This window comes from Scyliorhinus canicula, unplaced genomic scaffold, assembly GCF_902713615.1.
Source record: "Scyliorhinus canicula unplaced genomic scaffold, sScyCan1.1, whole genome shotgun sequence".
NCBI lineage: Eukaryota > Metazoa > Chordata > Chondrichthyes > Carcharhiniformes > Scyliorhinidae > Scyliorhinus > Scyliorhinus canicula.
Genome location: NW_024055728.1, coordinates 4,869,246 through 5,007,046, shown reverse-complemented (window position 1 = coordinate 5,007,046; position 137,801 = coordinate 4,869,246). Strand labels below are relative to the sequence as shown.

At 44.1% G+C, this 137,801-nt stretch overlaps 1 protein-coding gene and 1 long non-coding RNA gene across 2 annotated transcripts; both read left to right on the top strand.

The window, feature by feature from the left end:
* Window positions 1-67,697: 67,697 nt before the first annotated feature.
* On the top strand, window positions 67,698-102,071 carry LOC119960738 (immunoglobulin superfamily member 1-like). The gene is made up of 6 exons (XM_038788352.1): window positions 67,698-67,878; window positions 69,893-70,186; window positions 72,583-72,876; window positions 83,925-84,218; window positions 84,674-84,961; window positions 101,767-102,071. The coding sequence occupies exons 1-6, from the start codon at window positions 67,773-67,775 to the stop codon at window positions 102,069-102,071; spliced, it is 1,581 nt and encodes a 526-aa protein (XP_038644280.1). The 5' UTR covers window positions 67,698-67,772.
* A 1,070-nt stretch (window positions 102,072-103,141) lies between these two features.
* Window positions 103,142-122,036, top strand: LOC119960723. Its single transcript, XR_005459507.1, has 5 exons — window positions 103,142-103,227; window positions 105,627-105,654; window positions 108,679-108,722; window positions 113,541-113,581; window positions 120,288-122,036. It is a non-coding gene; the product is annotated as an uncharacterized LOC119960723 (long non-coding RNA).
* The last annotated feature ends 15,765 nt before the right edge of the window (window positions 122,037-137,801 follow it).

Below are 137,801 nucleotides of genomic sequence, written 5' to 3'. Positions count from 1 at the left end.
CATCTGCTCAGTTATTCAATAAGATCATGGCTGACCCTCAATTCCACATTCCCGTTTTGAGAACTCGGCAGTTTCGCTAACCTTTTAGTGAAACAATTTTTCCTCATACCAGGCATGTGACAGGCGTGTGGCCTAAATTATCACGTACTCAGATACTGTGTACCCTAATTTTGTACTCCTCAACAAGAGCAGTCCAGCACAACAGTTAGCACGGCTCACTCACACTGCCAGAACGAATGCTCGATTCAAGCATTGGTTGACTAACTGTGTGGAGTTTGCATGTCCCCCCGCTCCATCTGCGTGCTTCTAAAGATGTGCACTTTAGGTGGTATTGAACGTTTCCCCCGTGCCTGCGTGCTCTCAGGTTCCGAAGATGTTTTTTAGGATGAGCTACAACGATGGGGCGGGGTTTGAGCCTGTCAGAGTGCTCTTTCAAATGGTCGTTGCAGAGTCTATGGGGCGAATGGCCTTCTCTGCTAACTTGCTGAACTTGTGTCAAATAATTATTCTCCTTGCATCTTACTCACAACTCATATCTACGCCTTATTTTGTGCCGTCAAAAACCTTAGAAATGGTACACTTTGTCTCACCACACAGGTCATTTATATACATCGTGAACAGCTGGGGCCCAAACAAAGACACATGCGGTACCACACTTGTCATTGCCTGCTAATCGGAAAAGGCACATTTATTCCCACCCTGTTTCCTGTCTGTCAACCAAGTCTCTGTCCATTCAAAAACATTACCCGGGTACAGCACAGTGGCGCAGTGGTTCGCATTGCTGCCTCACAGTGCCATTGTCCCAGGTTCGACTCTGGGTCACTGTCCGTGTGGAGTTTGCACATTCTCCCTGTTTTTGCATGGATTTCGCCCACACATCACAATGATGTGCACAGTAAATGGATTGGCGCCGCTAAATTACCCATTAAGTGGTAAAATGAATTAGGTACTCTAAATTTAAAAAAAAACAGTCAAAGACATTATTCCATAATCCAGCTGTTTTAATTTTGCCACTAAAAACTTATGAGGGACTTTACCCAATGTAATCTGAATGCCCGTATATATTACATCCACTGGCTCTGCCTTATCTTCGCTAGTGGTTCCATCCTCAAACATATCCAGTGGTTAGGCATGAATTGCGTTTCATACACCGATGGTAGTTTTGTCCAATCACGTTCATCCTGTCCAAGTGCTCTCATATCACTTATTTTATAATAGACTCGAGCATTACGTCTTCTGATATCAGACTAACTGGTCTGTGATTATATTTTTCTTTCTTCTTCCTCCCTTTTAATTGCTGAGATTACATTTGCCATACTCTAATCTGTATTCAAAGTCTGTAAACATTTGGAAAATGGCCATCAATACATCCAATATTTCCAGGTCCATTTCCTGTAATATACTAGGATGTAGACTATTAGACCCTGGTGATGGGTTCATTTTACCCACTACGAATCCCAAACACCCGTGTCTTACTAACTCTGATTTTCTTCAGATCAGCTCCTTTACTGGACCATTATCTCGCTACCATGACACAAGCAAAGGGTGTAATTCTTTTGCCATTTCATCGTTCATAATTAGAATTTCCACTGCTTCTGTCTGCACCGACACTGGTCTTTAAGCATTTTCTCATCACATATTCACAGAACCCGATTCAGTCAATTTCTGTGTTACCTGCAAATTTACTGTTATCCTCATTTCCTCTCTTGGTCATGTTTCCCCTCATTTATTGAATTCTTTATTCGTCCTCTTTTATTTAAATGTTCCCAAACCTGAGGCTCGTTATTTTACTCCCCTGACGATAATATATATATATGCTTTGGATTTAATATTACCCCTACTTTCTTCAGTGAGCCAATGTTGAGTCACGTGTCTGCTTTTGCTTTTCTTTGCGCAAGACAGGAATTAATAATTGTTGCCATACAGGCAGACGTGCTTTCAACTTGAACCATTGTGTATCTACCATCAACCATTTTAGTAAGATTTCCCAATCTATCTTTGTCAATAATATCCTCGTATGTGCCATCATTGAGATTCAGGATCCGAGTTCCTGATTCCACGACTTCACTCTCCATCTTAATGAATACATGGAACACATTCGAGTTATACTCCGCCAAGGGAACCCACAGCACTAGATTGTTAATTAATCGTTTCCCATTGCACAGAGCCCAGTCTAGAATAGTCAGTTAGCGGGTCGATTCACCGACATGAATAGTCAGTTAGCGGGTTGATTCACCAACATTTTGGTCTATAAAATCACCTGGTAAACACTTCAGTAATTCCCCCTCCCCTGTTCCAATGCTGATTAGATTTCCCCAATCGCTGTAAATTAAAGTGACCAATGATTACAATTTTAGATGTGTTGAATTATTCACTGATTTCTTATATAATAGCTTCGCTTTCACCCCAAATGCTGTTTAGGGGCCGGAAGGCAACACTCGAAAGAATTCTGTGCACCTTGCTATTTCTAACCTCCACCGTGCAACTTCCAAATCAGGATTCCTGGAGTATATATATTGTTACTCACTATTGGACTGGTTTTCTCCTTCACAAACAATTCCCCCTCCAACTCATTTTTCTTATTGTCTGTACTTCCTAATTTTTGAATACTCCTGGATGTTCAGTTTGGAAGTTTTAAACTTGAAATTGAGTATTCCACTGTCCATTGTAAAGCTGCTTTGCATGAGTGAATCTAAAAAAAGTATTTGTTTCTCGAGCTGACATGAATTAATGGTGTTTATTCGAACTTAATTTTGTAACCACTTTTTTTTCTTGATTTCACTTGTGGTGAAGATTGGTTTGAACCAGCAATAAATATTTGTTTTCCATGTATTATGACTTCCAACACCGCGCTCTACTGAATGACCACAGCCTGCTGCAGACTAATGGCGGCTAAACACATTAATACAAAATGTTGTTTCAAATCAGTGACATCTCCTCCTGTCCTACTATCAAAAAAGAAACATCCATCATTAAACCTTACTTTTCCAGGTCATCACATCAATCATAATCTCTGCAGTTCTACATCATAGTCTCAGATTTAGTTAACATAATTTGATGTTGATATAAGTGAATCTTTCCATCGTGTAAAACCGCCATAGCTATAAGAAATACATTATCTCAAATTCATTGGAGTGAAAAACAATACTCCCAACTTCAAAAGCGCTATTGATCATTCACTTTGCCTATGATTATGTCAGAATTCCGGTTAACTAAAGCCCTACGAATGTAATAAACAGTAATCAGTCAAATCAGATACTGGAGCTAATAATAAAAACATAGAAGGTCCAATGAATGTTCAAACTATTCGGCAGCGCACCTCTCTTGGCGCTCATCACATGCAAAGCATACTCCCAGAGGCAACAATGCGGATCATCTGCTCAGCAGCAATTCATCAAACCTTCCCGTTAGAGGAAATTCTAAAAACAATAAGGACGAAGTGTTCTTATTTAAATGGAGGGGAATCAAGCAAGGCTGAAAGATCACATCCCCGCAAGTCGACATTTCCCAAGGGAGCAATCTCATATACCTAGCTGATCGGCGATGAGGTTAATTATACACACGGAACTGATCAAACAAGGGGTCATCACAAACAGGCTGGGGGAAATACAGTTAGCTCATCATCCGGCACGTTGGCAGCATGGTTATCACAGCTCCCATGAGTACATTACTGGCCCGGGGACCAGTCTTCAATTCAGGTCTCCGGTGACTGTGTGGTTTGCAGTTTCTCTCCGGGTTCTCGTCTTTTCCACAGTTGAGAAAGGTGCAGGTTAGGTGCATTGGGCATGCTAAATTGACCCCGAACGTTACCAAAAGGTTAGATTGGATTACAGAGTTACGAGGTGGGCTCAAGTAGGGTGCTCTCTCCTCGGGTGCTATTTCCAAGCCTGCCGGTGCAGACTCGGTGGGACGAACGGCACTGCAGGAATTCTATAATACAAAGGAATAATGATAGACCAAAATTGGAGACTGTGAAGGCACCACAAACAGAGCGCTACAGTCATTTGATGAATCAGTCATGAGTTCACCAGCTACGGCTGGTTGTTACCCACTAATATCCAAGCCAGGCGATAGAGAACAAACATAGCACGCTCATTGTTCGTGTGAGAAATCGCACACAGAAATATTAAAAAAATATATAAATTTAGAGTATCCAATTATTTTTCCCAATTAAGGGGCAATTTAATGTGGCCAATCCACCTATCCTGCACATTATTTGGGTTGTGGGGGTGAAACCCACGCAGACACTGGGAGAATGTGCAAACTCCTCACGGACAGTGACCTAGAGCCGGGATTCGAACACGGATCCTCAGCGCCGTAGGCTGCAATGCTAACCACTGTGCCACCGTGCTGCCCCCAAACAGAAATATGATGCCTTATTCTAATTAACAGATCCAGATCATCAGCTGTTATCGAGTTGGGATGAGACGGGGCTAGATTTAACGCACTAAAACGATGGGCTATGGGACGTTTATGGTTCAGTGTATAAGACAAAAACAACTCATTGAGTGTGTAGTAATCATTCAATCCGAGGTCATCCACATCAATAGCAGTGAACAATAAATTGTAATGTTTGTCCTTGAAAATACACGCCATATCACAGATATCACAGGATACTCACAAATCCTTACCTTGGGCGGCCTATTGGTGTCTGCAGACGCAAAGCAAAGTGTCTGGTTGTCAATATTTATAATGGATTAAAACAGATTCCGGCCTCACATATCATACAGAAGTAGCATTACACAGTTTCATAAATACAGCAGTTAATTTCGAGGCTAACATTGGGACCTCACTGATGGAGCAGTGCACTGTCCAACAGTCAGTCCGGAGCAAGTGCTGCACTCAGATACTCAGAAGTGACAGGGCGCTCGCCTGTCACAGGCTCAGTACTGAGGGGAGATTGCACTGCCTACGGGTTAGCATAGAGGAAGTTCTGCTCTTGAAGAGAATCATTGGTGATTGAGATCTAATTGTCGGCAGAGGAATGACTTTGAGTGGCGTTAACTATTCCGATCTACACTGTTGGACGATCCATACTGTGAGAGCACACCATCATGTAACTGTCAGCATCTTGGAAATACTTATCTGTCGGGTTGATAGTAAAGGGCAACCAATACAATGTTGGAGGGACAGGTGTGCGTCAGTGCCACGCTTTCATTGGAGGATTGGGCAGTTGGGCAATCACAGTCAGAGGGTAAGTACTCTGTATCTGCTCTGCACAGGGTCAGTACAAAAACAGAGTGGGGTCAGCGCGAGATCAACACTGCGGGAGGGTCAATGCTGTAGGAGTGCAGCACTGCGGGAGAGTCAATGCGGTCGGCGTGCGGGACTGCGGGAGGTTCAATGATGTGAGAGTGCGGCAATGCGGGAGGGTAAATGCTGTGGGACTGCGGCACTGCGGGAGGGTTAATGCTCTGGGTGCGGCACTGCGGCAGGGTCAATGCTGTGGGAGTGCGGCACTGCGGGAGGGTCAATGCTCTGGGTGCGGCACTGCGGCAGGGTCAATGCTGTGGGACTGCAGCACTGTGGGGCGATCAATGCTGTGGGACTGCGGCACTGCGAGAGGGTCGGTGCTGTGGGAGTGCAGCACTGTGGGGCGATCAATGCTGTGGGAATGCGGCACTGAGGGCGGGTCGGGCCTGTGGGGTGCGGCACCACGGGAGGGTCAATGCTGTAGATCTGTGGCACTGCGGGAGGGTCAATGCTGTGGGAGTGCGGCACTGCGGGAGGGTCAATGCTGTGGGACTGCGGCACTGCGGGGGGTTCAATGATGTTGGAGTGCGGCACTGCGGGAGGGTCAATGATGTTGGAGTGAGGCACTGATGTTCACATCTGAGGCATTGTGACATCGACGAAGGGTGGGGACTGAATTAGACCAGAGTTGTCAGTATTGTTTGTGACCTGTAACTGGAGTGTCAGTGCTGACGGAATAATAAACTGTTGGCCTGGTCGTCTGGATATTGCAATGTATTCTGAGAGCTACAGGGAGACAATGCTGCAGTCCCACACACACCGTTCTGGAGGGGGCTCTGCAATTTCAGATGTTCAGTTGGGAGGGTGAGCTGCGCTGACTGAAATGTCGGTGAACGCGCGCCGGCTGAGTACATGAGACCTTCGAAATCCATGCTTGAATCCAAAGGTTCTGCCGAGGGACGTGTGCAGTACTTTCTCCGCGCTTCCACGACCTGGGCTTTAGCTTCTCTGTAGCTGGGTGTTGCTTCCTGCCAGTGAAACGGTACTTAAACTCCCTCCAACCCTCTGCTAAGGGCCATTTACCAGAGTCATGTTAATACCAGGAAGACAGTCGCCACTACATTTCATCGCTTCTTAGTCCTGGCAATCACTTATCAGTTTGAGGCGAGGATACACGGCCCCTGTTGTCATTGCGTTTACAATGGCACCATTTATCTATCGCTCTCATCTGTCGTTCCCACTCCAGTGCCACCCCCGGCCCAGTGCCCCCCCCCCCCCTCTCTCTCATTCTTGCTGAGGAAAGTAGTATGCCCGTATGAAACGCAAATAGTAAGTCAGACGACGTATTCAAACTTCATTACAATGGATCTTGAGTACATTTTCCCCTCCTACTTAATTAACCTTTGTGACACCAAACTGGGAACTTGCTGTGAAAATGTTGGTGTCCGTATTTAAGTCAGGACGCTCTGGCAACACAGGCAACCCAACAATTATCCACTGAATCATAGAATTTACAGTGCCGAAGGAGGCCATTCGGCCCATCGAGTCTGCACCGGTGCCTGGAAAGAGCACCCCACCTAAGGTTAACACCTCCACCCTATCCCCATAACCCAGTAACCCCACCCAACACTAAGGGCAATTTTGGACAGTAAGTGCAATTTATCATGTCCAATCCACCCTAACCGGCACATCTTTGGACTGTGGGAGGAAACCGGAGCACCCGGAGGAAACTCACGCACACACGGGGAGGATGTGCAGACTCCGCACAGGCAGTGGAGGCATTGGACTGAGAATGTCTGCTATACAGACAGTCTGAGACAGTCAGTTCCATGTCTCTGCCTTTTTGAAGAATGGCACAATGATCTCATTGGAACATTCAATATTATTCTGGGGATGATCGGAGCAGACCGTGACAGAATTGTGCTTACGGTTGCTGAATATTGAAATACCAGAACATCCTCATAATAAGCGGAGGATCAATTTGGACTGAGAGGGAGAACGTTCCAACCCTCAAACTTTCACTGAGGTCTCTGCTCGCTCAGTACCGGAGTCAAAGTTTGTAGGGGTTGGGGGGCAGAAACGCTATACGCTTTTCAAACGTTTACCTGTTTAAGAGGGTGTGATGTGATATTTCAGGGAGTGGGTGAAGGATTGGAATTGTACATTCTAAGTACTGCGACACAGCATGGCGGCAGCTCAGGAGAAGGTGCAATTCGATCATATTCTGCAAGAAGGACGGAGAAGACAATCAGTTGCTCCCAGCAGATCCCATGCCGGATATTACATTCCTCCCCTCAGACTCCGAAGCTGCCTTCATCAAGCGATGAGACTGAGAAAGAGGGGCGAAGCCTGTTCGTCTCCTGTACGTCCTGATGGAGCTGATGCACCAGAAATGTTGGTGTCCACCACGGTGATGGACGCGTTCTGCGGCAGAACAGCCAGAGAAGGCTGAACACGGAGTCGGCATCCGAGACCATTGAGGTCTGAGTCTCCATGTCGGAGTCGGACGACACAACGTCGGCCATTTCGGCCTGGAGAGAGACTGGAGGTATCAGAGCAGCTGGTTCGGCAATAGAGCCGCAGGTTCCAGGGAGTTGCCCACCGAGGCAAGTCACAATGAAGTAACCGCCCTGAGAGAATGAGACCCACGTGTCTCTCCATCAGTTTCTCATGGACCCGGAATTGGCAGGAGACTGGTCCCGTTGACAGACGCCAACCTCAAGCGTCAGCGACCACCATTGCTGAAGTTCGGAAAGAACACTGCGTCATCAGGTATGACGTTTCGAAGGGGCGGACTTCGATCTGGACAACGGCATTGATAATGTTGGTTATGGCGCAAATTCTCACCGATGCAATCCAGTCAGGTAAGAAGCCAACAAGCCATTAACATCTCAGTGACGGGTACTTCAGTTACTGCGTGTGGCGTGGTCCTGTACGAGAGTAAACAATGTGTCCATTCAGCCAGACGTCTGTTTCTTCCGTCCCCGTTTAACCACCTAGACTGCCCTCCCTGCCAAATGATTGGATGACAGATGGTAAGGGCATGGACATGACACATCCTGTTGCTCTTCACAAAAGTGGCCATCTCTTCACTTGTAAAGGGGATCCCGTAATTGGACACAAATGATCTTTGCAGAAGTTGTTGGAGTGACTGCCTGGTTTGAACGAATAGTTTTCAATGACATGTGATCGTCGACAATATAGCAGTAACGGCCATGGACATATAGATTAAACACTTAACATCGGATACGACCACCAGACCTTTTTATATCTGGCCATATTTTATTCCGGCCTGGAGGATGGTGCTGGGGAAACTCAAAGGATTGAAAGGGGATAAATGATCAACGGAACGAAAGACTTGTCATATGAGCAAGGATGGAGGAATCTGGGTCTGTACTTGCTGGAATTTAGAAGGATGAGGGGCGATCTCATTCAAATGTATCGAATAGAGGGGCGCCTAGATAGAGTGAATGGGGAGAACATTTTCCATTGGAAGGGCACAGCCTTAGAGGAACTGGTTTTTACACTTCATTTGAGGTTTTTTTCCTCGGTTTCAGTATCAAACGCGCCAAATGCTGTCATTCTGCTGCTAATTAGTCAGTTCACACCCAGTTACTCCGTCAATATTAATTTCCAGTCTAATATACATATATCCAGCCCATTAGGAACAGCGGACTGAAATAAACGAATTGATGCAAAATTCTGCAGAGGCTGGAAATCTGAAATGAAAGGATTCAAACGGGCTCGAGACATTTACTTTACTCTGCTTTTCTCTCTCCCTATCCAGATGCGAGAGAGACGTCGTGTCTTGACAAAGAGTCACCCCGGCTAGCAACGGGCAAATGCGGATTTGCTGAATTTTTCCAACATTTCCGATTTTCATTGCTGGTTGATACATTATCGATGGAGACAATCCAAATAAAGTGCAACCATTAGACATCTGCCGAAATTCCCAACACCAACATAAATATGTAAATTAAAGGCAACAGTCGGCCACTCGGCCCATCGAGTCTGCTTCAACACTCAATGAGGTCAAGAATGATCGGATTTTATCGCGATCACACGTACCTCCCACCGATCACTTTTCACCCGTTTTTTTTATTCAGGACTGTACCCAGCTCTGACAGATTTCCATCGCCTGCAGAAAATATTAACACACTTTCCTTGTAAGAACAATGGTCTCACCGACTTCGGCCCTACAACGGAATGAAGGTAATTCTTCTAATTTCTGTCAGAAATGAGCTACAGATTCTCTGAGAAGTGGGCAGCACGGTAGCACGGTGGTTAGCATAAATGCTTCACAGCTCCAGGGTCCCAGGTTCGATTGCCGGCTGGGTCACTGTCTGTGCGGAGTCTGCATGTCCTCCCCGTGTGTGCGTGGGTTTCCTCCGGGTGCTCCGGTTTCCTCCCACAGTCCAAAGATGTGCGGGTGGATTGGCCATGCTAAATTGCCCGTAGTGTTCTAAAAAGTAAGGTTAAGGGGGGGGGATTGTTGGGTTACGGGTATAGGGTGGATACGTGGGTTTGAGTAGGGTGATCATTGCTCGGCACAACATCGAGGGCCGAAGGGCCTGTTCTGTGCTGTAATGTTCTATGTTCTCAAAGTGCATCTTCACACTCACACGGTCAATGTCGCGCAGGGCCTTAAAGCATTTGATCAAGTCGTCTGTTACTTTTCTGAGCTACAATGTGTACAAACATAACATTTCCACCTTTCCAAATAAGGCAATTCAACTACTCCCTGTATTATTCCTTCTAGATCTGCTTCTTACATATTTACATATGTCCTTCAATTCACAGTGGGGCATAGTCTTTCTTGCCCCGGGGTGACTCTTTGTCAAGACACAACGTCTCTGTCACTAACCCTCCTTCAGACTTATCCATTCGATGTGTTTTTTGTATTTTCTGCCTCCAGATATTCGGAATGAAGCCCATATCAAACTGTATTTTCAGATGTACAGTCAGGACAATCTTCTTTGTTTCCAAATATAGTTGATTTTCGAAACATTTTAAACAAGGCAAAAGTGCCTTGTCTGCCTATGATTGGTTGGGCAGTTCACCCTTCATACGCAACATTCAGAAAACTGGAGACTGAGTTTCGTCTGTCGCTTCGTTTCCATGTACTCCCCTGCCAGCTGGATCTGTTTTTCAAATCTTTGTGCACCCGTCCTCACTGCCCCGTGACCAAGTGTCAGTAAATTCGGTTATTTCCAGAGATGATCGAAAGCGAATTTATTATCTTGTGGATAAGGAAAGGTTAAGCAGGTATTGATTTGTTTAAACATTTTTGGGTGAATAAGGAAAAGTTAAGCGGGCATTGATTTGTGTAAACATTTTCGGGTGAGTCGCCGAAGAAGTTGTTAGAGGAAATTGGGAGAGTGGTTTAACTTCGAAGAAGATAACAACTGGAAAATAAATATTTAAGATAACAGTTAAAAAACAAAACCGGAGTATGGTAGGTTAGCTGAGGAGATTCTCTATTTACAGCAGTTTGAATTATGGAGCATGATTAAGGAAACGATGTTGTCCGGAAAAAAAATCGCCATCACGCACATTAATGTTTGTTTTCCCAATGCGTTGACTTTGGAGAAAACACAGCAAGATAATCGCTGCCGTGATTCGGATTCGAACTGAGGTTACTGCGGCCACAAAGCAGAATACTAACCACTCTATTATCACGGCGATGCAACGCCCAGTACTAACCACGATACGATCAAGGCGCTATACTTCACCTTTCGTGCACCGGGTAACTACGAATTTTCTTGTCAAACAACGAAATAGTTGGAATGAATCATAACCTCACACTTTATCACTGCCGAATTACAGCTTCGCCAGAGAGACGTTTTGGACACCTTAAACAAGGTTCCATAATAATATTACTGGAACATGTGTATAATTTAGTAGAGTGCAACATTTGGAAAATTGAGCCAGTTGATCGTGGAGAATATGGAAAATAAGCGACGCACGAAACTCAATCTACAGTTTTGTGAATGTTCAGAAACACTTTGAGAAAGGGAATCAGTGAAGAATCAGAGTGAACTACCCGACTGACCATAGACAGAGAAGCCATGTTTCCCTTGTCTAAAATGTTTCAAGATATTAACTGATATTTGGAAACTGAGAAGATTGTCCTTACTGCACATCAGAAAATGTAGGTTAATATCGGTTTCATTCCGAATATCTGGAATCAGGAAATACAATTATTGGCTCGGACATGGAAGGCCGGAGGCGCGTTATTAACTGGGATATGGATGCTCGTGCAGTCTTCGTCCTTTGACACAGAGGGATGAAGGCGTGAACTCCCTCTCCACAGATGCTGTCAGACCTCCTGAGACTGCGCAGAGTTTCCTATGTTTGTTCCAGATTCCAGAATCCGCAATCATTCCCTATTGTTTTTTTAAAATTTTGATTACCCAATTATTTTTTCCAATTAAGGGGCAATTTAGCGTGGCCCACCTACTCTGCACATTTTTGGGTTGTGGGGGCGAAACCCACGCAGACACGGGGAGAATGTGCAAACTCCACACGGACAGTGACCCAGAGCCGGGATCAAACCTGGGACCTCAGCGCCGTGAGGCGGTTGTGCTAACCACTAGGCCACCGTGCTGCCCTATAATTCCCTATTGTGACGTGGACAAGATGAGACTGTTTCCATCACACTGGATTTAAGAAAATTCCTGCGGATGCTGAAATATGAAAAAAAAGGGATAATGCTGGAAAATCTCAGCAGGTCTGGCAGCATCTTTAGGGAGATAAAAGAGCTAACGTTTCGGGTCCGATGACTCTTTGCCAAAGGAAACAGTCAGAGAGAGTGGGAAATATTTATACTGTGGTGAGAATGAAAGATGAGTCATATCCACAGAAACCCACGGAAACCGGGTGCTAATAGCCACATAAACCAAGCAAAAATAGTACTATGGTAGTCCCAGTGAGACCAAAAGGTGTGAGAGGCCAAACAGCGGAGAAACTATCATCAGAGGGTAAACTGTGACAGATGTAGATGTGGGGGGAGGGGAAGGAGGAAGCAAAGGGGAGAAGAGGTAAGAAAAGGTGGATAAGATGTATTAATGATGTGGAGATGCCGGCGTTGGACTGGGGTGAGCACAGTAAGAAGTCTTACAACACCAGGTTTTGCTGAGCAAAAACTTATAGCTAAGTTCCGCACGCATGAATGCGACTCAACCGGGATCTGGGATTCATGTCGCATTACATTCGGCCCCCACCAACAAGCCTGGACTTGCAGAGGCCTACCGACTGAACTGGCTTGGGACAATTCACACCTCTTTAACCTGGAGTTACCTCTCTCTCTGCATCTTTGATGATTTGATTGCCTGCAGGTGCTCGCATTCCGGGGCATCTCTGACTGTGTCTATATAAACATTTCTGGAACAAGCCTTTCCATTCACCTGAAGAAGGAGCCGTGCTCCGAAAGCTCGTGTTTGAAACAAACCTGTTGAACTTTAACCTGGTGTTGTAAGACTTCTTAAGATGTATTAAGAGAGACAAGAAAGAAAGAACTGGTTAGAAATAGTTGGAATGAAATGGGATGAAAACAAATGGGTCTCGGTGGGATAGAGCTAATCATCAGAAGTTGTTGAATTCGAAGTTCAGACCGGAAGGCTGTTGCGTGTCTAACTGGACGATGGGATGCTGTTCGTCCAGTTTGCGTTGATCTTCACTGGAGTTACTCGTTGCGTAACACTTCCAATACAATATGGGATCCCCATGATTTCACTGTCAAGACCAGGGAAGGAAAGGCCATGCAACTCCCCTGAGGAGAGTTCAGAACTTGCACAGTCACCTTTAATGATAAAAATATCGGTTTTTGTTTAGCGTGAAGTAAATTAAAGCTTCACAGTTACCCCAGAGTTATTAAAAATTGCTGCCCGTGTCCTTCATTTCGGGCTCACGGTTAAGTGACCACTTTATGAAAAAACATGAAGAAATAGATTGAAACATTTGGGCGGCACGGTGGAACAGTGGTTAGCACTGCTGCCTCACGACTCCAGGCACCCGTGTACAATTCAGGCCTTGGATGACTGTTTAGAACGCAGAACATAGAACATTACAGCGCAGTACATGCCCTTCGGCCCTCTATGTTGCTCCGACATGTGAAACCACTCTGAAGCCCATCTACACTATTCTCTTATCATCTATATGTTTATCCAATGAGTATTTGAATGCCCTTAGAGTTGGCGAGTCCACTACTGTTGCAGGCAGGGCATTCCACGCCCTTACTAATCTCTGAGTAGTCAGGGGCAGAGAGTAGTAAGGGCTTGTAATGCCCTGCCTGCAACAGTAGTGAACTCGCCGACACGAAGGGCATTTGGAGTTTGCACTTTCTCCCCGTTTCTTAGTGGATTTCCTCCTGGTGCTCTGTTTTCCTCCCACAGTCGAAAAATATGCAGGTTCGGTGGATTGGTCATGCAAATTGCCTCTTAGTTTGAATAAGGTTGGGTGGATTAAATGGGTTACGGGGATAGGGTGGACGGATGATCTTATGGAGCCGCTCTTCCCAGGGGCGGCTGCGGGCTCGATAGGCCTAATTACCTTCTTCTGTACTGTAGAGATTCTATTCTATGACAAATCATCACAAAATAGGTCTGTCCATGTCAATATTTTAAAAATAAATTTAGAGTGCCCAATTATTTTTAATCAAATTAAGGGGCAATTTACCGTAGTCAATCCACCTACTCTGCACATCTTTGGGTCGTGGGGGTGAAACGCACGCAGACATGGGGATAATGTTCAAACTCCACAGGATCAGTCACCCAGAGCCGTGAATATGCCCAGGTCCTCACAGTTGTAGGCAGCTGTGCTTTTCACAGTGCCACCGTGCTGCCCTAGGGTGTGCCCATGACAATTTGTTTTAATTTTATTTATATTTAAAAGAAATTTAGAGTACCCAATTCATTTTTTTTCCAATGAAGGGGCAATTTAGCGTGACGAATACACGTCACCTGCAGATCTTTGTGTAGTGGGGGAGAAACTCCACACAGACTGTGACCTAGAGCCCTAATCGAACCTGGGACCTCGGCGCCGTGGACAGCAGTGCTAACCATTGCGCCACCGTGCTGCGCCTGGCCACGTCAATTAATGTGTGTGAGTCATCTGCATAATATCTTGCCATCGTAAACTTATTAAAGAATATATTGTGAAAATAGATGTAAATGAGTATGATATAACGGGCATCGCGGAGACATGGTTGCAGTGTGACCAGGGATGGGAACTGATATAACAGGCATCGCGGAGACATGGCTGCAGTGTGACCAGGGAAGGGAAATGAATATCCAGAGGTAATCACTATTTAGGAACGACAGACAAAAGGGGAAAGGCGGTGACGTGGCATTGCTGGTTAAAGAGTAAAGTGCCATAAAAGTGATGAAGGATATTATCTCTCACAATGTGGAATCTGTATGGGTAGAGCTTAGAAACAGCAAAGGGCAAGAACATTGATGGGCATCAAAGATAGAGCAACAAACTGGAATGGTAATGTTCGTAATGGCATTAAAGAGGAATTTAGAGATGCACGCAGTAAAGGTACATCTTTAAGAATATGTCATTTTAATCTGCATATTGATTGGAAAAATCTAATTTGCCATAATGCCGTATAGGAGGAATTCCTGGAGTGTATACGGGATGCTTTTCTGGACCAACACGTTGTGGAACCAGGTAGGGAACTGGCCATCCCAGCTTGCGTATTGTTCAGTGAGAAAGGAACCACTTCCAATCTAGTTGCGCGAGACAACTTGGGAATGAGCAACTAAAATATTGTTCATCAGGCGGCAGCACGGTGGCGTAGTGGTAGCACTACATTCTCACGGTCCCGAGGTTCCAGGTTCGATCCTGGCTCTGGGTCAGTGTCCGTGTGGAGCTTGCACATTCTCCCCGTATTTGTGTAGGTTTCGCCACCACAACACTAAGATGTGCAGGCTAGGTGGATTGAAAACTGTAAATTGCCCGTTACTTGTAAAGCATGCATTGGGTACTCTAAATTAAAAAAAAAAGAATTGTTCATCAAGATGGAGAGCCAAGTAATTGATTCTGAGTCTCGGGACCTGAAACTTAATCAAGGAACTTAGGACGGTGTGCGGTATAAAAAAGGCTTAGATGGATTGGGAAACATTACTTAAATCATCACTATGGACACACAATCGTAAACATTGATGGAGCTCATGGGCGAAGTATAACAATTGTTTATTCCTAAGTGGCACAAAGTTGCAAAGTAAACGTGACCAATTCATGGGTTATAAGTAGAATTAGAGACTGTATTCGATCCCAGGAAGAAACATGAATATTTTCCAAGGAAAGCAAAATACTTGAGGATTTTGATCATTTTAGGCTGAAGCAAAGAGGGCCAGGGGACTGATTTACAAAGGAACATAGAGTACGAGTGAAAGCTCGCAGAGAATTGGAAACCTAATCGTAATTCATTTAAGCTACTTGAATAAGAAAAGAAGAAGCGGTGAAGACTCATATAGGCCCGTTATAGTCAGAAACAGGGGGATGTATCGTTTGGGACAAAGAAATGGCTGAGCTACTAAGCACATACATTTGTTCTGCCTTCACAATTAAGAACACACCTCAAATAACAGATATGTTTGGAAACGCAGTGAGAAAGAATAACTGAAGGACAAAACTCACTGTACAGAAATGGTGTTAGGGAGTTAATGGGATTGAATAAAAATGCAGCCTCAGGGCCTCATAATCTACATCCCAGAGTGCTTAAAGAAGTGGCTCTGGAAATAATAGCCGAATTGTTGCTCATGGTGCAGTATTCTATAGATTCTGGAACAGGTGCTGTAGATTGGAAATATTGATGTAACTCGCCGATTAATAATGTAGATAATGAGCAAACATGGAATTATCGACGAGCAAGGCTGCCGTCAGTAGTAGGGAGAATTCGAGAGAGCATTATCAAAGGTATTAGAGCAGAGCCCTTAGACAATAATGGCGGTATCGGACAGAGTCAGCATCGATTTGAGACGGGGAAATCAAGCCTAACAAGGCTATTGGAATTGTCCGGGATGTAACTAATAGAAATAATGAGAGGGATCCAGCCGGACTTTCGGAACACTTTTGACGAAGACCTGCATAAGGGAGTGTGTAAAATGCAGGTGCATGTGGTTAGGGGTCGTGTATCGAGATGGATAGATAACTGGTCTGCAGGCAGGAAACAAAGGGCTATTTTTAAATTGGCAGACAGTGACTAGTGACTAGTGGGGAACCACGGGATATCAGAACTAGGACCCCAACGATTGTATTATATACATTCATGGTTTTGATGAAGGAGAAAAATGTCATAGCTCGATATTTGCAGATTATACCAAGTTGTGTGGGAGGGTGAGCTCTGACCTGGATGCAGACATCCTTCAGTCTGATTTGGAGAATTTGAGGTACGGGCAGATTTAGTAGAATTTGGAGGAATGCAAGATCATCCACTTCGGTAGCAAAAACGAGAAGGCAGACTATTACCTGATTGGCCATCAATTAGGAGAGGCAAATTTGCAACATGACCTGGGCGTCTTGATGAGCATGCAGCTACCTCAGGCGGTAAAGAAAGTATGTTGTTCTTCACAGCGAAATGATTCAAGTAAAGGAGCAGTGATGTATTGTTGCAATTGTATAGAGTCTTGTTGATGCTATATCTGGAATTGTAGTGCAGTTTTGGTCACCTTATCTGACGAATGATGTGTTAGCCCTGGAGGGAGTGCAGCAAAGGGTTACCACACTGATTCCTGACGTATGAGGAGAGATTGAATTGGCTAGGGTTGTATTCGTTGGAATTCAGAAGAATGGGGGATCTCATAGAAACCTATATAATTCTAACAGGAATGGACAGGGTAGATGCGGGAAGGATGTTCCCGATGATTCGTGTGTCCAGAACCAGCAGTCACAGTCTGAAGATACGGGTGCAAACATTTAGGACAGAGTTGAGGAGAAATGTTTCACCCACAGATTGGTGGGCCTGTGGAATTCGTTGCCACAGCAAGCAGTTGAGTGTGAGATTATATGTTTTCATGCCGCAATTAGTACAGAACCTAGGTCAAAGAGGGTCGGAGGATGTGGGGCGAATGTGAGATTCGGATTTCCTGGTGGATGAAATGAATTGTGGTGCAGGCTCTAAGGGCGCAATGGCCTCATCCTGTTCATATTTTCTATTCCTATGTTTCTATGTGAAGGCAGGATTACAGAGTGTCTCAGTGTGTCATTTTAAATTGAAATATACTATTTTCCATTCACTTTCTGCGTTTCCTCCACATATAGTTTCCAATTCAATCCCGATTCGTTTGAATCTTGCTGCGTTGATTTTGTTAGCAATCGTGATTATTCTGTGAACAGAATGGAACCTGGACAAGAAAAATAAATATTCGACAGCTATGCTTGAAAAAATGCTGGCCAGATTGATCAGTTCATGATGAAATTGCCAAAGGAAAACACTTTCATTCTTGTCTTCGTCAGTGAATGCGGTCAAATCGAAAAAGGACAGTCCAGAGGCTGAAACAATCAGACCATAATTCCTCAATTATTGTCAATATAAGCGAGGCGGCAATGAGCTGTTTCAAAATATGAAGATATTTTTTCAAGAAACGTCGTAAAATTAATTCAGCGGCCTCCTCGCCAGTTTCCTTCAATTATCTGTTTTATTGATATTGAGAAACACAGTAATTTAACGGAAATTTGAACATTTACACGTCTGTGCCATATCAACTTTGTGAACATTTTCTTAATTTCCTCAAATATCTATCTGCAATATCATCTGAACTGCATTTCCTCAATGTGCAGCAGCCAGATTTGTATTTATTCAAAGCACACGGCGTAAATATGGATAAACATCTCGTCTTCACAGGGATTATCAGTATGCTAATATTAACAGAATAGATCAACTTCTCCCAAATACAGTGTTGTTTCAAATTCGGGCAGCAACATATGTGGATGGATTTAAACCTTGAATCGACATTATCCTGACTGAAGAAGTGAAGGGGCTGTTGTATCAATGTTAACCATGCGGAACAACACATATACTCCGGCACCCATAAGCAATATACTGAATTTAAACATCATTGTCTACAGGAATAGTGCCAGATGACAGGAGCATTACAAAAGTTGTCCCCTTGTTCAAGAAGGGGAGTAGTGACAACACCGATAACTATAGACCAGTGAGCCTTACTTCTGTTGTGGAAAAACTCTTGGAAAGTTTTATAAGAGATAGGATTTTTAACAATACAGAAAGGAATAAGTTGATTAGGGATAGTCAACACGGTTTTGTAAAGGGTAGTTCGTGCCTCACAAACCTCATTGAGTTCATTTTTATAAATGAGCTGGAGGAGGGCCTAGCAGGATGGGTAAGTAAATGTACAGCCGACACTAAAGAGGGTGGAGTTCTGGACAGTGTGGAAGGATGTTGCATGTTACAGAGGGACAGATAAGCTGAAGGGCTGGGCTGAGATTGGCAAATGGAGTTGAATGCAGAAAAGTGAGAGATGATTAATTTTGGAAGGAGTAACAGGAATATGGAGTACTGTGATAATGGTAAGATTCTTGGTAGTGTGGGTGAGAGATCACGGTGTCCATTTACATAGATCCCTGAAAGTTGCCACAGAGGTTGATAGATTTGTTAGGAAGGCTTTTTTGGTAGAGGGTTTGAGTTTCGGAGCCATGAGGTCATGTTGCAGCTGTAAAGAACTCTGGTGCGGCCGCTTTTGGACTATTGCGTGCAGTTCTGGTCGCCGCATTATAGGAAGGATGTGGAAGCATTGGAAAGAGTGCACATGGAGATTGGCCAGGATGTTGCCTGGTCTGGGGAGAAGATTTATGAGGAAAGGCTGAGCGACATCGGCAGAGACAAGAAGGTTAAGAGGTGACTTAATAGAGGCATAAACGATGATCAGAGTATTAGATAGGATGGACAATGAGAGTCTTTTTCCTCGAATGGTGATGGATAGCACGAGGGGACATAGCTTTTAATTGAAGGGAGATATATATAGGACAGATGTCAGCGTTGGTTTTTACTCAGAGAGCAGTAGGGCCGTGGAATGCCCTGTCTGCAACAGTAGCGGACTCGCCAACATTAAGGACATTTAAACGGTAATTGGATAAAAATATGGATCATACTGGAGTCGTGTATATAGGCTTTAGATTGGTTTCACAGGTCGGCGCAACATCAAGTGGCGAAAGGCCTGTCCTGAGCTGTAATGTTCTATGTTCTATGTTCTATGAATTCCACATACACACAGGCACCGATAAGCATTATGCTGAAATTATACTGACTGAGGAAGTGAAGGGGTTGGTGTATCGATGTTCACCATGAGGAATTATGAGAGTCCGTTTTTATCCAATGTGTGCAGGAGTGTTTCCTGACACAGTATATGGATCGGCCAACAAGAGGCGAGCCACATTGGATTTGGTACTGGGTAATGAACCAGGAGAGCTGTTATATTTAGAGGTTGGTAAGCACCTTGGTGATAGTGCTCAGAATTCGGTTACCTTTACTTTAGCGATGGAAAGGGATAGGTGTATACCGACGTGCAACAGTTATATCTGGGGGAAAGGTAATTATGATGCGATGAGGAAAGACGTAGGATGCATCGGATGGGGAAGGAAACTGCGGAGGATGGGCACAATTGAAATGTGGAGCTTGTTCTAGGAACAGCTACTGCGTGTCCTTGATAAGTATGTACCTGTCATGCAGGAAGGAAGTGGTCGAGCGAAGGAACAGTGGTTTACTAAAGTAATTGAATGACTTGTCAAGAGGGGGAAGGGGGCTTATGTAAAGATGAGCCATGATGGTTCAGTTAGGGCGCTCGAGATTACAAGATCGCTCGGAATGACATAAAGAGAGAGCTAAGAAGGGCCAGGAGGGGATATGAGATGTATCTGGCAAGTAGGATCAAGGATAACCCTAAAGCTTTCTAGAGGTATATCGAGAATTAAAGAATGACTAGGGTGAGTTCACGGCCAGTCATGAAGAATAGTGGGGAGTTGTGCGTGGAGTCCGAGGAGATAGGAGAGGTGCTAAATGAATATTTTTCGTCATTATTCACACAGAAAAAAGTCAATGTTTTCGAAGAGAATACTCCGATACAGGCTACTAGACTAGACGGGCTTGAGGTTGATAAGGAGAAAGTGTTAGTAACTCTGGAAAGTGTGAAAATACATATGTCCCCTCGTCCGAATGGGACTTGTCCTAGGATTCTCTGGGAAGCGAGCGAGGAGAATGCTGAGCCTTTGGCTTCGATCTTTATGTCGTCATTGTCTATAGGAATAGCGCCAGAAGACAGGAGGATAACACATGTTGTCCCATTGTTGAAGAAGGGGAGTAGTGACAACCCCGGTAACTATAGACCAGTGAGCCTTACTTCTGTTGTGGGAAAACTCTTGGAAAGTTTTATAAGAGATAGGATTTACAATAATTTAGAAATGAATAATTTGATTAGGGATAGTAAACACGGTTTTGCGAAGGATAGTTCGTGCCTCACAAACCTCATTGAGTTCATTTTTATCAATGACCTGGAGGAGGGCATAGCAGGATGGGTGAGTAAATGTACAGACGACACTAAAGTGGGTGGAGTTGTGGACAGTGCAGAAGGATGTTCCATGTTACAGAGGGACATAGGTAAGCTAAAGGGCTGGGTTGCGAGTGGCAAATGGAGTTGAATGCAGAAAAGTGAGAGATGATTCATTTTGGAAGGAGTAACCGGAATACGGAGTACTGTGAGAATGGTAAGATTCTTGATAGTGTGGATGAGCAGAGAGAGCACGGTGTCCATTTACATAGATCCCTGAAAGTTGCCACCCAGCTTGATATGTTTGTTAAGAAGGCATACTGTGTGTTAGCTTTTTTTGGTAGGGGGATTGAGTTTCGGAGCCATGAGGTCATGTTGCGGCTGTACAAAACTCTGATGCGGCCGCTTTCGGACTATAGCGTGCAGTTCTGGTCGCCGCATTATCGGAAGTATGTGGAAGCATTGGAAAGGGTACAGAGGAGATTTACCAGGATGTTGCCTGGTATGGAGGGAAGATCTTACGAGGAGAGGCTGAGCGACTTAAGGGTATTTTCCTCAGAGAGAAAAATGTTGAGGTGACTTAATTGAGGCATAAAAGATGATTAGAGTATTAGATAGGGTGGACAATGAGAGTATTTTTCCTCGGATGGTGATGGCTAGCACGAGGGGACAGAGCTTTAATTTGAGGGGAGATAGATATAGGACAGATGCCAGAGGTAGTTTCTTTACTCATAGAGTCGTAAGGGCGTTGAATGCCCTGTCTGCAACAGTAGTTGACTCGGCAACATTAAGGACATTTAAAAGGTAATTGGATAAAAATATGGATGATACTGGAATAGTGTAGATAGACTTTAGATTGGTTTCACAGGTCGGCGTAACATCAAGGGGCGAAGGGCCTGTACTGAGCTGTAATGTTCTGTGTTCTATGAATTACACATACACACATGCACCGATAAGCATTATACTGAAACTATACTGACTGAGGAATGAAGGGTCTTGAGAATCAATGTTGAGCATGAGGAATTACACATAGACACCGGCACTGATCAGCATTTTGTCAATTGGCGGTAATTCTTGCTGTGGTCTATAATCTATAATTGGCTAATTATTTGATGTTGCTCCAGGAAAGTTACGATATTCGCAGGGTTACAATTACAAAATGTACACTTGTGGCGCCCTTTCGAAGCGAGAACGGAGAAATGTGTCAAAATCTGTAATTCAATTGGAGTCATCAATGAAAAATTTGTCAAAGCGAATTATCACACAGGATTCTTGCTGAAAAGCATGGGCGATTATGATTACTTTTCAAAATATTACGTGTCGCGATGATTGGTTCCAATCAATTGATGCCAACATCCCTTACAGCGATGGGATGTTATCAGAGGATATAATTTACTTGAGATGTTTTATTCACGATTATTTATCTTTTCATTTCACAGGTGACGATGCTGATGCAGTTTATTGTGTAATTAATTACAATGAAGAGACCATAATGTGAAAACACTATATTTGAGATGTTGCACAAGTCTGCTACTTTGAAGCATGGTTAAGTTTGTTATTGTACAAAACTGCAACAAATTATTTAATTCAGTTGAGCTAATTATCTGTACGATGTATCTGACTGTTATATCTCCGCATGTCTGTGTATCTTTCTATGAGCTATGACCGAGGACATATGTGTGGTTATTTGTATATATCTGTGCTACTTTCTGTGCATACGAATGATTTTAAATATAAGACGATTATAATTGAATTACATGTATGAGGTAAACAAGTAAGTTGTAAAGGAAAATTCTGAAATTACGTTATAAAGATACCAATAAACAAGACACAGCAAAAATAAGTTAAACGCTTTTTGTTGTTTTTATGTCCTGAAATACATTTACGAACTTCAGCAGAGCGTTGAATGATTGTGCCTAGGGGACATTTCCCATTCTAACACTTTTGATAAACTCAGAACTCTCTTCAAGGGAACAGCATTTATGACTCCTGAGTAAATTACAGCAAAAAGTCTTACAACACCAGGTTAAAGTCCAACATATTTGTTTCAAACCCTAGCTTTCGGAGCACTGCTCCTTCCTCAGGTGAAAGTTCATTTGAGGAAGGAGCAGTGCTCCGAAAGCTAGTGTCTGAAACAAACATCTTGTACTTTAACCTGGTGTTGTAAGACATCTTACTGTGCTCACCCGAGTCCAAGGCCGGCATCGCCACATCCTGAGAAAGTTAACAATGGAATATCAAAGCGAAATAATTCTGTGTTATCAAGATTGTATTTGACATATCAAAATGTGATTTGGTAAAATACCCATGATTCCATTTCATAGTTTTTTCAGTTAGAAACCAGGATTTGATGTGTTATTCTGAATAAAAACATAAGAATACAATTGAAAGAACCCACCCATAAAGATATATAATAATATTACAGATTTATATATTGATATCATAGATTTCAAGCAAATAAGAAAAGCTACATTCAATTACACATACTCAATAATTATCATCTTCAATTATAAACATTGGAATAAAAATTACACTTTCAATGATTCGGTCAAAAAAGCATTAGTTGTTTAACATAACTAATAAAGTAAGACGTCTTACAACACCAGGTTAAAGTCCAACATGTTTGTTTCAATCACAAGCTTTCGGAGCACTGCTCCTTCCTCTGACCTGAGGAAGGAGCAGTGCTCAGAAATCTAGTGTTTGAATCAGGAAAGAACACATCGCCACAGCAATAGCGCCTGTTAAATCGAAAATATTCACTGAACTGATCCACTTATCCCGAATACAAATGGTTGATCAAATGCTCTTGCCAATAGAATTCAACCATGAAATCCGCACTTTCTGATTCAGAAAGCGACTACGTGAATGTTGCCTCCGAGAAATTACACAAAAATGCACGGCACAGACAAGCATTTTCACAGGTGGCGATGCTGATGCAGTTTTATTGCGTAATAAAGGACAATGAAGATACCACATGATATAAACACTTATATTGAAGACGTTACCCAAGCCTGCCATTGCACAAATCTGCGGCAAAACATCCAAGTCAGTTGAGCCAACTATCATTACGCTGTCTCGACCTCTTCTTCTCCACATCTGTAGCTTAGTGCATGTGAAAGGGCGTGTTTATGTGTGTAGCTGTGTGAATCATTGTGTGCACATGTGTGAGTTTGAATGCAAGATAATTTTCACTGAATAACCTATTCATTGAGCATTGATTGTCAAAATTGGCAAGTCATGCTGCAGCTATATCGTACCTTAGTTAGGCCTCACTTGGAATATCGTGTTCATTTCTGGTCGGCACACTACCAGAAGGATGTAGAATCTTTGGAGAGGGTACGGGAAATATTTACCAGGATGTTTCCTGGAATGCAGGGCATTAGCTATGAGGTATTTGGATAAAAAGTTTTTTCTCATTGGAACAACGAAGATTTAGGGGCGACCTGAAGAAGTCTACACATTTATGAAATGCATGGATAGAGTGGAAACCTAAGGAGGATGGTTCAATTATGAGGGGACATAGATTTAAAGTGTGAGGGGAAATGTTTCGAGGGTATGTGAGAGGGAATTTTGTTTCACACAGAGGGTAGTTGTTGCCTGGAAATTGCTGTTTGAGGACGCGGCGGAAGAAGGTACGGTTGTGACGATTAAAGTGTGTCTTTATAAATACATGAATAAGATGTGAATAGTGCGAAACAGACCCTGGAAGTGTAGAAGCTTTTATGTTGGACTGCAAGCAGACTTGGAGGGCCGATGGGCATGTCCTGTGTTGTACATTTCTTCTTTCTTTGTTCGGTACAGAAAGTAAACACCATAATTGATCAGCAAATGTTCAAATGAAAGAATAAATAATCTAATAAAACACAAACAACATAGAATAGTCAGGTAAATATGTTTTGACGTTTTTGCGCACATGTCCTGAAACACAAATTGGAGCCTGAAAACTGATGTCAATGTCAGACTATCTCCAACATAACAGCAGTTTCTGACACCTCAGAAAGTGCGCAACGAGTCATCAGAGACATAATTGCATGTTTTCAAATTTTAACTTGACACATCAAAAACTGATCAGGCAGAATACTCATGATTCCATTCTGCGCATGTACTGTCGGAACTTTGGACATTAATTCCTGTTTTCAATGAAAGCATACGACTACTTTTAATGAACGGGCGGCACGCAACACAGTGGTTAGCACTGTTCAGTCACAGCTCCAGCGTCCCAGTTTCCTTTCCCGCTTGGATCACATTATGTGCGGAGTCTGCAAGTTCTCCCCGTGCCTGCGTAGTTTCTTCCGAGTGCTCCTGTTTCCTCCCGAAAGACGAGCTTGTTCGGTAAATTGGACATTCGGTATTCTCCCTCAGTGTACCCGTATAACGCTGGAGTGTGGCGACTCGGGGTTTTTCACAGTAACTTCATTGCAGTGTTAATGTAAGCTCACTTTTGAATTTAATAAATGTTATTATAAAATATTATTAAATGGTAAGTTATATTGTATTGCAGATTCATATAGTAATGTCATAGATATGAAAGAAAATACAAGAAAAACCTCCGCACACAATCCCATATCGTATAGTAATCATGGTCACTCATAAAAAATGAACTTAAAATACAAATGAGTCAATAACAAAATCATTAGCCGTTTAAAAGAAAATAAAATTTAAAAAGGATTCAAAATGCCTTCAAAACAGCCCACTGTTGCTGCAGGGTTACAGATGGGTTGGTCAGATGGAGCAGCGGCATGTGTAATTTAATACAAAAAAGTGAGAGGTGATGCACCTTGGAAGGAGTTAAAGGGAAGGGAGAACTTAATGCATCATAGGACACGAGGAAGCTCAGAGGAACAGAGGGATCTTGTGCTTATTGTCCAGAGGCGGCAGGGAATAATAATATATTCGTAAAAAGGCATTCTGGACACGAGACTTTAACAACTGTGGCACAGATGTAAGAGCAGGGAGGTAATGTTGGAACTGCACAAGTCTCTCATTAGGCCACAGCCGCAATACTGTGTGCTGTTCTAGTCGCTTCTCCATACACTGTGCAGAGCATTTTCACCAGGATGTTGCCTTGGATGGAGAATTTCAGCTATGAAGAGAGGGTACATTGGATCGTGTTCTTTAATTCAGAACACACAAGGCTGAGGAGGAACATGATTTCACTGCATAAGTTGAAGAGTTGCACAGACAGGGTAGACAGACACGCAGTTATCCTTAGTTACAGGGTTAATATCGAGGAACATTATTGTAAAGTGAGCGAAAATTGGCTTAGACCTGACCGGAGGAGAATATCTTCACCCAGAGGGTGTTAGGAGTCGGGAATGCACTGACTGGGAGGGAAGGAGAGGCGTGAAAAGTAAACATTTAAAAAGTGCATGAAAGTAACTGGAAGAGCACTTGTAATGTCATAACGTTTACGACTGTGTGCCAAGTGCGGAAGTGTAATTCAACATCTGCAACAGGAGAATACATTGTTCTCCTAATATAGCCTTCAAACCACTAGAATCAATCATGTTTTATCGTGTGATTAGCCTGCTGTCACTATTGATATATTTCGAGATCGATTTTTGTAAATTTAATCTATTCGCTGTGTCAAAATCCTGTATCTCTCTCTCTAACAGCACAGTGTTTGTCCCTACACCATATGGACGGCAGATGATGAAGAGCACAGCTCAGTACCGCAATCCCAAGGGCAATTCAAGATAAGCCATGAATCCTGGCCTTTTCACCACCTTGAAATATTTCCGTGTCTGGAGAAGCTGAATAAATCCTCTCACAAGCGAGCACATGTTTCTCAGCAGAAAGGAGAGGCTTGGAGGCACCGCTCTGATATTCAACCACACATAGCAGAACAACCCCTGACTGCAAACATCCGCTCACATAGTTGTGGGTTAATGATGCTGCCGATGGATTTATCGCGGGAATGGTACTATTAATTCACCAACCAATTATCAAGAACTTGGAAATTGAACAAGTTTTTAAAATAATTATTGCTCTGCATGGACTTCGTGACCCGTGATTCCTGATCCTCTGAGGAGAACTGGGACACTGCAAATAAACCTCATGGGCACTGATATCGCATTCATGTCCTATACTGTATGAGGGAGTGATGGGGTAAGACGGGGATAGCTCCAATTTAATAGAAACTGAAATCAGGCTCAGTCTCTCAGTCACAATAAACATTCCAACGTGTATTGACAGCAAGAAAGAAACGCGGGATTGTGCCGAGTCTTTTTCATTGATTTATCTTGTCCTTAGGTACAATGAACAAAACGAAAGTGCATCAGAGGAACTCGCCCTCCGGCCCTCCAAGCCTGTGCCGAAAATGCTTCCTGTCTAAACTAAAATCTTCTGCACTTCCGGAGTCCGTACCTATCTATTCCCATCCTATTCATGTATTTGTCAAGATGCCCCTTAAAAGTCACGGTCGTCCCTGAATCCACCAACTCCTCCGACAGCGAGTTCCAGGCATCCACTACCCTCCGTATATAAAAATTGCCTCGCCCATCTCCTCGAAACCTTACCCCTCCAGCTTAATCCTATGCCCCCTAATAATTGACCCTCTACCCTGGGGAAAACGCCTCTGACTATCCACTCTCTCCATGCCCCTTATAATTCCGTAGACCTCTATCAGGTCGCCATGAACCCCCTTCGTTCCAGTGAGAACAAGCCAAGTTTATTCAACCTCTCCTCCATACCCGACGACATCCAGGTAAATCTCTTCTGCACCCTCTCTAAAGCGTTCACAACCTTCTGGTGGTGCGGTGACCAGAATTGAACACAATACTCAAAGAATGGCTTAATTAAGGTTCTACGCAAATGCAATATGACTTGCCAATTGTTATACTCAATTTCCCAGTCAATGAAGCCAAGCATGCCGTCATCCTTCTTGACTACATCCACTGTCCTATTTCATCAATCATCTTTGTGACCCCCTCGAAAAACTCTATCGGCCTGATGTTCCCTCGCTGATCCTTGCTACCCTTCTTAAAAAAAGGAACAACATTGGCTATTGTCCAGTCCTGCGGGACATCACCTGAAGACAACGAGAATCCAAATATTTCTGTCAAGGCCGCAGAAATTTCCTCTCTGGCCTCCTTCACTATTCTGGGGGAGATCCCACCAGGCCCTGTGGACTTATTCACCTTAATATTTTGCAAGAACCCATCTCTTTAAATCTCAATGTGACGCAGGCTTCTCCAGGCTCAACATCCAGTATTTCCTACTCTTTGGTGAATACTGATGCAAAGTATTCATTTAGTATCTCGCCCATTTCCTGAGGCTCTGCACATAGATTCACTCCCCTGTCCTTCAGTGGGTCAACCCTTTCCCTGGCTACCCTCTTGTTTTTTCTGTACGTGTAAAAAGCCTTCGGATTGTCCTTAACCCTTTTTGTCAATGACTTTTCTTTGCCCCTTTTAGCTCTCCTGACTCCACGCTTAGGTTCCTTCCTGCTTTCCTTCTATTCCACAAAGTCTTCTTCTGTTCCCAGCATTGTAGCCCTGACAAATGCCCCAATTCTCTTTTTGACGAGTCCTACAATATCTCTCGTTATCCAAGGTTCCTGAAATATGCCATATTTATCCTTCTTCCTCACAGGAGCATGCCGGTCCTGAATTCCTTTCAACTGACATTGCAAAGCCTCCCACATGTCAGATGTTGATTTACCCTCCAACATCCGCCCCCAATCTCGGTTCTTCTGTTCCCGCCTAATATTGTTTTAATGAGCCTTCCCCAAATTTAGCACATTCATCCGAGGACCACTCTTACCCTTCTCTACCAGCACTTTAAAACTTACTGAACTGTGGTCACTTTTCCCGAAATGTCCCCTACTTAAACTTCTGCCACGTGCCGGGCTCATTCCCCAATACCATGTCCAGTACAGACCCTTCGCTAGTTGTACTATCTACATAATGTTTTAAGAAGCCCTCCTGGATGCTCCTTGCAAACTGTGCCCCGTCAATGCCCCTAGCCCTAAGTGAGTGCCAGTCAATATTGGGGAAGTTGAAGTCTCCCATCACAACAACCCTGTTCCTTTTACTCCTTTCCAAAATCTATCCACCTATCTGCTCCTCTATCTTCAGCTGGCTGTTGGGAGGCCTATAGTAAACTACGAACATTGTGACTGCACCCTTCTTATTTCTGATCTCTATCCATATAGCCTCGCTGCCCTCTGAGGTGAGATTTAATAATGGGAGATGAGGAAATGGCGGAGGAACTTGTTGCTCGTTTTACTGGAGTGTATTAACACACCTCCGTTTAAAAGCCGTGTGCTTAACACTGCTATGGCTCTGTGTATGTAATTATGCTCAGGAATCGCCAGGTGCCGTATTTAGACACCTCACAAGTATATCAAGGTCAGGTTCAAAGTAATAAATCTGTACACCGATTAGTAAGTCCAAACGATTGATATTTATTGTGACAAATATAATAAATACACATGCATACGCTAAAGAGACTCAATTACTTCTAATACTAAACAACTAAAATACTTATCTAGACAGGAACAGGCAAGGTCAGGGAGCAAGGCCTTCGTCCCGTTCTTGGTCTGCAACTCTCAGGTACTTAAAGTTGTCAGGATCTAACAAAGTCTGGATCACGTAGCGATCGTTGTATTGGCACTTACAGTTCGATGGCTAATGCTCAACGGCCGGTTCTGAAACTGGAGTCAGGATACGATGTAACAAGTCTGGGCCGGAGTCTGGAAGCAACAGACCGAACCATGTGCGTGGTCTATTCTTATTGTCCCTAGAAGTCCGTGCCCCTTCGGGGTGGGTCTTTTGCCTGCCATGTATCGATTGGGCCTTTCCCAATCGATATCTTCCAAACCCCCCAATCTGAGGGTCGTTTCTCGATGGGTGGGCTGTCCCTATATTTCTTTGTGTTGGATACAGTGGCGCCGTTCTGTCTGGGCGTCTACTCAAAAGTATCCATTCATACTTAAATGTTTCTATTGTGTGGGGTCTGGATCTGGATCACCTCATTACTATGTAGATCTTGTTGCCATTTACACCTTTGGCTTAGACTCTGCACCTGGCCACAAACTGGTTTCTGTACGTGCAGAATGCTAATTAGTCTTCTGCAAACTGCTTGTCCTTGCTAAGACTGTTTTTCCCTGCAGCCTTAGCAGTTCTCCATTTTGTAGCCCAGTGTCCATCTTAGGTGGCTACAAACTGAACAGATTTTTTGGGTCGGTCTTCACAGTGGAAGACTCAAATAACATGCCAGTGACTGACGGAAATGAGTCTATGACAGGTGAAGACCTTGAGATGATTATTGTCACTAAGGAGGTAGTGATGTGTAATCTAATGGGGCTAAAGGTAGACAAATTTCCTGGCCCTGATGGAATGTACCCCAGACTGCTAAAAGAGATGGCTAGGGAAATTGCAACTGCACTCGTGATAATTTACCAGATATCACTAGTCTCAGGGGTGGTCCCGCCGGATCGGAAATGAGCAAACGTGACACCACTGTTTAAAAAAGGATGTCGACAGAATGCCGGAAATTATAGGCCAGTTAGCTTATCTTCGGTACTAGGGAAGATGCAGCAATATATCATCAAGGAAGAAATAGCGAGGCATCTGGATGGAAATTATCCCATTGGGCAGCCGCAGCGTGGCTTCATAAAGGGCAGGTCATGCCTAACTAATGTATTGTAATTTTTACAGGACATTCCCAGTGCAGTAGATAACGGGGAGCCAATGGACGTGGTATACCCGGATTTCCACAAAGGTTTTGACAAGTTGCCACACAAAAGATTGCAGCATAAGATAAAGATGCATGGAATTAAGGGTAAAGGAGTAGCATGAATAGAGGATTGGTTAACTAATAGAAAACAAAGGTAGGGGATTAATGGGTGTTTCTATGGTTGGCACTCAGTAGCGAGTGGTGTCCCTCAGGGATCTGTGTTGGGCAAACAATTGTTCAGAATTTACATAGATAATTTGGATCTGAGGAGCAAGTCCAATGTGTCCAAGACACGCGACAACGCAGAATTGCTGAGGAAAGAACTTTTAGCTAAGTTCCGCATCATGAGTGCGGCATCAACCAGGATCATGAATTCATGTCTCATTACATTCACCCCCCACCATCTGGCCTGGACTTGCAAAATTCTACCAACTGTTCTGGCTTGAGACAATTCACACCTCTTTAACCTGGGATCATCCCCTATTTCTGGATCTGTAATGATTTGATAACCCGCAACTGCTTGCATTCCAAGCATTGTCTGGCATCTCTGCCTATGTCTTTTTAAATGTTTCTGGACCATACCTCTCCATTCACCTGAAGAAGGCGAAGTACTCCGAAAGCTCGGGTTCGAAACATACCTGATGGACTTTAACATGGTGTTGTAAGACTTCTTACGACAATAAGATCAGTGGTAACGCAAAAAGAGCAGTGTGTACCGGAAGTCTGCAGAGGGATTTCGATAGGTTAAGTTAATGGGCTAGGGTGTGGCAGATGGAATACAATGTTGAAAAATGTGAGGATATCTATTTTGGAAGGAATAACAGCAAAGGGGATTATTATATAAATAATAAAATATGAAAACATGCAGTTGTGCACAGAGACCTATGTGTGGTATTGCATGAGTCGCAAAAAGTTGGTTCACAGGTGCAACGGGTGATTAAGAAGGCAAATGTTATTTTGTCCTCCATTGCTAGAGAGATGGAGTTTAAGACTTGGGAGGTTATGCTGCAATTGTACAAAATTTTAGTGAGGCCACACCTGGAGCATTGTGTTCAGTATTGGTCTCGTGACCCGAGGCAGGATGTACTGGCGCTGGAGGGTGTGCAGAAGATGTGCAGAAGGGTTAGGTGGATTGGCCATGCAAAATTGCCCATAGTGTCCTAAAAAGTAAGGTTAAGGGGGGCAGTTGTTGGGTTACGGGTATAGGGTGGATACGTGGGTTTGAGTGGGTTGATCATTGCTCGGCACAACATCGAGGGCCGAAGGGCCTGTTCTGTTCTGTACTGTTCTATGTTCTAGAAGAGATACACTAGGTTAATCCCAGAGCTGAAGGGGTTGCTTTCCGAGGAGAGGATGAGTAGACTGGGACTGTACCGGTTGGTATTTTTTAAAATATTAATTTAGAGTACCCAATTATTTTATATATATATTTTTTTCCAATTAAGGGGCAATTTAGCGTGGCCAATCCATCTAACCTGCACATCTTTTGGGTTGTGGGGGCGAAACCCGTGCATTCTCCACACAGAGTGATCCAGGGCCGGGATTCGAACCCCGGTCCGTAGGCCGTAGGCCGCAATGCTAATCACTGTGCCACCGTGCTGCCCAGCTCGTTGGTATTTTGATGGATGCAGGAGGGGGGGGGGGGATCTTATAGAAACATGTATACTTATGAAGGGAATTAATAGGACGGATGCAGGCAGGTTGTTTCCACTGGCAGGTGAAAGCAGAACTATGGGGCATAGCCTCAAAATAAGAAGTAGATTTAGGACTGAGATTAGGAGGAACGTCTTCATCTATAGGGTTGTGAATCTATGGAATTCCTTCCGCGGTGATGGAGCAGACTCGATGAGCAGAATGGCCGAATGATAAAGCTCTGTCTCATGGACACAAATATTGGCCGAGTTTTGGTTAGTGTGCAAAATATCCATACCTTCCAAAATTATAGTTGGATTGGTGGAGTGGGTGATCAAGTGTCAGATGTAATTTAACACAGAGAACAGTGAGGTCAGTATTTATTGAGGACGAACAGTTATCTTGAGCACGCAATACATAGCAATGTACTGAGAGGGTTAATGATTTGAGAGATCTTGGTGTACATGTACACATATTGCTAAATGTATCAGTTCAATTGTACAAGTTTGGAAAACAAATACATGTAACGTTCTCCTTCATTGGTGGAAGTCTGAATTATAAAGTAAAGATCTAATGGTGAAATCAATCAAAAACTGGTAAGGCTACAACTGGAGTATTGTGTGCAGTTCTGGTCGCCACATTACTGGAAGGGCACAATTAATCTGGAGAGCGTGCAGAGGAGGTTTGTAAGAACGTAGCCAGTGCTGGACAGGTGTAGCTGCGATGAGAGATTGGATAGGTTGGCGTTATTTTCCTTCATGCAAAGAACGCTGAGGGGTGACTTAATTGAGTGTACAAAATTATGAATGGAAGAGATAGTGTGGACAGAATAAAGAGGGTTCATTGGTCGAGAATCGAGAGCCTGTGGACATTGTCAGAAAATAACTGGCAGGTGGTGTAGAGGAGGCATAAGGAGAAACATTCTCACGCAGAGAATAGTAGGCGTCTCGAATTCTCTGCCCGGGTTTTGAGTCAGAGTCCCTAAACCCTTTTGAAAAGTACGTTATCTGCAGCTGAAGTGTTTGGAAGCGACAGGGTTACGAATCGCTGGAAGAAGGCGGGATTCGAATTGGCACCTGGTGCTCCCCGGGTAGGCATAGACAAGATTCGCTGAATTGCCTCTGACAATGCTGTAGCATTTACATGATACTAACAGACAACACCTGGTCGTATTTTTCACACCTGGTGGAGAAATTTCAATTTCTCACTGCTTTACAAATGGAAAATTGTTTGAAAATTGCGGTCTACTTCAGTATCCCAACAAAGATTGACTTGAAGGGAGGTCCTTCACAGAATCAGAATGTCTGACTATGACGAAGGTCAATCACCATCCAAACAAAAATGTGTAAAGTTGTTACTTATGTTTCATTTATTCACGTTGGCCAATCAACACAGGACCATTGTGTAATTTACTCATGTTAACATCTTCGAACATGAAATTATCTTATCAACGCTTCAATACATGTTGTGCAAAATTTAGCGCTGTTGCTTTATCTCTGACGTTAACTGTCATTTCTTCTAGTACATGTAACCTCTCTAATTTAACACTTCCTGGTTTGAATTTCTGAGAATTGGAGGTGGGACTCAGACGACGTCCTTCCTTCTCACATGTCCTCAAGACACTCAGAATGAACATGGAGAGTGGTGTACTCGTACTGCTCTTTGGTGAGTAGTGCAGCAATCTCTTATTGATCCGAGTGGGTTTTTTGTGTTCTGCTTACAGTGTGCGTGCTTGAACTCTGGTAGCCTATAGGGTTAAAACAATACTTGTGGTGGAGATCATAGTTTGGAGTATCGGACCAGGAACTTAACTGTGTTTAATTATGTGTGAGCAGCAATGAAGGAGCAAAGCTGACCTTAGTGTTGGGGAACGTTGAGCGATTTGGCTGACTGCATCAAGCCAAAAGAGTCTGCTGCTTCGACTGATCTCCTGGTCCTGTTACAATGCCTTGATCAGTGGATGTACGCAGAGGATATTATTAGCTGTTTTAGACGGTGGTTAAATAGTATGTTTCACCGCCAAGCAACTGCTGAGCTCAAACACTATAGAGGTCCTTACCAATCAATTTTGAGGCAGAGAAACACTTGCACTAGAATCGTGCTCAAGGCTTGTAAAAGAGTTCAGTTAATGAGAGGGGGATTAATTGATAAAGCAAACATTAACGTTCTGTATGTGACTGATTGTATCTACTTGTTGAATTAATATCACAGCACGGTAGCACAGTGGTTAGCACTGTTGCTTCACAGCTCCTGAGTCCTCGATTCGCTTCCTGACTTGGGTCACTGTCTGTGTGGAGTCTGCTCGTTCTCCCCGTGTCTGTGTGGTTCCCTCCGGGTGCTCTACTTTTCTCCCACAGTCCAAAGATGTGCTGGTTAAGTGTATTGGCCATGATAAATTGCCCTTAGTGACCAAAAAGTTTAGCTGCGGTTGGTACGCTACTGGGATAGGTGAACGGATGGGCTTAATTCGTGTGTTCTTTCCAAGAGCCGGTACAGAGTCGATGGGCCAACTGGCCTCATTCTGCACTGTAAATTCTATGAAATTAAACTGGCCTGCATGCAGGGTTTTCAGAGGCCTTGAGTTGAATTAAAGCCTCTTCCATCAGTCGCTGGACAAACTGCAATTTTATCAGAGGTGCAACACTTGAATGGTGATTGGAGAATGTAGTAATTTTCTTCTGTCTTGCCATGGTCAAGAACAGAGTCTCTCAAGGAGATAGAATCCATTGATTCACAATTGCCTTGATATTTCACAGTAAAGGCGTAGATATTCTGTCAGCTGACAAATGCGTTTGGAACCATTTATAGAACGATGAAGGAAATAGTCAGGGTCAAAGTCGTAAAAACCTTCAAGAACATTCAATAGCTTATTTAGAATTAAACGTTGCCATTAGGAGGATTATAATCGCAGCAGGGCATGTCTAGTTGACCGAGATCTTAGCTTACATGAAGGTAGAATATGGAATTCGGCTATAATTTCACAACAATTTAAGCAGAAACAGAAATTAGATTCAGATTGAGTTGACTTCTCAGAATTTGAATTTTATCCACTTCCCTGTCCCGATTGCTGGAGCTGAGCATATAACTGATATGATCTCAAATGTGAACGCACACTAATGCCCTTCAATCCATGTTTCAGCTAACTCTTGTGCTCAACATGTATCTCTCAAACTCCTCACACCCTGCACTTACTTTTATCCTCCAATGTCCTTGAACTATTTGTGGAATTGTTCTTCCATCTTTGCCTGTTAGGGGTCATTAGTGGAATATTAAGACCTTCGTGCTATTGAATGATTAGCTTTCATATTTTCCTGAGAAAATAGCAAATAATCGCGGTCCTTATCCTGTAACAGTTACGGTGTTCAAAGCATTATTCGTTTTGAGCTCAGATTGGAATCAAGAAAGGCAGATTATTATGTAATAATTTAATTGAATTTTGATTCTCCGACACTGCGTCTCCGAATTCCCCAATTTGTGTTGATTGAATTACTGGCGCAATCAATCAGCTCAGAGCTTCGGCAGCTTTGAAGGAATCATACACAAAAAGCATTTACAGAGCCACTTAATTTCTGCGGCATTCTGGGGAAGAAACATGCGCGGTAGGACGGTGTAGTTGCCAGTGTTTCCACTGACCACAGGTCAACCAGCCCACTCAGTGTCTGCAGAAACAGAGACATATTGAGCAGAAGGGTGTTGCATTTGTGAATACAAATCCTGGCAAGATATTCACAAAGCTTGTGAGAATGTTTTTATTCACAGTACTGCGACATTTTCTACTACATAGATTATAGCTGGTCCTTTATCTTTGAGTCAATTTCCTTTCTCACAGTTGCTAAGTTCCTCTTTCTTTGTAGTGAATCTATTTTGAGCTGAGACCACCGTCCTGCACTCTGATGCTCAGTGCTCTTTCTCCCATTTGTAACAATGGCAATTGTCAGCATGTTTGTTGTGCTCTCTGGGTCTTTTCCACCCCCTTCTAATTTCTGGCGCTGTGTGAGAATGTTCCGCGTATGTGTTGCTGTCTACATACGAATTGTCCGCACCGATACTTCAGTCAGTGATCAGCTCTTTAAACTTGTCTTGAAACCTTTTCCCCATTCTCCATTCTGCAAAAGAGCAAAAAACAGAGCTTTGTGTCTGCAGAGGGGGCGGAGTCAAATGTCCTTCATTAAAACAGCTATCACCCCTCCTCAGAATTTGACTCCCCATCTACATCTTTCACAATATACATGATCACTTTTCACAGATACATCCATTCCATAATTTTAACCGCCAGTTGTACTGCAGTCTGTTTGGTAGTTTGTGAAGAAATCCCCTATCCCTACAGTGTACATTCCTGCTCTCATCTCTTTTTCGGTCAGTCCCATTATTATTTCTCCCTGAACTGTTGGAGCATGGGGCCTCATTAACTAATATTTAATATTTGGGTTCATTTGGGGCAGCACGGAAGCATGGTGGTTAGCATAAATGCTTCACAGCTCCAGGGTCCCAGATTCGGTTCCCGGCTGGGTCACTATCTGTGCGGAGTCTGCACGTCCTCCCCGTGTGTGCGTGGGTTTCCTCCGGGTGCTCCGGCTTCGTCCCACAGTTCAAAGATGTGCGAGTTAGGTGGATTGGCGATGCTAAATTGCCCGTAGTGTCCTAAAAAGTAATGTTTGTTGGGGGGGGGTGTTGTTGGGTTATGGGTATAGGGTGGATACGTGGGTTTGAGTAGGGTGACCATTGCTCGGCACAACATCGAGAGCCGAAGGGCCTGTTCTGTGCTGTACTGTTCTATGTTCTATATGTCAAAGTCCCAGTGTGGAGATGTAGTCCATTGGAATACAGAAACATGCCATTCAACGTCTGGTTACTGCTCCGTCACTCAACAGGATCATAGCGGATCCTCCAGAATCACAGCATGTTCGTTCACTATCTAGTTATCGGTTGGTGTATTTTATCACTCGAAATTTATCGAAATATGTCTTCAACATGCCATAGATGTAGCCAAGAGTTCTCTATCGGAGCGAATGCTAAAGGGTCAGCAGAGTTTCAGTGACGAATGTCCTCCTCATCTATGTCTAATATGGACTCCTTGTAATTTAGATACAGTCTCCCCAGGCTGCTGGGAAACATGCATTCTCCATCCAACAGTCGAGTGTTAGAGAATAATGCTTGTTTGAATTGGATCATATGCCATTATTCGCGACACTACTCTAGAGAACACAAACACATTTTTATCAATGTCTCCTAAGGGGACACCTACGCAATCCCTGGGAAGGGTGTCGAAAAGCGACTCCCTTACTTATGTCGCAGGTATATTTGTTCTTAGGCCAGGAGGGCACAATTATAGGGAAAGCTGCGAATTTTACTTCACCATGGTTCTCTCTAAATGCAATAAAACATTTATAATCCTGTTCTGAAAACCTCGTGCAATTAATGACAATGTATATTTTACCATCCGAGTTGTTTGCTGAAATTCCATGCCAGCTTTTCGTGAGGTATGGTCAATGACATCCATGTTCCTGAGAATGAAATAACTGAGCATTTGGAAAGTGGGGACAGTATCGGTCCAAATCGGCATGAATCATGCTTGACAAATCTTCCGGTATTATTGAGTTTGTAACCAGTAGAGTGGACAATAGTGAATCAGTGGATGTTGTTTATCTGGACTTTCAAAAGGCTTGGGACAAGATCCCACACAAGACATTGCTGAACAATATTGTAGCCCATGATATTGTGTGTAATAGTTTGAAGTGGATAGAGAGCAGGTTGGCAAACAGGAAGCAGAGAGTGGGAATAGACTGGTCATTTTGGAGCGGCAGGCAGTGTCTAATATGATTCAGGGTACAGTAATTCAAATTATTCATCCGTGTTTTGAAAGAAGCAATTGCTTGCAGTATTTGCAAATTTACAAACGGCACTAAGATAGCTGGCAGTGTGTGCTATGAGGAGGATGCAAAGAGGCGGCAGGGTGATATGGACAACCTGGCAAAATGGGTACATACTTGTCAATTGCAACACGATGTGGATAAATGTGAGGTATCCACTTTGGTGGCAAAACAGGAAGGATGATTAACATCTTAACAGTGGCAGTTTAGGAAAAGCGGAAGTGCAACGAGACAGTCGCTGAATGTTGCCATGCAGGTACAGCAGGCGGTGACGCAAACGAATGGCAGTCTGTCCTTCATAACGGGAAGATTTGAGGTTAAAAGTAAGGATGTCTTGCTGCAGTTATACAGGGCTTTGGTGAGGCCACGCCTTGCGTACTGCGTGAAGGTTTGGTCTCCAAGTTTGAGGAGAAATATTCTTGCTATTGAGGGTGTCGAGCAAATGTTGAGCAGACTAATTCCCGGGATGGCAGGACTGACATATGAAGAACAACTGGATAAACTAGGCTTGTATTCAGTTGGAGTTTCGATGAATTGGAGGTGATCTCAGAGACGCTTATAAAACTCTGATGGGAGTGGACAGGCTGGATGTGGGAAGAATGTTCCCGATTTTGTGGACATCCAGAAGTAGGGATCAAAGCCAAAGGAACAGGGGTAAGACAATCAGGACTGAGATGAGGAAGAACATTTTTTCTCAGAGAGTCGTGAACTTGTGGAATTCTCTACCACAGAAAGCTGTTGGGGCCAGTTCGTTTAATATATTCAAGAGGGATCTGGACTTGGCCCTTGCGGCTAAAGGGATCTAGGGGTTCTGAGAGCAATAGGGAGTGGGATACTGGATTTGCATGATCAGCCATGATCATATTGGATGGGAGTGCAGGCTCGATGGGCCGAATGGCCTAATCACGTACCTATTTTCTTCGTTTCCATGTTAATATCATGTCTTCCCAATCTCTGCCTATTTCGTAAATACTCTGACTTTCTGCTTTTCCATCCAAGGATGACAATGTAACATATTTCCACATTGCGATCCATCCGCCGGGTTCATCTCCACTCACCTGTACTCTCTGACTTCCATGGTGCCTCCTTCCACCGTCCTTCACTCAACTGACTTCTCCACCGGGCTGCGTATTGACAGCATATTTAACCTATTAACAGCAGAGTGGCCGGATTAGCACAGGGCAAAGGAGCTGGCCTTTAAAGCAGACCAAGGCGGTCCAGCAGCGCGGGTTAAATACCCGCACCACCCTCCCCGAACATACGCCGCAATGTGGAGACTAGTAACTCCACAGTAACTCCATTTGAAGCTTACTTGTGACAATAATCGATTTTCATTTCATTTCTCATTTCAAATTTGCCTTTACCCCGTCACCAACTTTCTTGATAGAAATTGTGAACAGCTGGAGCCCAGTCACTGACCCTTGTCGTTCCCCTATTTAAATCTTGCAGGGGAGCATGAAATGATCTTCTTTATAGTTATAATCCTTCCGTAATGAAAACACTTTTGAGTTCATGCACGGAAATCATTGCTATTCACATCCTACTTTTGCCCATTTATGTTGTGTATCAGACATCCCTGATTACCGTCTATAAATTCAAACGCATCACGCCCACTTCTCGCACAGGAATGTCCTTCGTGGGATTAGATTTTCAGTGATACCCATTACCCACTTCTTGACCCTAATCTCTCTCTCAGTGCTTGAAGTAGTCGAAGTTGAAACATGTTACTCTGTTCAGGTGCAGACAAATATTGCACCTTGTCTGATAACATGCTTCGACCTAACCCATTTAGTATGTGTGATGCCCGCAAATACATCCATCCATGTTTAGAGTAGAAGGTTTTACATAGTATTTACAGTGCAGAAGGCCATTTGGCCCATCGAGTCTGAAGCGGCTCCTGGATTGAGCACCCTACCCTACCTCCACCCTATCCCCATAACCCAGTAACCCCACCCAGCACTAAGGGCAATTTTGGACACTAAGGGCAATTTATCATGGTCAATCCACCTAACCTGCATATCTTTGGACTGTGGGAGGAAACCGGAGCACCCGGAGTTAACCCACGCACACACGGGGAGGATGTGAGACTCCGCACAGACAGTGAACCAAGCCGTAATCGAACCTGGGATCCAGGAGCTGTGAAGCGATTGTGCTATCCACAATGCTACCGTGCTGCCCAGGTAGTGGTAATGCAAGGAAGTGGTGCAATTTTAAAAGTATTGATTTATTTGTCTGGAGTTCAGTTTATCTTTAATAAATAAAAACCCGTGAACCTGCCTGCTGCTGCTCTAATAGGTGTGATACACTTTGGAAGAATAATATTATTCAGAACTTAAGTAGTGCCAACAATATATCCAAGATAGGTTCTAATTCGCTTTACCTTAAACAAACTTCCCACTCGGATGAGACAGTCTTGTACCAACCGTTAAATTACATTTGATCATATGTGAAGGGTTGTTAAACTGCAGACAGGATTGTCCCTTCGTGCATTCTCTATCAATTCACGACTCAATACAATTGAAATTATTTGCATTTATAGTAGAGAAAGAGGTCATTCGGACGAAGAGCTCAGGTGCTGTAATTGGCACTCCACACCATCCTCCTCTTATACTGGTTCATACAACCTTATCCGCACTTCCTCTAACTCATTTGGAGCAGCCAAATGTTTAGAAATAAAATTCCCCTGAATGGCATGAATGTTCCCACCATCAGCTAATCTGAAAAGTATCAATTTATGTATCCCGTGCACTCCCTATGCGGGAAAACATCTCCTCAATTGCACATTTCATACATTGATATAAAGGACGACCTCCCGGTTTTATAGCTGGATGCTGACCCGATCACAAGAGTATAAAGACAATGTTAAATAAGTTCAGCACGTCCAGCAGCATCTGTGGTGAGGAGCAGTTAACAATTCAGTTCTAAATGACGATTCCACTGACACTGAGACGAGTTTGAGCGTAGGGAAACCATCAATTGGAAATTAGACTCTGGGTTTCATGTGTCGTGGCCTGGACAGAGCAGAGAGTCTTGTTATCCATGCATGTCCTTTGTGATGGCCAATCAGCTCAGTGTCCCAATGCTGTATAAATGAAGCACTGGCGAAGTGTGGCGTAAACGCTGCTGAATCAGTATTCAATGCAGCGAAGTGAGCATGCGTGGAATGGGCGGGGAATTAGTAAAGATAGAAACAGAGCTACGGCAGCACGGTAGCATTGTGGATAGCACAATCGGTTCACAGCTCCAGGGTCCCAGGTTCGATTCCTGCTTGTGTCACTGTCTGTGTGGAGTCCGCACATTCTCCCCGTGTGTGCGTAGGTTTCCTCCGGGTATTCCGGGTTCCTCCCACAGTACAAAGATGTGCAAGTTAGGTGGATTGGCCATGATAAATTGCCCTTAGTGTCCAAAATTGCCCTTAGTGTTGGGTGGGGTTACTGGGTTATGGGGATAGGGCGGAGGTGTTGACCTTCGGTAGAATGCTCTTTCCAAGAGCCGGTGCAGACTCGATGGGCCGAATGGCCTCCTTTTGCACTGAAAATTCTATGTAAAAAAAAAGGCCATTAGTTTAGTATTACAACCGATCAAGTTCATTCCAACTTTCATTATGTATATGGCTGTGCGGTCGAACGTTGACCAATTACATGATTCAGTCATGAAGGAGGGTCTTCAAGAGACATGGGAAGTTCAGTAAAACGGCACCACCAGTGGTGGAATGTTCTGGAATGTCTAATTTGGTTTTTCTGTTAGTTATGAGTTATGGTCCTTCCTGGAAACAGCTAAGTTCCTCTTTTCTCAACTGAAGTCTCTGCGAGGTGAAAAATTATCTTTCCACTCTGACACTTAAGTGCTATTTCTGTTATCTTTATTACTGACCACATTCAAAACGGTGGCTTAGTTTTTCAGTCCTTGCTGTAGGAGTTAGTTCCTGGAAGACTCTGTGTCTGTTCGGAGCTGCTGACTTTTTTAGTTCTACAATCAAAGGCTCCTCTTGAGAAAACCAGGCGGCATTTAACATCTGACAACCTGTATTAACTCCACTTCGTCATTCAGTCTACTGGATTTAAGCACATCATTGATTCAGAGATCTGTAGAGTGGGAGGAGACTATTGGGGGGACAATGCTCTTTGTGCTCAGAATGTCCTTCTAATTTCACATATACATACAGAGAAACGTAGAAGTTGGGGGCAGGAGGAGGCATTTTGGCCCTTCGAGCCTATTCCACCATTCATCACGATTATGGCTCATCGTCCAACTCAATACACTAATCCTGCTTTGTCCCCATAACCTTTGATCCCATTCTCCCCAACTGGTATATCTAGCCTCCTCTTGCATATGTTCAGTATTTTAGCATCAATTACTTCCAGTGTTAATGAATTCCGAAGGCTCACCGCTCCTTGTGTGAACAAATGTCTCTTTATATCTGTCCGAAATGGTGCAGCCTGAATCCTGAGACTGTGAGCTTTGGTTCTGGACACACACGTCATTGGTAGCATCTTCCTTTCATCTACCCTGTCCAGTCCTGTGAGAATTTGATAAGTCTCTATGAGATCCACGCTCATTATTCTGAACACCAGCGAGAACAATTCCAACCTAGTCAACCTCTCCTCATATGACAGTGCAAACATCCCTGAAATAGAACATAGAACAGTACAGCACAGAACAGGTCCTTCGGCCCTCAATGTTGTGCCGAGCCATGATCACCCTACTCAAGCCCACGTATCCACCCTATACCCGTAACCCAACAACCCCCCTAACCTTACTTTTTTTAGGACACTACGGTCAATTTCCCATGGCCAATCCACCTAACCCGCACATCTTTGGACTGTGGGAGGAAACCCGAGCACCCGGAGAAAACCCACGCACACAGGGGGAGAACGTGCAGACTCCACACAGACAGTGACCCAGCAGGGAATCGAACCTGGGACCCTGGAGCTGTGAAGCATTTATGCTAACCACCATGCTACCCTGCTGCCAAATCGATCTGGTAAAACTTCGCTGCACTCCCTCGAGATCAAGGCCATCTTTCCTCAAAGAAGGAGACCAAAACAGCACACAATACTCCAGGTGTGGCCTCACCAAGGCTTTGTATAATTGCTTATGGTTAGCATAAATGTATAATGGTTAGCATAAATGCTTCACAGCTCCAGGGTCCCAGGTTCGATTCCCGGCTGGGTCACTGTCTGTGTGGAGTCTGCACGTTCTCCCCCTGTGTGCGTGGGTTTTCTCCGGGTGCTCGGGTTTCCTCCCTTCTTCTATAATCGAAATCTCTCGCAATGAAGGCCAACATACCATGAGACTCATTTACCACCTGCTGCACTTGCATGCTTACCTTTAGCGAATGGTGCACAAGGACACCCAGGTCCCTCTGCACACCCCCTCTTCCCATTTACAACCATTCAGGGAGGATTCTGCCTTTCCGTTTTTGCTTCCAAAGTGAATAACCTCACACTTCTCCAAATTATACTGCATCTTCAATTGATTTGCCTGCTCGCCCAATCTGTCCAAATCTTGCTGTAGGATCCCTGATTCTGCGTCACAGTTCACCCTCCCACTCAAATTGGTATCTTCTGCAAACTTTGAGATGTTACATTTTGTTACCTCATCCAAATCATTAATATATATTGTGAATAGCTGGGGTCCCAGCACCCATCCCAGTGGCACCCCATTAGTTACTGCCTGCCAATTTGAAAAGGACCCATTTATCACTACAGTTTGTTTCCTCTCTGCCAACCAGTTTTCTGTCCACCTCAATACATTTCCCCCAATCCCATGAGCTTTAAATTTGCACAAAACCTTATGCAGAACTTTATAAAACGCCTTCTGAAGCTCCAAAGATATCACATCGTCTGACTCCCCCTTGTCGACTGTACTGGTTACGTGTTTCAAGAATTCCAACAGTTTTGTCAAGCATGATGTTTCCTTCATAAATCCATGCTGACTCTGACTGATCCTACCACTGCTTTCTAAATGTTCTGCTTTCAATTCCTTGATAATGAATTCAAGCAGTTCCCCCACTACCGATGTTAGCCTTACTGGTCTATAATTTCCTGCTTTCTCTCTACCTCCGTTTTTCAATTTTGGAGTGACGCGGTTAACCTCCAATCTGCAGGGACAGTTCCAGAGTCTATAGAATCCCGGAAGATGACCACTAATACATCCACTATTTCTCGAGCCACCTCCTTATGCTCTCTGCGATGCAGATTCGCAGGCCCTGGGGAATTATCCACCTTCAATCCCACCAATTTCCTAGTACCATTTTTCTACTAATATTGACCCCCCTGAGTTCTTCCCTCCCACTAAACCTTTCATTCTCCAACTTTTCAGGTATCTGATTTGTGTCCTCATTTGTGAAGATACAACCAACAAGTGTAATCAGTTGTTCAGACATTTCTTTGTCCCTTTTTATGCACCCCCTGTTTTTGTCTGTCGGCATAGACTGTGGCAATGGAGACTGTATATCACAGTCTCAGTTGCCACAGTCCATACCTCCGCCTTTTCCACATTGTATCCGGGGCAATGACATTCATATGATTTGTATTTTCCTGGACACGATTGAATCCGTAAACACCTGTAACGTTTACACTTACACACTCCACGCAGCAACACAACTTCGTCTTTATGAAGATAACACTCAGTCAGCAAATCGAGCTTATGTGTTACTCAAAACTGATTTAATTCGAGGCCTTACCTGAAGATAAAGTGATGTTATTGATCCTTGCAATGGAATATTAGTAGCTTACACAAATGGAGTACACAGGATAACAAATATATTTATATTCAGGGGTGTGTGTAACCAAACGTTATCTTGCCCTGCTGCGCTCTGAGGAGAATAGTCTTCAATTATCCTTTCACTGCAAATAAACTAAGTGTTATCCTCCCTGATACAATTGGATCATAGATCATAGAATTTACAGTGCAGAAGGAGGCCATTCGGCGCATCGAGTCTGCACCGTCTCTTGGAAAGAGCACCCCACCCAAGTTCAACACCTCCACCCTATCCCAATAATCCCACCCAACACTAAGGGAATGTTTGGACACTAAGGGCAATTTATCATGGCCAATCCACCTAACCTGCACATCTTTGGACTGTGGGAGGAAACCAGAGCACCCGGAGGAAACCCACGCACACACGGGGAGGATGTGCAGACTCCGCACAGACAGTGACCCAAGCCGGAATCGAACCTGGGACCCTGGAGCTGTGAAGCAATTGTGCTATCCACAATGCTACCGTGCTGCCCTAAGGATCAATCGCCTTTCAGCCCTATCAAGTTGTTGCTTATCCTCCCTAAAGTGGCGTGTCAAAATTGGAAATGGTGACATGTTCAGGCCTGACCGGTGACTTATTTCAGAATCATTTATTTCATAAAAACATAGAGGGAAGGAGTACTGCCTGAGGCATATCGTGTCGATTTGGAAATGCAATGAAATGATATCCAATCTGTTCTGATAATCAATAACTCCCACTTTTCTGGCTTATCCCCATAACCATCGGTTGCCTCATTGATTTTAAGTCTGTCTATATCAGCCTCGTATTTGTCAACGGCCAACATCAAGCCATCTGAAATAAGGAATTCCACAGATTAACTGCCCCGATAGAGAATAAATCCCTCCTCACGTATCTCTGAAATGAGCGATCCTGGATCTGGGATTTCTCCCTCTTGTCGTAGACCCTCCCACAAGGAGAAACAACCGCTCTCCATTTAGCCAGCGCTTTCTTGGCAATTCTGTCTTTCTCAGTAACGTTCTCATCTGATCTTTGTATGCTTGGAGATCCTGTCATCTTTGCTATTTCACAGACCTTCCGCATTACCAGTAGATTGAGTATTTTGTGTATGTGGACTCACTTCTCGATGTCAGATATTGGGTAATCAAACAGAAGTGCAATGCTTACTGTCTCCCTCCTTCCTGGAATATCGGTATAATATAAGTAAGATTTCAAGCGGCTGCATTCATTCAGGTTCGCGGGAATTTGAGAATATTACACCGAATGCATTTGTTATCGCTGCTGTTCACTTTCACTGAGACCGGCGATTCAACGCCTTGGTTTGCCGGAACCTTGTCAGTATTCCCTTCTCCAAATGTGTCCCGTATCTGTTGTACACTGACTTTCTTGGTTTTAGCTCCCTTCCACTTTGTTGACCACCAATCCCTGGGTGGTTGCTCACTTATTTACTTTAAACACGATGTTTGTCTCCGTATTATTCCCTCTGGCCCTCTCTCTGTCTGTCTGCGTCTCTCTGTTTTTCCATGTGAGGGCCTCTGTATCTGTCACCGTTAGCCTGTGCGCATTTCTCCCTGACGGTAACTCTCTCTTTCTTTCGCATTCCCCTCTATCTCTCTCCATTTCATTCTACCTCTGTGTCTTACATTTTTGTCTGTATGGTTCCTGTCTGTCGGCCTCTATGCCTGCTAATATGTCTCTCTTTCGGACTGTCAGTCTGTCGGTACATCTCGCCGTCACCCATTCATTCTTTATCTCTCTCTCTCTCTCATCTCTCTCTCTCTCTCCTCTCTCTCTCTCTCCTCTCTCTCTCTCCTCTCTCTCGCTCTCTCTCTCTCTCTCTCTCTCTCTATCTCTATCTCTCTCTCTCTCTCTCTCTCTCTCTCTCTCTCTCTCTCTATCTCTATCTCTCTTTCTCGCTCTCTCTCACTCACTCTCTCTTACTTTACTTCACTATGTGGCTGTCTCTGTCTGACCGCCTTTATGCCTGTGTCTCCCACTGCCTGTCTGTCTCTCTCTTTCTATTTCCCTGTCCGTGAATCATTCTCTCTCTATCTCTCTCTCTTTTCCTATCTCACTCTCTCTTTCTGTCTCTGTGTGGCTGCATCTGTCTGTCTGCCTATATGTCGGTTTGTGTGTCTCTCGTTCTGTCTATCACTATCTATCTCTCCCTCATTCATACTCTTTCTTTCTCTCCCACTCTCTCTCTTTCTCTCGCTCTCTCTCTCTTTCTCTCTCTTTGTTTCTTTGTGCGTCTGTATCTGCCTGTCTGCCTCTCTGTCTGTCTGACTGCCTCTGTCTATCTCACTATCACTCATTTATATTCTCTCTCTCTCTGCCCCCTCTCTCTCTTTCTTTCTTTCTTTCTTCGTCTGTTGCTGTATCTGTCTGTCTGCCTCTATGTCTGTTTGTGCGTCTCTCACTGTCTGTCTGTTTCTCTCTGTCTATTTCTCTCTTCCTCATTCATGCTCTCTATATTTTTCTCTCTCTTTCTTGTCCGTATCACTGTATCTCACTGTCTCTGTCCTCAGTCTCTGTCCGTCTCTCCGCTCCCGCTGTCTCTCCCCTCTCTCTCGCTCTCTCTCTCTTTCTTTGTCTGTGTGGCTGTATCTGCCTGTCTACCTCTATGTCTGTATGTGTGTATTTCTCTGTCTGTCTCTATCTCTCTGACCCTCATTCTTCCTCCCTCCCTCTCTCTCCCTCTCTCTCTCACTCTCTTTCCTTCTCTCCCTCTCTCCCTCCCTCGCTCTATCTCTATATGTCTGTCTGTCTCTCTCTCTCTTTCTCTCACTGACACATTCTCTCTCTCTCTCTTTCTGTCTCTATGTGGCTGTAACTGGCTCTACGGCTCTATGTCTGCCTCTGTGCCTCTCGCTGCCTGTCTCTCTGTCTATCTTTCTGTCCCTCATTCGTTCTCGCTCTGTCCTTTGTTTCTTTGTCTGTGTGGCTGTATCTGTCTGCCTGCCTGTCTGTTTTGTTATGGGCCAGGGTTTAGAGAACCCTAAACTGTATCATGGAGTTCACCTGACCCACAACTGTTAATAGATTGTGGTATGGGGAGCACACGACCCACTCCACAGTAGTGGTACAGGGGAAATGGAAAAGTATTTAAAGCAAAACAATGTTTATTCTATGAACTCAAGATAACGTTTTTAAAACATAGAAGAAACACCTTAGCAACCATTAATTCAAACTCGACCCAAATGCTAAAACACTAAATAATCCATTAATCTTTCCTTTTCACATGCATAAGACTTAAAAACAGCTTTTTTCAGTAAGACATCAGGCTAAACTTCACTACTGACAAGTTACCACGTTGAAAACTGCAAATGGACATCCTGCTGTGATTGCAGCTTCTCCAAAACTAAAATGTAATGAAACCCACCCTGCAGCAAAAAAGCCTAAAGCTAAAGTAAAAAGCAGACAAACAGCCGACCTCCAACCACTATCTGACAACACTGCAGTAATAAACACCCAATTCTTAAAGATACACCCACGACAGTTACAGTATAAAACACCCATTTCTCTAAGGGACTCTCACATGACAGTCTCTGTCTTTCTGTCTCTGTCAATCTCTCCGTCCGTCAATCGTTATCTCTCTTTCTCCCTTTTTCTCTCTCTTTCTCTTTCTTTCTTTGTCTATGTAGCTTTATCTGTCTGTCTCCCTATCTGTCTGCTTGTGTGTGTGTCTCTATCTGTCGGTCTCTCTCTGTCTCTCTCTCTTTCTGTCTCTCCCTGGTCTCTCTCCCTCTTTGTTTGGGGCAGCAGGGTAGCATGGTGGTTAGCATAAATGCTTCACAGCTCCAGGGTCCCAGGTTCGATTCCCGGCTGGGTCACTGTCTGTGTGGAGTCTGCACGTCCTCCCCCTGTGTGCGTGGGTTTCCTCCGGGTGCTCCGGTTTCCTCCCACAGTCCAAAGATGTGCGGATTAGGTGGATTGGCCATGCTAAATTGCCCGTAGTGTCCTAATAAAAGTAAGGTTGTTGGGTTACGGGTATAGGGTGGATACGTGGGTTTGAGTAGGGTGATCATGGCTCGGCACAACATTGAGGGCCGAAGGGCCTGTTCTGTGCTGTACTGTTCTATGTTCTATGTTTGTCTATGTGACTGTATCTGTCTGTCTGCCTCTATCCCAGTCTCTCTGTCTATCTCAGTCCGTCATTCAGTATTTCTCTCTCTCTCCGTCTCCCCCCTGTCTCTCTTTGTCTGTGCAGTTGTATCTGTTTGCCTGCCTCTATGTCTGTTTGCGTGTCTCTGTCTGTCTACCTCTCTTTGTCTATTTCTCTGTTCCTCATCAGTATCTCTCTATCACCCTATTTCTATCTATCTCGCTCTCTATCTCTGTCTCTTTCTTTCTTCTTTCTTTCTCATTCTTTGTCGGTGTGGCTGCATCTGTCTGTCTGTCTCTATGTCTGTTTGTGTATCTCTGCCTTTCTGTATGTCGCTCGGTCCCTCATTCATTCGTCATATCTCTCTCCCACTCTCGCTCTCTCTCTCTCGCTCTCACTCTATCTGTCACGCTTTAACTTTGTCTGTCTCTGTCTGTCTCTCTGTCCCTCATTCAATTACTCTCTCTCTATCTCGCTCGCTCTCTCTCTCACACACTCTCAATCCGTCTCTTTTACCCTCTCGCTCACTCTCTCTCATTCTCTCTTTCTCTCTCCCTCCCTGCCTTCAAGTAACCATTCGTCACTCCAGCTGAACGATTCCTTTTTTATTTAGTTACTGAATGAAAATCAGTTTTTACAGTGTTTAAGGTTATTTTTGCAGGTTGAATCCTCGCCCTTTGGTATAATGTAGTGTGTTTGGTTGTGAACATATGAGATTTGCGTGGAACATTTTGTAACCAAATTGTCTTTAAAGTAGCTTAAAGTAACTGTGTAGAAAAGTGAGTGCAAGCGGATTCAATCTGACAGTTTGCCACTCTTGGTGATGCTCTGTCGAGTAATAAAATACTTGATTTATTCAAAGTATTTCATCAAGATTGTCAGAATGTATCTTCTATCGGCTTATATAGAACATCTCACCCTGACCCATTGTTTTCCAGTAAAGTGTTAATATGATGTTTATTTGTGTCTGGAGAAGAAGTATTTCTTATCTGAGACCACAGATTTCCGCTTTAAAACACTTTCTAACTGTAAAGTTTAGCCAGATACATTTTCAAATGTTTAAGCTTTGTTAATCATCATCGAGGGGGCCATAATGTTAATGCACCAAGTTTGAAATTTTGACAGTTCGAAAACTATTGTTGTAAAATGAATTGAAACACTAAACAGCTCTAATAATATAAACAGCACTTCCCCATTATTCTGAGAATCTGGTAACAGTATTGAGATAGAGATCTGTACATCGGGTGGAAACTAATTCCTTTCGTATACACTGTGCAGCGGCTGCTGTTTGTGGTCACCATTTATCAGGCAACCTTCACAAGTTTAATTTAAAAAACGATATGGGGATGTAGCCAGCCGTTTAACGATGGTGGACACAGATACAGGCAGACATAAACTGACACACAGACAGAGACACAGACTGGGACAGACAGAGAGCGGCAGACGGAGGCCCAGATTAATACAGACAAACAGACACAGACAGTAAAACAGAATGTGACAAATGCATGGAGAAACACGGACAAACAGAATGAGACAGAGACATAGATTAGTTCAGATGTACAGGCACATAGATCTAAACAGAACGAGACAAATGCATACAGACAACCGGACAAACCGGGACAGACACACAGATAGTGACAGATACACAGAAAGGCAGGGACAAACAGTGGTAAGCAGACAGAGACAGGCACACAGATGCTGACTGACACACAGAAAGGCAGAGACAAACAGAGCTAAGCACACAGGGACAGACATATAGAAAGAGACTGTCTCATACACAGAGAATGACAGACAAGTGACGCAGGCAAAGACACGGCGAACACAGAGAAACATTCACCAAGAAAGCCATAGAGACAAAGATAGACACAGACGGACAAATGGAGGTGGTCAAACACAATGGCAGAAGCTAAAACACAGACTCAAACATACACATCCATGAGCATTCAAAAGATACACAGACCATAGACTGTCACTAAGACTGAATTACAAAACACATCAGCGCACACATAGACTGAGACACAGAAAGACGTATAACAAAGAAAAAAGAACCAATAAAGTGTAGCACAGGAACGGGCCCTTCTCCCTCCAAGTCTATGCCGACCATGCTGCCCGTCTAAACTGAAATCATCTACACTTCCAGCGTCCGTATTCCTCTAATTCCATCCTATTCATGTATTTGTCAATATGCCACTTACACGTCATTATCGCACCTGTTTCCACCACCTCCTCCGACAGTGAGTTCCAGGCACCCATAACCCTTTTCTAAAAAACTTGTCTCGTACAACTCGTCTAAACCTTACCCCTCGAACCTTAAACCTATACCCCCTAGTCATTGACCCATCCACCCTTGGAAAATGTCTCTGACCCTCCACTCTGTTTGTGCCCCTCATTATTTTGTAGACATCTATCAGGTCTCCCCTCAACCTCCTTCGCTCCAGTGAGAACACCCTAGTTTATTCAAACCGCTCCTCAAAGCTAATGCCCTCCATACCAGGACAAATCCTGGTAAATCGTCTCTGCACCATCTCCAAAGCCTCAACATCCTTCTGTAGTGTGGCGATCAGAATTGAACGCAATACTCTAAGTACTGCATAACCAAGGTTCCACACAACTGCAACATGATCACCAATCTTTATACTCAATTCCTCGGCTAATGATGGCATGCATGCCGCATGCCTTCTTGACTACCTGTTTCATCTGTGTTTCCCCTTTCAGTGACCTCTGGACCTGTACATCAAGATCTCTCTGACTGGCAAAACTCAAGGGTTCTACCATTCACTTTATACTCCCTACCCGTGTTAGAACTTCCAAAATGCATTACCTCACATCTTTGGTGACTAAACTGCAGATGCCTTCTCTCCACCCAAGTAGGCAAACGATCTAAATCCTACTGTATCCTCTGACTGTCCTTATCGCTATCCGCAATTCCACAAATATTTGTGTCATCCGCAACTTACTGATCAGACCAGTTACATTTCCTCCAAATCTTTAGTATATACTATGAACAGCAATGGTTCCAGCACTGATACCTGCGGAACACCACTGATCACAGCCCTCCAATCAGAAAGCAACCCTTCCATTGCTACTCCCTACCTTCAATGACCCAGCTAGTTTTGTATCCAACCCTCTTGGTGTTTCTGAACTCATAGAGCTATATGCACAGAACGAGAGCGAGACAACAACCTCATCTTCACAAAACCTTGCTGCCGATCGCTAATACGACCCCTTGCTTCCAAATGGGAGTGGATCCTGTCTCGAAGAATTCTCTCCAGTAATTTCCCTACCACTCACGTAAGGTTGACCGGCCTGTAATTCCCTGGATTATCAGTGCTACCCTTTTAAACAAAGGAACAACATTGGCTAATCTCCATTCCTCCACGATATAGCCTGAAGACAGTGAGGAGACAAAGATTTCCCAAAGCTTAGCATTGTCCTCTCTTGCCTCGTTCGGTATTCTTGGGTAGTTACAATCAGACAACGGGAACGTATCCACATTAATATTATTCAAGACGCCCAACACCTCGTCTTTTTTGACCTCAATATGACCCAGGCTATCTACTCATCCTCTCCAGACTGAATAACCGCTAATTCCTTCTCTTATAATGCAAAGTATTAATTTTACACCGCTCCTATTCCTCTGTCTCCACAAATGGCTTCCCTCCCCTGCCCTTCAATGGGCCAACCCATTCCCTGGCTACCCTCTGGTGTTTCTGAACTCATAGAGCTATATGCACAGAACGAGAGAGAGACAACAACAATCACACAGGCCAGCAGAGACTGACTGATACGCAGAAAGAGATAAACGCACAAAAACGCACAGACAGGTCTGAAGCTGGAACCATTTCTCCAGAGAAAATTGTGCTCGAAGGTTGGACCAGGTAGCTGAACATTGGAAGTGTTCCACGATTAATTATTATTTCGAAATCTCACATTGGGAGACGCACAGACACAAACACACAAAGACAGTCTCATACACAGAGACTGCGACAAAGGCAAAGACAGAGAGACGTTACAGAGAATGACCAAGCCCAACATTATTAGCGACATGGAGAGAGTATACAGAAGGGAACTTTCCCCACGGTTAGTGGGACACATATAAGAACATAAGAACTAGGAGCAGAGGTCGGCCATCTGGCCCCTCGATCCTGCTCCGCCATTCAATGAGATCATAGCTGATCTTTTGTGGACTCAGCTCCACTTTCCGGCCCGAACACCTACACCCATATTCCCTTTATTCTTCAAAAATCGAGCTATCTTTATCTTAAAAACATTTAATAAAGGTGCTTCTACTGCTTCACTGGGCAAGGAATTCCATAGATTCACAACGCTGTGGGTGAAGAAGTTCCACATAAACACAGTCCTAAATCTTCTTCCCCTTATTTTGAGGTTATGCCCCCGAGTACTGCTTTTAGCTGCCAATGGAAACAACCTGCCCGCATCTATCCTATCTATTCGCTTCATACTTTTCCATTTTTCCATAAGATCACCCCCCCCCCCCCCCCATCCTTCCAAATTTCAACGAGCACAGTCCAAGACTACTGAACCTCTCCTCTTAATCCAACATCTTCAATTCTGGGATTAACCTAGTGAATCTCCTCTGCGCACCCTCCAGTGCCAGTAAGCCCTTTCTCAAGTAAGGAGACCAAAACTAAACAGAATATTCTACGTGTCACCTCACGAACACTTTGTGCAATTGCAGCGTAACCTCCCTCATCTTAAACTCCATCACTCTAGCAATGAAGGACAAAAATCCATTTGCCTTCTTAATCACCTGTTGCACCTGTGAACCACCTTTGTGCGACTCATGCACTAGTACGCCCATGTCTCTCTGCACGGCAGCATGTTTTAATATTTTATAATTTAAATAATAATCCCGTATTCTGTTATCCTACCAAAAATGGATAACCTCACATTTGTCAACATGTATTCCATCTGCCAGACCTTAGCCCGTTCACTTAACTTATCCAAATCCCTCTGCTGCCTTCCAGTTTCCTATGCACTTTTTGATTTACCGCTCATCTTCGTGTCGCCTGAAAACTTGTACACATTACCCTTGGTCCCTAACCCCAAATCATCCATGTAAATTGTGAAAAATTGTGGGTCCAATACTTCTTCCAGAGTGACACTAGTGGCTACTTATTGCCAACCAGAGAAACAGCAATTAAACCCCACGCTTTGCTTTCTATTAATTAACCAATCCTCAATCCATGCTACGACTTTATCCTGAATGCCATGCATCTTTATCTCATGCAGCATACTTTTGTGTGGCACCTTGTCAAAGGCTTTCTGGAAATCCAGATATACCACATTCATTTGTTCCCCTTTATCTACTGCATTGGTTATGTCCTCAAATAATTCCACTAAATTAGTGAGGCACAACCTGCCTTTTATGAACCCATGCTGCGTCTGCCCAATGGGACAATTTCTATCCGGATGCCTCGGTTTTTCTTCCTTAATGATAGATTCCAGAATCTTCCCTTCTACCGAAGTCATGCTGACTGGCCTATAATTACCCGCTTTCTTTTTACCTTCTTTTTTAAACAGCGGTGTGACGCTTGCTAATTTCCAATCCGCCGGCACCACCCCAGATTCTAGTGAATTTTGGTAAATTATCACTAGTGCATTTGCAATTTCCCTAGACATCTCTTTTTGCACACTGGGATGCATTCCACCAGTTCCTGGAGACTTGTCTACCTTTACCCCCATGAGCTCATACATCACTACCTGCTTAGTGATAACAATCCTCTCAAGGTCATCACCTGTCATAGCTTAATTTCTGTCAGTCGCTGCCATGTTATTTGTGACTTCCACTATGTAGACCGACCTAAAAATCCTGTTCAGTTGCTCAGCCATGTCCTCATCTCCCATTATTAAAACTCCCTTCACATCGTCTGAAGGACCAATATTTACATTACAATTGTTTTTTGTTTTTATCTATTTGTGGAAACTTTACTATCTGTTTTTATATTCTGAGCAAGTTTATTCTCATAATCTATGTTAGTCTTCTTTACCGACGGTTGGTAGCTTTCTGTTGCCCCCTAAATATTTCCCAGACCTCTGTTCTCCCAATTAATGGTTGCCACTTTGTTTGCTCTTCCTTCAATTTAACACTCTCCCTTATTTCTTTAGATATCCACTGTCGATTTTCTCTCTTTCTACAGTCCTCCGTTTTTCTTGGTATAAACCTTTGCTGAGCACTGTGGGAAAGTCGCTTGGGAGCTTCTCCACTGTTGCTCAACTGCTCGACCATAAGGTCTTTGCTCCCAGTCTACTTTCGCTAGATCTTCTCCCTTCCCACCTAATCTCCTTTGTTTAAGCCAAAAAACCCGAGTAGATTATTTTACCTTCTCACTCTCCATCTGTATTAGAAATTCCCACATATTGTGATCGCTCCTTCCGAGAGGATCCCAACTATGAGATCATGAATCATCCAGACTCATTACACAGGACAAGATATAGGACCACCTGTTCCCTCGTAGGCTTAATTATATACTGATCTAGGAAACTATTGCGGATACATTCTATAAACCTCCTCCTCAAGGCTGCCTTGACCGACCTGGTTAAACCAATCGACCTGTAGGTTAAAATCCCCCATGATAACTGCTGTACCATTTCTACATGCATCCGTTATTTCTTTGTGTATTGCCTGCCCCACCATAATGTTACTATTTGGTGGTCAATAGATTACTCCTATCAGTGACTTTGTCGCATTACTATTTCTGATTTCCACCAGATGGATTCAACCTTATCCTCCATACAAGCGATGTCATGCCTTACTGTTTCCCGGATGTTATCCTTAAATAACAGAGTTACACCAACTCCCTTACCATCCTTCTTTCCTTCCGACTAGTTGATACCCTCGGATATTTAACTCCCAGTCGTTACCATTCTTTAAACATGTTTCAGTGATGGCCACTAAATCCTAATCATTCGCGATGATTTGCGCCATCAACTCATTTACTTTATTCCGAACACTACGAGCATTCTGGTAAAGTACACTTATGTTGTTTTTTTTCACATGTTTTAAATCTTATCACCTCGATCAGTAACCTCGCCTAAGTTATATTTCCGCTTAACCTTTCTCCTAATTTTCCTTCTCGTTGCACACATATCTTCATGTAACAACCTGCCACGTCACTTGCCATTAATGTTTTAAATTCCCGTTTTATTCATTAGTGTTACTGGGCCTATTCACTGAGCTCCCCTCAGTCACTGTACATTGTATTGTCGCCCTTCATGATTTTTGACTGTGGCTTCTCTGCCTTAAACTTTCCCCCATTACTTCCTTTTGCTACTGTCACTGTTGTACGACCTTCCAACTTCCTGCATAGGTTCACAACCCCCTGCCACATTAGTTTAAACCCTCCCCAAGAGCTCCAGAATACATCCCCAAGGAGATCGGTTCCAGTCCTGCCTAGGGGCAAACCGTCCGGTTTGTAGAGGACCAACCTCCCGCAATACCGTTTTCAATGCATCAGGAATTTCAATCCCTCTCTCTTGCACCCTCTCTCTCTCTCGAGCCACGCACTCATCCTATATATCCTGAAATTCCTACTCTGACTAGCTCGTAGCACTGGTAGCAATCCTGAGATTACTATTTTGAGGTCCTACTTTTTAGTTCAACTAACTCCGTAAATTCAGCTTGTTGGACCTTGTCCCGTTTTTACCCTAAATCTTTGGTCCCTATGTGCACCACGGCAGCTGGCTATTCACCCTCCTCCCCCAGAATGTTCTGCAGCCGCTCCGAGACATCCTTGACCCTTGAACCAGGGAGGCAACATACCATCCTGGAGTCTCGATTTCGTCCGCAGAACAGCCTGTCTATTCTCCTTACGATTGAGACCCTATCAGTGTAGCCCTACCATTCTTCTTCCTGCCCTGCTGCCCAGCAGAGCCAGCCACGGTGCCATGAACTTTGATCCAGGAGACAATGTCATTTCGAGGCGATTTGAGGCAATACCATATTAACACAGAGGAAGGTGGGAATCTGGAAGGATGCAAGAGGCGGGAAACCTCATGCCATTGAAGAAGTATTTAGGTGAGGACTTGATACTTCGTAACATACACGTCGAGGGACCAATTGCTGAAACTGGAATAAGAATAGTTATGTGCCAGGCGGCTGCCACAAAACCTCTGGGCCGAATGGGCTCTCTGTATCCTGTAAAACTCTATGACAACTCTGTCCCCTCAGCGACTTGCCTTCTTATATATAAATACATGAAAAAACATTTAAATTAGAAATAAACCCCTTAACTGTGATGTAAAATTAGTATTTGACGGTGGATCGATTGCAAATTGTCGGGGAAAGTTCCAATCTGAGAGCACCGTTTCCTCGGGAAACATTATCCCGATCTTTACGACCGAAGGCCATGGCAGCAGAGTATATTTTGTTCCGCAATCACTCCATTGCAGTGTTGGAGCCCCTGGGCTTGTTTTCCACCGAGCAGTTAACATCAAGATGAGCTTCAACTTAAGTTTTCAAAATCATAATCGACATCAATTGATTGCATAAGGATGAATCATCTTTATTTGCATAATAGTGCGTCGCCAGTGGACACTCAATATATCCTGATTGGCACAGGAAGCAAACGGGCATAAGGGGGCCTTTTTCTCCACAGCGAGCTGCTTGACTGGAATCAACGTCTTGAAATGTCAACAGAGGCAAAAGCAAAACTGAAAATAAATCGGATGTTTCCCTGCCGGCAAAAAAGGATACCTGGATATCAGGAGATTCTGGAAGTGTGTTTAGTAATAAAGGCTCCTCAAACGGCACTTTGGCGCCGCATTGGAACAGGCTTTGATTCTAGAATTCTAGGAATGGTTTTGATGCTCCTTCTATTCATTCTTATTTCTCAATTTCAGTGGTTTTCCTGATTGAAAAGAGCGTTTCACAAAGTAAGTGGCGACATATCTCTCTAATTTCATAAACTTGCCTTGAACTATTAATTTTGGTCCGGTTTAATCAATCCTTTTTTATGGTAATTGATCTGAATGTTGTCACCCATCGAGCGATAACACTGACAATGGCAATGCAGGACCAGATTGTCAATGAGACCGGAAATGCCGTATTTTCTGTGGACACGTTGACCCATTCACACACATCCGGAGAGAATGACGAAGGAGGCATGTAGTGTTCAACTTGGCAATAGCTGAAGTTATGTAAAATATGAGTATTCATTTTATTTTTGCAGTTAAAATTCCAAATATATGTACAGCACATCCAAAGCTTTCGTTGTAAGCCTTCAAACTGCTCTAGTCTCCAATTGAGGCCTGTCATCAGATTACAGAATAAACTGCAAAAACGATCACCCTCATGTCTGAAACTAACAACTAACTCAGATGCTCTAGCAGATTTAAAACACTCACCTAGTGAGTAATTGCTTGTTAGAATCGCCCATGAAATGGGCTTCTTCTACTTCGGATATTTTTCTCATTTGCCACCTGAGCAGAAATGAAATGTCTCGTGCATGAAAAAGGTCAGAATTAGATAGATAGAGAAATACAGCACAGAACAAGCCCTTCGGCCCTCGATGTTCTGCCGAACTTTTGCCCAAGGTTAATCATAGAATTTGGGTCACTACGGGTAATTTATCATGGCCAATCCATCCAAACTGCACATCTTTGGACTGTGGGAGGAAACTGGAGTACTGGGTGGAAACCCACGAACACTCGGGGAGGATGTGCAGACTCCAATTGTCCTCGAATAGCACTCCCATCCAATGGCCTCACCAAAATTATTTGATTTATACAGTGCAGTAATGCAGTAACACGTCCTAAACGCTACAAGGGAGCAAATATGCAGTGAACAGCGAGCATGGAGATATCATTGGAGATGAGCAAAAGCTGACTAGAAGGGAGGTCTTCAAGGGGGAGTGACCCAAGCGGAGAGATTAGAGGGCGAAAACCAGAGCTCAGGTCCCAAAGCAGCTGCAGGAGCTCATTATATGGCAATGCAAAGTCTGAGTGAGCTCTCGGGCCACAATTAATTGGTGTGGAGATATCAGCGGGACTCAGGAGTTCGAGAACTGAACACAGATTGGGATGACACGATGGACCTTGGAGAGTTCCGGAAAATAACATTTTTCCTCTTTCAACCAGGCAGTTTTAAAATTAATTGTCTGTCGTTTCGGTGAGCAAAATGTTCATCTTCGAGAATGGAGCTCCGACATCAATGGGCCTCAGTTGGCATGGGGCACAGCATACTAATATTCTGTTACATTCATTATGAGTAGCGTGACAAATGTGTTCTCCGCCTGTTGAGAGTTGGAATACACATGAGAGAAGGCAGCAAAGACAGGTGGACAGAGACGGGTCATGGAGATTGACGTTTTTTGTCTGAGAAATGATGCATTAATGGGGGATGAACTCAACTTAGGGTCAAATATGATATCAATATGTTGATGTATCACTGAGCTCAGGCCGGATATCAATAAGAAGGATCCAGTTCTTGTCTGGGGAACGGTTTACAGGGTGCCAAGGGAGGACTGGTGTTTGGGATGAGGTTATTGACATGAACACTGAAAGCAGATTCATAGGGAGGCCATCAAAATACGCGTTTCCTCCATTTCCAATACAAATCCAAACTCGGTATACGACAATGGTCCTTAACTAAAAGCTCGCTCCAACTGCTGCCTTCCTTTTGATTTTAGATTAATATCACACCATGTAATGCATCACTTCGCAGAGTACCACCAGCAGATTCTCGTGAAATCATAGAATTTACAGTGCAGAAGTTGATTCGGCCCATCGACTCTGCACCGGCTCTTGGAAAGAGCACCCTATCCACGGTCAACATCGCCACCCTATGCCCTGACCCAGTAACCCCACCCAACACTAAGGCAATTTGGACACTAAGGGCAATTTATCATGGCCAATCCACCTAACCTGCACATCTTTGGACTCTGGGAGGAAACCAGAGCACCCGGAGGAAACCCACGCAAACACGGGGAGGACGTGCAGACTCCGCACAGACAGTGACCCAGCCGAATAGAACCTGACACCCTGGAGCTGTGAAGCAATTGTGCTATCCACAATGCTACCGTGCTGCTCCCAATTCTGAAAGGCCTATTCGTGAGGGCAGTAATTTGAACAGACAAATAACAAATAACTTCACAACACAGGAACAGTCCCTTTGGCCTACCAAGCCTGCGCCAATCCAGATTCCCGATTTTGACAGTACTTATGTCCAGCGATCTATATCCCTCCATTCTCCGACCGTTCACGTATCTAGCAAGATAGGTCTTGAACGTTGCTATCGACCTGACAACCACTCCATCCACTTGCAACGCTTTCCCGGCGCCCAACAACGTCTGCGTGACAAACAACTCCCCGTGAACTTTCTCCTTCTCACTTTGAACCTCTCGGCCTTGAAATTGAGACTTCCACCCTGTGAATAAGTTCTGACTATTCACCCTGTCTATACTTCTCTTAGATTCGTGGACTTCAATCAGGTCACCCTGCAGCCACCGTCTTTCCAACGGAAACAATCCGAGTTGATGCAACCTCTCCTCAGAGTTAACTCCCTCCAGACCTGCAATATACCAGTACATTTTGTTTGCACTCTGTCCAAACTAACCACGCTCATCTGGTACAGTGGCGAACAGAACTTCACATAAGTTCTTCAAATGTGACCTAAATAAGGTTTTATGCGACTGTAACATGATATGCCATCCATTGTACCCTTGCGGGTGAAGGCAAGATTACTGTTTGCAATTTTCATAGAAATCTGGACCTGAACGTTCATATCTCAGTGTATGTCAATGCTTTTAAGGGCTGTGCCATTTAGTCAATAATTCAGACCTTAATTTTATCTTCCAAAATGCATCCCCTCGCATTTGTCCGGATTAAACTCCACTTGCCATTTCTCTGCCAAACTCGCCTATCTATCAATATTCTCTTTTTTAAAATGAATTTAGAGTACCCAATTCATTTTATCCAATTAAGGGGTAATTTAGCGTGGCCAATTCGCCTACTCTGCACATCTTTGGGTTGTGGGGCTGAAACCCACGCAAACTCCACACGGACAGTGCAACCAAAGCCGGATCGAACCTGGGACCTCAGCGCTGTGAGGCAACAGGTCTAACGCTCTGCACACCGTGCTGCCCCTAATGTTCTGCTATGTTATCTGACAGACCCCGTCACGATCTGCAACCCATTGCATAGGGTAGCGTTTGTCATAAAACATGCTAAATAGGGCACCGAAGTTTTGTTCCACATCACTTACATATATTAAAACAAATATAGTCCAAGCCTGATCGCTGTGGAACACCACGAGTGACATAACTCTATCCTCAAACACTCCCTTGCACTGCTACTCTCTGTCGCCTGTTGCCAAGCCTTAAACAATCTAGCTAGCAGACCCGACTCCCACGCGACTTTATATTTTGTAGCAGTCTGCCATGAGGGATCTTTTCAACGCCATACTAAAGTCCATGTAGACGACATCACCACGCTATCCCTCATGAATTAATTTTGGCACCTCTTCAAAAAACTCAATGAAGTTGGTAAGATAATGCTGCCTCCGGACAAGTCCATTCGTTTCAAAATGCTAATAACCCCTTTACCTCAGTCGTTCTCCTACATCTTCCTCGCCAATGACGTCAGGCTCACCAGCTGATAGTTACATCGTTTATCATTGCTTATCGTCTTAAACAAAGGGGATTTAGCTATTCTCCGGAACCACGACTATGGTCAAAGATGATGCAAAGTTTTCTGTGAAAGCCCTCGATTTTCCTCTCTGGACTCCCACGACCCTGGAATACATTCCAACACTCAGAGGGCACAGGTCTAAACTGAATGCATTGATAGATATACAGCACTTGCTCCTTCATTTTGCTGATGTGTCCTCCAGTTTTCACACACCCTTAGAATCATATAATTTGCAGTGCACAGGAGGCCATTCGGCCTATCGAGCCCACCGTCCTTGGAAACCGCACCCTACTCAAGGCCACACCTCGATCTTGCCCCCATAACCCAGGAAGCCGTCCTACCTTTTTGGCAATAAGGGGCAATGTATCATGGCCAGTCCCTCGAAACTGCACATCTGGTGCTGGTGGGAGGAATGCAGAGCACCAGTAGGAAACCCATGCAGACAAATGGAGAACGTGCAGACTGCGCACGAACGGTTACAAAAGCGACAATGTAACATGGGACCCTGTAGCTGTGAAGCAACAGAGCTGGCCACTGTGCACACTTGCCACCCAAACATTGTACTCCTGTGCCACCCATCCCTAAATTCAACACCCGTCATGCTCCTGTCCTTGGTGAATACCGAGGCAAAGTACTCTCTGAGGAACTCAGCCACTTCATCTGACAACGGATGCCCTCTCTCCTTCGTCCTGGAGTGGGACTACTCTTTCCGCTGGTACCCTCTTGCTCCTTGTAGTATAAAATGCATTGGGATTTTCACAAACCATGCTTGTCATTTACATTTCATGGCCAATTTAACCTCACATAAGTCCCCGTTTGAGTGTTTCAGTCTTGACAGAGTCACTCGCCTCTGTAATAATGTATATACTTATTTCAACGAAGAGAGTCCATTGTTTCAAATTACACAGATTAAATAGATTTTCACACTTTTAAATCACATTGACAAATCAGTTGTACTTAACATAAATATTGACGTCAAATTAAACCTTTTCTGATCAAACATCTCACTTTGGAAAGGGTATTCCAATGATTATTATATGTATTGTTATTTTATTTACTACTTTCAGAACTTGTTACATTTCATATCTGTGTCATTGGCTGAGCTGAGCTATTGAAGTGTATTCTGCAATTTCAAATATCTCACTATTTTTTTGCAACCAAACTCCTTAAAGCCATATTGGTCAACATGAGATACCGGAGCAAACATTTCTCTCCAGCTGAGTTCAGCAGTTACTGACTTATAACATTCCCACTGTCAACGAAGTCCTCATGATCTATTTAACAGACATTTCTGTTTCTTCCTACACAGGTCCCCTGGCAAACGCAAATATATCACTTGATCAACCGACTGGAGTGTATTTAGAAACAGAGAATGTCACCATTATATGCACCTACCAGACATCTTATTCTGATAAAACCTTCTACGTATACAAAGATGGTCAACATTTTAATGGTTATAGAATTACCACACTGGACATCTCTGCAACCTTCTCGTTTGCGGCAATCGGCAATGGAGGAGATTTTGAGTGTTATTGCGACTGTGTGCATGGTCAGATAACATCCGTAGTGAGCAAATTTGTGAGGGTGACAATAGCAGGTGAGGAACTGAAAACAGTATGTATTTTAAGATAACTTCTTAAGATCATTGTTATTTTACATAGCATGTTTCATCTCGTGGAAGTAAAAGTAAGGTCAGATACTGGGGGGAGTACTTTAACTGAAGAAATTCACTGACAGAACGCATGAATGTTTGGGGCCTGGATAGTTGATCTATAATTTTTAGCCAGTGGAGACCAGAAGACCAATCAGGAGGAGGTGTAATGTATCCAGTCCACAGATGATGGGGTCTGTAACTGAGCTGCAGACAGTGATCATTGCCACATGATGGCGCAGTCACTCCCACGCTGCGTGATTAATTAGAGAGTGCTGCACTCAGGAGTTCGATCTAAATAATTTAGGTTTGAGGCCGATAATCCACGCAGCACTCCTGCTACAGCCCGTCCGTTTCCGTTACTGCGGAGGTACTGCACTCTTGAAGGTAGATGTCTATCATCCAGGAACTGAGCTCCATTAAACAGGCTGACACGAACCTCGGTGCCAGTACTGAAGAGGGCTGCACTGGACGAGGTAGACGTATATGCATTCAGACCTGAGCTTCATAATCCATCCAGACACTAGCCCCCAACCCAAACCCGTGGAGAGCTGCACTGTCGGAGGGAATACGTGCATGAGCAGAATTAAGCAGATTTGCTAGCACTCTCATGAGGCAGGAGAAAGCAGAGTTAACTCCCACTCCATGCAATCCCTTTTTAAATTCGTGTTTCCTAGATGTTGGTTTCGCTGGCTAGGCCACAATCTATTTCAAACCCCGAACATCGCTTCAGAATGTGTTGGTGAGTTGCCTTCTTGAAGCGCAGTCCCTTGTGCTGTACACACTGTTGGAGAGGAAATACCCCGATCTTCACACTGGGACACTAAAGGCACGGCGATATATTTCCAGCCACTGAGTTTATTTGCCACAGGATGCCTAGCCACTGACCTGCCCTTCTCGCCACGGTATTTGTAAAGCTAGTCCAGTTCCGTTTCTGGGTTTAGTACTCGACTCAGAGGAACATCTGCAGTCATGTCCAGACAATGATATGAGTGACCTTCAACAACGGCAACCTTCATACACTGCGCTTGGAATGACTCAAAAGAGAGGACAGTTTCAGAACTGATTCCCATTGACTCCAGTTTTGCGAAGGCTCCTTGATTCCATATTCGATCCAATGCACCTTCGATATCAATGAAAGTGTTAGCTTCGTTTGGGGTCCAGCTCTCCTTTCCTTGTTTAGCCCAAGGCTGTAATGATATGAGCAGGTGAGTAACCGTGATAGAACCGAATCCGAGTGGCAAGTTATTGATGGGGAAGTTCCGCTTGATAGCACTGTTGATGGCCAGATCGACCACTTAACAATGATCGGGAATAGCCTGATCTGGCGGCAATTGACCGGGCTGGATTTCGCATACTTTTTGTGCACAGAACATAACTGGGCAACGTCGATAATTTCAGTGTTGTAGATGTACCCTGGTTCGGTGCGCGATATGTTCTGCAGCACAAGTTTTCAGTGCAATCGAGCACCATAATTTAGGACCGAATCCAGCCTCTGACTTGTAGACAAAATACAGCAGGGTGCAAAAATCTACAATTATCCGTGAGCAATTCGTGTGGATTATCTGGAAGCAGTATTGATCCCTGAATCAGTAAAACTGAAACATGAGACTCGGCGTCCTGAAATGAAAATGAAAATCGCTTATTGTCACGAGTAGGCTTCAATGAAGTTACTGTGAAAAGCCCCTAGTCGCCACATTCCGGCGCCTGTCCGTGGAGGCTGGTACGGGAAAGGGAGAGGCTGGCAAGAAGAAGCTAGGGGAAGGATTACACCACATGGCCTGTCCATACTTTCCCACAGCTCAATCAGATAATGTTCACTCATGTACATCACCGTTCCAATTGTTAACACGGATAGCTTGGCGGTGGGCAAAGTCACCCACTCTGTTTGCGTATCTCTGCATCACAAACATATGGAACTGCGATTCTGCACAGGAAGACTTTGGGGAAATGAGGAATGAGCACTGCTCAGAAAGCTAGTGATGGAACAAACCTGATCGACTTTAACCTGGTGTTGTGAGATTTCTTACTGTTCTCACCCCAGTCCAACGTTGGCATCTCCACATCATGGCCACCATCGACACTGCAAACTGCCGGCGTAAAGTGATGAGAATCTCCAGGAAGAGCACGCATATAGACACTGACATTACGTTGAATAAAAAAACACCTGAGGAAGGAGCAGTGGTCCGAAAGCTAGTGATTGGAAAAAAACTTGTTGGACTTTAACCTGGTGTTGTAAGACATTTAACAGTGTTCTACCAATTTTTAACCGTAGATCCGCTAACAAAGCCAAATGCAGTCCTTGATCACGGACAGGTGTGCATCTAAGAGGAGAGACTTTCGCCATTACCTGCAAAGATGATCGGAAACAAAACTTCATTTGCACAAAGATTGGCAGCATGGTAGCATTGTGGATAGCACAAATGCTTCAAAGCTCCAGTGTCCCAGGTTCGATACCGGCTTGGGTCACTGTCTGTGTGGAGTCTGCACATCCTCCCGTCTGACGTGGGTTTCTTCCGGGCGCTCCGATTTCCTCCCACAGTCCAAAGATGAGCGGATTAGGTGGATTAGCCATGATAAATTGCCCTTAGTGTCCAAAATTGACCGTAGTGTTGGGTGGAGAACTGGGTTATGGGGATAGGGTGGGGTCTTGGCTTGGGTAGGGTGCTCTTTCCAAGAGTCGGTGCAGACTCAATGGGCCGAATGGCCTCCTTCTGCACTGTAAATTCTATTTAAATAAACAAAGCCTCTCCTCCAGGCAAATTGACACAAACGTCAATATTGGAACAACCCATGTTACCGGTCGAAGAAGTGAAGGGTGATATGCCTGTCAATATGACATTGTCGACGGTGGCCGGCAGCTAATATCCCCAATGAGCGAGACTGTGAAGGTGACTATATCAGGTAAATGACATACAACAAACAATACATGTTATCGTGTTAATTCCATGGGATTTAAATATGTTTCATTTCAACTCTGAATCAAGGCAACCAATTTTAATTTGCATTTGTGGTGGCTCCATGACACAGCGGTGGTCCAGTAGAAGTGGGCTGCATTTCCATATCAGTGTCCATTTTATTCCTTAATAATTAATTTTATACATGACAGAATGTGGCATTAATTCACCAACCGTGCATCCACTGTGCTCGTGAGGGCTGAGGGAGCCGGTATGGGGAGTCGGTGGCGGTGAAATTAGTGGCAGGGTGTGAGGGGTCTGCCAGTAGGGATTGATTCATTCATGAGTGGAAGATATTGAGCATCCTCCAGTGAAATCAGTGTCTTATACATTATAGGGCTTGTTATATAATAAAAGTCTCGAATTTCCGAATCTGCTATTGATTTTCTATATCGATAAATGGCCTATTCCATTCCTACATCTCCGAAGGAGTGGTATATAATGCTTCTTCAAAAACCACCCTACACAAATCACTCGTGATTAATTCTCCGTGTTGGCATGACCAATATTTCGAAATCTGTTCGGATAGTTTTCATATAGGTTTTCCGGACTGATAATCGCAGCTTTGTCTCGGTGATCAGCAGGTTGTGCTATGGACTCCAATTCCAATGATTCTGGTTCCATAAAGTCAGCTAACATTTCACACAGTTCCAGGGCTGAGCGAGTGTTCCACTTCGGATGGAGATCTGCATAATTATAAAATTATAGAATTTACAGTGCAGAAGGAGGCCATTCAGCCCATCGAGTCTGCACCAGCTCTTGGAAAGAGTACCCTACCCAAGGTCAACAACTCCACCCTGTCCCCATAACCCAGGAACCCCACACAACAGTAAGGGCAATTTTGGACACTAAGGGCAATTTATCATGGCCAATCCACCCAACCTGAACATCTTTGGACTGTGAGAGGAAATCGGAGCACCCGGAGGAAACCCAGGCACACACGGGGGAGGATGTGCAGACTCCGCACAGACAATGACCCAAGCCGGAATAGAACCTGGAACCCTGGAGCTGTGAAGCGATTGTGCTATCCAATTTGGAGATCCAAACTCCAGTCAGGCAAAGTCCCTGTGCCAGTATTGATGAAGTGCTGAAATGTCAACACTTATATATATATATATATATATATATATATATATATATATATAATATATGTATAGATATATATATATATATGCTCGTGAGTAATCGAGACAGACACCCCAGCCTGTATACTGAGGGTGTGTTACGCTGTTGGGGGCATATATATTTATATGCATAGGCTCGCACTTCAACTGCATAATACAGTGTATCGCGTCCGCCAGTGCCAGGATTGTGGGTGCACATCGCTGTTGGAGGTGGATGTGTCCCCCTGAGGACTTGAGCTTCATTATTCAGGCTGACATTACCGGCCGCACAAACACTGTAGCGATAGTGAGGGGGTAGCTCACATGTTTGGAAGGTCGGGGAAATGGCTGGTTTAATCCCAGAAATCATCTATCTCTCAAAAGGAAAAGTGTGGCCTGTGTTGCACGGAGACTAAGGGTGCTTCCAGGGAGATCAATGGAGATGTTTGGCCCTAATATATATATTTTTTTCTGATACAAGTATAACTCTTCTATCGACTGTTTATGTACTGTAGATACGCTAACAAAGCCAAATGCAGTCCTTGATCAATCGACCAGTGTGTATGTGAGAGGAGAGACTCTCACCATTACCTGCACAGTGACTGGAGATAATCGAGAAAAATACTTCAATTTTTACAAAGATGAACATTTTTTGTACCGCCGTCAATTGACATAAATGGCAATATTGGGATATTCTGTGTCATGGATACACGAAATGAAGGTCGATACGCTTGTCGTTATGTAATTGTCGTCGGTGGTAGGCAGCTAATATCCCCAATGAGCGAGACTGTGGAGGTGATGATATCAGGTAAAACACATACAAGATAAAATTCTATGTTTATTCTGTGGGGTTTACATATTGAATATTTCGGCTCCGGTTCACGGCAGTAACAACTTAACATTCAATTGGGGTGGCTCTGTATCAAGGGGTTACACGGTAGAAGCGGCAGTATTTCTTAATGAGTGTCCATTTCATTCCTAAACAATTGATTCTCTAAATGAAAGAATGTGGCATGAATTCATGGATGTTACATCGGCTGTGTCCTGGGGACTCAGAGAGCCGGTATGGGTAGTGGGTGGTAGTGTAATTGGGGACAGGGTGTGAGGATATGTTAGGAGAGAAAGGTTCATTCACTCGGGGGCGGGGGGGCGGGGGGGGGGGGCTATTTACTAGCTCCTGTGATTTCGGAGTTGATGACATAATATTGCCTGAAAGGAGCGGCCTCTGCCATTTATTTTCTGTACCAACGAATGATCAATTCCGTTCCTACAGCCCCCATGGAGAGTTAAATGTTGCTTCGTTAAACACCACTGCCATGTGAGAGTACATTTAAGAAATGGGTGTGGATATAAATGTCTGTAATGAGAGTACCTTTAAGAAATGGATGTTTATTACTGCAGTGATGCCTGGGTGGAGCTGGACTCTGGCAGATTTTAGCATTTGCTTTCGGCTTTTTGATGCAGGGTGGGTTTGGTTTCATTTTAGTTTTGGAGAAGCTGAAATCACAGCAGGGTGTGTATGAATCTCTGCAAGCATATGAATGTTCATTTGGGGTTTTCAGACTTCTTACTGCTCTCAGTAGAGAACTTAAACATGATGTGCTTCTGTTAAAATATTTTGTTTTAAGTCTTATGGAAGTTAAAATGAAAGTAAGGATCACTTAGTGTTGCATTCTTTGGGGCTTGTATTTGAATTAATCGTTGCCAAGATGTTCACTGTTTGTTTTGAAAAGGTGAGCTTAAGTTCATAGATTAAACATCGTTTTGCTTTAAAAAATAACATTCCATATCTGCTCTACCACACCTGTAGAGTGGGCCGTGTGCTCCCCATACCACAATCCATTCGATGTTGTGGGTCAAGTGAACTCCACGATATACTTTGTGGTTCTCTACTACTGGCCCATAACACCAGTCTCCAACCACCAGCCACCCAACTCGTCATTCACTCTATTTATTGGTATGACCAATAGTTCAACTTCTTTTGCCTGGTCTCCATGCAAATTCTCGGTGCATATAATTCCTGTTTTGTCTCGAATATATATATTTACGTTCAACAGGTTAATCCAGACGGACACCCACGTATATTATCAAGGTTAATCTGACTGTCACTCTCGTCGGAACCTGTAATGCGTGCTACACTATTGGAGCGAGATACATATAATCTTGGACCTGAGCTCGATAATCTAGTCTGACACATCTCCTGGTGGAGATACCGGCGTTGGACTGGTGTTAGCACAGTAAGAAGACTTACAACACCAGGTTAAAGTCCAACATGTTTCTTTCAAACACGAGCTTTCGGAGCACCGAGGAAGGAACAGTGCTCCGAAAGCTCGTGTTTGAAACAAACCTGTTGGACTTAAACCTGGTGTTGTAAGAAGTCTTACTCTACATCTCCGGGTGCCAGTATTGAGGGTGCATTTCACTATTAGAGGTTGCTATGTACACACGGGGACGTGTGCTTCATAATTCAGGCTGCCAATACCGCCTGTAAGAACCCAGTGGCTTTAGTGAGGGAGAAGCTCAGTTGGATGTCAGGCCAATTTGTTTTCCGGAGAGAAGACAACAGTGGGATTTATCTCACGGGCAGCCAGCGGTATCCATGTGACAGCATCGTGTCAGCCGTTCCCCTTGCCTGCGGTGTGTGAACGGAAGGTTCAACAATTCAACAATAAATCCAAACAATTGGCTCTCTCCATAAAATGGGGAGGATGACTAAGGATGCTTTCAGACAGATCAATGGAGATGTTTGTACTAACAATGGTGCTAATATGTATTCTTCTGATACATTTATAACTATTCTGTCCACTTTATCTTTACCATAGATCCTCTAGCAAAGCCAAGGGCAGTCCTTGATCAATCGACCGGAGTATATGTCAGAGGAGAGACTCTCAGTATTACCTGCAGTGTGACTGGAGATAATCGAGACAAATACTTCAAATTTTACAAAGATAAACAATATTTGTACTTCCCTCAAATTGACAGAAACGGCAATATTGCAAGATTCTGGGTCACTGATAGAAGAAGTGAAGGTCGATACGCCTGTCAATATGACATTTCCGTCGGTGGTCGGCGGCTAATATCACCAATGAGCGAGACTGTGGAGGTGACGATATCAGGTAAATAACATGGAAGAAAAATGTCTATGTTTATTCTGTAGGGTTTAAGTACTGAATATTTCAGCTCCGGTTCACGGCAGTAACAACTTAACTTCCATTTGTGGTGGCTCCGTATCACCGGCATGGCGCGGTAGAAGGGCCAGTATTTCCAAATGAGTGTCTATTTCATTTCTCAACAATTGATTCTCTAAATGACAGAATGTGGCATGAATTCATCGATGTTGCATCGGCCCTGGTCTTGGGGACTCAGAGAGCCGGTATGCGTAGTGGGTGGTAGTGAGATTGCGGGAACGGTGTGTGGGCTATGTCGGTAGGGAAAGGTTCATTGAATAGTGTGGGGTATTTTCTAGCTCCAGTGAAATCACAGTCCTGTGATTTCGGAGTTTATTACATAATATTTCTTCATAGGCCTGGAGTCTGCCATTGATTTTCTGCAGCATCGAATGACCTATTCCGTTGCTACAGCCCCCATTTCGCTTCGGTAAACACCACTGTCATGTGAGAGTACCTTTAAGAAATGGGTGTGGATATAAATATCTGTACTGAGAGTACCTTTAAGAAATGGATGTGTATTACTGCAGTGATGCCCGAAAGTGGGTGGAGCTGGACTCTCTGGCAGCTTTTTACATTCGCTTTCGGCTTTTTGCTGCAGGGTGGGTTTGGTTTCATTTTAGTTTTGGAGAAGCTGAAATCACAGCAGAGTGTGAATGAATCTCTGCAAGCTTATGAATGTTCATCTTGGGTTTTCAGACTTGTTACTGCTCTCATCAGTGAAATTAAACATGATGTGCTTCTGTTAAAATGTTTTGTTTTAAGTCTTGTGAAAGTTAAAAGGAGGGCAGCACGGTGGCCTAGTGCTTAGCACAACCGCCTCACGGCGCTGAGGTCCCAGGTTCGATCACGGCTCTGGGTCACTGTCCGTCTGGAGTTTGCACATTCTTACGGTGTCTGCGTGGGTTTCGCCACCACCACCCAAAAATGTGCAGAGTATGTGGATTGGCCACGCTAAATTGCCCTTAATTGGAAAAAATAATTGGGTAATCTAAATTTTTTTTTTAAAATGAAAGTTAAAGAAAAATAAGCATCACTCACTGTTGCATTCTGTGGGGCTTGTATTTGAATTAACGATGCTAAGATGTTCATTGTTCGTTTTAAAAAGTTTTACATGAGTTCATAGATTAAACATTGTTTTGCTATAAAAATAGTTTTCAATATCTTCTGTACCACACTTGTAGAGTGGGCCGTGTTCTCCCCATACCACAACCCATTCGATGTTGTGGGTCAGGTGAACTCCATGATACACTTTGGAGTTTTCGACTCCTGGCCCACAAGACCACTCTCCAAACTCCAGCCATACTAGTCGTCATTTACTCTCTTCGTTGGTATGACCAATAGTTCAACTTCTTTTGGCTTGTCTCCATGCAAATTCTCGGTACATATAATTCTTGTTTTGTCTCGGATATATATATTTACATTCACCGGGTTAATCCAGACGGACACCCATATGTATATTATCAGGGTTAGTCCAGACTGTCACTCTAGACGGAGCCTTTAATGAGTACTACACTATTGGAGCGAGGCACATATAGTCCTGGATCTGATCTGGGGCAGCACGGTAGCATGGTGGTTAGCATAAATGCTTCACAGCTCCAGGGTCCCAGGTTCGGTTCCCGGCTGGGTCACTGTCTGTGCGGAGTCTGCACGTCCTCCCCGTGTGTGCGTGGGTTTCCTCCGGGTGCACCGGTTTCCTCCCACAGTCCAAAGATGTGTGGGTTAGGTGGATTGGCCATGCTAAATTGCCCGTAGTGTCCTAAAAAAGTAAGGTTAAGGGGTTGGGGTTGTTGGGTTACGGTAATAGGGTGGATACATGGGTTTGAGTAGGGTGATCATTGCTCGGCACAACATCGAGGGCCGAAGGGCCTGTTCTGTGCTGTACTGTTCTATGTTCTATGATCTCTATAGTCTCGTCTGACAAATCACCCGATGCTAGTATTGAGGGTGCATGTCACTACTGCAGGTACTTATGTACGCACTGGGACGTGTGATTCATAATTCAGGGTGTAAAAACCCCGTATCTGGAGTGAGGGAGCAGCTCAATTGACTATGGCCTGTTAGTTATACAGAGAGACGCCAACAGTGGGTTTTACCTCACGGGCAGCCTGCGGTATCCATTTGACAGCACCTTGTCAGCCGGTCACCTTGCCTGCGGTGTGGTGAACGGCAGGTTAAATCCCAACACATGCTCTCTCTGAAAAAAAGGAGAGGGTGGCTTGTGTTCCTCAGAGACTAAGGGTACTTTCAAACAGATCAATGGAGATGTTTGTATAACAATTGCCACAATATATATCTTTCTGTTACAGTTCTAACTATGTTATCCACTTTTTTCTTTACCGTAGATCCGCTAGCAAAGCCGATGGCAGTCCTTGATCAATGGACCGGAGTATATATAAGAGGAGAAACTCTCACCATTACCTGCACAGTGACTGGAGATAATAGAGAAAAATACTTCAATGTTTACAAAGATAAACAACGTTTGTCCTCCAGTCAAATTGACAGAACCGACAATATTGGAAAATTCCAGCACATCGTTGGAAGACGTGAAGGGCAATATGCCTGTCAATATGAAATTTCCGTGCTGGGAAGGCAGCTAATATCCCCATTGAGCGACACTGTGAGGGTGACTATATCAGGTATATGACAAAAAATAGATAATATTATCGTGTTTATTTTATGGGCTTTACCTGTTGATTGTTGCTGCTCCGATCCACGGCAATCAAAAGTTGGCTTTCATTTGTGGTGTCATCGTGACACATGTTTGGCACGATGGAAGTCAGCAGTATTTACGAGTGAGTTTCCATTTCATTCGTCAACGACATTCTCTAAATGACAGAATATTGCATGATTTCACCGACAGTGCATCGACTGTGGTCGTGGAGACTCGGGGAGCCGGTATCGGGAGTGGGACGTGGTGATATTGGTGGCAGGGTCAGAGGGCTATGTTAGTAGGGAAAGGTTCATTCATTAGCGGGCGAAATTGAGATTCGAAGGTGAAATCATAGTCCTGTGGCTTTGGGGGTTTATTACAGGCTGAAAGCATCGGACACTGCTATTGATTTTCTATATCAACGAATACCCAATTCCGTACCTCCTTCCCCCTGGAGTGGTATGTACTGCACGTCAAATAACACTCTGCACCCACCTCGTCATTCATTGTCCTTGTTGGAATGACCGACATTTCAACTTTATTTGGATTATCTCCATTTAACATCTCCATATCTATAATTGTAGTTTTGTCTTGGAGATAGACAGGTGGTGATAAGGACTTCAATTACAATGATTTGGGTTCCATAACACGAGCCGAGACAACTCGCGAATCAAATAGTGAGCGAGTGTGTCACTGTCAAAATATCTGCATCCGTTCGGGTTGGAGATCGAAAGTCCAGGTCGGCACACCCTCGGTGGCAGTATATAGATTGTCCAGAAATATCCCGACCGACACCCTGACTGGCGCCAGTACTGAGGGATTCCAGCGTGATCGGAGCTAGATTCATGTAGTCTCTGGCCTGCGCTCCTTCATCCACGGTTCCAGTATTGAGGAAGAACTTCACTGTTGGAGGTGGATGTATACAAACCAGGTCCTGAGCTTCAGAATAGCGGCTGACATTTCCTCCAGCACCAACTTCATGCTTTATGTGAGGGCTAGGTCGACCAGACTATGTTTATTGAAGTCTAAAGCTGCTTCCACACAGTTCAATTGAGAAGTTTGTACCAACAATGACTGTACAATATATTATTTGGATACATTTACAATTATTGTATCCACATTATCTTCACCGTAGATCCGCTGTGAAAGCCAAGTGAGTCCTTGAACAATCGAACTGTGTACATGTAAGAGGAGAGACACTCACCTTCATCTGCACAGTGACTGGAAGTTAGCGGGGGGCGGGGAGCGGGGGGGGGGGGGGATTTTTACATTTCTCCAAACATGACCAGCATTTGTACTTCAGTCAAATAGACACAATGAACAAAAGTGGCTCATTCCAAGTCACTGGTAGAATCAGTCATGGGCGATATACATGTCACTATGGGACATCTATATGGGAAAGGCAGATATTAACCATAATGAGCAATATTGTGATGTTGACTAGAGCAGTAAGTGACTGGGAATAGAAGTAGCCACTTTTTTTATTTTATGTGGTTGGCATATTCAGAAAATCACCTTAAATGCCCTGTAACAAAAGAAAGTACCTTTCCTGATAGGAATAATTGTTCGGAATGAACATCCATTTCATGGCTCAACAATTGACTGTCTCCCTGACAAGATGTATGAAGGCTTCAGCCACTGCGCACCGACTGTGTTTGACACGACTGTACCGGGAGGGATGCCGGGAATCAGGAGGACGGTGTGAGTCGTTTGTCAGCAGGTGAATGATGATTTCACTGGGGGAGTGAGTGCGCATTCTCGGGTTAAATGTCAATATTTGGGACCTGCAATAGAACAATAACAGCATTTCCAGATCTTTGCTCCGCGCAAAAGCTGCTTTCGGAAAGCCCTTGTCACGAGAATGCTGTGGAATGCAGCGGTCCATCTTCCCTTGTCTAGCGTCCAATCCACAATGGATTTGTGGTGTCTCGTTCCCTGTGAAAACAATTGCCTCTCTACAGATTAATGGTCATTGTATCACGAATCTCCTGCTCCATCCAACGGTCACCTGTCCCGTTTCGTTTTGTTCTCTATTTATATTCCACCATAGCTCCTCTGGAACATCCAGTGATCATATTTTTACTCAGAGGGCGCTGGAAATTTGGAATTCGTTGCCGATCAGGGTGTTGGAGGTAGACAAACGCATAACATTTAAGAACTTTTTTAGATTTGTACTTGCGATCCCAGGCACGCAAGGCGAAGGGCCAAGTGCTGGAACATGGGATCAGAATGGTTATGTGGTTGTTTTTGACCAGTTTAGATGCCAAGGGACGATAGGGCCATTTCTTTGCTCGATGACACGATGACTCGATGGCGCTATGGCTGGGGTGTATGTATCCGGGTAAAAGGGCCACATTAACTGAACTGTGACTGTAGATACATGCGAGAAGATATTCAGATTTTCTGTTGTACGCAATGGTTACCCATAAATGCAATTGCCATACAGGAGAATTCTGACAGTTTCCATTAACATTAATTATACAATATTGTAAAAATGCGGTTATGAAGTTTTAATCAACAGTACTCGCCGAATTCCCTATTGAGCGAGTTTATGACGGTAACTGACTTTGTTTTAACACATCTAGTACTCGCTTACACTACTTTCACAGATTGAGCTCTTGTTCAACAGAAAGACAGTCTGACATTTACCGAATGGCCAGTCATGGTAACTGTGGTGTGCAATTTTTCCCAAGTTGCCTCTGAGAGAGTGTAAGAGTGGGAGATAATTTTATTCAGCAGAAAGTGTTTCGAACAGGAACCCTCGTCATTGCAGTCTAGCGCCCTTTCCAGGAACGGAAAGCTACAGGAAACTGACACAGGCATGGGTTTAGTCAGCATCGTGGGTCCTTATGTTTGACAAATCTTCTAAGTTTAAATGTAACGGAACCTCCTCCTCTCATACTGATCATCTCTTGGCCGAATCCCTGTGGGTCTCCTGGTGTAGGGACTGATGTAAACAAGGGGGATGTATAGTAGCGGCATGATTATAACATAGAACATAGAACAGTACAGCACAGAACAGGCCCTTCGGGCCTCAATGTTGTGCCGAGCCATGATCACCCTACTCAAACCCACGTATCCACCCTATACCCGTAACCCAACAACCCCCCCCCCCCCCTTAACCTTACTTTTATTAGGACACAACGGGAAATTTAGCATGGCCAATCCACCTAACCCGCACATCTTTGGACTGTGGGAGGAAACCGGAGCACTCGGAGGAAACCCACGCACACAGGGGGAGGACGTGCAGACTCCACACAGACAGTGACCCAGCCGGGAATCGAACCTGGGACACTGGAGCTGTGAAGCATTTATGCTAACCACCATGCTACCCTGCTAACATTGGAGGAACTGCGGTCAATTGACGGCTGAGGTCAGGCTAACTTGTGATTGGGTGTGAACTTCTGTGACGTCGCAGCGATCAGCCCACTGATGTTATCCCATCCCCGACATTCCCGAGATCCATGGTTCAGACGGCAGAATTGTCCAGTGACACGTTGCCAATGTCAGTAAAAATGAACAAGATTGTTGGCAGTACCGCCCTTTGTTAAATATAGGTGCATAGAAGATAGCAAGAGGCGGCCTTTTGGCCCTTCCAGCCTGCTCCCCCACTCATCACGATCATGGCTGATCATCCAACTCAATAGCCTTCTCCTGCTTTCTCCCCAGAGCCTTTGATCCAATTCTCCCCAAGTGCTTCATCCAGCCGCCTGTTGAATATATTTAAAGTTTTTGCATCAACTACTTCCTGAGGGAATGAATTCCACAGGTTCAACACTCTTTGTGTGAAGAAATGTCTCTTTATCTGTGTCCGACATGATTTACCCTGAATCCTCAGACTGGGAACTCTGGTTCTTGACACACACCATATTGGAAACATCCACCTTGCATTTACCTTGTCTAGTCCTGTTAGAATTATATGTGTACCTATGAGATCCCCCTCATTCCTCTGAACTCCAGCGAGAAGAATCCCAACCTAGTCAATCTCTCCACATATGACGGTCCCGCCATCCCTGAAATCTGTCCGGAAAACCTTTTCTGCATTCCCTCGAGAGCAAGAACATCCTTCCTCAGAGAAGGAGACCAAAACTGCACACAATACTGCAGATTTAGCCTCACCAAGGACAGGTACAATTGTAGCAATGACATCCCTGCCTCTTTACTCCAAACCTCTTGCAACATACCATTAATCTTCTTTCCTGCCTGCTGCACCTGCATGCTTAACTTCAGCGAATGGTGCACAAGTCCAGCCAGGTCCAGCTGCACACTCCACTTTCCCAATTTACAATAAATAAGGAAGTAATCTGCTTTCCTGTTTTTGCTTCCAAAATGAATAACCTCATACTTATCCAAATTAAACTGCATCTGCCATTGGTTGCCCACTCGCCCAACCTGTCCGGATTTTGCTGCAGGATTCCTGCATCCTCGTCACAATTCACATTCCCACCGAATTTGGTACCATTTGCAAACTTTGAGGTGTTACATTTTGTTCCCTCATTCAAATCATTAATATATATTGTGAATTGCTGGGATCCAAGGACCTATCCATGTGGTACCACAGTGGTTACTGCCTGACAATTTGAAAAGGGCTCATGAATCCCTTCTCTTTGTCTCCTCTCGGACAACCAATTTTCTATCCACTTCTATACATTTCACCCTATCCCATGCGTTTTATTTTTGCACAATAATCACTTCTGCGCGACTTTGTCAAAAGCCTTCTGAAAGTCCAAATATCGCACATCAACTCGCTATAAAATCTTTGTTAATGGATCCAAGCATTTTCCCCACTACAGGTGTTAGGCTTACTGGTCTATAATTCACTGCTTTCTCTCAACCTCTCTTTTCGAATATCGAAATTACGTCAGCCACACTCCAATCTGCAGGGACAGTTCCAGAGTCTATAGAATCCACCAATTACCACCAATGCATCCATTATTTCGGGAGCCACCTTAAGCACTCTGGGATGCAGATTCTCAGGTTCTGGGGATTCATCCGCCTTCAAGCCCATTAGTTTTCCCAGCACTATTTCTCTACCAATGTTGATGTCCCTCAATTCGTCCCTCACACTAAACCTTTCATTCTCCAACATTTCTGGGATTTGATTTGTGTTCTCATTTGTGAAGACAGAGCCAAATTATGTATTGAATTGCTCAGCCATTTATTCGGCCCTTAATATGAATTCCCCTCTTTATGTCTGTAGGGGCCTACATTTCCTTTACCAAACTCTTTCTCTTCACATATCTGTAGAAACTCTTAGTGTCAGTCATTATGTTCCCTGCAAGCTTCCTTTCGGACTGTACTTTCCCCTTCTTAATCAATCCCTTCGTCCTTCTTTGCTGAATTCTAAACTGCGCCTGATCCTCAGACCTATTGTTTGTCTTTGCCAATCTCTATGATTCTTCCTTGTATCGGATACTATTACTAATTTCCTTTGTAAGCCATGGATTGACCATCTTACCGCATGTGCTTCAGTGCCAGGCAGTAATGGACAGTTGCTATACTTCCTCCATGTGCTCATTGAATGTTTGCTTTTATCTATCCATTGTCATCCGTTTCAGTAACTCTCCTTAATATATCACGACAAACTCACCCCTCATATCTTCATAGTTCCCTTCATTAAGATTCAGTACCCTAGTCTCCGAATCAACTACTTCACTCTCCATCTTGATCAAATAATTGGTCATGTTATTGTCGTTGATCCTCAAGGGGTCTCGTAGAGCCAGATGGGCAATGACTCCCTTCTTATTACACAGTACCCAGTCTAAGATGGTCTGTTCTCTCTCTGATTCCTCCACATATTGTTCAAGAACACCATCCCGTATCCACTCCAGGGATTCCTCCTCAACGGCATTGTGACTAATTTTATTTGCCCACTCCATGTGAAGATTAAAATTACCCATGATCACCGATATTCCCTTATCACATGCATCTCTAATTTCTTGATGAATGCCATTTCCAACCTCACCAGTCCAATTTGTGGTTCTACATATGACACCCACTAATGTTTTGGGGTTCATGTTTTCCGTGATTGACCTTTCTCACCTGCTTGTCCGGCATACGGGCCGGATTCGGAACGATGCAGATTCACACATTCAAGCAAAATTGTCTCGGCAATCCCGCATCTCTGGCATCATATGTACACCCCACGCAGAGAAAGTGACAGTGCCCCGGTCCCTTGAACCATTGCAATTAATCGTTTGCAAGCTCAATCAATGCTCTTAATAAATTATGTCGCAAATGTTGTCCCACCATTATAGCGAAAAGTATATGGGCACCGACGTCCGGAGTCCTAACTGAACATAACATATCCAGCTCCCAAATTTAGAATGACGTCAATAAACAATGAATACGGAGACCTTCTCGCCAAATATTCATCCTGCAGCCAATAACACAGAGGAAAACTCATTCATTTCTGTTTGTGAATACTTGCTGCATACTAATTTGTCCATGAATTTGCCGACATGCAGGAATGAATTCACTTCTTTGACTCATTGGGCCGTAGTCAGTTTCTGAAATGTACCTCAAAACCAGTTACAACTGTTCTGTCCATTTTATTTCCCGCTGGCACAAATGTACCTGAATTTGCATAGTTTAGTTGGAATGCTCCTGCTAAGTACCTCATTTGTGTCCGAGATATTCAGGCTCTGTGGATTAACGACATTCCACAAATAGGGCGACGGATTGGGACTATGCGGAACCCTCTTTCAGATGGTGAGTGCGGGGGCTGTGTGGGCCGAATGGCCTACTTCTGCACTGTAGGGACTCTCTGGACACGAGGTTCAGCCAAGAAAGCCACGGTTTCCCAGAAAGAACCCATCTGGCTGTATGTAGCAGGAGAGACGCTTACCGTTACCAACAATGCGGTTGGAGATTATTGTTATTTTTTTTACCAAAGGTAATGATTGATGCAGGTAGGGCAGTGTATTCTTTCTGCATTAACTTCAGTAAGACCGTTGATAAGGTCCCAAAGGAGACATAACTTTACAGAAGCTAATGTCACAAAGGATCAGATGCGGTTTGGCAATATGTATATAGAACTTGCTCGGTCACAGAAGACCGCGTGTTCCAGGGGAAGGTTGCTTTTCTGAATGGAGGTTTTGTCTAGAGGTGTTCCGCAGGGATGAATACTGGTACCATTGCTGTTTGTGGTATACAGAAATGATGTCGAGAAGTATGTAACTGGTCTGATTAGTAATTTTGCGGATGACACAATGATTTGTGGAATTCGAGATTGCGATGGGTATTCAGAGGATACTGCAGGATATAGATCGGTTGGATACCTCCGTAGAGAGATGCCAGATGGAGACTGATATGGAGAAATGTGAGGTAATGCATTTTGAAACGCCTAATACGGGTGGGAATTATACAGTAAATATCAGAACTTCAGAGGTAGTGAGAGGCAGATGGACCTGGGTGTACAGGTCTACAGGTAACTAAAAGTGAAAACGCAGGTGGAGAATGTCGTCAAGAAGGTATGTGGCATGTTCTCCTTCATCCACGGCATTGTGTATACCAGAAGGGTATGGAGGGTTTTACAGTTGTTTACAATGATGTTACTTGATATTTAGGAAAATAGCTATGAGTGAAGATTGGCTGGGCTCGGATTGTTCTCACTGGAACGACTGCTGTTGAGGGGCGACCTGATAGAAGTCTGTAAATTAGTGAGGGGCATAGCCAGAGTGGATAGTCAGAAGCATTGCTTCGGAGGGTAGAAGAGTCAGTTACTAGGGGGCATAGGATTAAAGTGCGAGGGGAAAGGTTGAGAGGAGATGTCCGAGGCAAGTGTTTTGCACAGAGGGGAGTGGGTGCCTGGAACTCGCTGCCACAGGTAGAAGTAGGTAGGATAGTGACGCTCAAGGAGAGTTTTGCTGAAGACATCACTAAATGGGAACAGTGGGATCCGTAGTCCGAAGAGTAAACGGTTTTCGGTTCGATGGGCAGCATGGTTGGCACATGCTGCCCATCTAACCGAAGGGCCTGTTCATTTGCGGAAATGTCCTTTGTTTTTTGATGGCCAACATCTGTTCTCCAGGAAAGGCTATAGGTAGGACGATACTGGAAACGTCCACATCACTTGGAAAAGCAATTGAGGGCGATACCAATATCAAGATGAAATATCGGTGAGGTATGGACAGCTAATATCCCCAATGTGCGCGACTGTGAGGGTGATGAAAGCAGGGGACGGAGACAGTTAATATGTGTATAGTTTGGGCCAGGGAAAATAAAAAGATACTTTTAATTTACTTCTGTAGTATTAATCGTCAGTGATCCAAGCCAGCATTTTTTACGAATGAGCATTGATTTAATCGGTCAGGGGATGATTTCACCTAAACTGCACTGATTGCGGGTTTCTAGGCTCAGGCAGCCACTGTGGGGAAGTCGCAGCTGATCCAGGAGGAGGCTGCTCGAGGCCTATCAGCCCTGAAGTATTCCTGCAATCTGGGGAGTTATCCAGCATCTTCCGTTCACACCGCAGTCTTGTGCGATAGGTTGTTGATGACGTATTACTATTCTGAAGTGGTCAACTGCGGCCATTGATTCTCTATTTCACAAAACATCCACATTCTAGCCTACAAGCCCATGCACTGGTATATGCCGCATCATCCAGTAAAACCCCAATCCCCGGCATCTCCACTGTTACTTTCCATTTTCCAGGTGCGTTCGGCTCACGTTGGTTGGTTTATCTCTATTTAAACTCTCCTTGCATAAAATTGTTGCTTTCTCTCGGCAATCAGGACGTGGTGACTTAAATCCATTAATTTGAGCTTTACAACCCATGTCGACCCTCCCCAACTCTCCCTCCCCTCCCCTTCTCCAACGGTCTCGGTGCAAGACCTGAGCGAATGCAGCTCTGTCGGAAATAGATGAGTGTACGCTCCATAATCCAGTCTGAAGCTTCTCTCGCTGCCATTACTGAGGGACGACAACTGTGTTGTAGGTAGGTATCTGTGCTCTAAGATTTGAGCTCCATAGTCCACATCGACATTCCCCCTATGGCATAACGAATGGGCGTTTTGCATTGTCGGATGCAGATATATATAATTGGAACTTGACCAGCACAGTGCAGACATCTCCTCCCTGCTCAATTCCTGTGTTGATTCCCTCGGTGTTCTCTGAGTAAATATATAATCCCTAATCGACATCAGGCTTTGAGGTAATATATTATCAGTCATTGACTCATTCGTGTGATGGGAGCTTGTTGTGCATATCACCAAGTGGCCGATTATATTCCAATCTTACCTCATCAGCTGCTAAGTTTATTTTTTGCGGATGAGCAGAATTTGCCAAAGTTACACTCAGTGCAACGTTGTATTTCTTCATCCGGAAGCAAATCCCAAGTGCTGACGAACTGGAATCTCGAATCTGGATCAAATTACTTTCCTTTGGCACAGAACGCTGGGTATCTGGTGACAAACTTTCTAAACTGCTGCTGTCCTTCAGATGTATTCCTTACATTTACAATAGTTGCTCCCATTTGCTATTCACCAGTTCGTTTCACTGTACTTCGGTACATGTGACAATAAATCAATCATCAATCAATCGATCTGTCACATATACATATCCGCTCACAACGCCAGTGGCGTCTGATGATCTGCAGGGTGCCGTGTACATTTTCGGGGAGAAGGTCACCATCACCTGTACCTTGGCTGGAGATTATCGCTATCGGGCCTTCGACCTTTTAAAGATAATTCTCCACTGAACTCTGGGCATATCCCAACAAAGAAAAACAGTGTAACGTATGCAGTGGCCGGCGAAACCATCCACGGGGCTCACAAATGCAGTTATTTAAGTTTAATCAAAGAAACATCGCTAAAATCTATATTCAGTAATGTGGTAACTGTCACAAACGTCGGTAAGTAACAAGTGAAAATATTTGGGCGTCACGGTAGCACAAGTAGATCGCAGTGTGGCTTCACAGCGCCAGGGTCCCTGGTCCGATTCCCCGTTGGGTCACTGTCAGTGCGGAGTCTGCATGTTCCCCCCCCCCCCTGTCTACGTTGGTTTCCTCCGTGCTCGGGTTTCCTCCCACAGTTCAAAGACGTGCAGGTTAGGTGGCCATGATAAATTGCTCTGAGTATCGAAAAAGTTGAGGAGGGTTTATTGGGTCAGGGGATAGGGTGGAAATGAGGGCTTCAGTGTGTCGCTGCGGACTCGTTGGGCCGAATAGCCTCTTCCTGTACTGTATGTTCTACGATCTATTATTTAGTCGCCTTTTTCACTGAAACCTTTGCTGCCGTGATAGTGACACGATAGATTTGTGTACTATTTTGGCAGAGTAATCAAACTGAACCGGCTTTTACCTCAACGCTGAAGGTTTGGACAGAATCTCTCCCACCTTGGTCTCGGAATTTACACTCTGTGAATCTTAACCTGATAGGAGCCTTACTAAAATCACCATAGTCACAGAAACACAGTTGTCACAATATGGAATGAATTGTAAATTAGGGGGTTGGTTGAACCTCAGGCCATTATTCATTAAAGTGTAAGCAGAATAAAATTGTCTCGCTTCAGATAAAACCGAGAAATACGGAACTCTGGGCAGAGGGATACAAATACAGACTTTGTCTGGAGTTGGCCTTGTCACTAATGTACCTTGATATCAAAAGAAAATGTGATGATGACGCTTCATTGTCGATGGAAAAGGCAGGTCTATATCTGCTGGGCTCAATTTAGTTCGGTTGATACATAATCTAATCCCTTGAACTCTGCCTGTAATATTCTCCAAATCTCTCATAATGTAGTGGAATTCCTAAAGGTCAGACTTGCTCCATGCAAAAGGACTTTCTTATTTTTGTAATTCACCGTTTGTAGAAGCATTACAGCCGTAACTCCTTTGAGTTTAAATTCTACTGGGGACACCACACTAGAGAGAACAGATTACAGACGGTTATCGCGTTTTTGTTCATTGAATTAATGCTGAAATGTCGTTTTAACTGTAATCAACTTATGGCGATGAATATTGTTCTACAACGTCCGATATGCATGATAATCTAGAGTTCTAACTAATTATTCACTCCTTTTATTTTATCACAGATCCACCAGCAACTCCAGAGGTATCCCTTGATCAAAGGACTGGGGTGTATGTGCCTGGTGAGCATGTCACTATTACCTGTACAGCGACTGTCGATCACCAAAGTACCAGATTCTTCTTTTACAAAGAGATTCGCCCAATCTATTATCCGAATGTCGTCACAGTCGGGAATTCTGGAATATTCAGGGTGACCGGTAAAGAGCAAGGAGGCCGGTACAAATGCAAATATAGAACCGCTGTGAAGCAAAGGGAGATATGGTCCCAATTCAGCAATTCTGTCTCTGTTACAATAACAGGTCAGTGATAGGGATAACATATGGTTCATATACAAATCCACATTCCTCGTATTTGCGAAAGGGTTTATATTATTTTCGGAAGTAAAAAAAAACAACTGGGGTGTAAATCTATCCCGTCCACACACTGCTCGACTTTGTCCTGTTCGACTGTCCACAGGAAACATGCCCAAAGTTCTTTAACGCCGTCGTTGAGCTGTCGCCAGTTTCAACCAGCAGTCCAAGACGAATTGTAACGAAACGCAACTCCCTTCTTCCACTGATATTTTAGAATCCAAGATTAGCGCGAAAAACGGATTTTCGATACAAATTAGATCTGTGTCTCACCGGGAATTGGTAAATAATATACGATTAATTGCACCGTGTCGAAACACAAAGTTCCCTCCAAACATTTTATATTGAAACATTTTATTATTTGTGTTTGAATTTTAATTTCCTTTCCATTTCTTTCACCAAAGACAACCTCACACCTCCCAGAATTTTATTTAGTCAATCGTCCGGGGTGTATATGGAGGGAGAAACTGTCACCATGACCTGCTCAGTCACAGCAGAGAACCCTCGTCTAATCTACTTCTACAAAGATGGACTTAGACTGCCGTCAGAAGTCGTCACAAAGAACAACTCCAGAACATTCATAATGAGCAGTAAAGACCAAGAAGGGCGATATCAATGCAGTTACAAGACCAATGTGAACGGCAGATCGTTTCAATCCCAGTCCAGTGTATCGTTGACTGTGATTATTTCAGGTGAGTGCATATCTCAGTAAATGGCTCTAATTAACAAGACTATTTTTCTCATGAATGTTTCTTACATGAACAAAAGCGTATTGGTGCTGTAGTCTCTAACTATTAATCGTGAGACGACTGGCTGACCCATTACGGGCAGCACGGTACCACAATTGGATAGCACTGTGGCTTCACAGCGCCAGAGTCCCAAGTTCGATTCCCCGCTGGTCCACTGTCTGTGGGGAGACGGCATGTTCTGCCCGTGTCTGCGTCGGTTTCCTACGGGTGCTCCGGTTTGCACCACAGTCCAAAGGCGTGCAGGTTAGATGTTTTGGACATTATAAATTGCCCTTAGTGACCACAAATTTTAGGACGGGTATTGGGTTACGGAAATAGGGTGTCAGTGAGGGCTTCAGTGGGCCGGTGCAGACTCGATGGGACAAATGACCTCCTTCTGCACTGTCTGTTCTTTGTTCGATAGTACTGTCAGCTTTCCACTATAATCTATCAACTGAACACGTGCTCCATAATGCATTTCTTGATCGGTCATAGGACTTGGATGTCGCTGACTGCGGTGCCATTTATTCCCCTCCCTAATTGCTCTTGAACTGAGTGGTTGGCTGATCAATTTCAGAGGTTAATCGTCAGCCACATTGCTGTGGATATTGAGCGAAGTGTAGGCAAGATCAGTCAAGGACAGTTTTGACTTTGCTCAAGGACGTTAGTGCACGAGGCGGGTAATTAAGGCAATCAGCAATTCTTTCGTGGTCATCATTAGATTTTTCTTGTATTAAATGTCACCATCTTCGGAGGTTGGATTCGGAAACTGGTCCCGAATGGGACTGTAGTTTACTATTCCAGTGACGATGAGTGCTGCATTGCTAAACTATGGTACTTTAGAGTTTGGTGTAAACAGAATGTTCAGAGGATAAGTTGTAACGTGTTAATAGCAACTAAACTTAACTACGGCGGTACTTTCAAGATGCATTCGTAATTTAATGTAGTAACGAAAATCAGGAGTGAGCTATGACGCTCTTAACTGAGTAACTGGCTTAACCGGTTATAACATCATTGATTTGGGGTGGGGGCGATAAAAAGCAGGCAGTCTCAGAGCTGTTTCACTGCACTCTGAACGTTTCTTGTTTACTAGATGTTACTAGATGCTTGTTTCTTATCGGTGAGGTGGTATTTGGGAAATCATCTGTGACGAAGCACTGAGGCGGAGTTAAATCTCTCCAGAAAGTAAACCCCCCGGGAGATACGACGCTGGTGCTGGAAGTGACGTCAAACGTGAGAGAGATTTTCTTTCCCGCAGCGGAGGCAGCTGATTGGTGACTGACAATCAGATGGGCGTTTCTTCCCTTTAACTCTTTCAGGGACCTTAGTTTAGGAGGTACTCGTATTTACAATAGAGGAATGTCCCTTCCGCAGTCTAAATATCATTGAAGCTAATATAGAGAGAAATACAGCACAGAACAAGCCCTTCCGCCCACGATGTTGTGCCGAACTTTTGTCCTAGGTTAATCATAGAATGTAGGACACTAAGGGCAATTTTTCATGGCCAATCCACCCAACCTGAATATCTCTGGACTGTGGGAGGAAACCGGAGTACCCGGAGGAAACTCACGCACACACGGGGAGGATGTGGAGACTCCACACAGACAGTGACCCAAGTCGAAATCGAACTTGGGACCCTGGAGCTGTGAAGCAATTGTGCTATCCACAATGCTACAGTGCTTCTCTTAAGAAGAATACACTCCATTATTCTACCTTAATCCATGTACGTATCCAATAGCCGCTTGAACGTCCCTAACTTTTCCGACTCAACTACTTCAACAGGCAGTGCATTCCATGCCCCCACTACTCTCTGGGTAAAGAACCTACCTCTGACATCCCCTCTATATCTTCCACCATTTATCTTAAATTTATGTCCCCTTGTAATGGTGTGTTCCACCCGGGGGAAAAGTATCTGACTGTCTACACTATCTATTCCCCTGATCATCTTATAAACGTCTATCAAGTCGCCCCTCATCCTTCTCCGTTCTAATGTGAAAAGGCCTGGCATCTTCAAACTTTCCTCAAATGACCTGCTCTCTATTCCAGGCAACATCCTGGTAAATCTCCTTTCCAAAGATTCCACATCCATCCTAAAATGAGGCGACCAGAACTGCACACAGTACTCGAAATGTGGCCTGACCAAGGTTTTGTACAGCTGCAACATCACCTCACGGCTCTTAAACTCAACCCCTCTGTTAATAAACGCTAGCACACCATAGGCCTTCTTCACAGCTCTATCCACTTGAGTGGCACCTTTGAAAGATCTATGAACATACACCCCAAGATCTCTCTGCTCCTCCACATTGCCAAGAACCCTACCGTTAATCCTTATTCTGCATTCATATTTGTCCTTCCAAAATGGACATCCCCACACTTGTCAGGGTTAAACTCCATCTGCCACTTCTCAGCCCAGCTCTGCATCCTATCTATGTCTCTTTGAAGACGACAACAGCCCTTTTCACTATCCACAACTCCACCAATCTTCGCATCATCTGCACATTTACTCACCCACCATTCAACTCCCTCATCCAAGTCGTTAATGAAAATCACAAACAGGAGAGGACCCAGAACTGATCCCTGTGGTACGCCACTGTTAACTGGGTTCCAGGCTGAATATTTGCCATCCACCACCACTCTCTGTCTTCTATCGGTTAGCCAGTTTGTTATCCAACTGGCCAAATTTCCCACTATCCCATGTCTCCTTATTTTCTGCGCAAGCCTATAATGGTGAACCTTATCAAATGCCTTACTAAAATCCATGAACACTACATCCACTGCTTTACCTTCTTCCACATGCTTGGTCATCTCCTCAAAGAAGTCAGTAAGACTTGTAAGGCAAGACCTACCCCTCACAAATCCGTGCTGATTATCCCTAATCAAGCAGTATTTTTCCAGATGCTCAGAAATCCTATCACTCAGTACCCTTTCCAATACTGTGCCTACCACCGTCGTAAGACTAACTGCCCTGTAATTCCCAGGGTTACCCCAATTCACTTTTTTGAACAGGGGCACGACATTCTCCACTCTCCAATCCTCTGGTACCACCCCTGTTGACAGCGAGGACGAAAAGATCATTGCCAACGGCTCTGGAATTTCATTTCTTGCTTCCCATAGAATACTTGGATATATCCCGTCAGGCCCGGGGGACTTGTCTATCCTCAAGTTTTTCAAAACGCGCTACACATCTTCCTTCCTGACAAGTATATCCTCGAGCTTATCAGTCTGTTTGACACTGTCCTCTCCAACAATATGGCCCCTCTCGTTTGTAAATACTGAAGAAAAATACTTGTTCAAGACCTCTCCTATCTCGTCAGACTCAATACACAATCTCCCGCTACTATCCTTGATCGGAACTACCCTCGCTCTAGTCATTCTCATATTTCTCACATATGTGTAAAAGGCCTTGGGGTTTTCCTTGATCCTATCTGCGAAGATTTTTCATGCCCTCTCTTCGCTCTCCAAAACCCTTTCTTCAGATCCCTCCTGGCTATCTTGTCTCCCTCCAGTGCCGTGTCTGAACCTTGTTTCTTCAGCCTTACATAAGTCTCCTTTCTCTTAACAATACCTCCGACGTATATTCGAGGGGGTTCTTCCCACTGAGGTAATATGGGTTGATGTCAGAAATAGGAAAGGACCAGTCAGCTTGCTGGGAGTTTTCTATAGGCCCCAAATAGAGGCAGAGATGTGGAGGAAAAGATTGGGAAACAGATGTTGGAAAGGTGCAGAAGTCACTGTGTAGTAGACTTGGATGACTTCAACTTTGCAAATATTGCGTGGAAACTCTTTACATCAAATAGTTTGGATGGGATGGTGTTTGGACAGTCTGTCCAGGAAGCTTTTCGAACACAGTATGTAGATTGTCCGAAGAGGGAAGGCCATATTCGATTTGGTACTTGGTAATGAACCAGGACAAGTTATAGATTTGTTAGTGGGGATCTACTTTGGTGGTAGTGACCACAATTCTGTGACTTCCATGTTAGTAATGGAGAGGGATAGGTGCGTGAAACAGGGCAAGGTTTACAATTCGGGGAAGGGGAAATACGATGCAGTCAGACAAGTACTGAAGTGGGGCTGGTTTAGCTCACTGAGCTAAATCGTTGGCTTTTAAAGCAGACCAAGCAGGCCAGCAGCACGGTTAGATTCCCGTACCAGCCTCCGCGGACAGGCGCCGGAATGTGGCGACTAGGGGCTTTTCACAGTAACTTCATTGAAGCCTACTCTTGACAATAAGCGATGTTCATTTTCAAGTGCATGGGCTGGGAACATAGGCTGCATAGGACACAATTGAAATGTGGAACAACTGCAAGGAGCATACACTACATGTCCTTTATATGCGTGTCCCTGTCAGGCAGGGAAGAGATGGTCGACTGAGGGAACCATGCTTGACAAGAGAGGTTGAATGGCTGGTTAAGAGGAAGAAGGATACTTATATAAGGCTGAGAAAACAAGGTTCAGACAGGCCGCTGGAGAGATACAAGAAAGCCAGGAGGGAACTGAAGAAAGGGATTAGGAGAGCGCATGAACAATCTTTGGCGGGTAGGATCAAGGAAAACCTTTTACACATGAAATGAAATGAAAATCGCTTATTGTCACGAGTAGGCTTTCAATTAAGTTACTGCGAAAATTCCCTCGTCGCCACATTCCGTGCTGCTGAACTGCTTGGTCTTATTCAAAAGCAGCGGTTTTGCCAAGTGAGCTAAACCAGCCGCTTATGTGAGAAATGTGAGAATGACTGGAGCGAGGGTAGGTCCGATCAAGGACCGTAGCGGGAGATTGCGTATTGAGTCTGAAGAATTAGGAGAGGTCTTGAACGAGTATTTAAGAATGAGAGGGGCCATATTGTTGGAGAGGACAGTGTTAAACAGTCTGGTAAGCTTGAAGAGATACTTGTTATGAAGGAAGATGTGTTGGGCATTTTGAAAAACTTGAGGGTAGACCCCCGGTCCTGACGGGATATATCGAAGGATTCAATAGGAAGCAAGAGATGAACTTGCAGAGCCGTTGGCAATGATCTTTTCGTCCTCACTGACAACCGGGGTGGCACCAGGGGATTGGAGAGTGTCGAATGACGTACTCCTGTTCAACAAATGGAATAGGGATAACCCAGGGGATTCCAGGGTTATCCCGTCTTACTTCGGTGGTAGGCAAAGTAAAGGAAAGGGTACTGAGGGATTGGCTTTCTGAGCATCTGGAAAGACACTGCTTGATTAGGGATAGTCCGCACGGATTTGTGAGGGTTAGGTTTTGCCTTACAAGTCTTATTGCCTTATTTGAGGAGGTGACCAACCATGTGGATGAAGGAAAAGCAGTGGATGTAGTGTACATGGGTTTTAGTAAGGCATTTAATAAGGTTCCCCATTGTAGGCTTATGCAGAAAGTAAGGAACATGGGATAGTGGGAAATGTGGCCATTTGGAAAACGAATTGGCTATCCGATAGAAGACAGAGAGTGGTGGTCGTTGGCAAATATTCAGCCTGGAGCCCAGTTACCAGTGGTGTATCGCAGAGATCAGTTCTGAGTCGTGTGCTGTTTGTGAGTTTCATAAATGACTTGGATGAAAGAGTTGAAGGGTCAGTAAACTTGCAGGCGATACGAAGATTTGTGGGGTTGTAGATAGTGAGGATGGCTGTTGTCGGCTACAAAGAGAAATAGATTGGATGCAGAGCTGGGCTGAGAAGCGGCAGATGGTGTTTATCCCTTAACAGTGTGAGGTTGTCCATTTTAGATGGACACATATGAATGCTGAATACAGGATTAGCGGTAGGGTTCTTGGCAATGTGGAGGAGCAGGGAGATCTTGGGGTCTATGTTCATAGATCTTCCAAAGTTGCCACTCAAGTGAATAGAACTGTGAAGAATATCATGGTGCGCTTGTGTTTATTAGGAGAGAGATTGCATTTAGGAGCCGTGAGGTGATGATGCAGCTGTGAAAAACCTTGCTCGGGCAACATTTTGAGCACTGAGCGCAGTTCTGGTCGCCTTATGTTAGGCCGGATGTGGATGCGTTGGAAAAGGTGCAAAGGAGATTTACCACGATGTTGCCTGGAACGGAGAGCAGGTCTTACGACGAAAGGTTGAGGGTGCTATAACTTTTCTCATTAGAACGGGGAAGGATGAGGGGCGACAAGATAGAGGTTCATAACATGATCAGGGGAATAGGTAGAGTAGACAGTCAGAGACTTTTCCCCCGGGTGGAACAAACCATTACAAGGGGACAGAGATAGGGGGGTCTCAGAGGTGGGTTCATTACTCAGAGAATAGTGGAGGCATGAATTGCATTGTCTGTGGAAGTAGTTGAGTCGGAAACATTAGGGAACTTCAAACAACTATTGGATAGGTACATGGATTACTGTAGAATGATGGGGTGCAGATTAATTTGTTCTTAATATGGGACAAAAGTTCGGCACTACATCGTGGGCCGAAGGGCCTGTCCTGTGCTGTATTTTTCTATGTTCTATGTTCTAAGCACATATTAAGAGTGCGGCAGGAGTATTCGGCCAGGTGGAATGATCTGCCTGCAATATGAGGGAATTCAGGGAAACTTTCTCTGCCCAACCGCAGCTCCTGAATTCCCCACAGTGCCAGTGGAGAAGCGGATGGTTAAACTATGGAGCATCTGTAATGCTGAGGACATCGCAAATAGCACATTTAGAGAGTTGGTTACACCGCAAGCAATGGCTGCAAATAAGAAAAGCATTTCCTGACCACCAGGAAGCGAAGTAGGCAGGTCGTGGGGACGTCCCTGAGGTCACTCCCGCTCAAACATGTGTGCCGTGTTGGATACTGTTAGGAAGGTGTACCGCTCAGTGGACAGAACCAGCAGCCATGAGTGTGGCACCACGATTGGTTCTGCTGTACAGCAGGAAAGGCAAAGTATCGGGAGCGCTGTGGTGCAATGGTACATAGGTAAGTACAGTCCAGAAATCAAGGCTCTGAATTGGGGGAGGGCCGATTTCAATAACATGAGCCAGGTTGTGCCAAACGCAGACTGCGAGCAGCTCCTTACAGGTAAACCGACATTTGGATAGCGCGAGTCTTGTAAAAGTGAAAGAGTGAGAGTTCAGTGCCAAATTTTCCCTCTGAGTGAAGAGAAAAAAGACGCAGGTCAAGGCAACACTGGGTTTCCAGGCGAATCTAGAGATTGGTGTAGAAATATTAGGACGTATATGGTAGGTGTAAAACAAATTAAGTCGGCGAGGCCCTTCAGTATTGTGAGAGTGTCAGGGAGTGCTTGAATAATAAATTAGGGGATAAAAGGGACACAAAATACCATTGTTGGTTTGGATTAAGGAAAGCCCCAAGGCTTTTAACAAGACTTTTAGGGGCAGTCGGTTGATCAGGGAGAGATTGGGGCCAATTAGGGAGCATAGGAATTATCTGTGCGTTCAGACAATGGACGTGGGCGAGGCCTCAAGTGAATATTTTTCGTTTTCATTCGCTAACGAGAACGTCATGGGTTGCTAAGGATATACATTTGGACGGTAACCGTCACGTAAACACGCTAAGATTAATAGTGATGAGGTATTGGAAGATTTTGCTGGAATAAAGGTACACACATCTCGCGAAACAGATGAGATGCATCCGAAGCGGATACGGGAGGCAATGGACGAGTTTGCTTGGGCCGTGACACACACATGTAAATCTTCGCTGACCACAGGTGATGTTCCAGATGACTGGAAGACAGCAGATATGATGCTTTGCTTCATGAAGCGAGCGGAGTTAGACAGGCCACTAATTCAAAATGTCACAGGTCGGGACATTCCTTGTAAAACAAATTGTGCAGAACTGGGATAATCAATATTTGAAAAGGCAGGTATTAATCATAGACGTCAACATGGAGTTGTTTTGGAAGATCCTGTCTGACTAATTCAATTCAGTTTTTTTTAAAAAGTAACTAAACACATTGATGAGGGTTTTACAGTTCATGTTAACATGGAGTTCAATTTGACCGTTTTCAGGATCCCACATGAATGATTGTGCTAAAAATGTTAGGGCCATAGGATCCAAGGAAGGTTAGCCAATGTGATTCACAATTGTCATGCCAACAACAAGCAAAGGGTGATTTCTTTGTTTTTTCTTGGTTTGTTATTTACATCACAGCCGGACCTGCTAGGGCTCCCAAAAGGGATTCCGAGTTAGTCTTATTCCCCAACCCGTTCTCTACAGTCCGTTGGCAGGACGGTAGCACAAGTGGATAACACTGTGCCTTCTTAGTGCCAGTGTTCAGGATTCGATTCCCTGCTTGTTCACAGTCTGTGCGGAGTCTGCACGTTCTCCCCGTGTCTGCGTGTGTTTCCTCCGGGTGCAGCGCTTTCTTGCCACTGTCCAAAGACGTGCAGGTTAGCTGGATTGGTCATGGTAAATTGCTCTTAATGTCCAAAAAGGTTAGAAGGGGTAATTGGGTTACGGGGATATGGTGGAACCGAGGGTTTAAGTGGGTCGGTGCAGACAAAATGGCCCAATGGCCTCCTTCTGCACTGCATGTTCTATGTTTACGTTCATCACTTTCACATCTATATCCAGCTCTCATCGGCAAAGTCCTATGGATCCACCACCAACACTCCCTAGGCAGCGCATTCAAAATCCCAATAAACCATTCATTCACAGTTCTCTTGATTGCCATCTTGTATTTGTGACCGCTAGTCACTGACATATCAACTAGTGGAAAAAGAATATCCTCTTTTCCCTGTCAAAATGTTCAGAATATTCGCTTCTTAATGTTCTCTGATCCAAGGAGAACTGTAGAAGAAGGATGGGCCAAATCTAACCAGCAGTGGCACTAATATCTTGTCTGGTAGGTTTGCTAGAATCACTCGGAATAGTCTGTCAGGGCTCTGAAATCCCTCAGCGTTAGCGTAGAAAAAGTAATAACTAAAGGGGAAATATAGAACAAAAAAAGAGAACGACAGCACCCGCAGGCAGAGCAAAAAAGGTGAAAAGTGTGAGACGGGCGTAGTCAATGCAGGACTAAGGGTGTTTTATGTTAATGCTAACAGTCTATGGGTCAAGGTAAATGACCTTTTACGCATTCAAATAGGCCGTTGCGATGATGTGGGCGTCACAGAGATGTGATTGCATGGGGATCAAGGGCTGGGATCTCTATATCCAAGGATATGTGTCCTATCGAAAGGACAAACAGGTGGTCAAAGGAGGCGGGGTTGCATTGTTGGTAAGAATGAAGGTAAATCGATAGCAAGGATCTGTATGGGATCAGGAGGCATTGAATCTCCAGGTAGGGTGAGGAATCGCAAAGGTAAATGTACCTGATGCGAGTTATAAACAGGCCCCCAGCAGTAGTCAGGATGTGTGCCAGATAACAAATCAGGAGATAGAAAAGGGAAGCCAATAAGTCAATATTGCAATAATCATGGGGATCACAAAATGCAGGTGTGCTGGGGAAATTAGTTTCGCAGTGGGTCACAAGGAAATTAATTTGTGAAATGCCAAACAGATGTGTTTTAAAAGCAGCTTGTGACAGAGCCTACAAGGAAAGAAGCAATTCTGGATTTCGTAATGTGTAATGAGGCAACTTGATTCGGGACCTTAAGATGAAGGAAGCCTGAGGGATAGTGACCACAATGTGATTGAATTTACCCTGCAGTGTGACAGGGAGAAGCTGGAATCTGATGTAAACGTATTAAAATTAAATAAGGGAAACAACAAAGACACGAGGGAGGAGCTGTACAGAGTTCATTGGAAAAGAAAACTGGCATGAAAGACAGTGGAACAGCAATGGCAGGAGCTTTTGGGAGTTATTCGGGAGGCACAACAGAAATTCATCCCAATGAGGAGGATACATGCTAGGGGGAGGACAAGGAATCTGGCTGACGAGGGAAATCGAAGACCAGATAAAAGCAAAAGAAAAAAAGATGCAAAGTGGCGAGGATTAGTGGGAAGCCATAGGATTAGGAAGCCTTTAAAAGAGAGAAGAGGACGATTAAAAAAGCAGAAACGGGGAGAACATGACATATGAGGACAAGTTTGCTAAACATATATAATATATAAAAAAGGTAAGAGAGGTAAAAATAGATATTGGGCCATTGGAAAATGTAGCTGGAGAAGTAATAATAGGAAACAGAGAAATAGCAAACGAACTGAATAATTACATTTATTATGGGCCAGGGTTCAGAAAACTCCAAAGTTTATCATGGCGTTCAGCTGACCCACTTTTAATAGATGTTCCTTATGGGGAGAACAAGGGTCCACTCTACAGGAGTTATGCAACAGAAATCATAAATATTAAAAAAAAACAAAACAATGTTTATTCTATGAACCCAGTTAACATTTTAAGAAACACACAGGAAACATCTTATCAACTACGAACACACATAACACCAGAGATACAATACTCTATAGCTATCCGGTCATACCTTTCCCACCAACATTCTTCAGTTAAACCCTTTTAACAACGGTTGCAGGTTTAAATTCTCTACAGAAAGAGGTATTACTTTGAAATCATCAAGTGAGCTGAAGACATTCCTCAGCTTGTAGTGAGAGGTCATAACAGATTTGCTTGCTTTAAAGATAATTCTCCAAGACTGAAAACGAAACCAAAAACAACCACAAAGCAGCTCTTCAGGTCAAAACGAAGTGAAAGACTGAAAGACAGCTCAGCTCAATACACACACAGTCATTACTACAGCTTTGGCTGAACACCTGTTTCCGAAAGGTACATCCACCTGTCCCCTCACTCCAAGAGAAAAAAAATAAACCATCAACTTGAAGATGGTTTCATTTTTCATCTTTTCATTTTCCTGTAAGAAATACTGACGGTAACATATCTTTCCGTTTCACAAAACAAAAGATGCAAACAGATATAACAACATAGTCCATTTTAGTTCTTCTTCCTCAACCAAACCTGCATCTCTTCATCACATTCGTGACAAAGCATCTGCTATCACGTTTCATCGTCCTACCATATGTTTTATTTTTCAATGAAATTACTGTCACAATAACTCCATCGAAACAGCCTGGTATTGTTATTCCCGAATCGCTCCAAAAAAACTCAATGGATTATGATCAGTGTACATAATTGTTTCAGCTGGATTACTGGTCACATGAATGTGAAAACGGCCCCAAACCAAGCTCAAAGTCTCCTTCTCAATCGTAGAATACTTCTTCTGGTGTGGATTTAATTTCTTTGACAAATAAGCAATAGGCCGCTCTAGTCCTTCGTCATGGTTTTGTGGAAGCACTGCATCTAACCCCACATCGCTCGTATCAACAGCCGTTTTCAATGGCTTTGTATAATTTTGGATGGCTGACACAGGAGCAGTGGTCAACACAGCCTTCAGCCGTCAAATACCAGTTGACACTCCGCTGACCACTGACATTTGCTGCGTTCCTTTAGCAAGTCCGTCAGTGGAGTGACCACACTGCTCAAATTAGGCATAATTTTCCGGTAAATTCCACTCATTGCAAGAAATATCATCATTTCCCTTCGTGTCGAGGGCATTGGAAACTCCCCAATAACGTTTGTTTTCACACACTGTGGCACCATTCGACCCTCTCCGACTGTATGGCCAAGGAAAGTGACTTGGGTTTTCCAAATGTACTTTTGGCTAGTTTAACAACCTAACCCGGCTCCTGATGTCGATCGAATAACTCCATGAGATGCTTCAAATGTTCTTTGCATGTCTGGCAGAAAATACCATTTCGTCGATGTATACCGCACAATTCGGGAATCCTGAAGCAATTTTGTTAGGTATTCGTTGAAATGTGGCTGGGGCGTTTTTCATGCCACATGGCATAACTTTTAATTGGTATATACCATCTGGAGTCATAAAATCTGAAATCTCCTTCCCCCTTTCGGATACAGGTACCTGCCAGTAACCTTTAAAAATATAATTTGGGGGGAAAAAGCCTATTGTCCCTCTTTCGCAATCCTCTAAGTGTGGGACAGGATGGGTCCGTTCTTGAAACTGCACTCACCTTTCTCTCGTACACACACAACTGTTGAGTACCGTCCCGTTTCGGTAATAACACTGTGGGTGAGCTACATTGGCTGCAACCCACTTCAATTATGCCACTTTTAAGCATACTTTCAATCTATTTGTTAAGATGTGCCAATTTTAAAGTGTTAAGTCGTTAGGGATGTTGTTTGTTTTGAAAGGCATTTCCCACATCAGCATCATGTATTGCCAATTTAGTACTTGCCAACCTATCTCCACAAACTTGCCCATGTGATATTGATCACTCTTTCAGGTCAGTTAGTTTTTTTCTCTGGAACTTAACTCAAAAATTTATATGAACATCCTCGTTTTTCAATTTAATTTGAGGAATGTCAAATTCAAAGTCATCTGGATTCAGTTCTTCAATTTGAGTTTGAATAGTTAAAAACTCTATTTGCTCTCCTTCCATTTCAAAGTACCTTTTAAGCATATCCACATGACACACTTGGTGAGTATCTCTTCTACCTGGCGTTCCTACCACATAATTCAGCTCACTTAATTTCCTTTCAATCGGATACGGCCCATAAAACATTGCTTTTAAAGGTGCACCTTCCACTGGCAATAACACTAAATCGTTGTCTCGACTGGCAAAACTACGAATTTTTGCTTTCTTGTCCGCTTCCCGTTTCATCACATGTTGTGCAACCTTTAAATATTGTTTCGTCAATTCCACTGCTTTATTTAATAATTCAGTAAAAGTTGACACGTAATCCAATAAGGTATGTTCCGACGGCTTCCTCACCAATTTTTCCGTAATCAATTTTAAGTGGTCTTCTTACCTCATGACCAAACATTGGTTCAAAAGGACTAAATTTGGTTTCCGCATTAGGTGCATCCCTAATTACAAACAGTATTAATGGCATTCCATTATCCCAATCCTCTGTATAATCTTGACAATAAGCCCTCAACATTGCCTTTGATGTCTGACACCACCTTCCTTACACTCCTTGAGCTTCTGGATGGTACGCAGCTGATTTAAATTGTTTTATCCATAAGCTATACATATATTTGAATAAACTAAGGGTAAAATTCGATCCTTGATCCAATTGTTTTTCTGTCAGTAGTCCATATTTCGTTAAGAATTGAAGTAACTCCACAATCGTTCTAGCTGTAATATTGCGTACTGGAATAGACTATGAAAACCTAGTATATACATCCATTGTAGTCAAAATATATTGATTTAGAAAGCCGTCCGTCGCAATTAATTGAGACCCTTGTAAAAGATTCTTCAAATGCTATTAAAAGCGCTGGTGTTATCGCTGCTTGAGGTTTCCCTATCACTTGACATGTGTGACATGACCGTCAAAATGTAACTGCATTTTTATGTAGTACAGGCCAATACAAATGTTTTTGTATTTTAACTTGAGGTTTCCTTACTGCCATTCAAAGAGTGAAGATAAAGTTGAAGTGCAATTATCAGAAACAAATTTTGATCAGATGGTTGGATAACAACAGGTGGAGGATGCGTCGGATGTTTCTAGTTCAGGAAAATTGGCGGAGTTACAACAGAAAGATAAATAAATCAAACGGATATATCCCAGAAAGCATACATGGAAGAGGAATCTGAGTGTATATCCGAATGTTATTACCATCCCATTGGTACCTCATGTGTTCCTCGCAGCATCTCCTTTCTATACCCTGCCGTCAATGCCACTTGATGTACATCTGCCAAATTTTCATCCGCCTGCATATGCAAAAGTCTCAATTTTCTCATCAAGACATCATTTATGCGGAAAATAACATGCTGATATGTTATTTCATTTGCAGTGTTAATGTCAGCCTGCTTGTGGCAATAAAGAATAATATTATTAAAACAGAGATTAGGATAATTTTATTCAGCTAGAGGGTGGTAAGGCTGCGAAGACCAAGTCATTGACTGTCTTTAAAACAGAGATTGTTATGGTGTTGGTTAATAACGGGATCAGGGGTTATGGGGGAAGGCAGCAGAATTGGGATGAGAAAATTATCAGCCATTATTGAATGGCGGAGCAGACTCCATGGGCCGTGGCCTACTTCTGCTCTTGTTCTTAGTCTTATGGAGACGAAGCCCAGTTTCTACGATCTTTCACTGTATCTAAAATCCTTTATTGTTGGTATAATTGTAGAAAATGCTCTCCGCACGCTTTCCATGGCTTCAACATCCTTCCTTAAATAAGGTGCCCAGAACTGAACACAATACACCAAATGGGGTCTGACCAATGATTTGTCGAGGTGTAGCATGACTACATTCCTGTTATACTCTATGCCTCTATTTATGAACCCGACGATGTTATCAGTCTTCTTCACATAGTTTCAATGCAGTCGACCTTTCGAGAATTATGCACTTGAGCCCCGAGGACCGTCTGCTCTTGTATCTCTGAAAAGTTGTACCGCTCATCCTATGTTGTCTTCCCATCTTCTTTCTACCAAATATCTTCAGAATTGGCGACATTGGTGGTATCGTTATTTTTCTGATATGAAGCCTTTGGCCAGCAATGTACCACAGGGATGTATGTTATTTACATACATCAATGACTCGCATGTTAATGTCGGAGTTATAATTGGCAGGTTTGCAGGGTACAGGAACATTGGGGATGTTTCTGAAAGTGAGGAGGAGAGCATTGTACTACAGTCTGATACGGATCAGCTCGTAGTTGGGCACAACAGCAGATGGAACTTACTCCGGATAATCTGCAGTGATGCGTTTTGCGAGGTCTAATAATGATCGGATAGACAGAATTTACGGTAGGTTCCTGGGAGTATTGAGGAGCAAGTGTACTTTGGTTGACACCTCGCCGGGTCCCTAAATGTGGTAGCACAGATATTTAGGGCAGTGTAGAATGCAACCTGAACGATTTCCTTCATTACCCGGCGTATAGATAAAGGAGCAAGGATGTCTTGTCCAAATTTGTATAACATTGCTTTGGCCACAGATGCAATACCGCGTGCAGTTCCGGTTGCACCACGATTGGAAGGACGCTATTGCACTGGCGATGGTGCAGAGAAAATTTAGAAAGATGCCGCCTGGGGTGGAACGTTTCAGCTTGTCTTCCCTGTAGAAAGAGGCTCGGGGAAGGATCTGATTGAAATATACAGAGGCATAGATAGGCAATATCGTGATAACATTTTCCCAGGGAAGATCAGAGGGAATGTGTTTGTTTGGAATTAATTGTTCAGAAGGGAGCTGAAGAAACATTATTTCACCGAAAGGGTGGTGGAAATATACAACACACTGTCTGAGTGGGGTAGACGCGGATACCCTCGGAACTTTTCGGAATTATCTGGACAAGCACTTAACTTGCCAAGGCATTGTAGACCATGGACCATGTGCTGCTCAATAGCATTAGTACAGAATGGTATTTCACGCACTGAGGACGCGGATTCGATCCCGGCCCTGGATCACTGTATGTGTGGAGTTTGTGCATTCTCCCCGTGTCTCTGTCGGTTTTACCCCTTTAACCCAAATATGTGCAAGTAGGTAGGTGGACTGGCCACACCAAATTACACATTAAATGGAGAAAATAAAATAAAGACTAAGGTACTCGAAATGTATTTTTAAATAATAATAATATTTAGTGGCAGCACGGTGGCACAGTGGTTATCACTGCTGCCTCACCGCGCCGTGGTCCCAGGCTCTGGGTCACTGTCGGTATGGAGAATGCACATTATCCCGTGTTCGCGTGCGTTTCGCCCCCACAATCAAAAGATGTGCAGGTTAGGTGGATTGACCACGCTAAATTGCCAATTAATTTAAACAAATCAATTGGGTGCACTAGATTTTTTTTTTTAATTAAAAGAAAGATATGTCATGGTCGACATGGACGTGTTTGAAGGAAGGGTCTGTTTGTGGGTTCTGTGATTGTATCGTCACCAACTCCCCAATTACTTCATCAAAACATATAATTGGTATACTATTTTTCCTGTAAATGTTGCCCTAACCTTTCTTGCACTGTCCAGAAAAATCCCAGATTCTCCAGTGTCTATATATAACACATATCCCTCATCACTGCAACCGTTCCATTGATGTGCTCCAATGCTATTTCCAAGGCCTGGCCTTCCTTAATAGTCTGGTGCTCAGCATTCGACAGAAGTTAGAACTATTGGCGCAGAAAGATTCTGCAGAACTCCTTTTTTGTAACTCCATGTACTTATTACCAGGACACTTATCAGCTACCTGCTGCATTCAAGGACGTCATGCCAAATTCAGGGCCACCTCCTTCTGCGCCTTATTGTTCCACCCCATTTACTTTACATTCAAAACACTGTAAACCAGTAAGCCTGCCAGTTCCCTGTCCAGTTAAACAGATGAGGATACCTTATTGAATGTTGTTAAGGACAAGATATATAGATTTTTGAACAGTCGATGAACTAAGGGTTATGTTGAGCCCGCGGCTAAGTGGAAATGAGTCCACAATAAGATTAGTCGTTATCATGTGGAATTGCGGAGCAGGCTCGAGCGGCCAGATGGCCTATTCAGCTCACGACCATCCTGTCATGGGGTAATTAGGACTGGTAATGAGCCTAGCCAGCGACACCCACAACCCATGAATGAATGAAAAAATATCTTGTTCTCCTCATTTTCGAACAGAAACATCTCACTTCATGTTCACTTGCATTAAAATTAATCAGTTTTGTTTCCTTCGCATTATACATTTCGATGTCGTCTATAAGTGCATTCCGCCTCGCTCCTCATTACACTCTCATGCTTCCTCGCATGTGTTATTGTTTTCATTTTAATGTGCCGTCTGCCATTTTACCTAAATTCAGATTACAATCCACTCCCGTAAGTGAGCGTTGCATTTGCAATCAGTCGTCACTATTCCTTTCTTTCTAATTGCAGATTTGCATAAACCACATCTCACAGTTGATTTTGATGGTGTTGCTGAGGGTGGAGATATCACTTTCAACTGTACAAGCCCTCGGGAGCGCCCTGGCATTGCATTTTACTTATACAGGCACGAAAAACCTACTTTAGTCAGTATCAAACCTCCTGATGAAGACGGACATGCTGTCACCTTCCCCATCAAGAATATCGATCACTCTAAAATAGGAAACTATACCTGTCAGTATATAGCAAACATCAGTGGAAGAAACCTATCATCGCCTCATAGTGACCCTGTCAGCATCACAGTTATAGGTAAGTGAGATTGGCTGTCAACATATTCATCCGATTTTACTGAATGTTTTCCCCTGTATTAATTTCACTCTGCGATCCTTGTGACAGTAACTACTGTAATTAATAACTCAAACTTATGTGGGCATGGGAACAGCTTTTTCCCTGCATAGATGTCCTGTATTGACCCAATGGATTGTGAGGATATCAGGCGTACTCATACACAGAAGCTGGGAATAATGAAACATCTGTTTGATAGTTGGCATACGGTGTTATCTCATGGTTTCTCATGACTAACAGCCAAAATGAGGAATCGGTCTGACGTAAATTAAACGTAAGACTGTTTAAAAGTAAAAGATTGATTTGAACCCCTTTGCTGATCAGCAGTTTTCACTGTGGACCACTTTTCAAAAGTAGGAAAAGCGGACTGCTAATATAAAATTATCCAAATAATGTTAAACCAAAATAAAAACATTTATAAAATACATCACAAGGTCGGAAAATGCTGCATCATGTTACATGCAGAATTGAAACGGTCAAATGGGCGTTTTAACTGTAAGTTTTCAAAATAATGATGAACTTCGATTGGTTAGATAAGCAAAAGATATGTGCCCTGGCGAGGGAATGTCTAAATAGGAGATGTTGATTGAACATCATTGACGAAACAAGCGGAGCTGAGATTAATATGGTTTAATCTCTGGAGCCATGTTTTGTGACGTGGCGAATGCACCTAGAAATCTTGGTGGAATCATATTCAGTAACTTTCAAATGGGAACTGGAATATATACTGAATTAAACGTTAAAGGATGAAGAACGAGAAGGTCTGGTGGAAGATTGAGACTAATTGAATATGGTATTAAATGTGGCAGCACAGATGTTCTCGACCGAAGGATCTCTTCCTCGTTTGGTTAATTGTGTTTCTACATCTGGTTTTAAACTTCTGTTTATTTTCTCTCTCTGGCCTGGATTAAATGTTTGTGTCTGCAGTATTCCCGTCTCAATTAGTGTCCCAACACCACGACCACATTGTTCACCTTGAGTACAAGCAGCTCATTCACAATGTTCTGTTCTTTCTCCCATTATCTCACTCAGAAAGTAGGTCTATTGCTCCCATAACGGCTGGTGTTGGTTCTGCTGCGGGTCTATTTCTCATCCTGGCTCTACTCGGCGCCTGTCTCTGGAGGAAAGGTAGGTCATACTCGGTACAACAACAGGTCGTCGTACATGCACCGACCAAGGTGAATGCCGCCACTTCTTGATCACTATGACCCAATTCGCTGAACAATCCAGCCAATTTGGTAACACGGCAGTACCAGTGGATAGCACTGTGGCTTCACAGCGCGAGGGTCCCAGATTCGATTCCCCCGCTGGGTCACTGTCTGTGCAAAGTCTGCACGTTCTCCCAGTGGCTGCGTGGATTTCCTCCGGGTGCTCCGATTTCCTCCCACAGTCCAAAGACGTGCAGATGAGGCAGATTGGCCATGGTAAATTGCCCTTAGTGTCCAATAATGGGGTTATTGAAGTACGAGGATAGGGTGCCAGTGAGGTCTTGAATGGGTCGGCGCAGACTCGATGGGCCGAATGGCCTCCTTCTGCAATGTATGTTCTATGTTCGATGTAACTGTCTCTGTCATGGACGTGCATTTCGAACTTCATATAAAGGATTAGATAGCCAGTGACAAAGCTTGAAGATTCATCGGCAGAAAATAACCTTGCGCGGATGAGGAAGGCAACAGTAAATATCAAAAGAACCACATGTCAAATTGTTATTCAAATATTCAGTGGCACCGTCTTCACAAGAGTTAAACTAGTGGCTGGGCTTGTTACTCACAATCATGCAGCTGATTTTGGGCAGGTATTACTTTGCTATCACTTGCGACATAACGAGCAGTATCGCTTTGGAGGATCAAAAAAAAACAGATGTCTACCCCAGCACTGTCAGATTATGAAGAAAGCAGCGAGACTCAGCGAGGTGATTTCAAACACGGTGTTCAAAGAAGAAATTATACGGAATCTGTAACATGACAGAAAAGAAAAAGGAAGACAGCAACAAGTTGGTAAAATATAATCTCGTACACATATATGGAAATTGTTTAATCAGTGTTGCGACTAAGTTATGACTGCCAAGGAATATACTGGTGACGAATGGCTTGGCATCATTCACCCAATATCTGGATGTTGCAATGAACTCAGGGCACCGCAGCAACAATCTGGGGGATGTGAGAAATTGTGTGAAATGTACTTCCTTGTCTGGAAGCATTTGGCTGTCGAAGAGGTACAACTTCTCCACACGATTATTTAATCCATTCTGATTCTTTGGCCACTCCCATCAGCCCTTGTGTAACACATCAATTGAAATTGACCTTGAGTTTGTTATCACCGCACACCTCATGTTTGGACTCATCCACTACATTAGCCGCACCTACTGCTCAATGGACCCTTGCCCTTAGAAACCCCCACCATACTGGAATTCTCCAGGTCAATCCACTGAGGCACACACTGGTTTCAGTTCACACAGAAGACGCTCATGTCAACACCTCTGTCGGTAGGAAATGCTCTCACTTTGCAGACTTCCCCATGTAAAGACAATATTATTTTGCAAGTGTTTAATTAATGGTCGTCTCCTTGAAAGTTTTCTATTGCTCATAAATCTTACTGTTCAAAGTCTCTTAAACAATCTACCGTCCCAACAAATATACTAGTGTTCTTCTCTAAATGCTAGCCGGGATGTTATCATTTTTTAAAACTCTACATCTCTCAATTCCATTAATTCTTTATTAATTCCACATACCGCTGAACTAAACGGACTTCCTAACATGAACTATTCTTTCTCATCCCAACTTTCAGTTGCACCCTGGTCATAGATTTGAATCCAATGACTTACTCTCCCTTGTCTGCATAACCACCACTGCCAAGTTCTGAATTCAGTCCGTCAACACATTCATATTCATTACCCTCACCCAAACTCCAAGCGAAACTGTTTAGTGGTGTAAATTGAACTTACAGCGTCGTAATAATCACACACAGTGCCATCCATTAACACGACAGTGGGAACCACTCTGGATGGTACGTTAACGAATCCATCAGGGCATTTTGTATAGAATCCCTACAGTGCAGAAAGGGACCATTGGGCCCATCCAATCTCCTTCGGGACTTAGGAAGAGTACTTAAGGCTACTCTGCCACCTTACTCTCTAACCCATTCACCCGATCAAACATTTTGGATAGTAATGGGCAATTTAGCATGGCTTATCCAACTGACCTGCACAGGTTTGGTTTAGAAGGAAAAGCGGAACATCCGGAACAGCCCACGCAAAACGGGGAGAAAATAGAAACTCCACAGCGACAGTCCTCGAAGCAGGGATTGAAACTGGGTCACGAGAGCTGAGATGCAGCTGTTATAATCACTGTGCTACAGTGCTGCTAAGATTCAGCATCAGCATTCAAACAATCTGAAAGTCTCCATTCATATGTAGATTGGCACTGGCGTCTCATAGAGCCTCACTGCTCTTTGAAATTCTATGAAACATCCATTCCTGCAGACTCAGAATTGGTTCGTGGTTTCTAACCCGTGTGTTTCCTTCACAGGGAAAAGAAAAGAGAACAGAGATACCAGGTGAGACCATTCCCGCTACGACTCAATCACATGGGTCAGCCGAATGGTCAGAACGATTCGATAATTAGAAGAATGTGTTCTCTCTGGGTGCAGTGTGAATTGGGTCTTTAAGCTACGAGATTTATCAGTTTACACTGAAACTTACAAATTCCTCCAATGTAATGTATAAGCAAATAAGCATCTACCAGACACACGCACGCTGGAAAATACAATGGCACACAGATACACATGCAGAAACACAGAGAGACACGGTACACAAATCATAGATGCACACACACGCGTGCAAACATTCGAAATGACGCACTTACCTTCACACACATTCACTGTCGTGTACATTAATATGCTGCAACTCATACAAGCACAGTCACAGGCACACAAAAGGTAAAGCACGCATGCATTCACACACGCGCACACCCTCACACATTCTCATGCAGTCACATCCACCCACACGTACTGACATGACACACACGCTTACAGCATCTCAAATTCACTCACACACATTTACACACGCAGTCACAAATCCAGATGATCGCACTCATAGATGCAGAATCTTGAAACAATCCACACTCACACATACACACTCACACCAATCTCACACGTGCACCATCACACACAGATATTCTCTAACGCACACACTCACATTTGCAGATTCAAAATCATCAAATGCACCACATACTCACTCACACAGGCATCCATTGACAGACAGACTAATTCACAGTATAGGAGGGAAGTGAATGAACTGAAAAGGGTGTGGAGGAGATTTACCATGACAAAAGCAAACTACTGCCCATTCTGGGACTGGAAAAATAAACAGAAAATACTGGACAATCTCAGCAGGTCTGACACCTTCTGCTGAGAGAGAAGGGAGTTAATTTTTTGAGTCTGGATGACTGCCAAAGCTGTGCAGAACTGGGAATAGGTTCAAATTTATACTCATAATAGTGGAGAGGCGGGGGACGGGCGCGTGGGGCATTTGAGCTGGATAGAGCCCCAGCGATAGGGGGAGATTGAGAGATATGTCATGGGAAGTATTACCAAAGCATGCAAAATGGTTGACCAAGGCTAATAATGGTGCTGATAGTGACACGTTGAGAGATTAGAATACATTAATGGTAGAACAAAGGAATGTAGCTTGTGAAAGGGCAACTAGGAAAAAGTTGCATCGGCCCAAGTGGAGAAGGCGGGGGTGGGGGGGGGGGGGGGGTGGGGTTTGAGGGCAATGGTGAAGAAAAAGCATGTCGCTATAAGAAACTAAAATACGTTCATATCAATTTATTAAAAAGTAGTTGAAGGTGCAGGGGAGAGGTCGCAGTCTTAAGATGTTAAACTCGGTGCTGAGTCCGAAGGCTGTCACGTTAGGGTCAGAAGATGATGTTGTTCCTCCTGTTGACGCAGGGCTTCACTGGAACACAGCAGCAGGCCAAGGACGGACATGTGGACGTGAGCGCCGGACGATGAGTTCAAATGGCGGCGGCAGGAAGGTATTGGTCCTACTTGCTGACGGAACGATGGTGATCTGCAAAGCGGTCATTCAGCCTGCGTTTAGTCTCTGAAATGTCGGATAGGTTGCATTGGGGCAGCAAAAACAGTAGACCAGATTGAAGGAGGTACAAGTGAGCGCTGCATCCCTTGAAAATAGCGTTTAGCAATTTGTGTGCATGCAGAGGTGAAGTGGGAAGTAAATTACATATTTGCGGGTTGGAGGATTAGACTACGGTGTCCCGGAAGGATCGGGCCCTTCGAAATGCAGTAATGGGAAGTAACTGAAGATGTGTTTGGCGTTGGCATCATGCCGGAGTTGGCATAATTGGCTGAATATGGTCATTTGCATGTGGGTAGCGGAGAGGGGGCGAAGAGTGAGTACAAGGTGAAATCTATCATTTTTCTGGGAGGGAGGGGATTTACCAGGTTGTTGCTTGGGCTGCAGAGATTTAGTTATGAAGAGCGAGAGACGTGGGTCGTATTTTATGGAACTGAGGGGCTGAGGGGAAAATAAATGTAAATACGTTGACATAAATCAAAACAACGTGAGCGAAGTTGCAAGAAAGAGCTCACAGTCAGAAGATGTTAAGTCTGGAAGGCTGAAAAGTGCCAATCGGAAGATAGTGTTGTTCCTCCAGTTTGGGGTGGGCTTCAGTGGACATTGCAGCAGGCTAAGAACAGACATGCGGATGTGTAGAATTATGAGGGGTGCATATAGTGTAGAAAGGAATAAACGTTTCCCCTTGGTTAAGACCAATTGCGATGGGTATATTTTTACGGTAAGGGGCAGGCCTCTCTGTGTAGTATAACTTTATGATTCTATGGCTATGAATACTCATACACGACTCACACACCACAAATCACTCTCACACACATGCAGACACGCACATGCACACTCACACACCGCTCCCACCTCCGCACAGCACCCAAACCCACATACCACTGACATAGCGACACGCACACCCCACTCAAGCACACACTCTCTTTTTCTCACATACATTCACACACTCACACCTATGCACACATAAACAGGCCGTCAAAATAATCGGTGGCAGAGCTTCAAAAACGCACAAAACGTTCACATAAACAGCCGCACTTAAATACTGACACAGGGACACACACACGGAAACACACACATGCCGACACGGTAGCACTCAGACTCGCCAGAAGACCGGCAAACCCGCAAGTACGCGTGCGCGTTCAACCATGCAATTAAATGTAACCTCAAGCTCTCACTCACACTGAAACTCTAGTATGCACACAACAACATGCACAACCTCAAGCACCGACACATATGCACATTCAAAAATGTTTTCGCGCATACATGTAGAAACACAACCCTTCAACAGATGTATTTAAATTTCAGTAGTAAATATGGGCTGAATCCGTGAAACAGAAACATTTCTTGGCCATTCCAATTGCAAAGGATATGCACAATACACCGGAATATGACCTGCAGTCCATTCAGTAACAGAGAATCTATCACCTGGGGTCATACCAGATGAAGTGGACTGAATGTATTTTATTTTCTGTTACTTGAAGGTACACAGTGTCTCCTGACGACCAAAGCAATGAACCTGTTACATGTGAGTTAAGATTTATATTTTTGCAGCAAGAATTGCCATTTGTGTTCAGAGATCTGTTATCACCTCATGAATAATTGATTGCCGGAAAACCCGATTCAATTGTAGCACCGTTCTCAGGTATCAGCCAATGGATCAGCCGTACTGTTATAATGGATATTGGCCATCTTTCTCTATGCTCCAGGTTATGTAGGTGACCCAGAATGGCCGAACTATTATAATTGACATTGCCCATCTTTATCTTTGCCCCAGGTAGTGTAGGTGACCCAGATGGCCGAACTGTTATAATTGACATTGCCCATCTTTATCTTTGCCCCAGGTAGTGTAGGTGACCCAGAATGGCCGAACTGTTATAATTGACATTGGCCATCTTTCTTTAGGCTCCAGTTAGTGTAGGCGACCCAGAATGGGCGGACTGAATTCAGAATGTCGAATTTTCCTAACAAAAACGTCTTGCGGGACTTGTGGGAGAGAACCGCAGCACCCGGAGGAAATACACGGACACACGGGGAGAATGTGCAGACTCCACACAGACAGTCACCAAGCGGAGAATCGAATTTGGGGCGCTGACAGGGAGTAGGGCCTCCTATACGTACACAAGAGATGGTAGATGGAGTTTAATCCGAAGAAATGTGAGGTTATGCATATTTGGAAGGTATAATTCCGGTAGGGAATAGTAGAACCCTCAGAAGTAGTGAAAGTTAGAGAGATCTAGGTGTACAGATCCAGAGATCACTGAAAGGGGCAACACAGGTGGAGAAGGCAGTCAATAAGACATACGCCATGCTTGCCTTCATTGGCCGGGGCGTTGAGTATAAAAATTGGCAAGTTATGTTGCAGGTGCATAGAACTTTAGTTAGGCAACACTTGGAGTATAGTGTTCAATTCTGGTCGTCACACTACCAGAAGGATGCGGAGGCTTCAGAGAGGGTACAGAAGAGATTTACCACGATGTTGCCTGGTATGGAGGGCATTAGCTATGTGGAGTGATTAAATAAACGGTTTGTTCTCAGTGGAACGGCAGAGGTTGAGGGCGACCTGATAGAGGTCTACAAAATAATGGGGGGCATAGACAAAGTTCATCGTCAGAGATTTTCCCAGCGTAGAGGGGTTAATTGCTAAGGGGTATAGATTTAAGGTGCGACGGGCAAGGTTTAGGGTAGATGTACGTGGTATTTTTTTTTACACAGAGAGTAGTGGGTGCCTAGAACTCGCTGCCGGAGGAGGTGGTGGAAGGATGGACGAGAGTGACATTTAAGTGGGACCTTGACAAATGCATGAATACGATGGGAATTGAGGGATACGGACCAGGAAGTGTTGAAGATTGTAGTTTAGTTGGGCTGCATGTACGGCACGGGCTTGGAGGGCCGAAGGGCCTGTCCCTGTGCTGTACTTTTCTTTGTTCCTTGTTTGTTCTTTAGAAAACATAGAATGTGAAGCTAAATGAGCAACCAGCCTTGGTCAGGAACGGAGTTTTGAGTTGAATGTTCGTCAACAGATGGCAAAATGGTCAAACTAAATATGTCGGTTAGGTTTGAGTAGGGTGATCATTGCTCGGCACAACATCGAGGGCCGAAAGGCCTGTTCTGTGCTGTACAGTTCTATGTTCTATGTGCAGGCTAGGTGAATTGGTCACGCTAAATTGTCCCTTAATTGGAACAAATGATTGTTACTCTAAATTTATTTTAAAAAACGTATCGGCACAATTGAGTTAGTCTAAACTATGGGGGCGGGGTTGCCTTGTTAATTAGAAATGAAATTAAATCAATAGCACTAAACGACATAGGGTCAGACGATGTGGAGTCTGTGTGGGTAGAGTTGAGGAACCACAAAGGCAAAAAAACCATAATGGGAGTTATGTACAGGCCTCCTGACAGTGGTCAGGACCAGGGGCACAAAATGCACCACGAAATAGAAAGGGCATGTCAGAAAGGCAAGGTCACAGTGATCATGGGGGACTTCAATATGCAGGTGGACTGGGTAAATAATGTTGCCAGTGGACCCAAAGAAAGGGAATTCATTGAATGTTTACAGGGTGGCTTTTTGGAACAGCTTGTGATGGAGCCCACGAGGGAACAGGCTATTCTGGACTTAGTGTTATGTAATGAGCCAGAATTGATAAAAGATCTTAAAGTAAGGGAACACTTAGGAAGCAGTGATCATAATATGGTAGAATTCAGTCTGCAATTTGAAAGAAGGAAGGTAGAATCAGATGTAAAGGTTTTACAGTTAAATAAAGGTAATTACAGGCGCATGAGGGAGGAACTGACGAAAATCGACTGGAAGCAGAGCCTAGTGGGAAAGACAGTAGAACAGCAATGGCAGGAGTTTCTGGGAGTAATTGAGGACACAGTGCAGAGGTTCATCCCAAAGAAAAGAAAGGTTATCAGAGGGAGGATTAGGCAGCCATGGCTGACAAAGGAAGTCAGGGAATGCATCAAGGCAAAAGAGAGAGCCTATAATGTGGCAAAGAGTAGTGGGAAGTCAGAAGATTGGGAAGGCTACAAAAACAAACAGAGGATAACAAAGAGAGAAATAAGGAAGGAGAGGATCAAATATGAAGGTAGGCTAGCCAGTAACATTAGGAATGATAGTAAAAGTTTATTTAAATACATTAAAAACAAACGGGAGGCAAAAGTAGACATTGGGCCGCTCCAAAAGGACGCTGGTAATCTAGTGATGGGAGACAAGGAAATAGCTGAGGAACTTAATAAGTACTTTGCGTCAGTCTTCACAGTAGAAGACATGAGTAATATTCCAACAATTCAGGAAAGTCAGGGGGAAGAGTTGAATATGGTTGCCATCACAAAGGAGAAGGTGCTAGAGAAACTAAAAGGTCTGAAAATTGATAAATCTCCGCGCCCAGATGGGCTACATCCTAGAGTTCCAAAGGAGATAGCTGAAGAAATAGTGGAGGCGTTAGTTATGATCTTTCAAAAGTCACTGGAATCAGGGAAAGTCCCAGAGGATTGGAAAATCGCTGTTGTAACCCCCCTGTTCAAGAAGGGAACAAGAAAAAAGATGGAAAATTATAGGCCAATTAGCCTAACCTCGGTTGTTGGTAAAATTCTAGAATCCATCGTTAAGGATGAGATTTCTAAATTCTTGGAAGTGCAGGGTCGGATTAGGACAAGTCAGCATGGATTTAGTAAGGGGAGGTCGTGCCTGACAAACCTGTTAGAGTTCTTTGAAGAGATAACAAATAGGTTAGACCAAGGAGAGCCAATGGATGTTATCTATCTTGACTTCCAAAAGGCCTTTGACAAGGTGCCTCACGGGAGACTCCTGAGTAAAATAAGGGCCCATGGTATTCGAGGCAAGGTACTAACATGGATTGACGATTGGCTGTCAGACAGAAGGCAGAGAGTTGGGATAAAAGGTTCTTTTTCGGAATGGCAACCGGTGACAAGTGGTGTCCCGCAGGGTTCAGTGTTGGGGCCACAGCTGTTCTCTTTATATATTAACGATCTAGATGACGGGACAAGGGGCATTCTGGCCAAGTTTGCCGATTATACAAAGATAGGTGGAGGGGCAGGTAGTATTGAGGAGGTGGGGAGGCTGCAGAAAGATTTAGACAGTTTAGGAGAATGGTCCAAAAAGTGGCTGATGAAATTCAACGTGGGCAAGTGCGAGGTCTTGCACTTTGGAAAAAAGAATAGAGGCATGGACTATTTTCTAAACGGTGACAAAATTCATAATGCTAAAGTGCAAAGGGACTTGGGAGTCCTAGTCCAGGATTCTCTAAAGGTAAACTTGCAGGTTGAGTCCGTAATTAAGAAAGCAAATTTAATGTTGTCATTTATCTCAAGAGGCTTGGAATATAAAAGCAGGGATGTACTTCTGAGGCTTTATAAAGCACTAGTTAGGCCCCATTTAGAATACTGTGAGCAATTTTGGGCCCCATACCTCAGGAAGGACATACTGGCACTGGCGCGGGTCCAGCGGAGATTCACACGGATGATCCCAGGAATGGTAGGCCTAACATACGATGAACGTCTGAGGATCGTGGGATTATATTCATTGGAGTTTAGGAGGTTGAGGGGAGATCTAATAGAAACGTACAAGATAATGAATGGCTTGGATAGGATGGACGTAGGGAAGTTGTTTCCATTAGCAGGGGAGTCCAGGACGCGGGGGCACAGCCTTAGAATAAAAGGGAGTTACTTTAGAACAGAGATGAGGAGAAATTTCTTCAGCCAGAGAGTGGTAGGTCTGTGGAATTCATTGCCACAGAGGGCGGTGGAGGCCGGGACATTGAGTGTCTTTAAGACAGAAATTGATAAATTCTTGATTTCTCGAGGAATTAAGGGCTATGGGGAGAGAGCGGGTAAATGGAGTTGAAATCAACCATGATTGAATGGTGGAGTGGACTCGATGGGCCGAATGGCCTTACTTCCGCTCCTATGTCTTATGGTCTTATGGTCTTATGTGCATGGATGGTCATGGCAGGTTCGCATTGCTGCATAATTCTATTAGTGATAATGGAAGGCTGCGGTTTAACGACCACAGTTCTTCAACGTTTTGAGAGTATTTTCATGGAGAAATCATAGAAGGATGTGGGTGATTGAGGATTAGAACAAAACCAGAGAACATTAAAATTAATGTCACAAATAACCAAATGTGAATTAAAAATGAGATTATTTAAAAGAAAACAAGAACGAATTTCACGTATTTATCATTTCGAAAGCTAATTAGTCCCAAATCGTTGTAGTTAATATTATTTGGAAAAAAAAGTCACAAAACAGACCTCATTAATGAATAGTCAAATATTCTAAGTTGAATCGTCAATGTGTTGTTTTCAAATTGTTTTGTTTCGTTTAGATGCTGTTCTTAACCTACAATCTCAGCCGAAGAGTAATAGGGTAAGTTCTAATTGGCTCTGAGAGTGTGTGTAAGAGGAAGGCATTGAACTTGTGTGTGTGTGAGAGTATGTGCGCGTGAGATTGTGCATCTGTGTGGGGGTGTATGTGCTGGTATATGTTTGCCTGAGTGTGTGCGTGAGGGATAGTGTAGTATGTTTCAGTTGTGTGTGTGTAGGAGGGAGTGTGCATGTTTGTTAGAGTGTGTGAGTGGCACTGTCTAAGTTTGCATATAGCCGTGTCAGTGAGAGTGTGTTTGAGTTTGTGTGCGAGGGAGAGTATGTGTTTTAGAGTGTAAAGGGCTGTCTGTGCCTGATGTGCGTGTTAGGGACAGTGTATGTGTGCTTTCGAGGGAGAGTTGGCGTGTGCATGAGTGTGTGTGTGTTTGAGTTTGTATGCGAGGGATATTGGGCGTGGTTCAGTGTGTGACAGGGAGAATGTGTGTATGTGTCAATGTGTGTACGTGGGTGTGTCTGAGTGTTCGTGAGGATGAGTGTGTGTTTGACATGTGTAATATAGAGTGTGTGTATTTTTCCTGTGTGTCGAAGTGAAAGTGCATGTGGTTTAGGGTGTATTTGTGGGAGAATACTTGTATGCGAGAGTGTAAGAGTGAGTGTGTGTAAGATATGATGTGTACATGCTTGTGTATGCATTTAAGGAGCAAGGCCAACAGCGTTCGCTGAATTCCAATTCGGACTGACGGCACCACATTCTCCACCTCGCCCTACGCCTGAGGCGTGGTGAACCTCAGGTTACATCACCACCAGCCTGCTCTCCCCCTCAAAGGGGAAAGCAGCCTAATGTCAACTGGGACAATGGCAACTTTATTTATTTTCAACTTCATAAGAAGTTGAATGTGCGTGTCTTTGTGTGCACCTGCTGGAGAATGTGTTTGTGTTTTCGTGTGTAACTTAGAATGTATCTGTTTCTGTCTCTGTCAGACAGAATATGTGAGTGTTTGGATAGTGTATTCTTTGATGCTCTTTTTATTTCGTTCGTTCTTTAGCAAATAATGTACTGCCTTTCATCACTGAACCTTTTCCTGCTTTTCAATACCATAACTCTCTTCCCCTCAAGAGTTATTCATTACAATACATGCTCTGTCGATCAACTTTTGAGTTGTCTTCAACATGCCACCGAACTTTATGGAGCTGCGAGAGTGGAACGGAGCTGAGAGAATTTGTCAAAATATGCTGATTATCAGTAAATAGAGGTCAATTGAGCAGTGGTGTGTTAAGCTGCCCTTTACAGGGCATGGAATGGATTGAACGTTTATATCTAATTATTGCAGCTGTCTGTGGAGAACAGAAAAAATTAATATCTGGATATGCATGTTTCTATTTTTTTCATTGAGCAGGCGTGACCACCTAATATCCTGCACCAACAATCTTTGAGGCCACATTGAATAGAACAGTACATCACAGAACAGGCCCTTCGGCCCTCAATGTTGTGACGAGCAATGATCACCCTACTCAAACCCACGTATCCACCCTATCCCCGTAACCCAACAACCCCCCCTCCCTCTTAACCTTACTTTTATTAGGACACTACGGGCAATTTAGCATGGCCAATCCACCTAACCCGCACATCTTTGGACTGTGGGAGGAAACCGGAGCACCCGGAGGAAATCCACGCACACACTGGGAGGACGTGCAGACTCCACACAAAAAATGACCCAACCGGGAATCGAACTTGGGACCCTGGAGCTGTGAAGCATTTATACTAACCACCATGCTACCCTGCTGCCCAGGGTGTTAAGTTCTCCCGATCATTGTCCTTGAACAGAATTGCAACTGTACTGTGCATTGGCAATAATAATACTCTTCATTTTTACAAGTAGGCTTACATTAACAGTGCAGTATAGTATCTCTGAAAAGCCACACGTCGCCACATTCCGGCGCCTATTCGGGTAAACAGAAGGAGAATTCAGAATGTCGAATTTTCCTAACAAGCACGTCTTTCGGGCTTGTGGGAGAAAACCGCAGCACCGGGAGGAATCCCACACAGACACGGGGAGAATGTGCAGACTCCGCATAGACAGTGACACAGCGGGGAATCGAAATTGAGGCGCTGGCACTGTGAAGCAAGACATTAACCAGTGTGATACCATACCGCCCAAGACCGCACCTGTCCAGTTTCGTGTACCTAACTGCAGGATGGACATAATTGTATTGGAGGCAGTTTAGGGAAGGTTCGCGAAGCACAACTCTGGGGTAAAGGGTATTAGGCTGATGAGGAACGTTTTGCCAAATCGGGCCTGTACCCAGTGTGTTTACAGAACTGAGCGATGTGTTTAACATGCAACGTTCTGGGGCAACAACTTGGCGCAGTGGGTTAGACCTTCTGTCTCACGGCGACGAGGCCCCAGGTTCGATCCCGGCTCTGGGTCACTGTCTGTGTTGAATTTGCACATTCGGATTTTTTGCGTGGGTTTCGTCCCGCAGCCCACAGATTTCCGGGGTAGTTCGATTCGCCACGCTATGTTGCCCCTTAATTGGTAAAAATAAATAGATACTCTAAATTTATATTTTTAAAAAACATAGAACTTTCAGCGTGCAGGGGTGCTCTATGTGGGGATGAGGTGCAGCGTTGTAGGGTAGCTGCGAAGACAGCGATTCAACTAATGTGGTATCTAGAATTCTAGGGGTTGGAGGTTGGTTGCATAGATTACAATAAGGGGTCAACCATTGTATACGGAGATAAGGAGGAATGCTATCTCTCACATGGTCATTAGAAAGTGGAATTTTCTCCCCCAGAGAACAGCAGACATTTGGATGTTGAATATATTCGTGGCTGAGTTAGACACAATTCTGAAAGAAGAGAGTCGCGGGTTGGCGGGGAGGGGTGGTGGGGCTTGGCCGCGGGGCAGTCAGGAAGTGGGGGTCAGGGGCAATCAGATCACACCGCTCCTATCGAATGGAGGAGCAGGCGAGAGGAACCGAATGGCCTATTCCTGATCATATTCCTTTCGTTGTCATGAGATCATAAGACATAGGAGCAGAACTAGGGTACGCCCATCGAGACTGCTCGCCATTCAATCATGACTGATATTTTTCTCATCGTCATTCTGCTGCCTTCTCCCATAACCCCTGATCCCCATATTAATCAAGAACCTATCTCTCTCTGCCTTAATGACACTCAGTGATTTGGCCTCCACTTCCTTCTGCGGCAAAGAGATCCAAAGATTCACCAACCTCGTGCTGAAGAAATTCCTCCTCATCTCTGTTTTAAAGGATCGTCCCTTCAAACTGAGATGGTGTTCTCTGGTTCTAGTTTTTACGACAAGTGGAAACATCCTCTCCACGTTCACTCTATCCAGGCCCCGCAGTATCTTTAACGTTTCAATAAGATCCCCTCTCATCCTTCTGAACTTCTGCGAGTACAGACCAAGGGTGCACAAACGTTCCTCACACGACAAGTTCTTCATTCCAGGGATCATTGTTTTGAACCTCTTCTGGACCCTTTCCAAGGCCACCACATACTTCCTTAGATAAGGGGCCCAAAACTGCTCGCAATACTCCAAATGGGGTCTGAGAGGAGCCTTATACAGCCTCAGAAATATATCCCTGTGTTGTATTCTAGCCCCCATGACATGAACGTGAACATTGCATTTGCCTTCTTACCTGCCGACAGAACCTGCACATTAACCTGAAGGGAATCGTGACTAAGGACTCCCGTCCCTCTGTGCTGTTGCTTTCCGAAGCATTTCCCCATTTTGAAAATAGTCTATGCCTAGAATCCTCCTTCTAAAGTGCATAACCTCACACTTTTCCACATTGTATTTCATTTGCCACATCATTGCCCACTCCCCTAGCTTTTCCAGGTCCTTCTACAGACCCATGATTCCTCAAACTACCTTCCCCTCAACAGATCGTTGTATCATCTGCAAACGTAGCAACAGTGCCTTCAGTACCTTCTTCCAGATCATTAATGAAAATTGTAAAAGGTTTTGGTCCCAGCACAGACCCCGAGGCACACCACTAGTCACCATCTGCCATCCTGAAAAAGACCCTTTATCCCCACTCTTTGCCTTCTGCCGGTCAGCCAATCATCTTTCCATGCCAGCGTCTTACCCTTAACACAATGGGATTTTAACGTATTTTACAGGTTCCTGTGAGGCACCTTGTCAAAGGCCTTCTGGAAATCTAAATAAATCACTTCCACTGATTCTCCTTTCTCTATCGTGCTTGTTACTTCCTTAAAGAACTCTAACAGGTTTGTCAGTCACGACCTGCCTTTGACTAAGCCGTGCTGACTCAGTCCTACTTTGTCATGCATTTCCAAGTGCTTCGCGATCTCATCTTTAATAACAGACTCTAAAATCTTACCAATGACCGGTCCGGCTAACCAGCGTATAATTTCCCGTCTTCTGCCTCTATCTCTTCTTAAACAGTGGTGTTACATGAGCCACCTTCCAGTCCTCTGTGACACTTCCTGCCTCCTGTGATTCCTGATAGATCACCAATAATGCCTCCACAATTTCCTTACCTATCTCTCTTTGGACCCTGAGGTGTAGTGCATCCGGTCCAGGTGACTTATCCACCTTCAGACATTTCAGTTCCCCAGAACCGCTCATTAGTAACGGGTACTGCACTCAGCTCGGCCGCCTGGACACCTGGAGCTCAGGCATCCCACAGTCATGACCTTGTGACGATTGGTTCTCGAGCCCCGTGTCCCTCTGTCAGTACTTGTCCGTTTAAGGCCCGGTAGGCGGGATGTGGCGTCTTACCAACACTTATCACATCGAGTAATATTCTTTCTGTCGATTCAGCACGGCAGCACAAGTGGATAGCAGTTGAGCTTCACAGCGCCAGAGTCCCACGTTCGATTCCCTGCTGGGTCACTGTCTGTGTGGAGTCTGCACGTTCTCCACTTGCCTGCGTGTGTTTTCTCCGGGTGCTCCGGTTTCCTCTCACAGTCCAAAGACGTGCAGGTTAGGTGGACTGCTCATGATAAATTGCCCTTCGTGACTAAAACGGTTTGGAGCGGTTATTGGGTTCGTGGGATAGGGTGGAAGTGAGCACTTAAGTGGGTCGGTGATGAATCGATGGGCCGAATGGCCTCCTTCTGCACTGTATGTTCTACGAGTCCCTTTCTCGGCACACCCTCGAGGGCCGAAGGGCCTGTTCTGTGCTGAACTGTTCTATGTTCCGTTCGTATGAAATGCATCATCGCTCCTAGGCTAATACCTCCAGTGGAAAAAGTAAAGTTCACAGACCGTCAGTCATAACAAAAACGGGAAATGCTGATAACACTCAGCTGTTCTGGAAGAATCTCTGATGAGACAAACAGAGTTAATGTTTCGAGTTCCAATGACTCTTCAGATAAATTAGATGGTGGGGTAAGTGATGGATTATGTATTGTTTCAGAAGAACTCGATCCTTTGGATCAGATTGGAAGAGCAGACGTGCGTAGAAAGTAGGGGGGATTTGTCAAATATGTATTCGGAAAAGACAAAGACCATTATTGGCAGTTTTGAAGCCAAAAGTGGTGGTAATGGCGATAGAGAAGTAACTGAGCTTGGACTGTTAATAGGATAACAAGGATTCACGTTTTGTGAATGAAAAACTCAAGAGCATGGGGCAGATGGATTCGTGAGCTGGAGGTGGGTCTTTGGGACAAGAGGAAGGGATTTAAAAGGTCAAGATGGATACCTACATTTGTACAGCACAGAAGTGGGTCCAGTTCCCCTCATGTTTGTGCTGGCAATTAAGCACCTATTTACTCAAGTCGGATAATTCAGTATTTTAACTGTCGTCCTGCATGCTATGGCGATTCAAGTGTCATCCAAATGCTTCGTAAATGTTTTGAAGGCCACCGCCATGACCGTACTTTCAGACTCACTTCCCTTTGCCGAAAAACGGCTTTCCTCAAATCCGCACTAAATCTACTGTTTCTGAACTAACATCTCCTGCTCCGGGGTTCTTGACCCCCCTACTAGATGTAATTGTTATTCCTACCTCCTCTATCTCTGACCTCATAATTATATACTCGTGGATCACTCGCTTCGCCCTCCGCCCAGCATGCTCTACTCTAATGAGAACAGCCCAAGGCTAAACAATATCGCTCCAAAACTCAAACGTTCCGGCCGAGGAAAGATCCTGCTGTTCTGGTCTGCACCCTCTCTAGTGCAATCACAGCCTTCCTATCGTGCGACAACCGGAACTGCAGCACTGCAGCTGTGGCCCAATGAACATTTTGTACAGGTCCATCAGAATCTCCCTGCTCTTATATTTTCTGCCTCGGCGAATAAAGACAAGTATCCCATGTCTACTCTTAACCACCTCACTACCTGTTCTGTTGCCTTCATCAATACATATACCTGCACACGAAGGCTTTTCTGGCCCTTTGTACTTCCTAACGCTATCCATTGTGCATTCCCATTCCTTGTTATTCCTCCCAGAATGCAGCATCTCACACTTTTCATGGTTGAAATCCAAGATGGAGGGCGAAAGTTCCTGGTATGAAGTCGTTGAACTCAGTGTTGAGTCCAGATTGTTCTAATTGGCTAGTCGGAAGATGTGGTGTTGTTTCTCCAGTTCTGAATATTTAGCACTGAGCCAAGTCCCCCAATAACAACAGTTCCACGTTGCTGTTGAATGTTTTACACGCTTGTGCCACGTTGATATCCTAACAGAATTTTGCTGAACTTATCTGAGAGTTTCAAACAATTGACATAACTTCTGACCCATTTCAAACTTTATTTCAGGCCCAGCGTCAGCGAGACATCGCCCAAGCTCAGGACGACGAATCAATACTCTACGCAACGGTGAAGCTGTAGAACCTTGGCAGGGATCCTGGACCCTCCGCAAAAAATCCAAGACTTGTTACCCAATGATAACCAACGTGTAACCCAATTCAATATTGTCAGAGGTAACTCGTTGTTTAGCGGGATGTATTCAAAGAGATCAAACTTCGCAAGACGTTGTTCTCCACTCCTTTTATTGCGTCTATTCCGGGCCTGGGGACAGTCTGCTTCTCTGTATTGCTGATATTGAATTCAATCTGTTCTGTGTAAATTCCTCTGCTCCATAAATATTAATGGCAGTAGCTAAGAATATTGAAACAACCAAAACTGTCTCCAATTGCCATCCCCAATCAAGAATCCTTTGAATCAACGCGTTCACAATGTTCAGTTTCTGAGTTTAATTCCTGAACTTCCTATAGTTAGAGTTATGTCTTCTGCTGTACAGATTCCCCAATCAAAGCTAACGGCGTATCTTCTACTATCTTATGAAATAGATTTAACATTGTAACCACCACAAACTGATCACCCATTAATTATCTCTCCTCAAGTGAATCGCAGCTATTCTCATTATTTTACATTCACAGCAAAGCAGAAGCTGTGCTCATCCAATTGTAGAGCAATGTGTCTCTGCTGAGGTGCATTGACCAGAAATCAACACGTGCATTACAGGTTGGATCTTACAATGCATGTGTGGACCTGGAGCGCTTTCCAATTTACAACTTGAGGGAATTGGGACTGTGTCACTGCCTCCATGTCGCACCACGCTACCTTCTATTGTCTGCACGATTGACAGAGTCTGCACGGAGCCCATCATGAGAATGTGACCTCTCTGGCCATCAGCATATTATTGTCTGCACGATTGACAGAGTCTGCACGGAGCCCATCATGCACACAGGTGGTAAAAGCGGATATTGTGGGAAACGGACGCTTCTTATCAAGGATCATAACTCTCATTGTGTTGTGGGAATAAAAATGGATTTAGGAAGTCACAGGAACATTGATGTCCTACTTTTGCTTACAGTTGTATCTCCAGAACAAAGTGGATGATTTTTAAAATTCATTTCTGTCATGTGGACTTAGCTGGTTAGAACAGCGTTTATTGTCCATCCCTAGTTGCCCTTCGGTAGTTGGTAGTATGTTGCCTTCTTGAACCGCTGGAGTCCCTGAGGTGTAGGTACACCTATTTTCCGGTTAGGGTGGGGATTATTCTGATATATTGAGTATGAAAGCAAACAGAATTGAATCTGTGCCCTTGGCTGCCGAGGCACACCTTAGCTGAATGGCAGAAGGAACATCTGGAAAGTGTAATCAGAATACACATACGGAGTGGGAATTAATCCTTTCCACTGATTGCAATGAGCTTTTGTCCTTTCAGAATTATGGGATTGCTCCCTTCCTCCTCCAAATAGTCCTTTCTATTGAAAGACCAGGCTGTTCGAAACACATTGTAGTTCAAGAGCCCAATATCCATTACAAGTGCACGAATTGTTTATTTTTCGGGAAGCCTATGTTTTCCAGTTATAGTTATAAAAATGTGTTTTGATAGATTCATTCTTTTTGAGTAGGCATTTGCTCATGTCTATTGCTACGGAAGATTGTTTTACAGTTATACTTATTTGAGGTGATTTGAAGATTTGTAATTTGATGCGGCTATGCTTTGATTCGACACTTATCTTTGAGGTTCTCAATAAATGCCCCAAGCTTTCACAATGTCATGGTCAGGTGTGGCTCTGTTTACCAGAACACGTTCAAAGTATCTCATCAGGATAAGTCCTGGCACCATTTACACTAATATACGCAGTGTGTGCAGAATATATTCATTGAAGCGGGGCATGACATTCGGAGGTACAGTCAGCATTGATTTGGACAGGAACACATAATCTAATATATCAATACACTTGCCTTTTAACTGGAAAATAACTGAGAACAGAGATACAGGCGCGACATCACAGTTTGCTCTGCCCCGCGCAGCCGACCTCCCTCCAATTAATAAAATCAAACCTCCCCACATAATTGAACCCCATCATACCTGAAAGCCTCCCTTTAATGTTTACTGCCGACTCGTTAAAATATTCATCTCCGTCCTAAAGTCCAGCATCTTGAATTAGCTCCGGTGGTGGGAAAGGGGTCGAGATGGGAGTGGGGGGGGGGCTGCTTTATTTCTCTGCCGGCTTCCGAACAAGTTCGCAGCTGTGGCCAGAATAAATACCTTTGACACATACAGGTACAATCTACATACAGATCAGTATCCATGAAAATGTTTGGAAAATTAAAGGATAGAAATCCAAGACTGTTTAGAAATAGATTATTGCTGCAATAATTTAACTGACAAATTATAGTTTGACACTTGAAAAGGGCAGCAAGGTAGCACAGTGGCTAGCACTGAGGCTTCACAGCGCCAGGGTGCCAGGTTCGATTCACCGCTGTGTCACTGTCTGTGCGGAGTCTGCACGTTCTCCCCGTGTCTGCTTGGGTTTCCTCCGGGTGCTCCGGTTTCCCTCTACACTCAAATGACGTGCAGGTTTCGTGGATTGGCCATGAACATTGACCATAGTGACCAAAAAGATAAGGAGGGGTTATTGGCTTCCGGGGATAGGGTTGAAGTGAGGGCTTGAGTGGGTCGCTGCAGACTCTATGGGCCGAATGGCCTCCTTCGGCACTGTATGTTCTATACATTAATCAGGAAGCGAAAAGGGGATTGCAGATGCTTTATCACGAATTTGATATGGAGAAGATTAGAATATTCGAAAGTGGAGAACAAAGACTGAAATTGATTATACTCATGTTTCACTCGACTGCTTAAATGTAATATATAAACCTGAAAGAGCATTAGTTGTGTTAATGGAAAATATATACAGTTGAACGACTTAAAAAAATGAAGTGAACGTTTTATATTGCGAAATCGTTTTTAAGGGGAGGTTTGATGAACGTAGGAATTTCACACACATTGCATTATAGGCAATTGGCGCAGTAAGGGGTGAATGTCTGGATTAGTATTTGCTTGAATACTACAGTAGTGTTTTAAACATCCTGGCTGCATGGCAGCTAGGCGTGTTGATCCGGAAGTCTAAGTAAAACATTGTATACGTTTGGGCTAATGAGATTTATTTAATTTAAAAGGGTTCCCTGTGAAACTGTAAATTAAAGACAAGGTTTCACTTTGATAATATTATATAGTTCAACCCGAGAGTTGAAGCAGTCAGTTGTTACCGGGTTCAAGAGAATTACTTTTAGCTGGAAGATGAGCTGGTAAGGTTTCTGAATATTTGAACATCCAGATATTCTGAATTATTCGGGCAGGGTGTCAAATCATTTATTTCCACAGTCTCAAACGATCTCTTCAAACTGGAGTGCTCGATATATCTCAACGCAACAATAATCCTGAACGCTAACTGCCGTTAAATGTCGTTTGGAATCTGAGATGCTCTTCCTGCTTGAGTGAAAATAAAGATCACAGTTCAGGGTTATTGTGTCACTGCATTAATTAGGAATGTTTAAACAGGAATTGTACTTTATTTTCTTGTGTTATATGAAATAAATTGTGTTAGTAATACATTTTATTCTTTGTTAATTCATTCATGGGATCTGAAATTCACTGGTTGGACCAGTATTTATTGGCCATCCCTAATTGCCCTTTAACTGAGTAATCTGCTCGGCCATTGCAAAGAGCATGGAAAGAGTCAACCAGATTTCTGTTACTCTGGAGTCACATGTAGGCCAGACCATGTGAGAACGGCAGTTTTGTTCCCTAAAGGATATTAGTGAACCAAATGGGGGTTTTGCGACAATCGTCAATGGTTTCATTGTTATCATTAGACTTTTAATGGCAGATTGTTATTGAATTCAAATATCACCATCTGCCGTTGTGGGATTCAGACTTGGGCCCCAGAGAACTCGCCTAGCTTTCTGGATTATTATTCCAGTGTGCCACGTCCTCCGTTTGCTGAAATAACCCGGACGACAGGTAGACTTTCCTTGAAGTCTCAGAAAATTAAAACAAATTATTGGCGTTCTTGTCCAGTATCTTAGCCATTGTTTGATCCATGATCGAAATGCAAGGTCTGATGAAGGGGCATTGCAGTGAAAGCTAGTGATTCCAGACAAACATGTTGAACTTTAACCTGGTGGTGTCAGACTTCTTACTGTGCTCACCCCAATCTATCACGTGCATCTACACATCATGATCGTAATAAATGGCACGATTGTGCCAGTCAGAATGTCATGAACATCCCCAGGGCTCCAAATGACCAAAGGTTTCATTGGACCAGCCGCATCAATACTGTGGTTGGAAGAAGCAGGCCAGATATCATGAAATCCGGAGAGAGTTTCACAGTTTCTGGCTCGCCAAATCCTGTAGACCAGCTTCATGGACACACACCAAGTGTTTGAGGAATATTTAACACTTGCCTGGAAGATTTGGGACTCTGAAAACAATGCGGGAAAGTGCAGCTCAAGACGGATATGTTAGCTTTGGCGCGCATAAAACACAGATTTAGAATGAGACACGCACTGAATTAGTATAATCGTGTTTAGGATTGCTGGGAATAGATCAAGGACTAAATTAACGGTGAGTCAAGTTGGCGTGTCTCAGAGAAAAAACCTATCATTCAGGCAAGACAGAGAGAAACTGTCAGGGGTGATGGCACTGCGAACATCCACACTAGATGCTGACAGAGGTGTGACACTTCCCATCACATCCCCTTCGATTGTATCCAATTCCATCTCCCTCCATCCCCCCTCCATCTCATACGCTTCTATCCCGTTCATCCACGCTCCAGCCCACTATCAAAACTGTGTTCAAATATATGGAAACAATTTGCATCAATGGGATTAATATACAGAACTGTCAGTCATATTTAAATCAAATGGCGTATGTGCCAGAGTGATCTTGTGACGGAAACAAAAACTTTTGTTGCTAAAACAGAGCAGTCTAGACGTCTAGATTGTGTAGTGTAGGAAATATAACACAGATTCAGAGGTCCAGATTAATGCTATGGGGAACATGGCAGCTTGTAAAATATAAATTAAATTAATAACTGTGGAATTGAAAGCGAGTCTCAGTTATAGCTACGATAGCAATAAGCATCCTGTGTTCTCAGATAGCGATGTCCTTTACGAATGGCGGGATGGGGGTGGGGGATTAGCCACAGAATGAAGATGGATTCTGCCGTGAGTCGTTGTTCTGTTCGACCAGTGCCACCATGCCCGCTCAATTTTAATTGGCCATTGCAATTGCAGTTCTTGGGGAAATACGGGCAGTCAAGAAGTGCGACCGTTTCCAAGGCTAGCAGCTACTCCAACGAAAATATGAAATTGTGCCACTGGATCTATAATTGGTTCGGGGCCATCTTTAAAACCGAATTTACCGTCAAAAACCTCAACAGTGATTTGAAGTGGTCACAATTACAAAATATAAATTAAATCTCCTGTCTTCAACAGACTGAGATATAATACTGCATTACACCGATCGATGCCACAGGACGACGGGTTAAATCAATTAAGTTAATGTTCATAAAATTAAACTAATTGATTTAATAGCTTACTTTAGTGCATATCCGAATTCATTAATTTACACAGGACCGAAGTATCAGTTCTGAACTAGTGAAATGCTTTGTCTCACTCAAAAAACACTGTGAAAAGAACATGTAACTTCGCTTATTTTAGGCCTTATTATAATTTATTGTGTTGTAGAATAAAGCAAACCAGAAATCTTCTGGTGCATCATAACTATTTCCGATGTCCTGTGTTTTTTATTCCCAAACAAGCATTTATACAAATCAAATAGAAAATTGCAATTTAAGCTGCTCCCACTGCATATAAGAGAGCGTTCCAGATTAAACCAACATGTGTTCAAAAAAGCATTTAATTTGATCCTTGCGCCAACCGTTAATTCAATGCCATCTTGGCCGGCAGGTGGCGCAGTGGTTAGCCCGGCGCTGGGTCACTATCCGTGTGGAATTTGCACATTTTCCCCGTGTTTGCGTGGATTTCGCCCCCACAACAAAAAGTTATGCATGATCGGTGGATTGGCCATGTTAAATTGTCCATTAATTAAAATAAAATTACAATGCCCGCTGGTAACTCCGAACATTCAGCGACTGGAGAACGGTTTTAATTATTTCCTCCATCCAAACAGTTCCGGATTTTCGTCTCTACAATCAAATCCACTCACATCTATCTCTGCTTTGAGGAGAACAACCGCAGCTTCTCCAATTGGACGAGATGAACATGCAAATATTGTTGCGTCAGATCTTTCATAAATAAAGCCAGAACAAGCTTTTACACAGAATGGGTGATGGAGGCCTGAAATCATTTTCTCACTGGCTGTTGACGGGAGGATGATTGTCATTTTAAAATCTTCCATTCATAGCGATTTTTGTTTAATAGAGCGGAATTAGAGATCTCTGATTTAGCAGGCAACTGGACTTATGAACAGGCCCATTGAATAATGACGAGGTTTCTGTCAGCAATTGACGGACACATACAAGAAAGTCCTATTGGTGTTTCTGTCTTATTTTGCTCTGCATTGTGTCACATTGTTTTACAATATAAACATAGCAAACGATAATTAGAACTAAGTAGTGAGCAGAATTAAAGCCACCCCACAACTTGGTATTGGCAGAATGGCTAAATTGACGTAAATTGTGCCGTGCGATTTACTACTGTGACAAATATAAGAAATGGCCATCTCTATCTCTCTCTCTGCTTCCCTCTGTCTCTCTCAAAGTTACTGGTTACTGTTTATCTAAGCCTCTCTCTCTGTTGTTCACTCTCCATCTGTGTTACTGCTTCTCTCGCTCACATTGTTGCTGCTATTATTTATGCTGCCTGTTTCCAGAGTATGTTTGGTGCTGAGCTGACTGCCTGACTCCAGAATGGAGGGAGGACGGAAGGAAAGGGAGATGGAGAAGAGGGCAACTTTCGAGGCCGTGAAGGGACCGCTTATTTGATGGGAACCTCCCAGCTGATGGCCCTCCCCCGCCCGTTCCCCCCAACAATCAACAACTTTCAGAGAGGGCGAAGCATTTTTTGTTATTCTGCCAGATGTGTTTTCCCCCGGGTGAGAATTTGGCAGACAGTGAGTTTGCTGAACCCCTCCCGGGTTGAGGACCACGCATGTCAAGTGCTTCTTTCGACAGTGAGGAACTGTGCTTTTCATCCGTGTAGTTGTCCCAGAGAGGAAGTACGGACTGTATATTTGCTGGGACTCTTCCTTTCTACTTTCGCTCCCATATCCTCCCGTCCACCAGCTGGACAGGAGACTCCGGGCACTAGCTCTATCCTAGCCACATGCCCCATCCTCCAGTAAGCAATCCTCCTCCTCCCGACGTGTCCTTTGCTCTGGCTCCCGTCCCTTTCCTCCTTACTCCGCTTACTATTCTAGGTGGAGAGCAGGTAAGAACACTTTATTCCTCCTTCCGGACTGGTGCTCTACAATCCTAGCTGTCTTGCATAAATGCCCGCCATGTTCTTTGCACTGCGCGGAGTGGTTTCAGGTATGACCTTCACGTCCTTAACCTCACCATTCGTACGGAACTGTTGCGATAGAGTTCCCATCTAGAGGTCCCTCGAAGGAGGATGCCCCGCTCTCAGTATACGGGGCCTGGGGTAGAGGGTGTTGCATGCGGCAGTTTTGTGCAGCCATTTGTTGTACATACTCACGGACTACCCGGAAGAAAGCCTTTTTTGCAGCAATGTAGAGTCAGTGGACGAAGCCTATGTGTTATGGGCTACGCTCAGTCCTTCGCATTCTGACCAATCATTTATGGAAGATTTGTTCGCAATTCAGCCCCACTCTCCTGGTCTATGGGCAACCTTTGAGGACAGTGCCAGGGAAGGTGCGGATCCTCCTGAGACCCTGTTTCAATGGCTTGCACAAACTCACCATTGATAGGTCCAGCCATCGTGCGACGAGGGGGTCGCCCATCCGACTGCGTGTCCCTCTTCCACGGCTTAATTCATGGCCGTGTTCCAGAAATGGAGCATGCGGTGTCCACGGGCACCATCGAGGCCTCCCAAGGCCGATGCAGCTCCACAGCGGTGGGGTGCTTACTGAGCACTTTAGAACATAGAACAGTACAGCACAGAACAGGCCCTTCGGCCCTCAATGTTGTGCCGAACTGATCACACTACTCAAACCCACGTATCCACCCTATACCTGTAACCCAACAACCCCTCCCCCCAACCTTTGCCTTTTTTTAGGACACTACGGGCAATTTAGCATAGCCAATCCACCTAACACCTTTAGCTGCACTCTTCTTTAATTTTATGTGTTCTCATTGATATTCGTTACGTTCGGCCAGAACCTCAAACACGAGCGGCACGTTGCAGAGTTATGCCTAAGGTTGTTTCTTTTCCTATTTGGTTGACATCAAATGAGCGGCTAATCCACAGGCAGAGTCTTCACACCCTTGGACTGTGGGAGGAAACCAGAACATCGGGAAAACACCATAGCAGTCGGTCACCCAGGGATGGAATTCAACCCTGGTCCATTGCGCTGTGAATGCAGCCATGCTATTCACTGAGCAATTCTTCCTGCCTGACAGGTAGCTCAGAGAAAGACATAACCGAACTGGGAAACACTAGGTGCGCCCTCGCGAGTCAGGAGAAGGCAGTGGCAATTTAGGTCTTCCTAAATTGCTTGCTGGCAGTTCCTGTGCAGAGAACCCTCAGGGTTCCAATCAGGGAGTATTGTGGTCAGGGTCTCTGCAGTGAATCCTCAGGTTTCTGATCAGCGAATGTGCTGATCAGGGTCTGTTCAGCGAACCGAAAGGGTTCTGATCAGAGGGTGTGCTGGTCAGCGTCTGTGCAGAGAAACCTCAGGGTTCTGATCAGCGAGTGTGCTGGTCAGCGTCTGTGCAGAGAAACCTCGGTGCTCTCCCCAGCGAGTGTGCAAGGCAGTGTCTGTACAGAGAACCCTTAGGGTTCTGATCAGCAAGTCTGCTGGTAAGGGTCTGTGCAGAAAACCCTCAGGGTACTGCTCAACGAGTGTTGAGGTCTGGTCTGAACAGTGAATCCTCAGGCCTCTGATCAGCGAATGTGCTGATCAGGGTCCGTGCATTGACCCCTCATGGTTCTGATCAGCGAGTGCGCTGGTCAGGTTCTGTTCAGAGAAACCGCAGGGTTCTGATCAGCGAATGTGCTGATCAGGGTCTGTGCAGAGAAACCGCAGGGTTCTGATCAGCGAGTGTGCTGGTTAGGGTCTGTGCCCGGGAATTCGCGCTTGACCACAGCCTCAGAAATTCGGGACATCATGGTGACGCGTGACAAGATCTATAGCCTGGGACGTCAATCGATTGTTGGGGCATTCATTGTCCACGGTGTGGGTGGATTCAGAAAGAAGATCTTGAAAACTGGAATGCTTCAAATGCAGCTCGAGGTAGAGAAACCCAACTCCTTCGCTGATAGTGACCAGTGACATCAGGATGGGTTGCTCGGAGATTCCAAGGTCTGCTGAGGCGGTTTGAACATGCCGAGCGTTGTCTTTCGTTTGACCACAGATTACTTGTAAACGCAAATACACCTTACACAAGTTCTGAGAGGTAGCATTTGAAGCCGATGTTCGAAGGTAATTCATGAAAATGAAATGAAATCGCTTATTGTCACGAGTAGGCTTCAACGAAGTTATTGTGAAAAGCCCCTAGTCGCCACATTCCGGCGCCTGTCCGGGGAGGCTGGTCCGGGAATCGAACCGTGCTGCTGGCCTGCTTGGTCTGCTTTAAAAGCCAGCGATTTAGCCGAGTGAGCTAAACCAGCCCCTAACCAGACCTCAAACCAGCCCCATTCTTGTTCATCTTTGTAAGATTAAGCTTATTTTGTTCTTTAAGACGCCGTGGAGTCGTGTGTCTTTACTCTCTCAGTAATTACAACAGGTGGGAAACATTGGCCACCTTCTGCACAACGTAATGGCCCCTGCCCGAATCGCTCATAAAGTTGCGAAATGCACCAGTAACAAAACGCCGATTATAACTGGTAAGCGTCCATTTCAGATGTGACGGATCCCAGCGACAGATTTCATCTGGAAGATGCAGCGTCGTATTCCAGGCATCATGGAATCTCGGAAGCATCATGAACAACTGATTCCGCCAAACATTCGAGTGACCTTTAGCCAATATGTCGGAAAAGGAAGTGCTGCTTTTCGCTCGGTAGTCATCAAAGAACCCATCAAACCAAAAAGGATTTAGAGGATGACAGAAAGATAGATACAAGCCAATCAGCTGTCGAACTATCGCCCTTTCTCCTGCTCAATCTAATAAACTGAAAATCCAATTTCCATGAATTCCTTTCTGACAGATATGTATCAGCAAATATGATTTCAGCCGCCTTTTAGTTCGCAATTACCTTTTTTTCATTTAAGGGGCAATTGAGCGTGGACAATCAGCCTATTCTACACATCTTTGAATTTTGTGGAGGGTGGGGGGGGGGGGGGGCGCAGCAGGCATGAGGAGAATGCGTAACCTCCACACGGACAGTGACCCAGGGCCGGGATTCGAACCTGGGTCCACAGCGCCGCCATCGCAGGGCTGTCCACTACGCGACTTGACACCTCCCCAGCAGCCGTTTTGCTGGAAAATTCCGGGTTATTGCAATTCAACTGCCTGGAAAATATATTCCCTGAGCTCCCTCGTGTCCTTTGCCAAGAAACCTGCAAGTTGGACATCTCATTCACAATCTAACTTCAAAAGGAACCGGATGGCATCACAGTAGCACATTGCAATTCTTAAAGATTAACTTTTCACTGATGAGAAAATGAGAAAAACGTCTAAACTTTAATATCTGCAACAAATTGGATTCGCGGTGCAAGTTCCGTTCACCTATTCATCAGCCGATCATCGTGCCCAGACAGAGAGCAGAGGGCAAGTAATGGAGCTTCTGGCCCAGACAGGCCAACCACGGCTTATTACTGTTCAGCAGCCGACCATCGTGTCCAGGCAGAGAGCTGAGGGAAGCAATGGAGCTTCTGACCCAGACAGGCAGGACAATAACTGCTTATTACTGTTCAGCAGCCGACCATCGTGTCCAGACAGAGAGCAGAGGGGAAGCAATGGAGCCTCTGACCCATTCAGGTAGGACAATAACTGCTTATTACTGTTCAACAGCCGACCATCGTGTGCAGGCAGAGAGCTGAGGGGAAGCAATGGAGCTTCTGACCCAGACAGGCAGGACAATAACTGCTTATTACTGTTCAGCAGCCGACCATCGTGTCCAGGCAGAGAGCTGAGGGGAAGCAATGGAGCTTCTGACCCAGACAGAACAATAACTGCTTATTACTGTTCAGCAGCCGACCATCGTGTGCAGGCAGAGAGCTGAGGGGAAGCAATGGAGCTCCTGACCAGACAGGACAAAAACTGCTTATTTACTTTGACTGCAAATTGTCCGGTCGACAAATTCGTTCTTTCCCAATATATCCCGTTTATGCTATGGGGCTCAGTTCATTAACTGACACTTTCAAATCCCGTCTCCATAATTCTAGCCCTCTAAAATCATGTTCGCCTGCACATCCTCATCATGTGACTTGTCATGTTTAATGGACATCATTTGCATTGGCATTGCTCTGATGTATGTCAAACTGTTTTTACATCCACTTAACTAATTCCCCCCTTTCATTGTGGCATTTTAAAGATTAGGCGGCATCATCGATGGGTTAATTCACCGGTGACTTTAGCCGGGCAAATCAAAATGGACTGAATGGTCGTAAATGTTCACCTTTTCGTCTCTTTGCAACTCTGACCACAATTCCCAAGATAGGCTTTTATCTCTACAGCATTCAAGTGCAAACGTGTTGGATTAAAACGTAGCAAAAGAAACATGTTTGTTCAGTGACTGCAAGTAATGTCATCTCGAAGGGGCCTAATTGCATCACTGAATACTTTACCACTGCTATTAATAAGAAATGCAAAGCTGTTGTTCCCTGTACGTGTCATTGCACTGTTTGAATTTGCAGTTCCAACGATAGAGAGAGAAGAGAACAAAAGCTGAGAACAAACATCGGATTTTTTGTAGATATCACCAGAATCTGAAAGCATTGTTTAACAATGGTATCAGAATGATATGGAAAGCTCTGACTGGAATATGACAACTAAGGACACCTTATTTCTTCTGGGAGATGGACCTTCTAATTAATTATTGTATTCGTGTCAGAGATCCAACAAATACAGTTGAAAGTTCAAATTTTCCTCCCACTTTTACTTTCCAATCCTCGCTATTGTCGCTATCCCCTGGTACGTTTGAATATCCAGTAATTTATTATATTATCCATGTCTCACTGTTTTACTTTTATATTATCTTACCCCCAACCCTGATTAGCCTTGGTTCTTGGTCTGGCAGTTCTGGATATTAACATTATTAATGGGGGCGAAATGTTTAACACAACAGTAATCCAATGTGCCCTTGCTTGTGGTGGCTTCTGTTTAGATCTGTGAACATCTATGGGATTGAGAAGTCATTTCTCAGTTTATTGCAATTAGTTTTTCATGAAATCATGTCATGATCAAAGCCACTTGTATTCAACTACTGCCATAATCACGACTTATCCAACCACCCAAGCTGCGTTCACCCAAAATATGGTTCTCCAACGTGGTTTCATAATTTGATGTTTCAAAGGTTGTACGAGACAGACAAGCGTAACATTTGTAAAAGTTCCATCGACTATTTATGTAATACTTGCCTGATATCTCCCTTTCCCTCTGTTTCTGTGTCCTTGGTTATCCCTCTCTGTTTGATGGAGAACACATTGTTATCTCTCTCCCTCTCCTTAACCTACGCTCCATTATTCTACCCTAATCCATGTACCTATCCAATAGTCGCTTGAAGGTCCCGAACGTTTCCCACTCAACTACTACCACAGGCAGTGCATTCCATGCCCCACTACTCTCTGGGTAAAGAACCTACCTCTGACATCCCCTCTATATCTTCCACCATTTATCTTAAATTTATGTCCCCTTGTAATGGTGTGTTCCACCCGGGGAAAATATATCTGACTGTCTACCTCTATCTATTCCCCTGATCATCTTATAAACCTCTATCAAGTCGCCCCTCATCCTTCTCCGTTCTAAGGAGAAAAGGCCTAGCACCCTCAACCTTTCCTCGTATGACCTATTCTCCATTGCAGGCAACATCCTGGTAAATCTCCTTTGCACCTTTTCCAAAGCTTCCACATCCTTCCTAAAATGAGGTGACCAGAACTGCACACAGTACTCCAAATGTGGCCTGACAAAGGTTTTGTACAGCTGCATCATCACCTCACGGCTCTTAAATTCAATCCCTCTGCTAATGAACGCTAGCACACCATAGGCCTTCTTCACAGCTCTATCCACTTGAGTGGCAACTTTCAAAGAACAATGAACATAGACCCCAAGATCTCTCTGCTCCTCCACATTGCCAAGAACCCTACATTAACCCTGTATTCCGCATTCAGATTTGTCCTTCCAAAATGGACAACCTCACACTTGTCAGGATTAAACTCCATCTGCCACTTCTCAGCCCAGCTCTGCATTCTATCTATGTCTCTTTGAAGCCGACAACAGCCCCTCCTCACTATCGACAACTCCACCAATCTTCGTATCATCTGCAAATTTACTGACCCACCCTTCAACTCCCTCATCCAAGTCGTTAATGAAAATCACAAACAGCAGAGGACCCAGAACTGATCCCTGCGGTACGCCACTGATAACTGGGCTCCAGGCTGAATATTTGCCATCCACCACAACTCTCTGTCTTCTATCGGTTAGCCAGTTTGTTATCCAACTGGCCAAATTTCCCACTATCCCATGCCTCCTTACTTTCTGCATAAGCCTACCATGGGGAACCTTATCAAATGCCTTACTAAAATCCATGTACACTACATCCACTGCTTTACCTTCATCCACATGCTTGGTCACCTCCTCAAAGAATTCAATAAGACTAATAAGGCAAGACCTACCCCTCACAAATCCGTGCTGCCTATCCCTAATCAAGCAATGCCTTTCCAGATGCTCAGAAATCCTATCCCTCAGTACCCTTTCCATTACTTTGCCTACCACCGAAGTAAGACTAACTGGCCTGTAATTCCCAGGGTTATCCCTGTAATTGGTCCAAACAACCTATCTCCACCCAGCATATGAGGGCAGCACGGTAGCATGGTGGTTAGCATAAATGCTTCACAGCTCCAGGGTCCCAGGATCGGTTCCCGGCTGGGTCACTGTCTGTGCGGAGTCTGCACGTCCTCCCCGTGTGTGCGTGGGTTTCCCTCCGGGTGCTCCGGTTTCCTCCCACAGTCCAAAGATGTGCGGGTTAGGTGGATTGGCCATGCTAAATTGCCCCTAGTGTCCTTAAAAGTAAGGTAATGGGGGTTGTTGGGTTACGGGTATAGGGTGGATACATGGGTTTGAGTAGGGTGATCATTGCTCGGCAGATATTCGAGGGCCGAAGGGGCCTGTTCTGTGCTGTACTGTTCTATGTCTATGAGCCTCCAATCAGTAATTGCACAGTAGGACTCTCTTATTGACCGGCACCATTACATTCAGCGTTCCATCGATGGTCCAGTAACAAGTGGCATTTTCATTTGATCTGAAACCTCATCAACTACTGCGATTCTGTGATGTGAGATACGTTAAGAAGTTGAACATGTTCACGGATTTAATTTCGTAAAAACGAAAAATACTGTCGGAAATGCTGCCTCGGTAACTTTTGGGATGCTACTTTTTCGGGATGTCTCCCTGCGTCTGCATGGGTCTCACCCCTGCCCTAGTGAACTGACCACGTTAAATTGTCCTGTTATTGGAATAGCTTCCTCACATCCATTAGATACATTCCACATGACACAAGAAACAGCTTCTTGTATCAGACATTGAGATTTCAGACCTATCCACATTCCTGGAAAAGTGCTCTATGCATTCATTCCAGAAATGTCAGCTACATAAAAAAAAAGTGTTCCAGTGCAGCAACAAAGCAGGCCTCGATCAGGGAATATGCACAATTACCCTGACAAGCCTCTAAACAGGGAACAAAGCGCAGAACTATTGCAACATTCGTCAGCGGGGAACAAGTCTCCTTAATTTGAAACCACACTAGCTCATACAATGAGACCTTGGATACTGGAACACATTTGGGACATTTTTTTTAAATTTAGAGAGCGCTCTTTCATTTTTTTCCAATTAAGGGGCAATGTCGTGTGGACAATTCACCTACCCTGCTCATATATTTGCGTTTGTGGGCGAACCCACGCAATCGGCGGGACAATGTGTTAATACCACACGGACACTAATCCAGAGCCGTGATCGAACCTGGGACCTCTGGCGCCGTGAGGCTGCAGGTCTGACCAATGCGCTACCGTGCTGCCCTCACACATTTGGATATTTGGAGAATCCCCTGAATTTCGATATTGGAACTGACTCGTGTCTTTAAACTCCAACAATTCGTGTCCCATATTACAATTAGAGAATCTTTGTTCATAAAAACACATCTTATATTAATTTCGTTCTATTTTATCTTTTGTTGCCATAACTCTTCTTGATTAATTCTGTTTTATGGATGATATGATTGTGCTGAGCTTTTTATTTGCTGAAATCAGAATAGTTCTCTCGCAGCCCCATGTTTCAGGCATTCATTGTTAACTAACGATTGGTGTCTTCATCCTGGACAAATCTCAATTATTTAGAAAGAGTCAACAAGTAGATATCAGAAGGTATTAGTTACTTAGAATCGCTGCACCAGAATCAATGGTTGGGGAAAACGCCGCTACCTCCCACACAGACCCGCTCAAACTGGTAGGGAAGCAGATTCGGGTGATTTCAATCACTATCACCCAGAATTACCGAGAAAGCTTCATAAACAAGGATCGGCGGATTTCCAAAACACCAATGTAGGATTGCTGAGGAAAGGCAAGGAGTGGAGCCTAATTTGTACACCTGGAACCAAATTGTTAATCATTCACATTGAGTGAAAATGAGAACTACCAGGAAAAAAAAGTTTCCGTACACTAATATTTACGTAGAACGATCGAGTGCAGCATCCATGGCACACACCTCGAGACGAACAGAGCGTGACTGGTAACAACCAGGGGAGGACAATGACTCAAACCTCCGAACGCCATGAAAAGAAAATGGTGAACAGTTTTCTTTCTGGAAACTAAATGAGCCGTTTCGACCGAACTACATTATGTTCTCCAAAGCTGAACTTTTTTTCACTGGAACATTAAACTTACTGTCCGTTTGTAATTCCTTCACCAATTTTTAATTACTGCGTCATCAAGCTTTATTTCATCTCAAATTAATACACTTTCATTGTTCCAATTACTGCTCATTCCTCCAGCAGAAGGTAATATTTAATAATACTAATATGATTCCTAGTTATCAATAACACTTTGGAATTATCAATACATTGATTCTCGGGTATTAGTATTGCGTCTTGCTCTAATGACGTTTTTGGTTTGCTATTTAAACTACGCCCCTCCCTCCCACCAGTAAACATAGTAACACTGGCGATTTAACTCGAGAAATTGCGGCATCTCCAGATGCGTCAATCGGTACCTGGTGGCCATGGCAGCGGCAGATTTACTGATCGTTATCCCTGGACCTGATATTCAGACACATTCCGTATCTTTACAAGGAACAATTTATTTTCCTGCAGTCCATTCTTGTTTGTAACATACATGCCGTTCTGCTCCATGCCGCTACCAGCTGTTCTGTCTGGTTCACTGTCGCTTTCACCTTTGATCGCTTTGTTGCCATTTGTTGCCTCAGTCTGAAAGTAAATATTGCACCGAAAAACGAGCGACAGTGGTTTTGGGGACAGTAACAGTGCTGAGCTTTGCAAGCAACATTTTCTGGTATTTCTTCCTCACTAACAAGTACTGGCTTCAGAACTTTCCCACGTTTTGTGCGACAACATTGACGAATCTGTTTTCCCCGATCTGGGCAGCAATCGAGTTCGCTCATTACATTTAACACCTGGGCTCCATGTGTCATCATTGTTCTGCTGAATGCTTGCACAGTGAGGCACATTTTACTGACCAGCAGAGTGCGTGCGAATCTGCGGGGTCATCGGAATGGGTCAAGTGAAAGAGACCCAGAGCTGGAGAGTCGAAGGAAATGCATGGTTTTACTGTTTCTTATTTCGAGTAATTTCATTTTGTTATGGTCCCCCTACATGTGGTATATGATATGGCAACGAATGGTTAATTTAGGGCTTGCATTTTTGACATGCCCAGCTATGTAATAGAAATAGCATTCATACTTCAGCTCCTCAGCTGCTGCACGAACACCTGTATTATTCTGTAACCCAGCCTACGTTCCGAGAACAGTTGAAAAAGTCAATGAAATATCCATTCATTCCAGTTGTCAAACTAATAATCCGATCAGCCAAATTGATGAATTTCCAGAACCATAACTAAAGGCAGGCTTCCTGTGGTCACCCACTGCAGCAAATCAGTGATATAGTAATATCCAGTTGTGAAGACAAAACCTATATCGTTCCCATGTATACATGCGCCACACA

What these genes read in the sequence shown, in the direction of transcription:
- LOC119960738 (XM_038788352.1), top strand. Translation starts at nt 67,773, where the DNA reads ATGGATACACGAAATGAAGGTCGATACGCTTGTCGTTATGTAATTGTC. An exon ending in TGTGGAGGTGACGATATCAG is followed by an intron (nt 70,187 to 72,582) that starts GTAAATAACATG and finishes TCTTTACCGTAG; the next exon opens with ATCCGCTAGCAAAGCCGATG. An exon ending in TGTGAGGGTGACTATATCAG is followed by an intron (nt 72,877 to 83,924) that starts GTATATGACAAA and finishes ATTTTATCACAG; the next exon opens with ATCCACCAGCAACTCCAGAG.